Source organism: Lampetra fluviatilis, chromosome 5, assembly GCF_964198595.1.
Source record: "Lampetra fluviatilis chromosome 5, kcLamFluv1.1, whole genome shotgun sequence".
NCBI lineage: Eukaryota > Metazoa > Chordata > Hyperoartia > Petromyzontiformes > Petromyzontidae > Lampetra > Lampetra fluviatilis.
The window spans coordinates 4238568-4342378 of record NC_136279.1 but is presented as its reverse complement, the minus strand read 5'-3'; the positions used below and the strand labels follow the sequence as shown (position 1 = coordinate 4342378).

Here is a 103811-nt window from a genome sequence, read left to right as displayed (position 1 = left end):
TTCGGTAAAGTCACGTAGAATGGAAATAATAAAATAATAAAAATAAAACATAATAAATTAATTCTCACGACGTTTCGGCCACAACGCAAGCAGCCGTCCTCAGGTGAAGACCAGGTCTGTCGAGAAGACAGAGTTCTTCACCTGAGGACGGCTGCTTGCGTTGTGGCCGAAACGTCGTGAGAATAATTTTATTACGTTTTTTATTATTTTACTATTTCCATTCTACGTGACTTTACCGAAAGAACCAAGAAGAATAGTAATTATAGTTTCACGCGAAACCTTTGTCCCATCCGTTGCCCCAGCCTTTAAATCTGACGCAACGTGAGCGACGCGCCTTGTCATCCAGCTCTGCGGATGAAAGCGAGGGGGTTTTCATTTCAGTCGGTGATTGTCCCGGGGCTGCGCACCGGAAAATACAAAAAAACATTTCCCCAGTGGGCGCGGCGAGTGAGTCGTGATGTGACGGTGCGCCGAGTGGGTGTCTGATCCCATCTGTGCGGATCTTCGAGTGTCACCCAGGCGTGTAACTCCAGTTTACTCTCAAACGCAATACGACTACTTGCATGCAACTGAGCAATCATTCCAGTTGCAGGATCCTCCTGAAACGCAGTCTTGAGACTCGGGTGACGTTTTCCTGGACAACATTAAGGCGATGTACTGCATGCATACAATGACCCCGTTTGGTAGATTCAAACAGAAGCATTGTCCCATGTAAGATATAAGAGTTGTCCCATCTGGCATAACCCTCAATGTCTCATCTAATACAGAAGCATTGTCTCGTCTGACACAACACTTGTCTCATCTGATACCGAACTCGCATGTCATCTGACACTGAACATCTAACAAGATACATCGTCCTATCGGGCAGAGCGATCTCGTCTAAACCAGTTAAGATATTTTCCGTCATTATTCGATTCAAGAAACCAATAAAATCCGGACTCAAGCCACGCACGATTAAACCAGGTTGTCGCGTTGACCGAGGGAATGACGATCGTCACTGATTGCACGGACCGTACACACTACGACCGCATCACATCGTACGATGATGCACTTTGTTGCCAGTTAGAATGTGAGGAAAGCCTAATTTTTAACTTATTAGGAAGCCAATTGAGCCGCGTGCACTTTGACACCGACATTGAAAACCTCATTTGTTTCGAGCTGCCTGCTTGCTGTGTTTTAGTTTTTGTAGTCCTGACCCCGCACCTCCGATTAGCACGGCTGGCTACGTACGGTGCGAAAGAAGTTCAACATACATACACACTGTCTCGAGGAGGAAGAGGGGGGGCGCTTTAGACAGATGTTTAATGAGCGCAGTCGACTAATGGCTAAGAGAGACGTAGTAATAAGTAGAGACCCATACTACCCCAACCAAAAGACCTCAACGACTTGAACAGAGATCTTGGTATCACCAAGTCCAATGCCGAGATTTTGACGTCTAGGCTCAAGCAGTGGAATTTGTTGGATGAAAGTCGCAGATCAGAGGAAGCGTCACCAACCTTTTTGCAGCTTCTTCACCCGTCAAGATGGGCTCTGCTTCTGCCACAATGTGACCAGTCTGTTCGAGGCAATCAGAATCGCCTGTAACCAGAATGAGTGGCGCCTCTTCATTGACAGCTCAAAGCCGTGCTGCTCCATAACGGTAACAAGTACCCGTCTCTTCACCTGACTCACTCGGTGCACCTCAAAGAGGAATTACAACAGCATCAAGACTTTGCTGGACGCCTTGAAGTAGCATGAGTACGGCTGGGAGGTGGCATTCCTGATTTTTGGGAGGGGGGGATTTGGGGAGGGGGGAATTTGGGGAGGGGGGGGATTTGGGGAGGGGGGAATTTGGGGAGGGGGGATTTGGGGAGGGGGGGGGATTTGGGGAGGGGGGAATTTGGGGAGGGGGGATATGGGGAGGGGGGGGGGATTTGGGGAGGGGGGGAATTTGGGGAGGGGGCGATAAGAGAGAGGCGGTGGAGTGGAGGCAAAGCTCCTACAGATGTTGGGTTCGAATACATCACAGGGTGTCTGTGTGGACGCGCTGTAGCCGGGGTGATAAGGAACACGGTGGATTTGTATTATTCTTTATTTCGGTTGTTCATCAAAGAAAGCCACACTGAGTCTCGTGACTCCTTTGGAGGAGGGTCCTGCCAGGTATTGGCAGTCGCGGGCGCATGATTGCTACGCGTATGCATGCATGTTGAACTTCTTTCGCACCGTGCGTATCCAACCGTGCTAATCGCAGGCGCTGTGCAATCCCATTTGAGTAACTTCAGCTTACAGCGTCTCTCGACTGATCGACGCTGCCTTGCCATGTGATTACACCTTCAATGTGTTTACAGATGTTACTTTAACAGTAAATATATATTCAGCTGACTTACACCACTCACCAGCCACTCACCGCTAACACTCACCAGACACCCACGGACTCACCTCTCGCCTAGCGGCATTCATCAGATACTCAGCGGTCACCCGGTAGACTCAAAACTCACTGGACATGTATGTACGTTGAACTTCTTTCGCACCGTACGTAACCAACCGTGCTAATCGGAGGTAGAGGGGAAAGGACCAAAAAACCGCATAAGCTGTTCTAAAGAAATTCGTTTTCAATCTAGACTTCAAAATGCATAGCTCCAGTGGCTTCCGAACATCGGAGGGAAGAACGTTCCAGACGGCCTCTAGAAGCACATCTCACCTGACACTCACCACTCCTCATAGACACGTGTCACCCATGACGTTTCCATTTAGCCCGTATTGCTCTACATCTGATTAATAGTCATGTAACTACATTTCTGTTGCACCCTTGATCGGTCCAAACATAATTCGCACGAGCCGTCTTGCGCTCCGGGTTATTTATGATTTAATATCGATTTATGTTTGTGCAGTTCATTTGCGATGTGCCGTGTGACACGGCAGTTGTTTTCGCGCTCATTTCTCATCGCTTCCTCGCTTCCGTGATGGTGGTGACCCGGGGTCACTCTCACGAATGCGACTCGCCCGTGGTTTCTCGAGGTCTCTCCTGGGGCGCCACAGTGGCGAGATGTTAACCACCTCGCCTAATATGCAGGAGCTCATGGCTTCGATCTCCTGTATATTTGGAGTTTGCGTGTCTCTCTCTCCCGTGGTTGTGTGGATTTGTGTTGCTTTGTTTATCCAGGTTCAAGAGCGCAATGGCTCACAGGGCGATACCAAATACATGAAACTGAAAAAACTGAAAGGTCCTCCTCCGGTGTTTCCCTCCACATTTAGAATCGACGTTCAGAGTATTTGGCTGCGATACATGTCCACGTGATGAGCCGCTTCGTTGGGCTATCATTTGTGCCAAGTTCGCTTCTGAAAGACAACTATGTAGCTCAGTGGGCCTTACCTGGTTCAATAAACATTTGTTTCATCAACTTGCCTTGCCCGATGCCCTTCACGCGCAATAGCGCGGTTTATCCGGCAGGCGGCGCGCCACTAATTGCGGTCACCCGTTGTGAACGTTAAAGGCGCAGCCCTGCAATGACTGGTTCGCGCCACTACCAGCAGAAGGGCCTCCACCAGCGGGAGCTCTAGAGAGCTGTAAAGAATCCCCCTTCCACACTAAGAGGGTATCTTTCGGCCCACTATTTCACCACGCTGGCGAGATGTTCACGACCTCAACTCTGGTATGCAGGAGGTCGTGGGTTCGATCGCGACCCTGACTCCGGCTGTATATTTGGAGTTTGCGTGCCTCTCTCCCGGTGGTCGCGTGGATTTGTCTCCCGGATCTTCCGGTGCTTCGCTCCGCATTTACAAACAACGCGCGTTTCGAGTATTTGGCTGCTACGTGGATGCGCCACGTTGATGAGCGATCAATCGTGGCCAAGTCGCTTCGGAAAAAGAGAAGCGCAGAGACAATACTAATCCATACCGATAACAGTGATGTACAACCATTCGTCATTGCAACGTTTATCCTATGGGCAGACTTTGCCCGTTCCATACCGATTTGGAATCTTTTTTCTTTCGGTTTTGTTCCACCACCGTCTCAGGACTGCCGACGGATACAGGCAATCGCCCAAGATGGATAGAGCGGGGAGAGAACGCTGTCGGATGTTGTATTTATATATATCTTTTTTAATATTGATTTCAGTTTATCGCCTCCAAATTATTCACGAATGCCAAAGAACGCGCAGCCCCGCGACCCCACCGCCCACGCCCAACACTCTCACCTCTCTTCCCTCCACTCCCTCCCACTCCATCCTCCCAGTGGAGTAGCCATCGAGTCGTGTGCAGGCGGTGCAACTGCACCAGGGCCCACGGGTTGGAGGGGTTCCAAACAATTCCCATCGACTCCAATCTGGACCGAGGGGGGCCCATGCCAAGCACGCTACGTCACTGCCCCCCGCCCCCCCCCCTCTTTAACCCCCAACCCAAGCATGTAACCTGTTGTGCGAGGAGTCAATTGGGAATGGGGCAGCATAACCAAAGAGACTCGGGGAGAGCCAAGAGAGAGAGAGAGCCGATACATCAATGGAGAGTGGGCAGGACAGTCGAGAGATAGAGGGACAGAGAGAGAGAGAGAGGGAGACAAGGGGGAGAGAGTCAAGAGCGATCGTTTAGAAAGGCAATTGAGGACGTGGGGAGAGTCAAGAGGAGGCACGTGGGAGAGTCAAATGGGATTCGGGGAAGACGGCAATCCACCCACTCCACAATCACCCTTCATCCCCCCCACTCCCCCCCCCCCCCAGGAAAAAAAGCCCAATGCCCCCTGTGCGCCGGAGACAAAATGCTGTCTCATTGGCCGGGCCGGGCATTAAAGGCAGGGCTTTCCACAACCGCCTCCCTCTAACCACGCATCCCCGGCCACCTTTAACCGCCGATGCCCGCCCACTCATTCCCACTGCACTTACTCGCCGCCGAGAGCAGTAGCAGCATCAGCAGCTGCTGCAGCCCGCCAGCCAGCCAGCCTCCTTTGCACCGCCCGTGCCCGTGCCGTGCCGCCCACACGCACCGGGTGGTGAGGAGCAGTCGGGTCCAGGAGGAGCAAGCAAGGAGGTCGAGTCGGGAAGGAGGGAGAAGGAGCGACCAGCAGCAGCGGTTGTTTGCTCCCCTCGACTGCCACTCTGCGACAAACAGGAACTCGAAGGTGCGACTGAGTACGCGTGTGTGCGTGCGTGCGTGTGAAAAGTGTGAGTGTCACTGTGCATCGAAGTGTCGGCGTGCGCCGTGCCGGCCTTCGTCAGTGCTCGCTAACAGCACTTGCCCCAAAAAGTATGTTGAGACTACACGGGGGAGCTTTGCGTTTGTCTCTGTCGATGCCGGTGGCGCTACTTGCACAGAGACATGCGTGTACACACACGCGCACGCGTGCATACGCATGCACACGTGCACGCGTGCATCTTCCGTAGACTCTTGGGGCAATGCGTGGGCGTCTATTGAAGACGTTATGCGAGGGTGTGTTTTTTTTTGCCACCACGCTTGCCCGCCTTTGTCTCCCCGCGGATCTGATGTCTGAACAAATGAGCCAGGCACTGGGTGTTATTTACGGCTGAGTCGATCTATATGCGACGGCGAATGTCACTGATGTTAGCTGTGTGACCGGGGTATCGAACTCATGTCGCCGGGCTCGTAGGGCGCAGTGCGCTCATCATTACGCCACTGCTGTGAACAACGCATTCACACGCTCACACACACACAGCAAAGAGAAAGATCCACCGTGTAGACCTTTAACAGAACTGTTGGGGCATGTTCTGTGAGCGAGCAGCTATGAAGGGAGGCTCGGAATACGAATGGGCGGGTGGCCAACACGTCGCTCAGCCGCATTTGTCTCCCCAGTACTGAGGGTTACTCACCCGCATCAGGCACTCATTTGAGGCCGAATCGACCAGGGGGAGGCTCAATAGAAGTTCACATATCGCCACGGTTATTGGTCGTGAGCGGGAATGGAACTCGGGTGGCCGAGTTCCAAGGTAGAGTGCGCTGACCACTGTGCCACCGCTCCCCATTGCTGCTCGCACACACACGTACGAACGTATACATATGCGCACGCATGCAAACACACGTACATACACGCACACACACACGTGTAAGCATACCTACATATACCTACACATATACCTACACGTGCACACCCACCATTGGTGGTAGCGTTCAGCTCTCACAATGCAAGGTCTGCGCGCGGATATCCTGTTGTAGCAATTTTGTTTGAATTTTGTAGGAATTTTGCAGCGGTTGTCCTATGGATAGACTTGCCCCGACATATGAATGTGGAATTTCCCTCGCCAGCTTCGAGCCGTGAATAGAGTTGAGCGCACCCTAACCTACTGCGTATCTGTGAAAAACTCCTGGACATCCATGAAAAAAGAGCTTACAGCTCGTCGGATACCTCCGGTATGAATACATTTTCTCATTTTTGATTGAGCAGGAGATGTCTTGCCAAGCACGCACGCGGTGACGAGAGGCATCCGGTATAGCAGTTCTCAGGACTGGCGGAGCGGGGCTTGAGAGCTTCAGTTAGCGAGCACCTATTGTGGCCTCAACGGGCGCGCGCACGTGGTGGGGGTGGTGTGGTCAGGTCCGCGGCGGGGGTCGCCTTTGTCTCGCGAATGCCGATGCTGAAACAACTGATTGCTCGTGTGAGGTTGAGTTGGCATTCACGAGTGGTCGTCGTCGGAACCCGCACCAGATTTGACGAGCCGCCGATGTTGCCCCGTGTCTGTGGATCGAACCCAACTCGCAGCGTTTGAAGCGCAGTGCGCTCATCGCAGCGCCGCCGCTACCCACATGAAGACAGCGAAAAAGATTCCGCCCCGTATACCCTGAACAGTGCTGCTGGGGCAAGTGCTGTTAGCGAGAAGCAAACGCCTATGAACGTCGGTACGACACTCGAGGTGGTGGTGGTGTGGCCAGATTCTACGCCCGGCCGCCTTTGTCTCCCCGGTGGCGATGTTTGCACATCGCCACCATGTACTCACTTTGAGGCTGAGTCGACCTAATGGGAGGCCAACGACCAGTTCAGATATCCGCCACTGATATTGGTCGTGAGCGGGAATCGAACTCAGTTCGCCGGCTTCATAGCGCCACCGCTCCGCACACACGCGCGCACGGAAACATGTCAATGCAGTCCACATCCACTGACACGTAGCATACGCGTATGTAAATACACGGACAATACGCAGACCTATGCAACACGCACACGATTTTACAAACTGTTGGCCGGTGCGGTGATGTTTTGGCACCACGCCCCCGGCCGCCTTTGTCTCCCCAGGGCTGACTTCACGCAGCGCACACCAAACACTAAATGTAAGGTTGATCTGACCCAGGGATAGACTAAAGAGAAAATTCAAATGTGAATTGTCAGTGATGAATTTTTTGACGCACACATACACACACGATTACATCGCAACGTGTGTGTGTGTGTGGTGCAGCGGTTAGCGCGCTGCGCTACGAACCCAGAGACCCGAGTTCGATAGCCGCTCACGGCCAACACCGGTGACGATTATCTGAACCGGTTCTGGGCCTCCCCTAGGTCGACTCAGCCTTATGTGGGCACCACCTGGTGCGGCGTGTAAACAAATATCGCCACTGGGGAGACGAAGGCGGTCGGGCGTAGTATTGGCCTCCTACCCCCTCGTGTGCCGTGCCGGCCTTCATAGGTGCTCGCCAACAGCACTTGCCCCAACAGTCTGTTAAAGGCTATGCGGGAGATCTTTGTCTTTAGTATGTTTAGTTGTGAAATGCGCGTGTATAAATGTTGCCGCTGATCTGTCCTAGTTTCCACATATTATCATTTATTTGCCTGTTACGCGTTAAGTAATTATATTCGTGGCAATAGCCTCTGCCACTGTCACCCATACAGCGTGTGACTGTCTGGAATATGAACGCATTGTGTGTGTGTGCGAGTGTTGGTCATTTATAGCATTTATTTGTGGTAAGCGCACTGCACTCCGAACCCGACTAACCCGAGATCGATTCCCGATCACGGCCAACACCAATGACGGATTATTATCTGAACCAATCCTGGGCCTCCTCTAGGTCGACTCAGCCTCAACTTAATACCTGGTGCCGATTTTAAACAAGACAAAGGCGTTGTTGTTGATGACCACCGACCCCCTCGTGTGTCGCGCCGGTCTTCATAGGTGCTACTCGCGAACAGCACTTGCCCCAACAGTCTGTTACAGGCTATACGGGGGTCTTTGTTAGTCACAGTGCGTCATCAGATGTCTTCGTGTGTGAGTGTGTGTGTTTCCGTGTTTCACTTTGCCCCAAACTCGGTTAAGGCTATACCGGGGAACTTTGCCTTTTTGTCTTTGCGTCCGTGTGTCGGGGTGTGTGTGCGTGCGCGTGTGTGCTAGTGTGCGTGCGCACGTATCACTGTGTCTGTGTGCTAGTATTTGTGTGTAAGCGTGCTTGCGCGCGTGTAATCTATGAGTTCACATTTGTCAGACACGGGATCGGTGGCGGTTAGCAGCGCAATGCTATGAACCCCCCCCACGACCCCCCAACTTAGTTTGATTTTCGGGTCACAGCTAAGCTAATTATCAGTAGCGAACGATATCAGAATCTTCGTCGTCTTTGCTCGAGGATCAAAGGTCAAGGTGTCATATTCAAAGCTGCTCATGCCACCGTGGTATTCGCCAACGGTGGCGACATGTTAACTACCTCGCCTCTCTATTTCGAGTTTGGCACTTCGTCAGTTAGACTGATGGCCTTAATCTAAGTTGTCTTGTGGTTGTTGTTGTTTCACTTGCATCCCACTGGGATTTTTGCACACAGTGTTGGTGTACGGTGCTTTTTCTGCAATGTTTTGCTGTCTTTTCTTGGATTTTCTGTTTGCACTCAGTCACATATTCACTTTAAGATGTTTTTTGTTCATGTTTTTGTTTTTTGTTTGTTGCGGTTGCACCCGATTCAAGAGCCGAATGGCTCACAGGGCTATACCTAATAAATGAACTTGAACTTGAAGAACCATTGTTTGTGGCAAGGTCGCTTCTGAAAGAAAGCTTTCCAGTGGGCCTTACCTGGTAAGATGAAACATAAACAAACATACGGGACCCGTTCCAGCCAAGCATTCGTTACGATCATTTACAACCACGCGTGCTCGGGAGGGTTTTGTTTCCCCCCCCCCGCACATCAGTCGCTTCAGTGCAGGCATTACATGTCAAGTATCCAACGATAGCACCTCCCCCCACCGCAACATTTTGAGACATCACACGGAGTTTCAACCACTCCAATGTTCCCTTGTACGCCCAGGGTTGGGCTGGGGGTGGTGGTGGGGGTGGCTGCTCACTCAAAGCCCCACGTCAAACGCTCTGCCGTTTCCCACATTTGAATTCGACGCGGCGGTGAGCAGAACCGGAGACACGAGGCAGGAGGCGGAGGGAACCCTCATTGGGTCATTTTTGGTCACGTTTCAGAGGTAATTGATTTTTTTTTGTCTGTGTTGAAACTCGCGGCCAGGAAAAAAAAGGTTCACTGTAATGTGACAAGAGGGACATTCTCTGCGCGCGCGTGCCCCTGTGCGTGTCATCGTGCGTGCTCGCTAACTGCACTTGCCCCAGGAGTCTGTTGAGGCTTTATCTTTGTGATTGTGTATTTGGGTCGAGCGGTAGTGCAGCGGTTAGCGCTACTCGCTGCGCCACGAAACCCGGCCACCCGAGTTTGATTCCCGCTCAACACCGGTGACGATTATCTGAACCGGTCCTGGGCCTCCCCTAGGTCGACTTAGCCTCAAATGAGTGCCTGGTGCGATGTGTACATGTCGCCACTGGGGAGACAAAGGCGGCCGCGCGTGGTTTATCGGCCACCCATCCCCTCTTGTACTGTGCCGGCCTTCATAGGTGCTCCTCGCTAACAGCACTTGCCCTAACAATCTGTTAAGGCTACACGGGGGATATTTGTCTTTGAATATCAGTTCAAGTTGTAATAGATGTCTATGACAGTGACTGGCTGGAAATATATTATTGAATGATAAATAAGCAAGCGTTGTGTATCACCACGAGTAAATAAACTAAAAACATTAGTCCGCCAATCCGATGGGTCTTCTTGGAGTGGCTCTTGTTCAGACACACAAGACTCGTCAATAACCAGGGTGGCCTTGCAATGGGAATTATATAATAGGCGACGTTTCGGGCAATGGTCCTTCTTCATAGCACGGATATCATTTCTTATTGTGCTGAGTTCGAATCCCGACCGTGGGTAACATCAGCAGCGAGTGATATGTGAACCCCTCTCTTCACAAACCGGCTACGAACCGGCGTGGTGAAGTATGGTCACACAACCCTCATGAACAAAATGCGTGGGGGAGGACCTCATCATCCAACAGTGGATTGACATGTCCGTGAGTGATAGTTCTCTATGAAAGCATTTGGCTGTCCAGTAGTTCTGTAGAACCCTATGAGAGTTGATGGCTTTCACTTTAATTATGGATTTCTATGGAAGTGAATGGCTGTCTTTTTAATAATGCATGCCTGTGAAAGTGAAAGCCTCTTTTGAATAATATATCTCTATTAAAGTGAAAGTCTACTTTTAATGGTTGTCACTTTAATATGTAATGGCATTCCGAAAATATTCTTCGGGCGAGGTTCATTGTTGTTGGATTTTTAAAACTTAGTAATTTCAGATGATTTTTTGTCAGATTGTAGGGATTTTCAGTTCGCTCAAGGTGACATAACAACAACAACCCGATTCGTACAAGAAAACCCCCCCAGACAAATCATCCCAACACCGTAGACGTGGATCACAACGGTGTGACGATGCGATACAGCGCCACCAAGCCCGAGTCGACGAGCCGTAGGCGGATACCGGTAAAGTCGCACGGCATTGTGGGGCAAGCGACTTCAAAGTACCCGAGTGACGACGACGACGACGCTTGGTGCGCCTGATTGGTCAGGCTACTTTACCGAGACAGCCACTGGGGTGGGCTGCGGTGGCGTAGGAGTGTGGTTGGCATGGGCCCTCCCTGGTGCAAATCATTATTAAATGGGGCCCTCTGACCAATTCCCCCAGCCCCAACTTCCCCTCTATGTAGCTTGGCGCCAGGGTCCCAGTCGAACGGTTCGGGTCAAGCCGGGTCCTCTTCTTGCGTTTGCCGTCAAAGTCCTACGTCCAAAGTCACTCCATCCGATCGATCCCATCGCCGCTTGATCCACATCGCTCAGCCTTTTCACACCACCTTCTTCTCTCCGTCGCAAGGGACGGTTCTTCGACGATGTGGATGGAAGGCTCTCTGCTGGGCAGCTCTGGAGTCATCTGTTGTAGTATTCGTAGGGGTGGCACACAGAGACGGTGCCAAACCAGCGTGCCAAGGTGCCCAATATCCACGCAACATTCTGTTGAGCCTGCTCCAAGACAATCTGGATAGCTGGTGCCAATTTCCTCGAGTGATTGATGGGTGGTGGAGGTGTAAGGCAACCCGATCTGAGCCCAGGGGGACTCGGGGTTGTTTGCCTGGATGGGGTTGTGGATGCGGTTGGAGTTTGTTTGGATGATTGGCGAGAGCTAGCGCAGAGTCTTTTTGAAGAGTTTACTCTGCCACCCCAAACTGATCGCTCCTCCCCCCTGTGTCCATGAGCGGGGAGTACTGCACCTGCCCCCCCCCCACTGCCCTCCACCCCCACCCCGGCCCCCCATCCCTCCCTCCCAAGATCCTTCCATTGTGTCGCCACTGCCCTTCGCGGTGACTCAATCTCACCGTGGCAGTCTCCTTCACCCGGGATAGGATAATACCCATTTAATACAACAATGCACTGCTCCATTTCATATTGTCATTGTCGCGCAGATGAGAGTGGAAAACGAGTGGGCAGGCACTGAGCCAGAGACCGTGGTGGGGGCGTGGGGGGGGGGGTTGGATGTGGGGGAGGGGAGTGGGCAAGGGGCATGAACACGCTGGAGGTACCAGGGCAGCGGAGGAAGGTGGGAGCATTGAAACAACAGTCAAGGTCGTAGGGTCACTTATCCTGGGACTTGCCCAGCAGGGCTTCGTCTTTCACCGAACATCCTCTGGGTGGCTGGAAGACCTGGGATTAGGCACGCGGCTCGTAGGCAACAGCCATCACGAGGGGTGTACTGGATATGGTGTGCCGGGTGCGGAGATGTATGAACGTACGTGCGTTGAACTTCTTTCGCGCCGTACGTAGCCAACCGTGCAAATCGGAGGTGCGGTTAGAACGGAATATTATACATATACATTTCGGGTGGCCGACCTGGCTGGAATGAAGAGCTTGTGTCGGGAGGTTCCCACTTCGCAATGCATGGCTACTGTCTTATTGAGCATCTGAATTGCTTTGTCGGCCGCGATTCGAATGTTGTGCTCAAAGTTCCGAACGGATGGGTTCAAGGGCCCACTTGGCCCGACTCGGGTGGCCACCTCTTACGATTATCCCAGGGTGGTCCTCTCTTGTTATTGGGGCAGTCCATAAATGACGTCACGCACCTAGGGGGGGGGGGTCAGACATTTGTGACGATGTGTGACGAGGGGGGGGGGGGATTTGAGAAATGTGACGTCACATCAAAAGGCGCAACTTTAAATAAATATAGACAACACGTTCTATTTAATTAAATAGACTTTTTAATCAATGTTTTCTCCTTCAACCTCAGAGTGCAGCGCCACATTAAATACGCACTACAATGACAATACTGTAGTTTAAAGCGATTTGAAGCATGCTTTATTTGGGGGGCGGGGCAGAGCTTTGTGACGTCATATTCGAGGGGGGGTCTGACTTTTTGTGACGCCGTGTGACGAGGGGGGGGGGGTCAAAAATCGTCAAAAATCGCGTGACGTCATTTATGGACGGCCCCACTTCCGTAATAGAACACCACCGAAGACAACGCATCCGCTTGGAGTCATTCCCCTCTTCTGGTACTGAGAGATGTATTGCTCTTCCCGTGATGTGCCCCGGTGTTCTGTACCACAGGCCTAGCTTGAGCGTCAGCCAACCCGAGGGCTTTGCAGTTGTGGCGGTGGCGTGTTTCTGTGGAGCGGTGGTGCAGCGGTTAGCGCTACGCTACGAACACCGGCGACCCGGGTTTGATTCCGGCTCACTGCCAACACCGGTGACATATTATCTGAACCGGTCCTGGACCTCTCCTAGGTCGACTCAACCTCGAATGAGTATCTGGTGCGGTCTGTAAAGTCATCGCCAATGGGGAAGCAAAGGCGGACGGGCGTGGTACTGGCCACCTACCCCCTCGTGTGCCGTTCCGGCCTTCATAGGTGCTGCTCGCTAACAGCACTTTCCCTACAGTCTGTTATGGCTCTACTGGGGGATCTTTGTCTTTGTTTGGTGGTCATAGCCATAAGTTGACTGTCTCGCGGATGCACAATATGCGTCGAAATAACTCGTTAAGATTTAAACGTAACACTGATTGCATTTCAACCCCCACCCCCCCCCCCCCCCCCCAAAAACTCTCTAACCCAACATCGTCCCAACATTGGAGAGTCAACGACTCACGGGCACAAAGCACGTTCTCATGGAGCGCTGCCCAGGGTCACCACGGCTCATCGGCGAGCCGTGCCCAGCCACTGATTGCCAAGGAGATACGGAGGCCGTTATTAGGGCGAGTAGCTAGCCACTGCGTAAACAGCGGGTCCCTTGAAAGAGCAGCGGCGCGTAAATCATTCACAAACACATTGAGGTCAAGGTGTCTCGCTGCCCTTAACGAGCTTGGGACTCCATTCGCCTCCTACTGCGTGGTGGGAGGGGGGGTCAGCGCTGCACGGCGCTCTCCGACGCGTTTTGTCTTCGGGTACCGTCGCGACGTTGGTCGGCTCGATGTCCGACGTTTCGCTCTACGTGTCGGGCACCCCTTCAGGAACTTTAGACACGCCACGGTGGCGAGACGTTAACTACCTCGCCTCGCACGCAGGAGTTCGTGGGTTCGATCCCGACCTTTATGCCTGCTGTATATTTGGAGTTTGCGTGCCTCTCTCCCCGTGGTCGCGTGGATTTTCCCCCGGGTCCTCCGGTTTTTCCCTACACATTGAGAATCAACATCACGCGTGCGGAGCATTTGGCTGCTGCGATACATTTCCACGCGATAAGCCACCTTCGTTGAGCTGTCATTCGTGGCCAGGTCGCTTCTGACGAAAGAGCCGTAACAGCTCGGCGAACCTCACCTGGTAAGATAAAAAATTAACCCGTAAAAACAAAGTTTTTCACTATAAATCCTTTATATGCGTGGCGGCTAGAGTCCTCTCGTCCTCTGGCTTGAGATGGCTGCCACCTATGGGTCAGATGATTGCCTGCCACCATTAAGCAATTGGTAATTAAATAAATAAAAAATTCCTAAAAAGTGTGGACAATTTTTTTTCACGAAAATAAATTGTCACGCACAACGAGTCTGTGTGCAAAATGTCAGCTCGATTGGATCACGGGAAGTGGGTTAAAAAACGACCGAAAGATTTGCACGGTCGTAAGCGCGCAAGCAAGCAAGCAAGTGAACTTAATATAAAGGATTTAAAAAAAGAGTCAAGGGGAAAAAATGTCAAACCGAATGTCCCTGCAGCAAATGTCCCGACGAGAGCGCCCCGAGCACGTGGGGCGAATTGTCGGAACTCGTGACGGTGGAAGGCCTGAAAACGCATCGACAAATGGACATCTCCATTGGTGGCACCTGGGTCGGTGATGGGCAGTCCACATTACCGTGGCAGAGGTCAGTCCCTCCATGGGAAATGTATATGCACACGTTGTCCTGTCATATTTGGCAATCCACTGCTGAATGAGGACCTCCCTATGTCGCGTGGATCACGGGGTTGTTTGACCACACTTGAGCATGCTGGTTAGTATGGTTTGGAAGACAGCTGGGACCATCGAAGTTGGAGCATAGAAGTGCTGTACAATAGAACGATCCAGTCCACAAGAGAGCCACACATACAGGGCATCACCCTACATCAACAGATATTTATGCCTATGAGTAATTGATGATGGAGAGTGATATTCCACGATTGAACAATTTTGAGATACTTTAAGTTGCATCTTAAAGCATTACCTGGAGTCCTATCGTGTTCGATAAATAATGTCTTCAAGAATTATCCATTTGCATTTGCAAAGTAGTGAATCGTAGCACGGCTATTTTGTATGTATCTTTAATGTAGTTTGTAGCCAGCCTGACACATTGCGAGCGAGCAGCATGTTCAGCTCAAATGAAATGGCTTCTGCTAGATAGAGGAGGCGGAAGCGGGTGGGTGAACATTTTAATAATAAAACATACACAACCTCTTACAACTTTCTTTTTTCTTCTTGGTTCTTTCGGTAAAGTCACGTAGAAGGGAAATAATAAAGTATTATGTTGCATTTTTATTATTGTATTATTTCCCTTCTACGTGACTTTACCGAAAGAACCAAGAAGATGAATCCCTGCAGTCACGAAAGCTTTAAATCGAAATTTAACCTCTTACAATTTACCTCGCTGATCCCGTTAAGGAGCATCAACCACCACGCGAACTCCGGTCACCCTCGCAGCGGCGGCATTTGGCTAACCATCGAAAAACTGCGGCCACTGCATTGCGCACTCTTAGATGGCGCTTCTGCGGCCGTCTGGAACGCTCTTCCTTCCGATATTGGGTAGCCACTGCGAGCTATGATGCACTTTTAAATGATCCCGATTGAAAACGAATTGCCTGAGAGCTGCTTTTGATGTTTAGTTCGTGGTCCTTCTCCCGCACCTTCTATTTGCAAGGTTGGCTACGTACGGTACAAAAGAAGTTCAGGAGTGCGGGGGGGGGGGGCTTTATCCGGCAGTGGGTAGATATTGGCTGTCGATGATGACGATGATGATGTTTTTTAACATTGTCTTGGGCAGCAGCGTTGTTAGACCTGCACGCATGTTTTTATTCATGTTGGTCGTCTTCTCAAGCGGCGATGAAAATAGACAGCGCATTGTGTCTGTGTTTGTATCATGTCTTGATGTGAGGCCATCACAAGTGACGATGATCTGAATCGGTCCTCGGCTTCCCCAAGGTGGTGCTTTGTGTAAAACATCACCCTGGGCCGCGGGTTGCACTGGCTAATCGCCTCCTCGTGTGTGCCTTTCAGGCCTTCATATGTGCTCGCTACCAGCACTTGCCCCAACAGCCTTTTGTACTACATGGGGGATCTTTGTCTCTTGAGTCTGTTGAGCCACTGCATTTGTGTTGGAATGAGTGCGTGCGTGTGTGTAGATGTGTGTGTGTGTAAATGTGTGTGTGAGTAAATGCATACGCACAAGGAAGCGTCTTAAGAGACGTGAAGCCAGAACCATACCGACACCTCCAATCAGCGACGACACCTGCTCTGTCTGTAGCAAACGCTGTGGGTCGAGGATCGGACTTTACAGTCACACACAAAGCCCCACAAATAGAGGCGGAGGGAGGGTCATCATCGGATACGATGGACAACCCCGACGAAGTGTGCGTAAATGCATATACATACAGTATAAGAATGCTTAAACCATCACGTACACACAAAAGCCCAATTAAATATGCTTTGGTTTTTTCGGTAAAGTCACGTAGGTAAAAAATACAATTATTTAATGATAGCATATTATCAAATTATTTAATTATATTGTAGTATTTTATTTTATTTTACTATTTTATTTTTATTTTACTTTTATTAATTAAATTTTTTTACCTACGTGACTTTACCGAAACAACCCAAGAATATGAATCCTTGCGGTCACGAAAGCTTCAAATCTCCAATTAAATAATATACTAAAGTCGGCTATCCATCACCGCTGGGGGGAATTCATCGTTGTCTGGGCCGCACGACCCCAGAGTCACCGCCACTATCGTACACGCGGAATCGGCAGAGTGTCCGTGCGTGCTTGATCGCTCCCCCACCGCGTTATCGATGTTTTCCTCCCCGATACGCTTCGTGGGAGCGAGGACCCCTTTCAGAGGCCGCTGCTAACGGCGTGTTCAGGCCTCTGAGTTATGGGAGATCACCAAAGTGGCTTTGTGCTCGGTTTGCCACCAACCCCCCCCCCCCCCCCCCCGGTGGTGGATCTAACGATGTGACTTATTATTCTGCGCTGTAGTCGCGTTGGTTAACGTTCTGTCCATCTGTGCAATACATTTATATAAATTGTAAAAGCCCGGCGTTCCGTTTGTTCACTTGTCCGTCAGCTAAATTATAAGAGCCTTTCAGAAGGCCTGAATCTAAAGGTTAAAGAAAGTTGACCCCCACCCCCGTCCCCCAGGTGTGGGGGCGACATTTTAAAAGTTGATCCAAGAGTGATTTGGAGCTTTCGTGACTGCAGGAATTGCTCTTTGGGTCTTTCTCTATTTAAGGCCTCGACACAGAGACGTTGTTTCTCTGTGTCCCTATGTTTGTGTCTCTCTCTCTGTGTCTCTGTGTTATCTCTCTCTCTGCTTATGTGTCTGTCTATGTGTCTGTGTTTTGTCTCTCTCTCTCTCTCAAATTTAGCAATCTTTGGAAGAACGTAATCAAGCAGGTAGGGTGTTGACTGTTATGTTAGCCGATTGGTGGGCGCCCGTAGGCTCCCACCAATCGCGTAAGGTCGTCTAATTTGCAATTGTGTCCACGTGCTTTACAACACTCTGCAAACACGCATGCGCCATCGTCTCCCCGCAGTTGGGCTATCGTTGGTAAAGCTTTTAAACGTCCTCAAACGAAAATTTTTTGTTTGTTTTTTTACCAGCTAAGGGCCCATTGAGTCATTTAGCTCTTTTTCAGAAGATACCAGGCAGGAAACGATAGCTCAACGAAGTGGCTTATCACGTGGACATATTATAGCAGCCAAATATTCTAAACCAGTGTTCTTCATTGCGAGGCCCGCGGGTCACTGGCGGCCCGTGACGTGCGGCCCCCGACAATAAACAGAACACGTGGAGAGAAAAATAAAGCCATCGTGCTGTCAAACCCCAATGGTTTCAAATGTGTGGCGGCCCTCAACACTGATGATGACTTCTCGGCGAAAGTGGCCACTATCCTGAAAATTAGTGAAGAACGCCGCTCTGAACGCGTGTCGATTCTAAATGTGGAGGGGGGGGGGAAACCAGAGCACCCGGAGAAAAATCCACGCTACCACGGGGAGAGAGAGAGAGAGGTGAGACACGCAAACTCCAAATATACAGCAGGCGTCGGGGTCGTGTTCCAGCGAGCCCGCTCCCCGAACGCTTTCCTGCAAAGGTGTTGTCACCGGATGGCGTGACTCGCGTGGAATGACGTGTGCTTCTGTTTTGCAGGAAACACCGCGCAGAGAATGGCAGACGTCAGCGTGTGAGTACCGGGTGACATCAGCTGCTCGCGCGAGTGCATTCCATTACTTTGGTGTGTGTGTGTGCGCGCGCTCGTGTTTGTGTGTATGTGTGTCACGTGGGGCATAGTAGGGGGCACAAGTGGTGCATCGGCTAGTCATCTCAGTCAGTCAACCCATGGCACCTGAGTCTGTCCCGTGACCTCCTGCAGGCAGCGGGTGGTCGACACTTCGTGTGGCCTTAAAGTGCACATAGCCTGGCACAAGCGCCGTAGTGATGTCACCGCCACTTAGTGGCGGGTGGCGGTTGTTGTTGGAGCGGTAGTGCCGCGGTTAGCGTGCTGCGCTATTAACCCGGCCACCCGAGTTCGATTCCCACTCAAGGCCACCAACATAGGGGATGATTATATTAACTAGTCCTGGGGCCTCCCCTAGGTTGACTCAGCCTCAAATGAGTACCTGGTGGTGCGGTGTGCAAACATCGCCACGAGGGAGACAAAGGCGGGCGGCCGTGGTTCTGGCCACCCACCCCTTCGTGTGCTCGATAACAGCACTTGTCCCCCAAAATCTGTTAAGGCTATCCGGGATGTCTTTGTTTTGTGTTTGTGTGTCATTATCATCATCACCATAATCGTCACTCTGCAGTAATCTAAAAATGGTATATTTCTTCATCAGCATCGTCATTTTAAGGACGAACGTATAACCTGTGTTGCATCATCATAATTATAATCACCATTCATATGATCATCGTTCTATAATATAGTATGTCGGCTGTCATTCTTCATCATGAACTGCATACGAGTCTCTACCGCCAGCTTTGTTGGAGCAATGCGTTCAACTCAAAATATGTTTGACAAAACCTCGCCCTTATTAAGGCTTTGGAGAAATTTTGCAGCAAAACGTGAATGGTAATGAGCCGAATGTAGGTGGCGCAAGAGAAGTTCCTAATCAAATCTAACACGTGTAATTGAAATAATTGGAAATAAGTTAAATCAAGATACGTTGGCAACATCTCAAAGGAGATACCGTGAACGAGTCTCTCTGATCTAAGGACCTTTAACAAGCAGCAGCAGCAGCAGCAGCAGTTTCCGTGTGATCGGCAAGGTTCCAATTCCTCGAGGGGCACCCAACTGAACACGTGGCACCGTATCATTCCCAAGGATTCATAATCATCATCAGCCACCATCTATCCACCGCTCGACGAAAACCTCTCCAAGCCGTGCACATCTCTCGCGGTTCTGCAGTGTGACCAGTCCACGCGGTGCCTGTCCACGATCTTGATTTTGTTTTCCGCGCCCTTGTGATTTTCTTCGCTCAGTCGGTGTTAGCGCGACGGATTTATCGTTTCATTCTTGTTGCTCTATGGCGAGCCATCGAACAAAAGACGGGTCAACCGCATCGCCCGGCGCTTTCGAATGCGCTTCCGCGGCCGTCTGGAACGCTCTTCCTTCCGATATTCGGAAGGCTATTGCTGGAGCTATGCACTTTTAATTCGTCAAAATTGAAAACGCATTTCTGTATAACTGCTTTTTGTATATAGATTGTTGTCCTTCCCCCGCACCTCCGATTAGCACGGTTGGCTACTTACAGTGCGAAATAAGTTCGACATCCATACATACATATTCTATATACGTACTGCTCCTTCTCTGCGGTAATTGGCACCGATGACTACGTCATTGAGGGTGATTATTGCCACGTAAAATGAAGACCGATTGATGGATGATTGAAGTGCTCCATCCGTCGGTGGGTATTCTATTGGTAGTGTTCCATCCCTTGACTGCCGTAACCACCATCACCACCACCACCACCATCATCACCACCACCACCATCACCACCACCATCATCATCATCATCACCACCACCACCACCACCATCACCACCACCATCACCACCACCACCACCATCATCATCACCACCACCACCATCACCACCACCACCACCACCATCACCACCACCACCATCATCACCACCACCATCACCACCACCACCACCATCACCACCACCATCATCATCATCACCACCACCATCATCACCACCACCACCATCATCACCACCACCACCATCATCACCACCACCACCACCATCACCACCACCACCATCATCACCACCACCACCACCACCACCATCATCACCACCACCATCATCACCACCACCACCATCACCACCACCACCACCACCATCACCACCATCACCACCACCACCACCACCATCATCACCACCACCATCATCACCACCACCACCATCACCAGCACCACCATCACCACCACCATCACCACCACCACCATCACCACCACCACCATCATCACCACCACCACCACCATCATCGACGCTCGGAGCCTCGTTCGCCCGTGATAGCGACCGCTCACGTGCGCACGTTGCAGGAAAGGCGAGGATGGAGGAGACTGCTTTGACGATGGTGACTATGAGGAGGTGGACGAGGAAGAGGATGAAGGCCACGGAGACAAGAAAGGTAAGGCCACAGCCTCCCGGCACTGGCGACCTTGACGCACCGTCACCGCCGTTGGCGCTTTGTGACGCGTCGGCACACGAGCGTGCATCTGGAAGTGTGCGTACATGTGCACGTGTGACTGAGCGTGCCGTGTGTTTGTCATTGTGTTTTGTGCAGTGTTATAGAGGTTTCACCGAACTTGCCCCTGCAGTCTATACTGTGTGTGCGTCTTTGTAGAGGCAGTAGCGTAGTGGTTATCGCACTGCCCTACGACCCGAGTTACTTTCCCGGTCACGGCTGGCACGAGTGGCATGAGCCTCCCCTAGGCTGACTCAGCCGTAAATGAGTACCTGGTGCAGCGTGCAGCCACTGCTCGCCTCCACCCTACCTCGTGCGACGCGCCGGAATTCATAGGCCGCTCGCTCAGAGCGCTCGCCCCAATACTCCGCGTAGGCTAGCGCTGGGAGGGCGGGGGGGTGGAGGGGGGATCTTCATCCTCGTGGTGTTTGTCGTTGCAGCAGGTCAGCCCCTGGTGGTGTCCCAGGAGGTGCTGCAGGACCCTGACATGCTCGCCTCCCTCAAGCAGCGCCTCGACAGCGCGACCACCAACCCCTCCGACCACTTCCACAGGTGAGAGTTGAGAGCCCGCTTGGCAGAAGGAAGGAAGTGATAGCCACGTGGCGACATGAGCGACGTAATCCGTGGTGACCTCGCGATCCGGAGTGTTTTGCTCGCAATTCATCTTGCAGGGTTTGCTCCTTGCTGATTAAATGAATGACACAGAGATTAATCTCTTTCTAAAGCCGTAATGAATATCAATAGCCCTTCAGCTAATGAAATGAAGGGTTTTGCAGAGTATTAGCGATGATGATTGTCACTTAACTCTTTGTAAACAGAAAGGATCTCACCTGCTTTCATCGAAGCCAGACTCCAACGTCTCTCCATATTCAGAGGAGCATTGAGACAGTAGTGGAAAATTCCACATTTTTATGGTGGAGACGAGTATGTCCGCAGGACGAGAGGATGATGGGCTGGATCAGCCAACGGCAGGTATTTCAGATGATTACTTTATTTTAGCAGCAATAGCCGCACCAACCCGCCACCTTTGACTCCATCTGGTTGACTGAACACAATCATCCTTAACTGGTTGTTAAATCGAGTATCACTTTGAGAAAATCCAACAGTGGTTGGTATGGCGATACTGCTCTTTGCCATAAAAGAGTAACAACTCAATAATAATAACAATCGTACCATCTGAACAACGTACAGCCCTTTAGTCAACGTGCTGCTGGGTGAAGGCCTCCCCCGCGCCATGTCAAATGATGGGAGGTGGGGGGGGGTTGTTTGATCATACTTCACGGTGCTGCTCGTCCACTGCTTCATCGTGTCTCTATATCCGAGGTCCGTGTGGTTTTCGTTGCGGTGGGAATTTCTGCATCCAGAGGTCCCGGTGCGTGCCGTCAGACGCCCCTCAAGGGCCCTCTTTGGCCGCGCTTCAGCGCTGTGGCTATCCCGTGGGCGGCGGTAATTGTAACCATTAAGAACCGGTCCCGGGCCTCCCCTAGGTCAAATGAGTACCTGTCGCGGTGTGTAAACATCGCCACTGGGGCGACAAAAGGCGGTCGGGCGTGGGCCTGGCCACCCACCACCTCGTTGACTGTACCAGCCTTCATCGGTGCTCGCTAACAGCACTTACCCCAACGGTATGTTAAGGATATACGGGCGGGCGTATGTCGGTATGTGTGGGTCGGTGAAGGGAGGTTTGGATGCGACGGTGGTTTGTGTCAAAGTGGATTTATTTGTGTCACCGGTGTGGGGCATGGGTTAGTCTGGGTTGGGGTGGGATACGAGCATTGGTGACTTGCCTGGACTGCTGAGTCCTAATTAGGATGAAAGCAGTCCACAGTCTGTCTCTGCAGCACCGCCGCTGCCGCTGCTGCTGCTGTCAGTTGCTCACATTTGACGGTGGCCTAAGATGAGACGATTACAATGCACTCCTTCAGGAAGCGCTGATGGTTATTTGCATAATTTATCAAAGGCTGGGTGGCTGTTTTTTTACACGATTTTACGTGTTTGTTGAAACTCGTGGGGTAAGGGTTGTTATCAGTTGTGAATTTACATGGTATAAGGCATCAATAGGTATGCGAATGGCTATCTGAATGTGTATGTGAATGGGTACGTTAATGGATTTGTGAATGGGTATGTGAATCGATACGTGAACGGGTATGTGAATGTGTATAATAAAGGTTGTTTTTTTTGGGGGTGAGATCATGTAAATATAAATGTATGGATAATATTGGGTCGCAAAAGCCGCCGTGTCAAACGCAATGGGTCGGTGAATGGGCATGGGCTTGCATGGGCTACGGGATAATTATCAGCGGAGAACATTCTAAGAGAACGATTGACCCCGCCGAGAATGCGCAGTCATCACCCCGTGTAACAATAGCCCCACGGTCTGCGCTAAACCCCGTGGCGCTTGCACAAAATCGTGCCCCCCCCCCCCCCGCTGCAATTAATTGGACAGCGTCGTCGATGCGTGCCCACTGTTTCTGCTTCAGCGTGCGTACCACGAGGCGCCATTTGGATCGCCGTAAGCCCCCTTTTATATGCTAAAGCTCATCCTGCCACAGTCAGCCAGTCACCAATCCAGGAAAAGAGAGACATCTGCCCAGACCGTGAGACAGTCTCCCACGCAACCAGCTGCCTACCCACCCAGCTAGTTACCCACCCAGTAGATTGTCCACCCACCCAGCCAGTCACCTACCTATCCAGCCAATTGCTTGCCAACCCAACTAGCCACTCACACCCAGCCATATATCTACTTAGCTAGTAACCAACTCGAATTACCATACAGTCACACAGCCAGCGACGTACCTGTATCTACCCATCAGGCCAGCTTGACGCCTCGCCAGCCAGCTATTCAGCCACCAGTCAGCCAGCCACTGGGTTAGCCAGCCACCCGGTTAGCCAGCCGGCCAGTCAGCCAGCCACCTGGTTAGCCAGCCACCTGGTTAGCCAGCCAGCCATCTGGCAACCAGTCAGCCAACCAGCCAGCCAACCCATCAGCCAGGTGGCTAGCCAACTAACGGGTCAGCTAGCCACTGGGGCTATGGACTTTTAAATATGAATTGAAAACAACTTTCTTTATAACTGCTTTTTGCATGTTTAGTTTGTTGTCTTTCTCCCGTACCTCCGATTTAGCACGTTTGGCTACGTACGGCGTGAAAGACGTTCAACATCAGTACATATGCACCCACACACAACCACGCACACACAGACACACACTCACTCACCCACACGTGCGTGACAGAACCGCGCCACCGCTCGATGGGACGGAATGGATTTCCCGCTCCACTGAAACGGATCGCTGTGCACGTGGGGGGGGGGGGGGGGGGGTCACCGTCCGGGGCACGGCGAGACGGATCGAAGCTCCCTCCTAGGGGCGGCGAGGTCGAGACGGCCGCTTGACCGCTTCACGGGTGGTGGGCAGAGAAAGAGGACGAGGAGGTCTGGGCTGACGGGGCATTGAGAGGTCATCGTCAGCGTTGGTAGGGAGGGCATGGGGAGGTCATCGTCAGGGTAGGTAGGGAGGGCATGGGGAGGTCATTGTCAGGGTGGGTAGGGAGGGCATGGGGAGGTCATCATAGTAAGACTGGTCCTTGTAGGATGTGTAGGAAGCATGCATGCACACGTACAGCCCTTTGTCAATCCGCTGCTGGATGAAGGCCGTCCCAAGCCACGTGCATCGTCGCGGTTACTTGACCATACTTCGCCACGCCGGTCAGTGCGCATTGGTGAAGGTGCAGAGCATAGATGTAGCAGCACAGATAGTGCAGTACAACTATGCATTTTGCACACTTGCCCTTTGCACACTTGCCCTGTGCTGCCCACAAGCCCGCAGTCTATAACACCTTTGTTTGTGGCTGCCCATCCGCCGAGCGCTCACCTGCCTCGGGACATGCCGTGAGCTGGGCAGCAAAGGGTGAATCTAAATCTAAAGTGGCTGCGGGTACAGATTGAACCTGATGTGACCTCAAGAAAGCGGTGAGCACTCTCGTGTGCCAGTAAGCCAGATGGCGGCGGTGCTGACGACTGTGACGACGACGACGATGATGATGATGATGATGAGATGGTGAGGGCGGTCCTCTGAGGTCGGGTGTCAAGCGTGCAACGAGCGGGGGATTTTGCGAGAGACAGGAGGCGATGGTCAGAGTGTTGTTTGTGTCCCCAAGCGCTGATTGCGAAGGACCGGAGGCTGCGGTGGACGCGATTATGCGACGACAACCACAAAATCAACACATTCGTCAATACCACTGCGTGACCTGGAAAGAATACGTGTTAGAGGCGACGTTTTGAGTAATGGGTTTCCTTCGATTATGTGCTATTAAGAAAGGTTATTAAATGGGGGCTTCTTATTGCGAGAAAGGGTAAAACCCTATTCTTGTTTTTGTCATACTTTGATACTGGCCCATTTAGTATCTGCTCACCCCGAGCTATCAATGCCCTGATGGTGCATTGCCCTTGTGCTGTTCGCCTTGTGGCGTTGTTCTCTGGTCTGCCACTGCTGGTGAGACCAGGCCCTAAAGAAGGCCGTCTCTGGTGACGGCCAATTCGTTTCAAAGACAATGCGTTTGTCATCAGAGCATGTTGTTGTTTGCATGCTCGTCACAAGTACTGCGTGTGGTGGATGCAGATTTGATTCCCCGTAAAAGGTTTCTGTTTGGTGTTTGAACATCTTAACACCACCTGTTTTTTTGCCAGGAAGGGTAAAAACCTATTCTTGTTTTTTCATCAGAAGTGTTATTACCCGAAACGTCGCCTATTGTATGTATGTTTTTCTTTGAAGGCCACAGTGTTGTTATTGACGAACGTGTTGTGGTTGTTGAGTTGTTGTTGTTGTTATTTCGTACAATCACCACCAACGCAGCAGCAGCAGCAGCCGTCAGATGATTTGTTTAAACGTGCGAATATTTAGCATGCAAATGATTTGCAAGAAAGTGTAACAGTCCTTGAACCAGGTGGGGAAACAAGGGGATTCGTTATCTCTCAAAATAGAAAAATAAACATGCGTAACGTAGCTCAACCTGTTATGCAGTCCCTTGGATACCATCTATTTAGATTCGCGTTCAGACTTTAGGAAACATTGCAGTGCCCTTCATCAGGAAATAGTTTCATGAGATCTGCTGTTTCTACGGCAAAGCAGAAATCTCAAGGTCACCAATGCTGGCGACCTTGAGCCTGGCAGTTATAAAGGCGCAGCCCTGCAATTGCCTGCTCACGCCACTGCTTGACAGAAGGGGTCCTTCACTGGAGGGAGCCCTGGAGAAATCCCCCCCCCCACCCCCCCACCGCGCCCCTCTAGATAATATTTGCTCCACTCTTTCACGCTGTGTGGTTGAACGTCTCGGAAGAGGTGACAGTACCTACACTTTATCCCACCACACACTATCGGCCAATCGGCGTGCCTATTTGGGTGGACAGAGGCGCGGATGTGAGATTACAAAAAAAAAATGCTCTCTGTTTCGGCTCCCGCGCCAGGAGGTGGAATCGAGGAACTATTTACTATTTTATTTGACCAGGTAGGGCCCACTGAGCTACGTGGCTCTTTTTGAAAAGCCACCTGGCGATCACAAATGATAGCTCAACGACGGAAGTGGCTTATCACGTGGACGTTTATAGCAGCCCAATCCTATAAACACGTGTTTGTTAATTCTAAATGTGGAGGGGGAAACCCGGAGGACCCGAAGAAAAATCCACGCAACCACGGGGAGAGAGACACGCAAACTCCAAATATGCCGGGGTTCTGAAATCATTTTCAGAGGGGGCCACTTTCAGGGTCAGGATCGTGAGAATTATTTGTCACCTTACCGGTGAATGAGCTGAAACAATAACAACGTGTGCTTTAACGCAATTTAATTTGTCTTGGCTGTGTCGGGTGGTCGAGGGTTTTCATGGCACAGAGTCAGCCGGATCGTTACGTGGTGGCCTAACCCAAAAGAATTAATAACGAATCGTAACATTGACTGCGGAAAAAGTGCGCGTTTAATATTGATCGTGGATATTTAAGTTTAATTACAGGAACCACTATTAATTTAGATTAGTTTGGAACCTAACCATATGGTGCAATGTTTCCCCTTGATTAATACAAGTGAATTGGGAGGCATCTTATCGAGCGCTTGTGCGTGTTGGACAGGAAAACTGGAAACAGGGAGATGAGCAACACATGTTGCGCAGATCTCAAATGACCGCGAGAGGTGGAGAGAGTCGATTGCCAAGCGCTCCCTGGTGGCCCATGACCTCCACGGTTAAGGGACTGATGATGATGCTCCTGCTGCTGCTGCTGATGATGATGATAATGTGTAGAAAAAAATATAAACGCCTTGAAAAGACTCGCCCACACAGGGGGCTTAACAGTCACATGCCTCGCGGTCGGATGAGACGGCGGCGGCGCTGTTAGGAAGCACATCAAGTAAAAGCCTCGGGCACCCAAGTAGCTCAAGGGACATGGGATTCATCATCATGTACAAATCCTAATGAGCGTAACTAAACTCATTAACATTGCGAGACAATGCATCCGTCTTCTCTGTTTTGCTTGCATCCCTGTCTTCTCTCATCTCACGACATCTTATTCTTATGTCACTGCATCGATAGCTCTTGTCTCTACGCCTCTTCTGTCGCTTAGTAAACTGGGGGGGGGGGGGGGGTCGGGGGCTTAGTGGGGTGGGTGGCGACTAAAAGATTTCTGCTCAGAGAGCCCCAACGTATCGGCACCTTCACTACGGAGGTCAGGAAGCTCATTATCTTGGCAACCGTAACGATAATAAATCAGATTATCTGCTTTTTGAATGTGAAATAATAATAATTTCGCAGTGATGAAAAAAATGCAAGGAATATATAAAATCACATTCCTCTAAAACATACAATCGACGGGGCCACGTGTTAAATATTTATTGGGCCAGGGCACTACACTCTGCCATGATAAATTATATAAATGAAACACTATTTATAGCCAAGATAAGCATCTTGTTTCAAGATGGATTGTAGCATCAATATGAATGACCGTCAAAGGGTTGGCAAAGGCAAATCCCCAGAGCCTCTTCTCTCCCGCCACCCCTAGCTTTACCTGGCCTCGAATATCTAGGGCTATCCCAATTAGCCTAACCAATTATCTTGGGATATCTCAATTAGCCTTACCAATTATCTTGGGCTATCCCAATTAGCCTTAGCAGTTGTCTTGGGCTATCCCAATTAGCCTAGCCAATTATCTTGGGATATCTCAATTAGCCTAACCAATTATTTTGGGATATCCCAATAAGCCTTACCAATTATTTTGGGCTATCCCAATTAGCCTAACCAATTATCTTGGGCTATCCCAATTAGCCTAACCAATTATTTTGGGATATCCCAATTAGCCTTACCAATTATCTTGGGATATCTCAATTAGCCTTACCAATTATCTTGGGATATCTCAATTAGCCTAACCAATTATTTTGGGATATCCCAATTAGCCTTACCAATTATCTTGGGATATCTCAATTAGCCTTACCAATTATCTTGGGCTATCCCAATTAGCCTTAGAAGTTGTCTTGGGCTATCCCAATTAGCCTAACCAATTATCTTGGGATATCTCAATTAGCCTAACCAATTATTTTGGGATATCCCAATAAGCCTTACCAATTATTTTGGGCTATCCCAATTAGCCTAACCAATTATCTTGGGCTATCCCAATTAGCCTAACCAATTATTTTGGGATATCCCAATTAGCCTTACCAATTATCTTGGGCTATCCCAATTAGCCTTACCAATTATCTCGGGCTATCCCAATTAGCCTAACCAATTATTTTGTGATATCCCAATTAGCCTTACCAATTATCTTGGGCTATCCCAATTAGCCTTACCAATTATCTTGGGCTATCCCAATTAGCCTAACCAATTATTTTGGGATATCCTAATTAGCCTTACGAAACAGTCGTACAACCTGTATAAGGGCAATAGTCCCACCACCAGGTACTCATTTGAGGCTGAGTCGATATAGGGGAGGCCACAGGACCGGTTCAGATTATCATCACTAGTGTGGGTGGCTGTGAGCAGGAATCTAATTCGTGTCGCCGGGTTCGTATGTAGCGCGCTAACCGCTACACTACCGCTCCCCACTGCACACACACACATACACCGCTGCGCAAACACAGACACACATAGACATGCGCTCTCTCGGTTCTCCACGATGTTGTTCTGTGATCACATCGCGCGACGCACGTGGGATACCTGCCAAAGCCGACAGCGGCGGCGCGAGGCGCGTGAGCCTCACGTCCCAAAGTCACTCGGCTAACGAGGGGGGCTGAGAATCCCCCCCCCATCCACCACCTCTCTCTTCCCTCCCCCACCACCACCGCCTCCCCGACTCGCCCATTCGCTACCGCCCCCAGGCCACGCGCGGCATCGCAATGCACGGCGACAGGCGCCCTTCGCGGCGCGCATTCTCCCGGACTCACAAGTGGCTGCCCCCCACCCCATCCCCTTAACGATGACGGACAAACAACGCCGCCTGCGTTTAACGGCACGCGGGCTCCTCCTACTCTTCCTCTTCCTCCTCATCCTCCTTCTTCCTCCTTCTCCTACTCCTCGTCCTCCTCCTTCTCATCCTCTTCCTCCTCCTCATCCTCCTCTTCCTCTTCCTCATCCTCCTCCTACTCTTTCTCCTCCTCCCGTGCATCGTCCGAAAAGTACGATGCACAGAGGCCGAGTGTGCCCTTGGGTTTGTTGTTTTTTAGAATCTGAATATTTATTTATAATGGTGGAATCCGATTAGCTATAAACTTCATTTTCACAGATGTCCATTCGGGGCGGGGGGGGGTCAGAAGGTTACAACAACAAACAGTACAACAAACACGATAGGAATGTAAAGTATATTAAAGCTAAGCAAATCATAAAAACAATCTATTTTTATTTTACTAGATAAAGCCCACCGAGCGATTTCCTTTCTTTTCTGAAAAGCGACCTGGCCACAAATCATAGCTCAACCAAGTACAGAACACAAATGAAAAGTGTTTCTTACGCACACCATCAGCGCGCACAGCCTTCTGGGAGAGCGCAATTTGATCATATTTGGTTGAATGCAAGCAACGCTCTGGACAGGCTTTGGCGGCTGATATTTGTATCGCGTGTCAGTGTGTGTGTATTGTGTTGACTGTCGGTCTGTTTTTACGTCACTGTGTTGCAATTGGCATCTGAACCTGCCCCCGGGTCTCCTCTAGGTAGACTCAGCCTGAAATAGGTTACCTGCAGGAGCGAGCGTGTAGACATTAAAACTGTACCGGGACGGGACGCCTACAGTGGGGGGCTCCGACAATTGAGATCAATGTAATCTATAGGGTTCAATATGAAGACAGCACAAGGCCGTCTTGATATTCAATCTATGTATTCTATGGATTTAGGGAAGCCTTATAAGGTTCAGAGGCAATCCAACGCATGGAGGAGATAAATCAGGCGCGGCGCTGCAGCCACGCCAGCCCCACCGCGCGTCTCGAAGCTTTAATGTCGGCACTTGTCTCCGTGGTCAATGGTGCCAGACGGGGGGGGGGGGGGGGTCTTTGTTGTACGTTGTGTGTGTGTCTGTGTGTATGTTGAACTTTGTTCACGCCGCACGTAGATCGACCGTGCTAAAGGTCGAGGTGCAGCCCCGCAGTTGAAAGGGGTGGACGCAACCTGCAAAGGTCGATCAAATTGTTCCTTTAAAAATTCAACAATTTGTTTTATCCTGGTGATGATGCTGCTGCTACGTTGGCAGTGGTGCGCACGCACACGTAAACAGCAACAAAGACGCGAACCAAACGTGAACACGTTCGTCGATGACAATACAATGCGAATATGAACGTTTCGGAGCACATGCTCACTCACCTGCTATGCAGAATGACAATTTGCCCGGTATGTCGCCGATTCTATTTTCTTTTTCTTTTATGGAGGCCAGGGTGGTATTGAGTTTTTGTTGTTGTTGTTGTTGTTTTTGCTGCTGCTGTGTCTTCCTTCATACAGATGGGTGGGTGGAAACGAGACAGGGGTGAGAGGGGGACGAACGGGGGGGGGGGTGATTTAAGAGACTTGCACATTGCAATGTGCCGCGTCGGCCGGGCGATCAATTTAATGAAACAAGCGATGCCTGGACTGCTAGCCCAGTGGACCAACCCGTTCCATCACGGCCCGCAGAAGCTATCGTTGTCTCAGCACTTAAAAACACACCGCACATTTCAGTGTTCTTCACTGCAAGGCCCGTGGGCCACTGGGGTCCCCTGGTGAGCACCACAGTGGCTCGGAGATGTGAACTACCTCGCCTGGTACACAGGAGGTCGTGGTTTCGATCCCGACCCTGCCGATGCATGCTGTATGGGTCTCTGTGGGTCTATGTGGGTCTATGGGTCTGTATGATATGTTAACTTCCTCGTCTGGTGTACAAGAGGTCGTGATTAGGACAAATCCACGCGACCCGTGGTCGCGTGGATTTGTCTCCGGGTCCTCCGGCTTTCGCCTCCACATCTAGAATCAGCGTGCGTTGAGAGTATTTGGCTGTGATGAATGTCCACATGATGATGAGACACTTCGTTGAGCTATCATTTGTGGCCAGGTCGCTTCTGCAAAAGAGCTACATAGCTCGGTTGCCCTTACCTGGTTTAAAAAATATATATAGTTTGAACTATATTTTTGGAATGTGGCCCCTGACGCATCCCCATCATGATGCCAAATCCCAATGGTTTCAAATGTGTAGCGACCCTCACACTGATAATTTCTTATCGGCGACAGTGCCCCCCTTTTAAAATGAGTGAAGAACACTCCCTTATTTATTGCGCTAAACTGAGCTGGTCGCAGCCTCCTTTTAAAAGTGGAATAAGTAATTATTTCATACCAGGGATCCAAAAATTAAGCGAGTAGACATCTTTTACAGCAACGCGGCTGCAAGGATTATAACAATACAGTATACCGTGTTCTTCATATATATCTACGCCAAGAGCATTAAACGCTTGGATCACGCTGGCTAATGACGCACAACCGCAAGTAATGAATGAGACCAAGTAATGAATGAGACCAAGTAATGAATGAGACCAAGTAATGAATGAGACCAAGCACTGTGTATGGGAATGGTGTCGCGGAGCGGTGAGCGCGCTGCGCTGCAAACCCCCCGGGTTCGATTCCCGCTCATGGCCAACACCCAGCCACGATTATCTGAATCGGTCCTGGGCCTCTCCTAGGTCGACTCAGCCTCAAATTAGTACATGGTTACAAAGGCGGCGGGCGAGGAGGTGGCGCTGGCCACATCATCCCCTCGTGTGCCGTTCCGACCTACTCGCTAACAGCACTTGCCCCCAACAGGCTGCAGAGGCTATACGGGTGACCTTTGTCCTCGTGTGTGTATCCGCATTGTGCGGTCTACGTTGGTGTGATGACGGCGTCCTCGCAGAGTCGTCGAGCGTTCGCCGCTCTGTTTGCAGAGATTCACGGTTCGAATCCAGGCGGCCGTCCTGGTTATTGGACATCCATTTGAAAATAGAGCTTCGTGGCTCATCGGATTCCTTTACGGCATTCGGCAGAGCACGGGAACGTGCCGCAAGTGAGAGAAATTCATCAACGGCGTCGTCGGCGAGAGTATGAGTGACGAGACGCTGTAGCGTTTGCTGGAATTCCCCGAGCGTCAATAACTCAGCGACGATGTAACGCGCAAACACAACACGTTCAACTCCCACGCACAGCGTCAGTGTCAACCCATCCAATGTCACTCTACCTCTCTGGCCTCTGCGAAGAAGGGCCATTACCCGAAACGTTTGATAGTACCGTACATTGCGTTTTTTGACGAATTTTGCAGATTTTTCGTCCATTTTTATTTAAAATCTGTCCCAAGATTCATCTATAAAAGCCAAATTTTGTGCTGTCGGGCGAAAGTTGCTGTTGTGATTCAGCAAAATGAAAGACAACAAACTTCACTGTGCGTGCGTATGATGCCAGGAAGTAAACCCGTGCACACCCCCATTGGATTCTGTAACGCTTTTCGACGTGCCGTCTGTCCTCCCGGAAACATTTAATTAGCGACGCAGGCGCGACGGGAAGCGTCGAGAGCGCCTGTAAGCAGCGACGACACCTCTGGGGGTTCAGCTGTGTTCAGGACAAGTCACCGATAGCAGCAGAACGTCACGCAACAAAAAAAATCCACGTACATCGTCGGATCGTCTCGATGACAGCTACCGTGCGAGCAGGCAGACAGACCAGAGGTAAATGTATTAACTGTTAAAAAAGACTATTTTTCTGTTTACCAGGTAAAGCCCACTAAAGCTGTATAGTTTCTATTTTTTCAGAAGCGACCTGGCCACAAATGATAGCTCAACAAAGTGGCTTATCGCGTGGAAATTTATAGCAGTCAAAAATGCTCCGAACGTCACGTTGTCGATTCTAAATGCGGAGGGGAAAACCAAAGGACCCGTGGGGAAATCCACGCGACTCTTGGGAGAGAGAGACACGCAAACTCCGAATATCCGAATATTCAGTACAGGCGTCAAGGCTTAGTGTCGAACTCACGACCTCCTGTATACCAGGCGAGGTAGTTAACATCTCGCCAGCCCTAACCGTGACAACGTGTTCAAGCTTGGCTGGGAGACGTCGTCAAAAGGTAAACGGAAGACCTTCACCTCATGAAAGCGCAAACAACACCAAGAACAACAACAACAACACGTGCATTGAAATCGCATCGCATGCGTCGCCACGGGCTTCTAATGCAGCACTGTACGTGGGGCGAGTTGGCTTGGTAGGAGACGAGGGAGGTGGAGGGAGAGGAGGAGGAGGAGAGGGAGGAGGAGAACCATCACCATGGCAACGACAGTTTTCTGACAGGACGTCGCCTGGCAGTACATCATCATTATCTTCACCAGCTTTGACAGGAGCTCCACAACTAGCCGTGACGCTCTCGTTGATAGAGCCCCCCCCCCCTCTCCATGGCACGATGTCTGCCCGGCACGATCACGATCCATCGGACGTCTACCTGACCCTCTTCATCACCGGCACAAGCAGCTGACGCCAGCCCTCATGAACTAGCTCCAACCCCCCACCACCCACCCCAGCAAATACCCCCCCCACCCCCACCCGTCCCCGGGCAGTAGCATGGACAGCGGTATTGCCACAGAGCACGAGGGCAGGCAGATTGAACAGATCGGCAAACTTATCGGGGTTTGTGTTGGGGGGAAAAGCAGATGCCCGAGGCATCGGTGGTAGTGCTCGTCTTGCGACTGGTCTCGCGCACGAGCACGATCGTTTTAAATATGATATTTTTTTGGGTGGGGGGAGTGGAGAATAAAACATTACTTGATCCTCGACTAAAAAAAAAATCGCCTAAACTCTCTTTGGGGCCGCCCATAAATGACGTCACGCACCTGGGAGGGGGGGGGGGTCAGACATTTGTGACGATGTGTGACGAGGGGGGGGGGAGGAGAAATGTGACGTCACGTAAAAATTCGCAACTTTAAATAAATATCGACAATAAATGTTTTCTCCTACAACATCAGAGTGCAGCGCCACATTAAATACGCACTACAATGACAATAGTTTTAAGCGATTTGAAGCATGTTTAGTTTTTTTGGGGGGGGGGGGCAGAGCTTTGTGACGTCATATTTGAGGGGGGGGGGGTCTGACTTTTTGTGACGCCGTGTGACGAAGGGGGGGGGGGGTCAAAAATCGTCCAAAATCGCGTGACGTCATTTATGGACGGCCCCTTTGCTTTTTGCTTCCGAGCATTGCCTTATCCACTCTACCTTTTTACAACAGCCACGTCGCGTTACGCAATCGTCGTTTGAAAATAATACAACGGATAGGCGCGTGGCAGTGGTGATGACGTTCCCTCTGAGCCGTAACAAGTGACGTATTGGTATTGAATCTCAAAGGACTTCCCACTCGGATATATGTAGAGTCTCTCGGATATGACCACAGAAGGGTCTGTTGCCAGACGTTCGCGATTCATTCCCTCGCAAGCGGAGGCGCGTCACGTCTTGTCCCTCGTCGTGATGCAAGGTTCTCGGACATTTGGCAAATGGTACCGCTTCTGCGGCCGTCTGGAACGTTCCTCCCTCCCGATCTTAGAAAGCCACCGGAGCTATGCACTTCTTAATCGTATGCAGTGAAAACTAATTTTTTTTTAGAACTGCTTGTTGCGTTTTAGTTTTTGCCGTCCTTCCCCTGCACCTCCGACTAGCACGGTTGGCTACGTACGGTGCGAAAGAAGTTCAACATACACACATACAAGAGTCACGTCTCCTCCCTAACCGAGGTGTACGGTTGGCGTCCCCCCCCCCCACCACTGCTGTACCCACAGAAGCAGCGATTTATTTCTTGTGGGAGATTCCCTGGGTCGCTTGGAGACTGCACTACACTCGTGACCAGTAGCCGCAGTCGTAACACGAGAGGCATACTGGATGTGGCGTGCCGGCACGAGAGGAATACTGGATGTGGCGTGCCGGCTGCAGAAATATGTTCTGCGCAGACGGCGAGACGAGACCCGGGTGAAAACACATTCCTGCGAAGGGAGCTGGTAGGAACGTTGGGTTGCTCGGTCAATGGCCAGGGTCAACGGCGGCGTGGTGTATTACTGTATTCCGCAAATATGCCCGACTGTGAGGGCGGGCACAAGCCGGCGTGAGTAGGTTAAACGTTGAGTTTTATAAGGGCATCACGGGGTAACCAGCCCCTCCCCACCAAGCCCCTTCCAACCCTCCCCACCCACCCAGCCCCTCCCCACCCTCCCCTCCCCACCCAGCCCCTCCCTCCCCACCCAGCCCCTCCCTGCACGACGGATGGACGGACACAATAATCCCCTGTGGGCTGGTGTAACCAGGAGGTTCCTACCAGTATTAAGCAATGGACATGGGTTTGATTTTATTCTTTGACTTAAAACTTTCGTGACTGCAGGAATTCATATTGTTGGTTCTTTCAGTAAAGTCACTCTCTGTTAGGAATGCGTGCGCGTGTCATAGTGACGTCACGCACCTGGGGGGGGGGGGGGGGTCAGACATTTGTGATGTCGTGTGACGATGGGGGGGGGGGGTCAAAAATCGTCCAAAATCGCGTGACGTCATTTATGGGCGGCCCCATAGATGATGTGGGGAACGGTAGCCGAGCGGTTCGCGCGCTGCTCTACGAATCTGGCCACCCGAGTTCGATTCCCGCTCACGGCCAACACCGGTGACGATTATGTGAATCGGTCATGGGCCTCCTCCCCTAGGTCGACTCAGCCTCAGACGAGTCCCTGGTGCGGTGTGGAAAAACCTCGCCACAAGGGCTACAAAGGCGGCCCGGGGCGTGGTGCTGACACACCCACCCCCTCGTGTGCCGTGCCGGCCTTCATAGGTGCTCGCAAACAGCGCTTGCTCCTACAGCCTGTTACGGCTATACGAGGGGGTCTTTGTGTCACAGATGAGTCGTAAGTTGTATGCGTATGATACGTTTCCGTGAGCTCCGTGCTTACACATTAGACGTGTCAGCTCTCGCATTGGCACGGTGGAGAAATGCCCGGTACATTCAACGATCATGCTTCCCAAACAGTCCCCGGTATAGATGCGGGAGTGCTGAAATTCTACTTGGCCGCACAGCGTTGTGCATTCCTCCTTCAAACAAATAAAAAAACACCCCCATTCTATCGTGCGCACTCTGCTGCGTTTTCATCCCAACAAAAAAATACTTGCTACGAAGAAGGGCCATTGCCTGAAACGTCGCCTATCACATTACCCTTTGAGGCGTGCGTTGCTCACAGCTGCCAACGCAGCAGCAGCAGAAGGATCGGCATCACCGCCCAACGATTTGTTGTATTCCAAAGGTTTGCGCCATTATTCAACCAAATGATCGATGCCCACCGCCATTAATTCATCACCAACCCCCAACAACACGAATCATTTGACTCCGTTCCTCGCTGACACGTCAGGTGAGCGCTCTTCCTCTACTCTCGGCGGGGAGCCCTTGGCGAGCACAATGTACACATGTTGAACTTCTTTCGCACCGCACGTAGCTAACCGGAGGCGCGGGGGAAGGCCCGCAAACTAAACACGAAAATCAATTCTAAAGAAATTAGATTTCAAACTAGATTGAAAAGTGCCATAGCTTCAGCGGCGTCTTAATATCGGAAGGAAGAGAGCGTTCCAGACGGTCGCAGAATGTGCATCTGAAAGCGCCGAGCTATGCCGGTGACCGCCATCTTTGTTCGATGGCCACCAGCCAAAAAGCCGTCGCCGCTGCTGCTGCCGCTGCTGCCGCTTGCTGCGAGGATGACCGCCGGACTTTGCGTGGCGGTCGATGCTCCCTGAGGAGCATCGGCGGCGAGGTATTCGTGGTTCACTTGCGTGTCACGAGGAGGTTCCGTGGTCGACGCCCGCGGGGTCTCTGCGCGTCGCTGCCGGCACGCCGCACGAGGAGGTGGCGTGACCGCTCGTTGGTGACACTGAACGAGCGGTGGAAATTCCACGTTACTCTGGCAGCAGTGGTTGTTCTCCCCAGTGAGTGGCACTCATTGTATTAACCCATTGTGACCATCACCATGTTATCATCATCATCAGAATTGTCACGCATCGTCATCTTTGACACAGGACTTTGACAAGGAGCCACCACCGGCATCACGCGTGCCCACTGCAGTCCCCTTTTTTCTCGACGAGGTGGGAATTGACGCGGCACGAAAGCCGACTTCTCAGCCTTATTTTTGGCCAGCGTTAATTCAGTCTTGTATATAAATATTTTTTATATATTTGTCGAAGCCTTAGGCTAGGCGTCAACGTTTAGAATTGTATTATGGGTCTTATCTCCATCTGCTCGTTGACTAATTACCCCAAGCACCGAGTTAGTCCTTGATTCTAGAACGTTGGTGTGAGCACACGTGCGATGCGCTGTCACAGCACGGCTGCATCAGATATATGCACTTTGCTCTTACGTGCATGCACAGTACGCATGTGTACACATTTCAAGCCTATATTAATCTGTGTGCGTGAGAGTATGTATGCACCATACATACATGGGGAGCGGTAGTGTAGCGGTCAGCGCTGCGTTACGAACCGGGCGACCTGAGTCCGATTCCCGCTCACGGCCAACACCAGTGACGGTTATTCTGAGCCTCCTCTAGGTCGACTCAGCTTAAAATGAGTACCTGGTGCGGCGTGTAAAAAAATAAAAACATCGCCACTGGGGAGACAAAGGCTGCCGGCCGTACTGATGACCACCCACCCCCTCGCGTGCCGTTCCGGCCTTCAAAGGTGCTCGCTAACAGCACTTGCCCCAACAGTCTGTTGAGGCTATGGGGGAGATATTTGCCTTATATGTGTGCATCCGCCCATTCCGAGCTCCACCCCCCACGTCTCCCAATTCACGCGGTGGAACGCGGATGAGAAATCGCACCGTAATAGCAGTAGACGGGGCCCGCCTCTGCGCACCACGTGCATTGGAATTGAGTCTTCACGGCTCGCCGAGCAGCTTCGGCTCTAAACAAATAACTCCACCTGGAGCAGGGAATGGGATGGCGAGAGTCAAGGATGGATTTGTAGTAGGGGGATGGGGGGGAGTGTTGGAGGGAGGGGGCGGACGCGCGCGCGATGCGTCGGGTTTAACAATTCATTCAATGTGCCTCGTTTCCCGCATTCCACATGCAAACACTGCCGCCGGTGTCACGCCGTGAGAAATTTCCACTGAAAACCGACACATTCCCATTGCGCGCGTCTCTCTCTCTCTTGGAGCTCTCGCGTCCAGCAGCGTGTAACATCGCCGCATCTCAGAGAGCAGCGTCCGGAACAGGACATCGCAGAACTACTTCTGAGGCGCCACTCAAATTCCGAATCTATTACTGGTAGGAACCTCCTGGGTACACCAGCCCACAGGGGATTATTGTGTCCGTCCGTCCGTCGTGCATCCAAAAATGGGAGGGGTGGGGCTGGGTGGAGAGGGGAGGGTGGGGAGGGGCTGAGTGGGAAGGGTGGGGAGGGGCTGGTTGGGAGGGTGGGACTGGGTGGGGGCTGGGAGGGGTGGGGCTGGGTGGGGAGGGGAGGGGCTGGTCACCCCGTGGTGCCCTTATAAAACTCAACGTTTAACCTACTCACGCCGGCTTGTGCCCGCCCTCACAGTCGGCCATATTTGCGGAATACACCACGCCGCCGTTGACCCTGGCGATTGACCGAACAACCAAACGTTCCTACCAGCTCCCTCCGCAGGAATGTGTTTATTTATACTGGAGGAATACGACGAGCTACAACAATTTTATTTTCACAGATGTCCAGTCAGGTGATGGCGGTGGCAGTGATGGTTGCGGTGATGTACCTTATCATGTGTCCTGCTACTGAGTCGATTTGTTGCGTGGCAATCAGACCAACAATGTCATCTTCTTCACTCACTCTCTTCGAGAGAGTGAACACTGCCGCACAGTATTGGCAATGCACCGCTGCCAATGCAGTCTCACAGGAAGAAACAAAGTTAGCATTTGCATCAGCTGAGCAACGTGGCATTGTTTCTCTTTGAACAGCTCCCGCTGGCTGCCGTGTGATGTGATTTACACCGTGTTTTATACTCTAATAGGTTATCCCTGATTATAACCGTCTGTGATTGGCTGGAATCCATCCTGTGTCGCTTATTCTGATTGAAAACGTATTCGCTGTGTGCATTCATTTGAATGAATGAATGTATGATGTTGAACTTCTTTGGCGCCCTACGGAGCCAACCATACTGTGTGCACGTCTTATCCGAACCGTGAATATGATGACACTGTATTTTCTTTAGAGGATGTATGCATTTGTTTATAGCTCATAATTTTCTCAAATACCATTTTATTTTGAGAAACGCCCGCTTATATGAATAAAAAAAAACACAGTCATCAGAAACATGGTAACTGTACCGAACGTGGATTACCCACAATCCATCAGCTAATAGCTCATCCCATCGTCCCTCTGCGGTCAATGAAATCAGAGCCACTTTTCTGAGAATTCATCAACGGTTCGTTTCCCTATGGAATGAGCAAAAAATAAATGTCCGTACGCAGCACCGTGTCATTTCTACCGCTGAGACAGAAACCGACCACCGACGGAGCCGAACACAATCCCAGCGCGTACGCCCCTTTGAGCAGCGAGACATTTTGATCTCCCCTGGTAACAAAAATAAATTGCGGTGTCTCTAAAAGGAATGCCACTCACTGCACCGACGGCTCGCAGATCAAGATCTTCGCCGCGCACCTGTGAAACGCTCCGTGAATATTTGACGACATGCGAAGTGATTCAACCACCTCCTTTATTTATACACCGTGGTTATTTTTTCCCCTCTTTCCAATTAAATATTCACTCGACAATTAACCCCGGCTCATTTCATGGCTCTGTTCGTTAAGCCTCTCTGGATAGGTGTCCCCTCTAACCTTCTCAACCCCCCCCCCTCCCCCACGTACAATTTTCAACCCCTCTGTTCTAAACTAAACTATTTTTTTTATTTTATCAGGTAAGGTCCGCTGACCTATAAAGCTTTTTTTTCAGAAGCGACCTGGCCACAAATGACAGCCACATTAAGTGGCTTATCAAGTGTAAAATGTAAAGCAGCCAAATCCTCTAAAAGCATGTTGATTCCAAATGGGGAGGGGGAAACCGGAGGACCTGGAAAATGTTTCACACGACCAAGGGGAAAGAGACGTGAAAACTCCAAATACACAGGCGTCGGGATTGAAGCGACGACCTCCTGTTTCCTAGGCGAGGGAGTTAACATCTCGCCACAGCGCCGCCCTAATCCTCCCCTACCCACATCAAGGCCACCAGCATCCCTCCACCCATCGTCTCCAGTCAGCTCTTAACTCTCCCATACCGGGAGATGTAAAGCCGTTACCAGATTTATGGGGCATGTGCTATTAGCGAGCACCTATTACATTCCGGCACGCCGCACGAGGAGGTGGTGTGACCGCTCGACACTGAACGAGCGGTGGGAATTCCACGTTACGCTGACAGCAGCGGTTGTTCTTCCTAGTGAGTGGCACTCATTTTATCAACCCATTGTGACCATCGCTATGTTATAATCATCATCATTGTCACGCATCGTCAGCTTTGATACAAGACTTCAGATTAGGATGTGTAGCATGCAACAACATTTTATTGCATACAATATTTCAGAAACGCGGGGTAAAATATGCCCTCGCAGATAGAGGCGTCGAAAGTCGTGAAGCAGCAATAAAATATTTCTTTTTTAGCCAACATCAGCGTAAACATATTCTTGGTTACATTTTTACCTAAAACTTTCGTGACTGCGGGAATTCATATTCTTGGTTCTTTCGGTAAAGTCACGTAACTAGAAAAAAATAATAATAAAATAGATTTTAAATAAAACATAAATAAAAGCAAAAAACCCACGACGTTTCGATCGCAACAGAAGCGGTCTTCATCAGGCGGAGAGAAATTATCTCTTTTCTCCGCCTTTTTTTTCTTTTATTATTTTCAAAGTATAATTTTTATTTTTTCTATCTACGTGACTTTACCGTAAGAACCAAGCATATGAATTCCTGCAGTCACAAAAGTTTCAAGTCAAAATAGAAGCATAAACAATCTCGCCATCATCATAATCAGCAGCAGTAGCAGATACAACAGCAGCCGCAACAGAAATAGTTGCTACCTTCGCCCTGGAGTCTTGATCAATTATTCAGCGACCTCATGGCGTCTGCACGTGTCACACCTCAGCTTCAGGGAGGAAAGTCGCTGCGTAAGTAGGTCTCCATAAGTGTGCATCCGTGCGTACGCGTGAGAGTGCTGTGGGTCGGTGTCCTTGCACGTGCTCGCAAACAGCACTTGCCCCAACAGTCTGTTGAGGCTACGGGGGGATGATAATTGTTTTTTTACCCTTTTATCTGGCAACAAAACTGACACCTTTTTTAACAAGCAGTCATGTTTGCATTGACCACAATACCTGCGGTCGGAATGCAAACAAAAAACACAACTCTGTTAATGTATGCACTGTCCTTGAAATTGATTGGTCCACACCCGAGACAGCTTTCCTTAGAGCCTAGTCTCACATGGTGTTGGACCAGATGACGCCAAAAGGCGCACAACTCAAAGACAATGCACCATCAGAGTATGAGAGCTCGGGGATTACGCATATACACCATTGGAACCTCATTTGCCAGTAGCAAAATATAATTGTTTTTTTACCCTTTTATCTAGCAACAAAACTGACACCTTTTTTTTGTTTTACGAGGGGGATCTTTGTCTTTTTTGTTGTGGGAACGGCGGTGAACAACTCGCGGTTCGTTTGCAGATCGCGCTCTGAAACCAGACAGCATGGGTTCGATTCCCGGCCGTGGTTAACACCTCTCGGGGAGTGACATCTCATCGGGTCCTGCGTCTGCGTTTTAGGTTGACTCGGCCTTAAATGAGTACCTCGTTTGGTGTGTGTAAACATCGGTGCTGCGGAGACAAATGGGGCCGGGTGTGGTGCTATCCATGCCGTCCTACTGTTATGCCCTCTTCAAGACCTCCTTGATAAGTGCTCGCTGGAAGCACTTGATGCAACCTCCTGTTCAAGGCTATAGAGATGAATTTTGTCTTTTTTTATATAAGATACATGTTTATGGAAACGTATACAAAAACGAACAGTAGGCATCGGTTTTCATTGCGAAGGTAAAACGGGGTTGTTTTTTTTCTTGATTTGAAGCTTTCGTGACTGCAGGAATCCATACTCTTTGGTTCTTTCGGTAAAAGAGTATGTTTTTTTCTATCATCTTTTCATCTTTTCACCCAATTATATTCCAACCGTGCTACAGCGACGGGTTATGAGACACGTGGTAGTCTCTGGATTCTTGACGTTGAACGTCTCAACATCGCTTCGTGTCAGCAATCATCGCTGGACAATTACTTCAGAACTACTTTTGAGGTCACTTCAACGGATCTCTCCTCCACCAAGACAAAGATCCCCCGTGTAGCCTTAACAGACATGTTGGGGCAAGTGCTGTTAGTGAGCAGCGTCTGTGAAGGCCGGCACGGCACACGAGGGGGTAGGTGGCCAGCGCCACGCCCGACCGCATTTGTCTCCTGAGTGGCGATGCTTTAGACACTGCACTCGGTACTCATTTGAGACTGACTCGACCTAGGGGTAGCCCAGGACCGGTTCAGACAATCGTCACTGGTGTTGGCCGTGAGCGAGAATCGCCGGTTTCGTAGCTCAGTGCGATAACCGCTGTGCCACCACTCCCAGCTTAGTGGACAAACAACAACAACAGCAGCAATTCCCGTTCACCAATAAGCGGCGGTGACGTCACCGCAGTGCTCGTGCCAGGCTAGGTGCGCCGCGCGAAGTATGGAATGCCCCGCTGGCAAGAGGTCGCACGCAGCGCCTGCTCCGTCGACCCCGTGCGAAGGCGACGCGCGGGGCGGACCTCTTATCGATGTGCCCCCCCCCCGTCCCTTGCCCTCAGTCTGCCCGGCACGGTGAAGCGCCGGGTGAACGCCCTCAGGAACCTGCAGCTGCGCTACGTGCAGCTCGAGTCGCGCTTCTACCACGAGGTGCACGGCCTGGAGTGCAAGTACGCATCTCTCTACCAGCCCTACCTGCAGCGGGTACGAACCGGTGTGTTGATTTGCCGTATCGAACATTCCCTGCCCCCCCCCCACCTCCTCCCTCCCCCTATTATTTATAAATGAATCGCCGTTTTTATAAAAAAAAAGTACATACTACTTCTCTCACCCGCCATGGGAATGCGGAATTTCCATTGCTGGCGAAGAGCGACTAGCGGAGGATGAGCGCGGCATCACGGTGGCTTTGACTTGTTCGTCTCTTGTTCATTCCCACTGTAACCCGACGGCTATGCGCACGTCGCATCCCCCTTACGCGCTGCCCCCAACCGTCGCCACACTTCAGTTTCGTGTCCGGCACGTTTACCGTGACCGGACAAGCGACCAAACTGGGGACGGGAGGAGCGCCGGTGCCAGGCAGCGGAAATGCCGAATGGAGCGGCTAAGCATAAAAAGAGCCGGCATAATAGGCCTCCTTGACAACAACAACAACAACAAATAAACCCTGACATCGCATTGCGTCATTGCTACAAAAACCCGGACACGGCGATCAATTCCTGGGCTATCCGGGTCACACCGGGGCATTGGGGCGATTCCCCCACGCGCGACCCCCTCCCCCCCACGCCTTTGGGTAGATTCCCACCCAGCGACGGTCGGCGGCTGCTGCTGCTTCCCCCTCCTGCGGGCGGTCATTCGGCTGTAGCGGGGTGGGCATAGGTGGGGGGGGGGGGGTCCCATGAAGATAATCATCGTGGCTTAATTTCTCCTCTCGATATTTTCCGGAACGCTCCTCGACTGGCTTGGAGCAAGGATCGTCGGCATGAGGCACCACCAGTAGAGTACAATATACGCATTAACCATGATAATCCTCGTTTGAAAAATAAGAATACGTGTTACCTTTTCTGGCAATAAAACAGGTGTTAAGATGTTCAACCACCAAATAGATGCTTTTGGCAACACCTCTTTTATTGCCATTTTTCATACTTTGATGCTGAGAATAAATGTCCCATGACATAATTATCCTATACATTATGCCCTATATTCCTACGATAACATGAACAAGCTTAAGCACAAAACAAGGCGAGTTGGATGTGGCTAGGTGCCAAAATAATTCCAGGAAGAGCAGAAATAAATCATTGCTCATCGTCGTCATCGTCGATCGTGCGGTGCAAGTCGAGGCGCCAGTACCAAGGGGGCATTCGAGGCGCCCTGAGAACGATTCTTTAAGGGCGCTTTGTAAATTTAAATTATTATTATTACTACCATGATCGATGAGCGTGGAAGGGAAGGGATCGAAGACCAAACGCAGCGTGCGGGGTGAAGGAGGTCGGAGTGGGAGCGGGCGGAGGGGGCGGTGGTGCGAGATGGGACGACGACCACACATTTGACGGGGGAAGCCAACTGCACGTGTGGAACTTCTTTAGCTCCGTACGTAGCCATCCGTGCTAATCGCAGGTGCTGGGTGAAGGACAATAAACCGAACACAAAAAGCAATTTTCCCACCTCGGGCCAAGCACGGCTGAGGGCCACTCATGAACAGATGGTGAATGTGTTGGTGCGATGCTTGATCACCATTGCCCCCTTACTTTGGCATTCGCAGCATTCGCAATTAGGGGAATGGGCAGCGCGTGGAGGGTTGCCGACCGCGTGGGGGCGTGAGATTAACGAGGGGTGGCGTGAGATCATCCGTGGCGGGGCGAGGGAGGGGGGAGTGGTGGGCATGGTGGCATGGGAAGTTTCTCAATCGCTGGGTGGATCTGCGGCGTCGTGAGAGGCCAACGGGGAGGGGACATTTGCGTTGCGTCATTCGTCCGATTTGTGGAGTCGAACTCAGACCACCGGCTTCGTTGGCGCGGTGCCCTGACCACCGCACCGACGGTCCAGCCCTTGAAATGTCATATTAATAGTAAGCACTGCTGCGTAATATATTGAAATGTGCATGGGATTATTTTGTTTTCTGGACAGATTATTTGGTGACACTGCTTTGGCAGTGGTGGTGCACAAATAGCAGAAATCTCGACACATTTGTCAATAACACTGTGGCCTTTAAAAGAAAAATATATAACGGACGACATTTCGTGCAATGGCCCTTATTCGTAGCGCGTGCTATGACGCGGGGAGGTGACATCCATCTCACGTGCTACGAAGAAGGGATATTGCCTGAAACGTCGCCTATTATTCTCTTCTTCTTTTTTATTCTGCAGTGCTATCGACTAACCTGTTGCGGTTCTACTTATTAATTAATACAAATGCTGCGTGGCACTCGCCCGGGAACGCCGGAACGTTCCGCCACTTCGACCGCGAGGTCTCGAGACGGCGGGCGAGCACAGCAACTGAATTACAAATCGCCGCTCGCAGTCATTCACTTCTTCCTACGGCTCAATTCTCTCCACAACCGCGGCGCCGCTTGTCGAACGCTCGCGTGGCGGGCGCGCGACCAGCGTCGGTGTGCCGGCCGCGAGCGATTTCAGCCCCATCCGATGTTCAGAAAGTTATTGATATAAAATTCCATGGATTCGGCAGTTTTTTTTTTCTTTGTGCAATGCATTTTGGCGGAAACCGCCTCCACCCCCACCCCCCGCCTCTGCTGGCGCATATCAGCCTATTTATGCAGACTGCAGTAAGAATCCGAAGAGCTGTGAAGCTCTTTGTCACAGATGTCCAGTCGGGGCGGGTCAGCGAGTTACGTAAATCAGGCTGCTGCTGTCGTCGTCGTCGGCGGCGGCGGTCGCTTGTCTTGATCTCGGGGGTCACACGTCTCGACCGTTGTTGATTCGCTGCGTTTCCCGACAGAGGCGAGATATTGTGAGCGGGACGCTGGAGCCCTCAGAGGTGGAAACCGAATGGACTCTCAACGACGAAGAACACGTGAGCGACAAGACGCGTCAAGTCCGCTCGCCCGTTTCCCTCGCCCTCTCGACCGCCGTGCCCACTACCCCTCACCCCATCATCTCTCCCCCACTGGCTGCCTCGCAGACAGTTCGTGGAGTGCTTGCAATCGGGGGGCGGGGGGGAGGTTAGGAGTTGGATTCCATGGTCGGGAGTCGACTGAACCCGACATCCCTCTGGGGTTGATGGATTGGTGCGGGATCTCCAGGGCGGTTTGTCTCATGCGGGAGCTTCCCCCTCCACCATGTCCGTGCAGCCCTCTTATCTCTCCACCGCTGGATGAAGGCCTCGGGCCATGCGGTGCGGGTCATGCGAGTTCGTTCATTTTCTGACCGCACCTTACCAAGCCGGTCAGTTGCCCGGTTGGTGAAGCTGGGGAAAGTTGACGTGTGAACAGAAGGGTATGGCGCAACACTCGATTTGTCTGCACTGTTCTCTCTGCTGCCCATCGCCACGTAGCCCCACAGGAGCCGATAGTCACCTGTGTTGTGATGCATGGTGGCCACCCGTCCGGGCACTATCCAGGGCCAGGTTTGTGTGACCTTCTGAGATAGGACGACACTGCCTGCCATGGTACACTCGGGGTTAATTGGTCACGCACCTCTCGATCTTGGTGTGCGTTGTTCTTTGGGTCTTTCGGTAAAGTCACGTAGATAGGTTCAAATTAATAAAACAAAATTAAAAAAAATCCACGACGTTTCGATCACTACACAAGCGATCGTCATAATTTGAACCTATCTACGTGACTTTATCGAAAGAATATGAATTCCTGCAGTCACGAAAGCTTTGAATCAATAATTAATGTGCGCACTTTATTTTGCTCGCCTCCTCTCCCTCTCTCTGCCTCTCGCAATCCTCCTCCTGTTCTCATCACTCCCGGCCTCTCTCCATCTCTCTCTCTCTCCATCTCTCTCTCTCTCTCCATCTCTCTCTCTCTCATTCTCGTTATCTCTCTTTTACTTCGTCTTTTAAAATGTCCTTCCCTCTCTTCCCCCTCCCCTCCCTCCACCTCCTCTCTCCACCGCCCTCCCTCATTTTCTCGGAATCTCCCTCTCACACCTCCCACCCTCCCTTCAGACCCTCTCCTTCCCAAACTCTCATTCCCTCTCGCCATGCCTCACCCCCTCCTTATCACCCCCCACTAGCCTTCTTCATTCTACTGTCTCATTCCCTCTCGCCATGCCTCACCCCCTCCTTACCACCCCCCACTACCCCTCTTCATTCTACCGTCTCATTCCCTCTCGCCATGCCTCACCCCCTCCTTACCACCCCCCACTAGCCCTCTTCATTCTACTGTCTCATTCCCTCTCGCCATGCCTCATCCCCTCCTTATCTCCCTCCCTTCTCCTCCCACTCCTCCGCCCGGCCCCGTCCCTGTGTCCCTATGACATTCCCATCAATACCGCCCGCGCCTGGCCGCCGTGAATGTTAATTGGCGATCTCCCCCCGCAGCCCCCCCCCCTCCTCCTCCATCCTTTGAGCCCAGACCGGCGGCGATGCCCCCCCCCACTCCCCGTCCCTCTCCAAGCCGATGACGCGCCTCGGCTCACGTCCAGGGGGGACGGAGAGCGACGATCGTTACCCACGGGGGACACTCGTTCTCGACGAGAGTCGGCGGGGGGCAAGCTAATTGTAATTGCGTAATCACTCATGCGCCCAACTGTGTTGTTGGCCTCGCGATTACCACGAAAAAAGAAAGGGAACGGCCAGAGAGCGAGGAGACTTGGGCCGCGTTCGACAAATACAATCGGAGATGATAACCGCACTCTTAACCGGGGTCTTCCTGCACACAGATGCCGTCTTATTTCTGTCCTCCTTCCCATGTCCTATAACACGATTGGTTGGTCAGGACTCGCGTTGCTTTGTCTACAGGGCCCGATATAAATATATTTGCCGCATGGGCAGCAGAGCAGGAAAACCCCAGCCGCCCCATCTCCACCTGCCTTTTACAAAGACAGGCACGCAGACGCATTCACATATATACGGACTGACACACAAAGACAAATATCCCCCGGATAGGCTGAACGGACTGTTGGGGCAAGTGCTGTTAGCGAGCACGTGTGATGACCGGCAAGGCACACGAGGTGGTGGGTGGCCAGTACCACACCCGGTCGCCTTTGTCTCCCCAGTGGCGATGTTTATGCACCGCACCAGGTACTCATTTGAGGCTGAGCCTATCTAGTGGAGACCCAGGACCGGTTCAAATATTCGCTACTGGTATTGGTCATCAGCGGGAATTGAGCTCGGGTCGCCGGGTTCGTAGTGTAACGCGCTAACCGCTGCACAAGACACACACACAGTCACATACACACAGACATACACACATGCAGGCGCACACACAATCCCCACCCCCTCGTGTGCTGCGCGAGTGCGATATGGCAGGGTTAATCTGTGTCGGATGGGGAAATTGGAGGGAAAATTAGAACGCCCACATACAACAGTAATGCATAAAAGTAGCAGTGCTAATGTATTTTGACCCAGTTTATGTAATAGCATGTGTGATGGGGGCGGGGGGACTTCCCCGTGGGGACCTCTGCAGTTTTGACGCCGGACAAAATGTCCCATTTGCCCTCCACTAGGATGAAACTCCCTCCCCGTGCCTGCCCCCCACAAAACGAGCCTCATCCATCACCCAGCTCGACCCACCACTTAGCCCCCACCCACCACTTAGCCCCACCCACCACTTAGACCCCACCCACCACCTAGCCCCACCCACCACTTAGACCCCACCCACCACCTAGCCCCACCCACCACTTAGACCCCACCCACCACTCAGCCCCACCCACCACCTAGCCCCACCCACCACCTAGCCCCACCCACCACTTAGACCCCACCCACCACCTAGCTCCACCCACCACCTAGCCCCACCCACCACTTGGCCACACCCACCACTTATCCCCACCCACCACTTAGATCCCACCCACCACTTAGCCCCACCCACCACCTAGCCCCACCCACCACTTAGCCCCCACCCACCACTTAGCCCCACCCACCACCTAGCCCCACCCACCACGTAGCCCCACCCACCACTTAGCCCCACCCACCACCTAGCCCCCACCCACCACTTAGCCCCCACCCACCATCTGGATTTAAAGCTTTCGTGACTGCAGGAATTCATACTCTTGGGTCTTTCGGTCAAGTCACGTAAATAAAAAAAATAGCTCACGACGTTTCGATTACAACACAAGCAATCGTCTTCAGGTGAGAGAGCCCACCCACCACTTAGCCTAACCTACCACTTAACCCCCACCCACCACTTAGCCCCACCCACCACTTAGCCCCACCTACCACTTATCACCACTCAACATAGTCCTGGAAGATGACGTTAGCCAGCGAATGTTGAGGTATCTCGATGGACCCCTCTTTATCCACACTCGGTCACGTGATGCTGCCCGAATCGCACAACATTTGTTTCCGTGCAGTCATTGGTGGACTGAAGGCCATCGACTCGCTGAGCTTGAGAGCCCGGGGCAATCACGCGTCACTGCTCTGGAGTCAAGCCCCGGCTCTCAGTGGTTGGCGGTGCCTTTCTCTCACTCCTGAGCCTCCTAACTCACTCTGACCCACTTCAACTCTCCACCGTGCTGTCCCTCATCTCGATCTGTGCTCCTCTGTCTCGTTCATTTCATTCGCCTACAGCTAAAAACGTGTGTATAGTTTTGACGAATTGTAAATAGATTGAATCTTACCCACGTGATTCTCTGTAGAGATAATAATATATTTTTAATGAACGAATTCATGATTATGTCTATGTTGCTCCATGCGTAATAAATGCATGTAATCGATGGCGCATTAAGTGCATGCATGAGTAAATGCTTCCAGTGTTTACGCACGAACGCACACAATTGTGTGCACGTGCAGTGATCATGCGAATCAATTTTAATTCACGAGTCGATGAATTTGTTGCGTGCCTAATAAGCACGCGTCTAACAATCACCACCACCACAAGCGACCACCACCAAACCACCACCACCGCTCCCGCACCCCAACAGGAGGCGAACCAGGGAGAGGAGGAGGAGAAGAAGGAGACCAACAAGGAGAGCCACGACGAGCAGAGTGAAGACGTCTTGGGAATCCCCGAATTCTGGCTCACGATCCTGAAAAACTCGGACCTTCTCGCTTACGCAGTTCAGGTAACGGCCGCAACAACCTCAGGATATCCACAGTTGTTGTTGTTGTTGTTGTTTTCTTCCTCTGTGTTTACTAAAAACGCAAGCGCCCTCACAGCTCGTCACGCAATTCCGGGGGTCCAAAATTCGCGAGAACCGTCCCGACGGCAATGGGCCGTATATGGGGGGAGGTACCTAAAAGTTGGAGAGACGGGGCCCGCTGCAATGATCACGTGGTGCCTTCCTGAGAAAACAAGCATCGTCGTGATCATAAGCAAATATTGTAATCATGGTCGACATTTCGCTGCACACGCTGCGAGTTTGCCCAGCTGAAGATTAAGAAGCACGTGGAGCGAAACGTCGGACATCGTGCCGGGCAAGGCGCAGGTACAACCCGACAACCAATTCCAGAGCGTCATGGGAACGTGGAATTTTCCACCAATAACAGAGGCGAATGGCCTGTAATCTCCCTTCCTCCTCCTCCCTCCCTCCCCCACATGAATTAATTTGAGCAAAATCTCAGCGAACTGTAACCAGCGGCAGACAACGGGGGGCACACGTTTTTAAATCGGGCATTTAATAGGCAAGGATAACAGATGCGGATAAGTAAAGGAGGGGAATTAATTAGCGCGTGGAACGTGCGAAAAATCAAATGCGGGGAAGGCGTCTCGGGGAGGATGGTGGGGGGGGGGGTTGGGTGGGGGGGGTGTTGGGTGGGAGGTAGGGGCCGTTCTTGAAGTGTCGGTGCATTGGAGAAGAGTCGGTGAGAAATCGCCCTTTAAAGTCAAAACAATCAAAACTCCGACTCCTGCTCGGGAGAGGAAAGCGCAAGGGTCAGTGTTCACTTAGCGAGGGGGGTTTGTACTCCCGTCACATTCCAGCTCGAGTCAACGACACCGCCTCGTGCGATGTATTCGTCGAGTCTTACATGGTCTGTGGAGATTCATTTAATCGTCGTCTCGACGAGTCTAGACGACTAAAGCGGTCAAACGCAGAGTCTGACTTTCCGCGTTATAAAATGTTGGTTTGTGGAGCGTGCAATTGTCTCGACGCACCCCCCCCATTCTCCCCCCACACCTCCACCTCCAATATGACCAAGCCCAGCCAATCGGTGAACACGGTCGCGTTAATGCACGCGGTGGATTTGAACACGAGGCGTCAGTCCTCGCGTGTGCTGTCAAACTTCGCGGTGCACCGTCCGTCTCCGATTGCGCTATCAAATTACCATGGGCCCGCGTCTCCATTGAGTCACCTCGTTAGCCTCCACCTCGTTACGCTCACGCTTTGGTCTCTGATGGGCCAGCGGCCCGTTGGTCACCGATGATGATTTGTCGCCCATCAACGCACGCCACCGTCGGCTACATTTAACGCAGACGCGCGCACAGAAAGCTCCTTCGACGAATACATTCGCGGCACTGAATTTGTCAACGGCACGAACGCCGGTCCCGCGCTGGGTGGCCACCCATCCCTCGATGCCGGTGACCCTGAGGGCGAGTGATGGAGAGAGATCCCACGTTCCTCCTGTGAGCTCCCGTCAAAGCAAGAGTCATCCGGGCCGCCAAAGTTTCGGGGTGGTATTTATTTTAGACCATCAACACAGCACCACGCACAGAGACGCGACGGCTTGGGAACAGGCATCCTCGCGACGATCTCCACCTGATCCACCGACTCTATCCCTCCAAAGCGACCCCGGGCGTCGCTCGCGGTGCCAACTCGACCGAGTTCATAGGGCCGAGGCGGTTACTGAGATGGCGGCGGAGCTCATTCGATTTACTTAATGGAGAAAATCAAGACTTTACGATGTTTAATTGACCGTGGGTTTATATTTTTCTCCTCCTAAGCCTGCCCCATTGCGTGTGTACGTGCGTGCTCTTGCATGCGTTGGTATGTGTTTCATTTCATTGTCTGTGTGTGTGTGGTGTGTGTGTTGAGTGTGTGCGTGTTTGGGTTATGGGGAGCGGTGGCGTAGCGGTTAGCGCGCTGCGCTACCAATCCGGTCACCCGGGTGCAATTGCCGCTCACGGGCAACACCAGTGGCGATTATCTGAACCGGTGCTGGGCCTCCCCTAGGTCGACTCAGCATCAAATTAGTACCCAGTGTGGTGTGTAAAGCTCGCCACTAGGGAGACAAAGACGGTCGGGCGTGGTGCTGGCCACCCACCTCGTTGTGTGCCGTGCCGGCCTTCATAGGTGCTCGCTAACCGCACTTGACCCAACAGTCTGTGTGCGCTATACCGTGGATCTTTGTCTGTGTTCACTCAATTCAACAATCCCATTTTCACACCTCCCAGCGAATTTCCTCGGCGTTACCCTCATCACTTTCATCCCATTGTACGTTTGCTTCAGATTTTTGTCGTTTCATCTCCACGTGCATAATTACATATGCTCACACACACACACGTAGCCTCCTCGTGCATTATACATGAGCTCCGTTAACTTTGAACATTCATCTCCACGAACAGGATATAGAAGAAGAAATTTCCCACATCAATAGCGACAGCAACAGGGGTTAGGGAAGGGAGGGAGGTGGGGGAATGCCATTCCATTGTTATTCTTTCCTGAAAACTGTGTTTTTAAGTTGTTGTTTTTTTCTTCAAAAGGGCAAGAGAGAGAGAGAAAGGCGCGTTGTGCCAGATTTCACAGCGCGAGCTGCCTTCAAGCAAACATTTAAACGGCCCCGCGTCGTCGCGAGACACCCTGCAAGCACGCACGCGCCCGCTTTATCGATCGCGCAATTTCCTTTTGTGGAGCTCACGTCTCTCTCTCGTCTTGCCCTTCGAGATTGTTCCCTTGGGCGCTCGAGTCCTTTGCCTTGGCAGCATTAGCAACATTAGCAGTCCCAATAGCATCAGTAGCAGCAGCAGCAATAACCACAGCGGCAGCCTGCCTCTGCGATAGCCGTAACCCCATGGGCTGTGCTCGCTGCCTATATCTGGCGAGGCTGCGGTGTAACTGTGGTCCTTTGAGTTGTATATTTTGCAGTCGTAGTCTTCTTAGAGTGTCGGCGAAGGGGGGGGGGGGGCGCGTGGAGTTTTAGTCGAGTCTCAGTCGGCTCGATTTAAAGCGGTCAAGTTTTCAGTCGACTGTTGTTGACAACGCCGTGGTCTTAAATAGAACAACAACAACAAAAGGTTTCTATTGGGCGACGTCGCACGGGCCACAGTCCTTCGTCGCAGCACGTGAAGAGGCCAGAGAGGGCAGCCTCCCTCCCTCTCTCTCTCTCTGCGCCGTGAAGAATGGCGATTGTCCAAAATGTATCCGATTTACAAACGTTTCATTTCTAAGACCGCAGTGTTACTGACGAATGCGTTGAGTGTCGTTGTTGTTATTTGTTCAGCAGCAGCAGCGGCATCACCAACATAATTTGTTCCTTAATACAGGTTGTTTGGGGTTAGATCGCGTAAATATATAAATGTGTCGTTAAAACCGCCACCACCCGACACAGCCAATTAGTAAAGTTTGTCACGTAAACGCAACGTGGCCAATTCGTCACTAGTACAGCCACACCGGTGTGCTGGAGAGCAAATCCGCAACATTTACAATCTCGAGTACGACGCTTCGCCAGTAATTACAACCAATGTGTTTAAACTCACAATCTGTTCCCACTGCCATTCGCTCAGAGCTCGTCAAGTGAGCACACGTGACCTTCGTCGGTGCCCTCGCGGCCTCGAGCAACGGGCACTGCGTAGACTCGCGCGAGGTGGTGACTCTCTGCTTCATCCCCCCCCCCACAGGAGCACGACGAGCCCATCCTCAAGCACCTCCTGGACGTCACCGTCTCGCTGTCCGAGGACGAGGTCCCTCCCGTGAGGCTCGCACGGCAACAAACCCGGCAGTTGGAAGCCGGAGCGCATGACAGTCCGGTGCACGCACACATCACGGCACGCACAACAACAACAAACAACAACAAACAACACCAGCCGCCATTCACCACCTAAGTGTCGGGTCAGGTGCACTTTGAGGCCACGTGAAGTGTCGAAGGCTCGCTGCTGGCAGGAGGTCAAGGGACAGACACCCAGGTGCCATGGGTTGACCGACTGAGATGACTGGCAGACGCGCCAGTTGTGCCATGGGTTGACCGACTGAGATGACTGGCAGGCGTGCCAGGTGCCATGGGTTGACCGACTGAGATGACTGGCAGACGCGCCAGTTGTGCCCGCTATTGTGCTAACTACGCTGCACTTTACCCGCCTGGCGCTCCGCTCGTTGTCGTGAGCGTCGCTCCTCTGCCGCCCGTTGTTGCCGGAGGGCGGCTGCCTCCCAACTGCCCAGTAGCAGCGTCCTTCACGAGCCTCCTCCAGCACGCACAACCCGCATATCCGTCGCTATGACTTAGCCTGCTCGTGTGACTGACTACGCGACGCCACTGCCACTCACGTTACCGGTAACGATCACACTCGGGGTGCGACCAAATCACCCGCAATGCGGGCCCCGATCTCGCCCCGATCTCGGAAGCTAAGCAGGGGTTCGAAGCCTGGCTAGTGCCTGGACGCATCGATCGCGTACGCACGAACAGGCTTGCCGTAGGCTGCTTCGGCGCTGTGCATAGCGGGGCAGCGGGGAGCAGTGAAGCAGCACCAAAGGCTGTCCTGCGCGGCTATGCTCCCTGCTGTTCATCGAGCCGTACCGACCAGAGTGGTGAAGTATGGTCGTAAGGACATATACAGCATGGGGGGGGGGGGGTGGGGGACTTCATCCAGTTTACACGCATCCACGTCGTGTGCCCTCGTTTTAGTGATGGGGTAAATGCCCCCACTCCCCCCCACCCACCCTCTCCATTTATATTGGTTATGCAATCGCACTGGAATATTGTTTGAAGCTAAATTGGCATGGACTCCAGTGGGAAAGAGAGAGAGAGAGAGAAATATAACTAAACGATCAGATTAAGCGACTGTGCAGCCTGCATCGTGACAATAGTGGAGCTGGCGACGGGGCTTAATCAGATGGAGGAGCTGTTCCTATACACAGACAAAGATCACCCGTATAGCCTTAGCAAACTGTCGGGGCAAGTGCTGTTAGCGAGTAGCACCTATGAAGGACGGAACTGCACGTGAGGGGGTGGGTGGCCAGTACCGCGCCCGACCGCCTTTGTCTCCCCCAGTGGCGATGTTTACAAACCGCATCAGGTAATCATTTGAGGCTGAGTCGACCTAGGGGGACGGGAGCAGGACGGGTTCAGATCATCCATCACCGGCGATGGCCATGAGCGGAATTCGACCTCGGATTTCCCCAGCGCGCGAACCGCCACACGACCGCTCCCCGCTCAAACACCTCCACACACTCACGTGGCGCACACACATGCAAAGCGCAATAGAACATAATAGCTCGCATCCCATTTCCAATCTGCTGCTCGATGAAGGCCCCTCCCCATGCTGCGTCAGTCCTGGGGCTTGTTGAGCATCCTTCGCCGCGCAGGTCATTGCATGGTGGTGCAGGGCGGTGACCCAGGACAGCTTCGGGTGTCACTCGCCGCCGTGGCCGGAAATCGATATCGCTCGGGTCACCAGGCTCATGGCACGTTGCGCCAACCGCTGCTCCGCCGCTCCTTCCCCCACCCACCCGCCCACTCACCCACCACCACCACCAATGCGTGGACACGGCCGAGGTTATTCCATCTCGACTTGGCCACCCGGTGCGATCGATGATGCTCTTCCGCTACCCGTGAACAAGGTTAGCAAGACATATATATACATTTCTACAGAGTCTTGAAGAAAAAAAACCTCTTGCGGCCGTTTCTGCCACCGGGCTCGCAAGGCCGCGTGCGTTCGTTCCGCGATGATGTCCGACGTTTCGTACACACGCGCCGGGAGCTTCTTTCCTCGAGCCGGGGTCGAACGCATTCTCCCACGCCCATCGAATTCCGTCCCCCCCCCCACCCCCCCCCCCCGAAGAAGCAGCTCCATGGCAGTGGTGCGTGGGTCCGAAACGTCGGACGTCGTTTTCGAGGAGACCAAACACGGGTCGGGTGGAACCCGCACGCAGCGCGGCTGCGAAAAGTCCTCGCGGCAAACACCGCCGACCCACCGCGCCGATTAATCGCGGTCAGACGGGGGGGGGGGGCGGGGCGGGGGGGGGCACGTGCCCCCCGCGGCTCATTCCTCGGTCTAAAGAGAAGGAAGACGCCGAAGGGTGGAGTGGGGGGGTGGGTAGCAGGGGATGGGGATGAGATGGGGGGGGGGGGGGTGAGATGGGGGGGGGGGGACGAGCGTGTGACGGATGTGGCGGTGTTGTCGATCCCAGCTGTGCAATCGTCGCAGGCGCAGAGTGTTTGTGTGTGGGGTGGGGGGGGCAGCTCGTTGTTGCGAGCTGCGCGTCAGCACTTGTCCGCGTGTCGCTGCTCGCGAGCTGCGTAGCGAGCGCCACGCGGCGCGCGGACAAATCGTCGTGGAGGCAGCGTAATAAATGGCGACAGGTGGTGGGCTTAATTCAGCAGCGGATAGATCATGGCTGATGATGATGATGACGACGACGATCGGCGGTGCGCGTCTGCACTGTGGAGGCGTGGGTTTGTGGATCAACACGTGGTGTTTCTTTCTTCCGAGGTGCCCATACACCCTTGGCTCGCCAGGAGATGGGGAAAGGGGTGGTACGGCAGAGTGTGGACTCATATCATCGGTACCTCCCGTATGGGATAGGGTCTTGCCCCCTCGCACGCTCGAGTTCTCTCCGACTGCTCCAGTTTCCTCCGACCTGTATACTTACTTTCATTAATTGGTTGAAAACATTATTCATATGTCGAGGACTGCAGAGCTTGGGCAATCGTTCCTCGTGCCAACTCCACCCGTCTGGCTGCTGTTGCCTTCCACCTCGTGTCTGCGGATCCACGGCGATTGTGCGATGCGGTTTTGCACGAACACGACTCTATGTAAAACTAAACATCATTATTAGTAGTGGTATTATCATGCATCTGCTTTATATATGTAAACACATGCACACCGTGAGCTCGTGTGGCAGGTGTTGGCTGGATTGTTACTTCGCAGGGCGGGTGAGAGGTGGCAGTGGCTTGGGGGGGGAGGGGAGGTGTGGGTTGTCTTCATCCCGCAGTAGACAGAGCACGCACGCACACACTGGCGTGCGCGTGCCATATCACAAATCCGGGAGCCCATCTGTTGGCACGGCCGAGGATGGGGCGCTCCTGCAGGGTCATTGCAGTCCGTTGACAATTAATTTCACGCACGGCTACCTGATCCCATGTAGATCACATTACATTAAATAGACCTCGGCGTCGCTGGCATCCGTCCAGGGTACAGTGGCCCACTTTTGCGTGTGGTGTGGTGCAAATATATGGTGCATGTATACACACACGCACGTTGTATTGTGTGTTCGCGCGCTGCGCCACGACCCGGGTTCGATTCCCGCTCACGGTCAACACCGGTGACGATTATCTAAACCGATCCTGGGCCTCCCCTAGGTCGACTCAGCCTCAATTGAGTACCTGGTGCGGTGTGTAAACATCGCCACTGGGGAGACAAAGGCGGTCGGGCGTCGCGCTGACCACCCACCCCCTCGTGTGCCGTGCCGGCCTTCATAGGTGCTCGCTAACAGCACTTGCACCAGCAGTGTGTTGAGGCTGTAAGGGGGATCTTTGTCCTTAGTATTTGACCACACTTCGCCATGCTGGTGAGTGCGTGTCGGTGTGCCCACTACGCACAGCTCCACGCGGAGTTGGAAGTTCCCCAAGCCGGCAGGACATTATCCAAATGGTGCTGTGCATGTTGCGAGTGTGTGCGGGGAGACAAAGGTGGCCGGGAATTACTCTAGCCACACCAGGGTCGCGTGGGGCCGTCCATAAATGACGTCACGCACCTAGGGGATGGGGTCAGACATTTGTGACGATGTGTGACGACGGGGGGGGGGGGGTGACGTCATATAAAAATGCGCAACTTTAAATAAATATAGACAACACGTTCTACTTAATTAAATATACTTTTCAATCAATGTTGTCTCCTACAACATCAGAGTGCAGCGCCACATTAATTACGCACGACAATGACAATAGTTTAAAGCGATTTGAAGCATGTTTTATTGGGGGGGGGGGCAGAGCTTTGTGACGTCATATTTGAGGGGGGTCTGACTTTTTGTGACGCCGTGTGACTGGGGGGGGGGGGTGGGGTCAAAAATCGTCCAAAATCGCGTGACGTCATTTATGGACGACCCCCGTGCCACGTCTGTCTTGATAGGTGCTCGCAAACAGTGCGTGACCCCCGACAGTCTCCACGTGTACGCGGGGCGTTGACGTACGTGGGCAGCGGTGGCGTAGTTGTTAGCGCACTGCGCTACGGGCCCGTGACCCGAGTTCAATTCCCGCTCACTTTCCTGCTGTGGATTAAACAATAATCATCATAATGATCCATACAATGTAACCGGTGTTGGCCAAACATCCTGACTCTGAAAACAATATCAGCGGATTACTCAATTGGGATTCCACACCGGCAGCGACATCGCCACCCCAACCCCCACCAACTGCCAACATTTTGGCAGGCACCTGGGTAAAGACTCGTCATAATAGATCATTAAAAATAAATAATTACAGTCGACTTTCGATAATCCGGGATAATGTTTTGGGGGAGGGCAAGGGGTGACCCAGATGAAACAAGATAACTAGCGCGCCGCCTGTAAATTCTACCTTCACCAACGATGCAACGTCGTTGAAGGCGCGGTACAACACAATGTGGCCGCGTGTTAGTGTCACACATTTTTCATATTTGTTTCACGAATCGGTTTACTTGCCGCCCGCCTGCCCGCCCGCCGCCACCGTCATCGCGTTTGCCGTCACGTGACCCCGGAGTTCACCGACCCGACGATCCTCGACGAGTGAGGAGCGGCCGAACAATGAAACTTCCCGCTTTGGGCGTGTAAAAACTTCCCGCTTCGGGCGTGTAAAAACAGCAACACAAACATTATCTCAACTTTATTTATATTTTTTGCGGACCGGGTAATCCACCAAACGGATTACCGATTATTGAACTGTTCCAATCAGATGATTTAATTATTTATACTGCAGGAATCCCATGAGCTATAAAGCTATTTTTTTCCACGGATGTAGCGGTGGGCATTGCTGCTCTCTTCGCCAGGGTTACGGAGCAGATTCCGCACCATCCCCCCCAAACCCCCCCCAGGGTGGTAATTGAGAGAGAGATTTTAGTGGGCGGCCTGCGTCTTAGGAATGCCAAGCAGCAGCAGAAGCGGCGGAGTTTTGCAGCGCGGGGCAGCGATGGCGACAGATGCCGCGGATTGGGTCCCACGCTGCCGGAGCGGCAGCGCGAGGCATCGGTGGGGCGGGGTTTGCGTGGGCAGCAGGAGGAGACAACGTGGGTCACAACGCACACCCCCAAACAAAAAAAAAGCCTGCCCGTGCTCAACGTGGGTTTAATTACCCAGAGCTACCGTGCACGTTACTTAACGTTGCGCATTGATTGCAGAACAGTGCCCTTCGTTCACGGGCGGCGGAGAGCCGTGAGTAGCGGTGTGGGCTGGCCGTGCGCCGTCATTGTCAAGCGCGTTCGTTGAAAGCGAACGCGGCTTTCGCAACGTGGCTTTGGGCCCCCACGCAGACCAAGACCCGCGTTCACCTTCGTAGACGTCCGTTAAAGCGAATGCCGTTCTTGTAGAGCAGGGGTGGGAAACTTTTTTTCTGCCAAGGGCCATTTGGATATTTATAACATTATTCGCGGGCCATACAAAATTATCAACTTAAAAATTAGCCTGTTATATTTGGTCAAACATTGAATTCACTCACCCCTAATGTGATGGCTGCAACTGCTTCTCTTTGGTGAGGCGTGTGATGTTAGCTGGTATTGATGGCGCAACTCGCAACTGCTTTTCCAGGTTTGCTCCTAGATTTATTGAATTTCGAGTCCCGCCTGCGGTTGCCTTGGCAGGGCCACACCAAATGATTTTGCGGGTCTTATATGGCACGCGGGCCGGATGTTCCCCACTCCTGGCGTACAGGGAAGCGTTTACAGTGGTCCTATTGACAGAGATATAGATACGTACGCGATACGTATTGTTTGATGTTGACTACCTCGCCTGGTACGCAGGAGGTCGCGGGTTCGATTCCGAGCCTGACGCCTGCTGTGCATTTGGAGTTTGCATGTCTCCCGCTCTCTCTCCCCGTGGTCGTATGGATTTTTCTCCGGGTCCTCCGGGTTTTCCCTCCACATGCAGAAACATGCATTTTGATTGATTGGCTGCTCTCCATTTCCCATGTGATTAAGCCACTTCCTTGACCTATCAATTGTGGTCGAGGTCGTTTCTGAAAAATATCGACATAGCTCGGTGCGCCTTAGCTGGTAAAATAAAATAAATGTTTAGTTTATAGTTTAGATTTCAACAGAAATCTACCCGTGTGGAATGAAGTCCCACGCTGGTGGAATGACGCCTGATGGGAAATGTGGCCTGGAGAAATATAGCGCGGGTCATGGAATACCACGGAGGTTACGGCGGGTAATGATACGTGCAGAGATCAGAGATGCGAATGTACATCGACATGAAAGGACAGTTGCGCCAATTGAGTGTATGTAGGTTACGGCAAAGAGAAAAAAAAATAACAAACTTGCTGTAAACACCTGGAGGGGTCGAACACACCCGAGAAAAACATAATTCGTGGCCGTGTAAAGAAGTCACATTTTGCGAATACCTGCAGAAATTTTTACCATATAAGCATAGGTTTTACTCTTTCTGACAATAAAACAGGAGGTGTTAAGGTTTTGAAACACTAAATAGAAACCTTTTGCAAGGAATCATGTCTGCATTAACCACACGCGGTACTTGTTGTGAACATGCAAACAAACATGCTCTGGTCATTGAAACTGATGGGCCTACACCAGAGCCAGCCTTCTTTAGGGCCTGGTCTCAGCCTGATGGGAAATGTGTCACTGGTGAGGCTGGTGAGGCTGGTGAGCCTCACCAGTGTCACGAGTGAGACTGGTGAGACGCACCAGTGAGAACTTTTTCATGTCTACAGAAAAAATGTCAGCTGCTCCGTGCACCAACACAATGCACGGAGTGCGCGTGGCGGTTAATTGGTCGGCGTGGGCGGATATGCGACGGTCGGACACGTGACTCGGTTCTGCCCTGCGCGGTTGGCCACATACGGTTGCAAAACACATAAGTTCAACACACATAACAATAATCCATTGCCCGTTAATGGGTGCTGACTTTCCGCACGCACGCACGCACGCACGCAAAACAAGGTTGTCTCTGGTAAAACCCGGCAGAACGGTGGCCAAAGAAATGCCTGATGGATTGTGCCCGATAATGAACACAGCCCAATTTTCTAATATATATAATACAGCTGATGGATATTATAGCTGTCCCTCTGCTATACATAACGGAACTAACCGCTGCCTCTTTGGCACCGCATTCGATGGAAGTCGATAGATTCAGACGATGACAAACTGGAATTTAAATTCGCCATCCCTGGAAAGATCGCGGCCGATGCTGATGATGATCACCCAGTGGCATGAGCCATGATTCGCGCGACGGGAAAACGGCATGGCTACAGCATTGTAAACGTCCCATTCGAAAAGATCGCGTTTCGCTCCGTGACTCCCTGCGTTTAAAAGTCCGGTTCATGTTCCAGGGTGTCCGATGTGAGAGGTTTTGGGGCTTCTGTTTGTTCTCTGTTCCACCAATAACTAAGGGGACTAATGATTGCCTATTATCGTGATGTCTCAAGAGTTTAAGGGACTTCAATTGATGTTTTTCTTAAGGTCAAAACTTTGTTGCGAAAGCCACGGTTGACCGAACGGTTTGTTTATCATTCTGGACACACTTGGAATTACAATCCAGTGTTTATACTTTTATATGGTGCCCGTCCTTCTGGAATTGTGGGGGTCACGTGGCAGACAGCTGCGGGCAAGGCAGCAATCATCCAAAGTTGTGCCGTACTTCTATGCCCCAGTGCCTGGCCAGCTGAATGAAGTATGCTCAACGTAGCCCCCATGACCAAATTCCAGCGTGCATGTGTACACGTGTACTCTGGAATTTGACACGCAACTCAAATCACAAATTTGGAAATGCAATCAAAATAATTTTGGCAACCCTTCGCCGTGCCAAACATCGGTGGTCGTAGCTGGCGAGTGTACGGGCGGTGCAACTGTTAGGGCCCAGGCACTGGGCTACAAAGATAGAGGGGCGAGGTGTACATGGGACAGGCGGGGTAGGGGTGCATTTAACTCCTTGCACCGGGGTCCCATGCTAGCCACACGACACCCTCGGGTTGCTAACTGTCCTGCTTTTCCCAGGTTCATTCTCAGTCTTCCCGGGACACTTGAAGCTCCCACACTCCCCCCCCCCCCCCACCTGTGTTTGTCACGTGCAGCTCTGCCTTCTCTTGGCACTGCGAGATATGTCTCTTGCTCCCACGGCACGCCCTCGGTGACTCGGTGGGATCGGCAGCCCCGAGCGTCGTCTGACTTCTTAACGTCCGTCGTCCGTAGAGAGCCAACGACCTCGCAGCGCCGCGAGCAGCGAGCCGCGGGGGGGAGGGGGGGGGCTCCAGGGCACTGCGCTGTAGCGAGGTGGTTAAAGGCGCCCCCCCCCCCCGTAAGGAGGCCAACGCCAGGCGGGGGAGTGCGAGCGAGAGGGGCGTGATGCCGGGACTCACGGGGCGCGCGCGAGACCGTAACCTTGAGACGGCGGAGACGCCATCGGTGGCTCGGGGCGTGAACACTGATGATGATGTTCGGTGCGCGGGAGAGAGATGGTGGTGGCGGTGATGATAAGAAAGGTTAAGATGAGGTCGACGATGATCGTGATCAATTAATTTGACAAATATGATTATGCTGATGTTGAGGATTATGCGATATCAGTGATGTGATTGATGGCGATGATGATGACAGTGGTGAGGCTACTAATGAGGATGATAAGAGTGGTCATTATGATGATGATGATGATCAAATCAAACATGGCAATTATTATATTGATGCTACTGGTGAGGATTGTACTGATTATGATAACAATGGTGATGCCACTGATGATGATGGTCATTTACAGGTAGTCACTATGATGGCGTTGATGACGATGATGCCATTCACGGTGATGCGATTGATGGCTATGATGATGATGACGACGAAGGATGAGTGTTCCCATGAGCCCATCGCGAAGCTCTGATTTGCTGCACATATCCTGGGTATTTAATTGGATTTTTAATGGGATTATATTCTCTATTTTTATCCCGATCATCCGTCTCTCTAGCACTGTCCTTTCCATTACATTATATATATATATTCCGCTCCTTGAAATCTCACAAACCATCTCTCTTAAACCGATTTGCAGAGCAACAGAGAAATAGCCCGTCTCGCTCAATCCCACTCTCTGCAACTCTCTCATTCCATCACCATATGTTCACCCTCTATCTCCTCTCCCCTCTCGTCCTCGCTTCTCCCTCTCTCTCTCTCATCTCCACTTGTCCCTCTCGCTCCATTTATTTCCACTCTGTTTCACTGCTCCCTCTCCCTCTCTCTCTCAAGCTCCTGGTATCTCCGCTCGCTCGCACACTCTCACATCCCCTCTCTCTCTCGTTCGCAAATTCGTGAAGCGTTCTCTCGTTCTCTTAACCCTACGACAGGTCTCTCGTTCCCTCTCTATCTCCCCCTCCATCTCCCCTTCCATCTCCCCCCTCTCTCTCCGTCCTCTCTCCCTCTGTCTCCCTCCGTCCCCTGACAAGTTTCATTTCATAGATTGAATCACTTATTGGCATTCGTGAGGGTAATTGTTTGGAATTTCACAACGCAGACAATTACAGCAACTAACCCCGGTTATTGTTCGAGGTAGCCGGTGGCTGAGGAGACGACGATTATGCAGCACTGCGAGCGTGTACATTGCACGCCGCTAATCGTGTGCGCCCGGCGACCCGAGTTCAGTTCCCAGCCACGCCTGAGTCGTCCGTAGCGAGCGGTGTCAGAAACCCGTCCTTCACCAAACTGTTGCACTGAGCGGCGTGGTGAAGTATGGACGAACAGAAAGCCACGACCGGCACGTGGGGGGGAGGGGGGTGTGGAGGCCCCGTCGTCCCAGCAGTAAATCGACAACGAGGCTGTACGCGTGTATTTTTTCTGCGGCGCGCAATGTGCGTGGTGCACGTGTTGTGTGAGCGACACCCGCGCACGTGGTGCACGTGGTGCACGTGTTGTGTGAGCGACACCCGCGCACGTGGTGCACGTGGTGCACGTGTTGTGTGAGCGACACACGCGCACGTGGTGCACGTGTTGTGTGAGCGACACCCGCGCACGTGGTGCACGTGGTGCACGTGTTGTGTGAGCGACACACGCGCACGTGGTGCACGTGGTGCACGTGTTGTGTGAGCGACACACGCGCACGTGGTGCACGTGGTGCACGTGTTGTGTGAGCGACGCACGTGTTGTGCACGTGTTGTGTACGTGTTGTGTGAGCGACACACGCGCACGTGGTGCACGGTGAACCATTGCGATGTATCGACGACGCCGCCTTACGACGGGACAATATATAATCAGCTGACATTTCAGACAATGGCCCTTCTTCAGATGGGAGAGAAGCGAGAGGAGAAGAGAGAGAGAGGGGGGGGGTAGCAGATTTGTAGTCGGATATTGCACTTTGCACCGCGGGTCCCCTAGAACACCACAAGGGCGTTTTGGAGACAGTTCACGGTGGGGGGGGGGCGGTGGAGGGGGCGATATTCATCAGTGGTGCTTTTTTTCCCGAGTGATGACCGTTCAACCCCGTTGCACTGACCGCTCACGACGCGCAGGCCTTCTGGTCCGCACTCGCCATGGCTGCCCCTTTGACGGCGGACAAAAAATAAAACCGCGTGCGTTTTCAATGCGACACCGCGGGTTCTTGGCGCCCCACGTCGTTCACGCATCCCCGAGCTTTAGAGGTGGCTGCGCACGAACCGTGGACGCGAGTCGAGTTCGGCGAACGGGCGACGCAGCTTTTTCTCATCCACGCAGACCATGTTGGGCCCTGTGGACAGAGAAAAGTGTAACACAAACATGACGAAATGTGCAGTGGACACTTCCGGGCGATCTGCCCCATGGATCGCGATGATGTGACGACGACGATGATGGACGCGTTTTTTTTTCAGGAACGCATCTGCCCGTAACGGGTCCAGGGAATATTCCTCTTATCTGCGTTCTTTTCCTTCCCAATCGCTCTCCCCCTCTCCCCCCCTCTCACCTCGCTCTCCCCCCGCCCTGCTCCCGCTCTCTGCCACGACGCCAGTCGTTCACCCTCGAGTTCCACTTCTCAGGTAACGAGTTCTTCTCCAACGCGACGCTCAGGAAGACGTACGAACTGCAGGCGACGCCCGGCGACACGCAGCCCCTCGCCTACGACGGCCCTGAGATCGTGGCCTGTCAAGGGTGAGTGCAGCGCCCAGCGCTCACCCCACGCTCGCCCCACACTCACCCCTCGCTCACTCCATGCTCACCCACGCTAACCCCACGCTCACCCCACGCTCACCCCACACTCACCCCACGCTCACCCCATGCTCACTCCATGCTCACCCCACACTCACCCCACGCTCACCCCATGCTCACCCCTCCCTCCCCCAAGCTCACTCCATGCTCACCCCACACTCACCCCACGCTCACCCCATGCTCACCCCTCCCTCCCCCAAGCTCACCCCACGCTCACCCCACGCTCACCCACGCTCACCCCACGCTCACCCCACGCTCACCCCATGCTCACCCCACGCTCAACCCATGCTCACTCCATGCTCACCCCATGCTCACTCCACGCTCACCCCACGCTCACCCCACGCTCACCCCACGCTCACCCACGCTCACCCCATGCTCACTCCACGCTCACCCCACGCTCACCCCACGCTCACCCCACGCTCACCCACGCTCACCCCATGCTCACTCCACGCTCACCCCACGCTCACCCCACGCTCACCCCACGCTCACCCACGCTCACCCCACACTCACCCCACGCTCACCCCATGCTCACTCCATGCTCACCCCACGCTCACCCCATGCTCACTCCATGCTCACCCCACGCTCACCCCATGCTCACTCCACGCTCACCCCATGCTCACCCCACGCTCACTCCACGCTCACCCCATGCTCACCCCACGCTCACCCCACGCTCACCCCACGCTCACCCACGCTCACCCCACACTCACCCCACGCTCACCCCATGCTCACTCCATGCTCACCCCACGCTCACCCCATGCTCACCCCACGCTCACCCCACGCTCACCCCACGCTCACCCCACACTCACCCCACGCTCACCCCACGCTCACCCCATGCTCACTCCATGCTCACCCCATGCTCACTCCATGCTCACCCCACGCTCACCCCACGCTCACCCCACACTCACCCCACGCTCACCCCACGCTCACCCCATGCTCACTCCATGCTCACCCCACGCTCACCCCATGCTCACTCCACGCTCACCCCACGCTCACCCCACGCTCACCCCACGCTCACCCCACGCTCACCCACGCTCACCCCACACTCACCCCACGCTCACCCCATGCTCACTCCATGCTCACTCCACGCTCACCCCATGCTCACCCCACGCTCACCCCACACTCACCCCACGCTCACCCCATGCTCACTCCACGCTCACCCCACGCTCACCCCACGCTCACCCCACGCTCACCCCATGCTCACTCCATGCTCACTCCATGCTCACTCCACGCTCACCCCACGCTCACCCCACGCTCACCCCACGCTCACCCCACACTCACCCCACGCTCACCCCACGCTCACCCCACGCTCACCCCATGCTCACTCCATGCTCACCCCACGCTCACCCCACGCTCACCCCACGCTCACCCCACGCTCACCCCATGCTCACCCCACGCTCACCCCACGCTCACCCCACGCTCACCCCACGCTCACTCCATGCTCACTCCACGCTCACCCCACGCTCACCCCACGCTCACCCCACGCTCACCCCACACTCACCCCACGCTCACCCCACGCTCACCCCACGCTCACCCCACGCTCACCCCATGCTCACTCCATGCTCACTCCATGCTCACCCCACGCTCACCCCATGCTCACCCCACGCTCACCCCACGCTCACCCCACGCTCACCCCATGCTCACTCCATGCTCACCCCACGCTCACCCCACGCTCACCCCACGCTCACCCCATGCTCACCCCACGCTCACCCCACACTCACCCCATGCTCACCCCACGCTCACCCCACGCTCACCCCACGCTCACCCCATGCTCACTCCATGCTCACCCCACGCTCACCCCACGCTCACCCCACGCTCACCCCACGCTCACTCCATGCTCACTCCATGCTCACCCCACGCTCACCCCATGCTCACTCCATGCTCACCCCATGCTCACCCCACGCTCACCCCACGCTCACCCCATGCTCACCCCACGCTCACCCCACGCTCACCCCACGCTCACCCCACGCTCACCCCACGCTCACTCCATGCTCACTCCATGCTCACCCCACGCTCACCCCACACTCACCCCACGCTCACCCCACGCTCACCCCACGCTCACCCCATGCTCACCCCACGCTCACCCCACGCTCACCCCATGCTCACTCCATGCTCACCCCACGCTCACCCCACGCTCACCCCACGCTCACCCCACACTCACCCCATGCTCACTCCATGCTGACCCCACGCTCACCCCGCGCTCACCCCACGCTCACCCCACGCTCACCCCACGCTCACCCCACGCTCACCCCACGCTCACCCCACGCTCACCCCATGCTCACCCCACGCTCACCCCACGCTCACCCCACACTCACCCCACGCTCACCCCACGCTCACCCCAACGCTCACCCCACGCTCACCCCACGCTCACCCCGCGCTCACCCCGCGCTCACCCCGCGCTCACCCCACGCTCACCCCACGCTCACCCCACGCTCACCCCACGCTCACCCCGCGCTCACCCCGCGCTCACCCCGCGCTCACCCCGCGCTCACCCCGCGCTCACCCCGCGCTCACCCCGCGCTCACCCCACGCTCACCCCACGCTCACCCCATGCTCACCCCACGCTCACCCCACGCTCACCCCACACTCACCCCATGCTCACTCCACGCTCACCCCACGCTCACCCCACGCTCACCCCACGCTCACCCCACGCTCACCCCACACTCACCCCATGCTCACTCCATGCTCACCCCGCGCTCACCCCACGCTCACCCCACGCTCACCCCGCGCTCACCCCACGCTCACCCCACACTCACCCCATGCTCACTCCATGCTCACCCCACGCTCACCCCACGCTCACCCCACGCTCACCCCACGCTCACCCCACGCTCACCCCACGCTCACCCACGCTAACCCCACGCTCACCCCACGCTCACCCCACACTCACCCCACGCTCACCCCATGCTCACCCCACGCTCACCCCACACTCACCCCACGCTCACCCACGCTAACCCCACGCTCACCCCACGCTCACCCCACGCTCACCCCACGCTCACCCCACGCTCACTCCATGCTCACCCCACGCTCACCCCACACTCACCCCACGCTCACCCCACGCTCACCCCACACTCACCCCACGCTCACCCACGCTCACCCCACGCTCACCCCACGCTCACCCCACGCTCACCCCACGCTCACCCCATGCTCACTCCATGCTCACCCCACGCTCACCCCACGCTCACCCCACGCTCACCCCACGCTCACCCCACGCTCACCCCACACTCACCCCACGCTCACCCACGCTCACCCCACGCTCACCCCACGCTCACCCCACGCTCACCCCATGCTCACTCCATGCTCACCCCACGCTCACCCCACGCTCACCCCACGCTCACCCCACACTCACCCCACGCTCACCCCATGCTCACCCCACGCTCACCCCACACTCACCCCACGCTCACCCACGCTAACCCCACGCTCACCCCACACTCACCCCACGCTCACCCCATGCTCACCCCACGCTCACCCCACACTCACCCCACGCTCACCCACGCTAACCCCACGCTCACCCCACGCTCACCCCACGCTCACTCCACGCTCACCCCACGCTCACCCCACACTCACCCCACGCTCACCCCACGCTCACCCCACACTCACCCCACGCTCACCCCACGCTCACCCCATGCTCACCCCACACTCACCCCACGCTCACCCCACGCTCACCCCATGCTCACCCCACACTCACCCCACGCTCACCCCACACTCACCCCACGCTCACCCCACGCTCACCCCACACTCACCCCACGCTCACCCCACGCTCACCCCATGCTCACCCCACGCTCACCCCACGCTCACCCCACGCTCACCCCACGCTCACCCCACACTCACCCCACGCTCACCCCACGCTCACCCCACACTCACCCCACGCTCACCCCATGCTCACCCCACGCTCACCCCACGCTCACCCCACGCTCACCCCACGCTCACCCCACGCTCACCCCATGCTCACCCCACGCTCACCCCACGCTCACCCCACGCTCACCCCACACTCACCCCATGCTCACTCCATGCTCACTCCATGCTCACCCCACACTCACCCCATGCTCACCCCATGCTCACTCCATGCTCACCCCACACTCACCCCACACTCACCCCATGCTCACCCCACACTCACCCCACACTCACTCCACGCTCACCCCATGCTCACTCCACGCTCACCCCACGCTCACCCCATGCTCACTCCACACTCACCCCATGCTCACTCCATGCTCACCCCACGCTCACCCCATGCTCACTCCACGCTCACCCCATGCTCACCCCACGCTCACCCCACGCTCACCCCACGCTCACCCACGCTCACCCCACACTCACCCCACGCTCACCCCATGCTCACTCCATGCTCACCCCACGCTCACCCCATGCTCACCCCACGCTCACCCCACGCTCACTCCATGCTCACCCCACGCTCACCCCACGCTCACCCCACACTCACCCCACGCTCACCCCATGCTCACTCCATGCTCACTCCATGCTCACCCCATGCTCACTCCATGCTCACCCCACGCTCACCCCATGCTCACTCCACGCTCACCCCATGCTCACCCCACGCTCACCCCACGCTCACCCCACACTCACCCCATGCTCACTCCATGCTCACTCCATGCTCACCCCACACTCACCCCACGCTCACCCCACGCTCACCCCACGCTCACCCCACGCTCACCCCACGCTCACCCCATGCTCACTCCATGCTCACTCCATGCTCACCCCACGCTCACCCCACACTCACCCCACGCTCACCCCACGCTCACCCCACGCTCACCCCACGCTCACCCCACGCTCACCCCACGCTCACCCCACACTCACCCCACACTCACCCCACACTCACCCCACACTCACCCCATGCTCACCCCACGCTAACCCCACGCTCACCCCACGCTCACCCCACACTCACTCCATGCTCACCCCACACTCACCCCACACTCACCCCATGCTCACCCCACACTCACCCCACACTCACCCCATGCTCACCCCACGCTCACCCCATGCTCACCCCACGCTCACCCCACGCTCACCCCACACTCACCCCATGCTCACTCCATGCTCACTCCATGCTCACCCCACACTCACCCCACGCTCACCCCACGCTCACCCCACGCTCACCCCACGCTCACCCCATGCTCACTCCATGCTCACTCCATGCTCACCCCACGCTCACCCCACACTCACCCCACGCTCACTCCATGCTCACCCCACGCTCACCCCACACTCACCCCACACTCACCCCACGCTCACCCCATGCTCACTCCATGCTCACTCCATGCTCACCCCACGCTCACCCCACACTCACCCCACGCTCACCCCACGCTCACCCCACGCTCACCCCACGCTCACCCCATGCTCACTCCATGCTCACCCCACGCTCACCCCACACTCACCCCACGCTCACCCCATGCTCACTCCATGCTCACTCCATGCTCACCCCACGCTCACCCCACGCTCACCCCACGCTCACCCCATGCTCACTCCATGCTCACCCACGCTCACCCCACGCTCACCCCATGCTCACCCCACGCTCACCCCACGCTCACCCCATGCTCACTCCATGCTCACCCCACGCTCACCCCACGCTCACCCCACGCTCACCCCACACTCACCCACACTTACCCCTTGCTTACCCTACACTCACCCCACGCTCACCCCATGCTCACCCCACACTCACCCACGCTAACCCCAAGCTCACCCCACGCCCACCCCACGCTCACCCCACACTCACCCACACTTACCCCTTGCTTACCCTACACTCACCCCACGCTCACCCCATGCTCACTCCACGCCCACCCCACACTCACCTCACGCCCACCCCACGCTCACCCGAAACTCACCCGACACTAACTCCACTCTGAGATGATGGTGATGATGGTACTTTTAGCTTTTTTTGTAAGTGTCAAACCATTGCCTTTCTCCACAAAAGAACCCATATTTTCCTTTAAAACGACACCCCCCCCACCCACCCCCCGTGTGTATCTTTAAAATTACTTAGAGATTCTGACCGAGGTCCCCTAATGTGCGGAGATGCCCCGTGGGCGCTTTGTCTCGGACGTCTGCTGCTTTCGAACCTTTAAGGTCAAGCCAGAAGGAACGGCACCCAAAGCCTTTCTCAATTCTTGATTTTGAAGAAAAATAAAAAAAAATCTCCCCGGAGCAGCGCACAGGCGAGAGCGGCGTTCGTCACTCATTTTCAGACATCGTCAGTGCGAGGTGCCTCCACACATTTTAAACCATTGGGCGAGGGGGGGGGAGTTTGACAGCAGCACGATGATGATGATGATGGAGGGGGGGGGTATTGACTCTTTGTGCATTGTCTGGGGGCCACACCACAGGGGCCGCGCTGAAGGCCACCAGGGAGGCCGCCAGTGGCCCATGAGGCCTTGCAATGAGGGGCGCCGGCTCAGAGAGACGTGCACGGGCATGGAGGCAGACACAGACGGAGAGGGGGGGCCACTCAGACGGAACGCTAAGGGGGGGGGGGGGCAGGAGGTTCTAGGCAGACAGAACAGGCAGAGTTCATAGACGGGCGGATAGACAAGCAGACACATTGGGCAGGCAGTCTGGAATGACAGGCAGGTCGAGGGTCGATGACGCACGTGTGTTTGTTAGACTTCTTTCGCACCGTACGTAGCCAACCATGCTAATCGGAGGTGGGGGAGAGGAGGGAGCGGTGGGAAGGACAAGAAGCAACTGGGCAAGAACTAGACAAGGGGAGAGTACATGGACAACCGGACAAACGTGTAGGGGATGGAGGAATACAGTGAGAGCAAGGGAGAGAATATCTCCTCCACCCCACATAAAAAAACACAATTAATCATCCCTCCCCCGGACGAGAGCGAGAGAGAGAGAGCGCGCACACACGCGCGTCAATAAAACACGGCGCTGCGGCACACTTGGAGTAATGCGCTGAAAATACGGACAACGCCGGACGACGCAGCCGTGGCCGCCTTGTTGCTCAGAAAGCTTCGCGACGACTGTGCCAGCGTTGCCGAGCTCTTAGCGGAATGAATTTTTCAAATTGCAGACTCCCGCGATGGCCGCGCGCGCCGGTTACCTAGAGGAGTTGGGGGGGGGGGAGTGGGGATATTTCTGCGCGGGGTGATTCCTGTGTACCCCCATGTACCGCACAAGCGGTTTTTTTGAAGTCTCAGCTCGGTTTGGGCATTGCCCGGAGGAGAGGACACACGGGGGTAGGGCAGCAGAGCTTCCGATCGTGTGATCGTCGGTTCCAAGGTGGTCATCCATCATCAATCATCCATTATCATCATCATCATCATCTATCAATCATCATCAGTAATGATCAGCGTCACAGTCATACCTAATCAGTAATCATCAAAGTGATATTCCATTTGTGCTATCGGTGGGGATGCCGTGGAGATTAATCCGTCCCATTTAGGACCTCTCACAGCGAGCAGAGCGCGACATGACATCACGTCCCCGATAATGACGTCATAATAATTCCCTCTGAAGTTGCCTTCAATGAATGGGTCTCTTCACCCACGTGATCAGACGGTGCGCCCCGATGTGCCTGGCAAAGAGCGTTTGCTGCGTGACAACCCAGCCTACATATTTCATCTTTAGAGCTTGGTATATCCTGAATTATGCACCGAGCACAACAACAACAAAAACTGGTGACCAGGCTGAAATCGTCAATTCACCGCACGGGAAAATTACACTTCAATCACGGGTCCCTAAATGTCAAATATGAAGCCAGGATCTCCGTGGCGGTTCCAATTCAGTCCATCGACATGGCCATTATGAGCCATGCCTTGCACGCACATACACTGTACAGTTTTTTCCTCACTTTATGTGGTAGTAGATGCGTTTAAAAAAACGGGGCACACGAAGCAGCCGCCTGCTAAGTGGCGCGTACAACAGCACGGTGGCAAGATGTTAACTACCTCGCCTGGTTTACAGGAGGTGGTGGGTTTGATACCGACCCTGACGCCTGCTGCTGTATATTTCAAGTTCGCTCTCTCTCCGTGGTCGTGTGGATTTTTTTCCGAGTCCTCCAGGTTTTTCCCTCCACACTTAGAATCATCGTCACGCGTTTTGAGTATTTGGCTGCCGCTATGAATTCCCACACGATGGTGACGATGAGCCACTTTGTCGAGCTATCATTTGTGATCGCCAGGTCGCTTATAGAAAAAGAGCTAAAGAAGCTCAGTGGCCCTTTCCTGGTAAAAATAAAAAATTGGTATTTAGATATATTGATTAATTATCTGCGTGTGATATAAACGAGATCTGTGAGATTTAATGTATCGTAAGTATGCTCGCGTCTGTCGCCAGAGTTAGGTGGTGCAAAGAAAAAGAGTTATATTTAGCTGAACGTGCCTTACCTGGGAAAAAAAAAACGTTTCATAAATACAGGGACTCCTCCACTTATGAACGAGTTAGGTTCCAGAGGTGAAACGTTGTATAATCTCCCATAGATGTAGATGCCACTGGTTCTTCACGTTCTGCAGATGTAGATGCCACTGGTTCTTCACGTTCTGCAGATGTAGATGCCACTGGTTCTTCGCGTTCTGCAGATGTAGATGCCACTGGTTCTTCACGTTCTGCAGATGTAGATGCCACTGGTTCTTCACGTTCTGCAGATGTAGATGCCATTGGTTCTTCATGTTTTGCAGATGTAGATGCCGCTGGTTCTTCACGTTCTGCAGATGTAGATGCCACCACCGCCATCTATTGCTCTGGTGGTTGAACTTACGACTCTCGGTCCGAACAAGCAACTAGACATACGGACCAGGTTTGTTCGTGTCTCTGAAAGTTCGTAAGTCGAATAGTGGAGGAGTCCCTATAGCTTAGTGTGCTTGCCCCGACAGTCTGTTAAGGCTACGGTGGGGGGCCAGCTGGTGTCAGAAAACGGCCGGGGGAATCATCCGTGCGTGTGCTTGACCGTCGCTCTTCCCTCCTTGCCCCTCGCCACTGGCCGTCGCCCGTCGCCGCCGTTGGCGCCCGCGCAGCTGCGAGATCTCGTGGCTGGAGGGCCGCGACGTGACGCAGCGGGTCGTGCGCAAGCGCCAGAAGCACAAGAGCACGGGCAGCGTGCGCGTCGTCACCAGGACGGAGCGCGCAGAGTCCTTCTTCCACTTCTTCAGCCCGCCACGAGGTAACGAGCTAACACCCACGATGAGGTAACAGAGTAACTGCCCTGTAAATGTGGAACGTTGGGGCGACGTTGGTCCAGCGGTTCCTTGCCCCATCATACCGTACGTAGCCAACAGCGCTAATCGGAGGTGCCGGATTTGAATCGCACCGGGGTTGGATAACAATCGCACTGCGCTCGAATTAAAAATCGATCTGGGCGCGTACAGATGCACCTCCACGCTCTCTGTGCCGCCGTCCGTTACCCCCCGGCGTGTTTCTTTTGCTATCCCAGTATCGGACACTGAGTGCGACAAGGAGGACTTCTTGATCCAGGCGATGCTTGCCACGGACTTTGAGGTCGGCCACTTCATCCGCGACCGCCTCGTCCCGCGAGCCGTGCTCTACTTCACGGGCGAGGCCCTCGACGACGATGACGACGATGATGATGACGACGACGATGACGACGTGAGTGAAGGATGCGGCTCACGTCGAAATCCCCCTCCACCGGTCCCTCTTCTCTCCTCCTCTCTCTGTCGGCTGCTCCGCATCGACGGCAGGTCCTCGGCTGCCACCTTGCTCCATCCTCCAGTCCCCAAACGACCCCTTCCCTCGGCTCCCCCTCGCAACGTCCCCGTCCTCCCTCCTCGTGCCCGTCCCTCTCGCTCCGCGAGCTCGCCGACCGAGGCCTGCGACGTGCCGGATCTGAGACTGGCGCTGCCACTAGAGCCGCGTAGTAGCGACGTCTCCCCCATATCCCGCATCCCCCCCCCCCGTCTCCCCCATCTCCCCGCGTGTCACCACGTCACCTGCGACTGCCCCGTCTCCCCGCGTGTCACCACGTCACCTGCGACTCCCCGCGCAGCTAAACTCGGTCGTCTCTCTTGTTTGCAGTACGAGGACGATGATGAAGAGGGAGAAGAGAATGAGGTGAGCTCCCTTTTCCCATTCTCCGTAGTTTCGGAATCGATGACCGAGGCCCAGACCCTACAATTTCTTGCTTATGCCCCCCCCCCCCCCCCCCCGCTGGAGGAAGGACCTCCACCAGCCAGAGAGCCAGAGGAGAGGCCCCCCCCCATCCCCCCACGGGGATGCTGCCACTGGACTTGGAATCTCCGGTCACGGTAGTTAAAACAATTGTGAAATGTTCAACCCCGCAGTACAACAGATGGGCACGACCACAAGTTAGTCGGTCAGCAGGTCACGTACGCTGGGGTGAAGCGTGCGTGCTCCCACCTCGTCCAAAACGCCTGGCCGTTGTTGGAAGAGTAGGCCAAATACCGTATTGATGTGTTTCTGTAGGCGCATCCACCAGTAGTGGCAAGTACACAAATTAACTTCATGGCGGGACCCCAGGGTCCCATAAGCCCCTGGCTCTCGCATAAACTGCGACGCAACGTCATTTCATGTCTGTCGAAGGCGAACGACGCGGCGATCTATTCCTCTCGACGAGCTCCACACGATGCGCTAATCAAAGTTTCAAAGTTGTGTTTCTTCTGCGCATTCGTCCTCGCTGTGCTTGGACGACATGACTTCAGAATGATCCGTGCCAGGTGGGTCGCGGCGTTTATGTGCGCGGTGGGACAGAGTCGCCAAAAACTAATTACATAATTGCGATTTTGACTTCGGTTTATTAGGAACCACGGGGTCCCGCCATAAGGTTCATTTGTTGAACTTATTTAGCGCTGCACGTAGCCAACCGCATTCATTGGAGGTGCGGGGGAAGGACAACAAACTAAACACGAAAGGCAGTTCTAAGGGAATGAGTTTTCAATTTAGGCGATTTAAAATGTGCGCAGACCCCAGTGGATTCCTAACATCAGAAGGAAGAACGTTCCAGACTGCCGCGGAAGCGCAACTGAAAATGCGAGCGACACGATTTATTCTTTGGTGTCTCTCAACACAGACACCAGGTGGCGCTCTCATACATCTCGAGGGAGGTCTTACAAACTTAGCCATGAGTTAACGCGTGGGAGGTTTTCGCGACCAATATTATTCATAAGAGGGGGTTTGGTTTAGATCGCGTGAATATAAATGTGTTGTTAAACCCGCCACCACCCGACACAGCCAACTAGTAAGGTTTGTCACGTAAACAGAACGTGCCAATTAGCAGAGGTGTGGACTCGAGTCATGTGACTTGGACTCGAGTCAGACTCGAGTCATGAATTTGATGACTTGCGACTCGACTTGGACTTGCATAACAATGACTTTGTCCCACCTATGAGATGTGGACTCGAGTCATGTGACTTGGACTCGAGTCAGACTCGAGTCATGAATTTGATGACTTGCGACTCGACTTGGACTTGCATAACAATGACTTTGTCCCACCTCTGCCAATTAGTTACGAGTACAGCACACCGGTTGTGTGCTGGAAAGTAAACCCACAACATTTACAATTTGAGTACGACGTTTCCCCGGTAATTGCAAACAGCCTCTGAATTGTGGATAATTCCTCCTCTTTCTGAGCCATGAGATCATTATTGAAAAAAATCAAACGTCTATTTGGGTGATGCTCGGTGCCTAATTTGCCGTGGAACATATTCCACTCGATTGGAGAGTCTGAGGTCAGCAGCTGATGCCCCATCTGGAGTGTAGTCTCCGCCACAGTTGCGTGGCACTCGTTCCACAAACTTTGGGGGTGACCAGAAGTTTCATTTCAGCAGGAGCTTCTCCACTGCTGATCTCCAGAAAGCATTTACGCCCTCAACCCAGAAGGTATGGCAGCAAGTACTAATTGCAGGGCTCCCCCTTTACCTTGACCTTTATCCAATTATCAGGCTGAGACCATCACTTCACTGAGCGACAACCTGGTTTAACCACCTCGTCTGGTTTGCAGGAGGTTCGTGGGTTCGATCCGGACCCTGACCCATGTATATTTTGAGTTTGCATGTCTCTCTCTCCCCGCGGTAGCGTGGATTTTTCTCCGGGTCCTCCAGTTCTTCCCTCCACATTTTAGAATCAACGTGCGGTTAGAGTATTTGGCTGCTATAAATTACCACACGATAAGCCATTTGGTTAAGCTGTCATTTGTGGCCAGGTTGCTTCTGAAAATGAGCTACAAAGCAGCTTACCTGGTAAAATAAAATAAACTGTTTAATCGTTATGGTTTTTAATCGCGAGTGGCTAGAACCTGGATTTGGAATCCATAGTCTTACACAGTGGTGCTGGCTGAATGTTCTGACACGGCCATTAAAATCCCACTGAGCTGGACAACCATCCCCCTTGCTGTTTTTAATTTCAGTTTTTCTCATTCTTCACTGATACCCCCCCTCCCTCCGCCGCCCCCACCGTGGTAATTATAATTGATCGCCACCAGCTCGGACAGGGCTGCATATAGAGATGAGCACAGGCCCCAATCAGTGCCGGATTAAGCTAGTGCAGGGCCTGTAGCATATGTTATAAAAGGGCCCTAAATAAATGAAAATAAAACATAAATATAAAAAAAGACATTTTTTACTTGCATAGTTAAGTAATTATATTTTTAATTTGCTATACAGCCAGATGATACGACAAATCGCTAACCATAAACACCCAGTGGTTCGTCAAAGTTGAAGGCAGTATAGTACTATTGTAATAGAGCAAGTGCAGAATCACTGAACCGGAATTGACAGCTTGAAAGCATTTAGCGCGGGGCCCTTGAAAGTGCGGGGCCCGTAGCTACTACATATGTAGCTACTTTTGCTACTACGATAATCACACACTGGCCCCAGTGATCTTTCAATTTGGGTCCCCGATTATGCAAGATGATCTATTTCGTAGATAACCCTCCCCCCCGCACTCAATTGATAGGGAGAAATAATAGGGGTTTTAAAATTGTATTGCAAAGCCTATAATTGTCTCCCTCGCCCAGATCGATACACTTATTACATCCTATTAGCACGCTCTCGATACACCCTGTCCAACATCACCGGTCTGATTTGCTTTCAGCATAAGCCGAGGATCGTTAGGAATCAGCGGAATTTCCATAAATGGATAACTCTGTATAATGTTGTCTTTATGGACGTGTCTGTGTATGTGTGTGCTCGCTAACAGCACTTGCCCCAACAGTCTGTTCAGGCTATACGGCAGATCTTTGTCTTTGTACTTAACGGAGCGGAGTGGAAGTGTAGCAGTCAGCGCGCTGCGCTACGAACCCGGCAGCCGCCCGAGTTCGATTCCTACTCACGGCCATCGCCAGAGACGATTATCTGAACCGGTCCTGGGCCGCTCCTAGGTCGACTCAGTCTCAAATGAGTACCTGGTGCCATGTGTAAAACATCGCCACGAGGGAGACAAAGGTGGCCGGGCGTGGTGCTGGCCACCCATCCCTTCGTGTGCCGTGTTGGCCTTCATAGGGTGCTACTCGCTAACAGCACTTGCCCCCACAGTCTGTTATGTCTATACGCTGGGTTGTTTGTCTTTGTATTTAACACAGGAGCTCGATGGGAAGAGATGCAATCAGAATGAGGACACCAAGCCCCAGGTAATAAGGGGGTTTCTCACTTACACAACACATCGTCGTCATCAGTCATTATCCACTGTTGGATGAAGGCCTCCCCAAAGTCATTGCCATCTTCCATCGTCTTCTGATGCAAAACAGGCTCATTTAAATGCCACTCGTTCTCGCTCCCAAATTATTTTTATTGTTTGGGGGTTTTTTTAATCTATTTTAACCAAATTCTATGTATATTGTGCCGTTGTCGACACACGGTAAGGTGAGCAAATTTCCACTTGAAGCTCGCGCAAATTTGCACTGCCCCATGTTCGAGAATGACCTTGGGAACATGACATTACAGAACTACTACAAGTCACGTCAGCACACAATACAAGAAAGTGAGATGGAGCCAAGTTAAGCAATTCAACAAATAATAAACATAGGCATAGAATGGCAGTACACATTGCACGAGTATATACATTTTCACAGATTCGTCGAGATAAAATGTAAGCTGGAGCAGGGGCAGAAAAACGACAACAGAAACAACAACAACCCAAAAGCAGCACACCGAGACAACACAGTCTTTCGATTACATTACACTTTACAATAGAACTCATTGATACTCCCACGGAGGAAAAGGTTGACGGCTTCCAAAGCTACGGTTGCAATTGCGGCCGACCCTCCATCTGGCACCGAAATCGTTCAAGCTCGCGATTCGCGTCGCTCGCGGGAATGGTTTTTAATCCGGGTTTCGTTCTTCTCCCTTCGCACCAGGTGGGGTGAATGAAAACATTTGCTACTCGCAGCAAGAGGAGGAGAGCGGATCTGGATGACGGCCCACGAGGCTTCGGGAGTTACTCTGGACCCCCCCCCCACCACACCCCCACGCTCGACTCTAGCCAAGACACCGCGACGGCGGCGAGGACGCCGACGATGTTTTTGTACACTCTGCCTAAACGAATAATTCACAAAGACAACAACTGTAACACCACTACTACTAACGGTATTTAAATATACTATTTTAATTTAGTCGTGCGTGTGTGTGTGTGTGCGCGTGCGTGCACACGTGCCAAAACGGTCAAAATGTTTTGAGAACGGAAGGGAATTCATATTTGAACCAATTTCATGTTTTATTCTGGTAGGGTGCAGTGAATGCTCAACGTCAACAGCGAACGAGCGGTGAAAAAGGCCTTATTGAACAACGGGAGCGTAAGGGGAAACTGTTGGGGATCGTACATAGGAGCCAAGCAGATATGAGGCCTACCACTGGTCTTAATCACAACTAGCCAACCAGACGCCAACACTAGCGTAACCTTAACCAAACTTCCCAAACAGACACAACAAGCCCGCCCTACCCTTTATACCAGCAAGCTAGCCAATCAGCACCTAACACTTGCCCAAGGGGTTTTGGTCACTAAAATAACACAGAGCAGGCATTTTCTTCGAATTCGGTAGTAAAGAACAATACAACCTCGCTATTTCAAGAGCCACAATGCACGTGAATAATGTCACGAAGCAGGCGCAGGTTGCCGACCCCTGCACTGGCCCTACTCCTGACCACAACCCCTACAGCCTGATCTTCACCTCCTGCACGTCTGTCGGGACGCATTTTCACTTTTTCACGTTGGCGTTTCGCTATTTTGATTTTGACGACACGTGGGCTCGGAGTACATTTTTTTTTGCCAGCCACGCCGGCTTGGCGATGTCGGTAACCCTGTTGACAATCTGCGCGCAGTCAAGTTACACGAGCCGGTTGCTCGCGACTTAGGAAGGCGGCTAGACTGGAGCCCTGTTTGCTGAACGTTTACCTCGACTTGAAGAGTGCTAAACACGCAGGGAGTTGACCTGCTCGAATCAAGTCGGTCAATCGGGTTTGAGTTTTTTTAGTTTTCGCAAAAATATATTTTCCCCCAACTTCATGCCGATTGTGCGATCGACGTCACGTCATGAGAACAAGCACCGGAGTGAAACCCTTTGTGTTTAAGAGGGCGAAGCACAAAAGTGGATGTCACAGAGCTACCTCTGAGATCCCCCCCCTTCCTCCAAGTGACGTCATAAGTTTCGCCGCTGAGAGACGGCGCAGACGAGAGACGGCGCGAGCGGGACAGAACATACGCGACAAGACGATACAAATGGGATGGGGCAGGCAAGGAGGCGATAAACGTCGTTGAAGCTAATGGTGATGTCGCGTCATGAGAGTTGGTCGAAATCTCCGGCGGTGGGTTTTTTTCTGCGAGGGGGGGGGGGGATGTTAGGAGAGGGTGGCGATCCACTACTCACCAGCTACTAAAAGGTGCAAGTGCCAAGCATTGATCCAAGCTTACCTGCAGTGACATTTTTATTTTTTTATTAAAACGTTCTTGTGTCCCATGGAAACAACGATCATCGATCATCTCGGTTCGTCGTCCTCAGGCAGTGGGGTGGAAATTCCACGCTCTCTGCACCGTGCGGGATGAGCCCATCCTTACCCACCGTTGACGTACCGTGAATATCATCCGGTATGTCTTTTAGCGACCCCAGAGGTGTGATGGTGTTCTTTACGATGATGATGATCGATCGTTCGTTAATGCGCTGGGTCTGGGGTTACCCCGGCGTGGGGATTTCAATTTGTGTCCCCGCATTTTTAACTTGCGCCGTTCTTGACAACCCATTACGAAGGAGCAGACGTTGCCTTCTCATTCACACATCTTTCCCTCCATCTCAGCAGCACCGGTTCAACACAAGCAAGCTTTTTGACCGGTTTCGACACACAGTATCTCTTCAGAGAGTCAGGTCCGTTTGAACCGACGTTGATGAACTGCCATTTATTTATAGGCGATGGCCCCTCTTTGTAAGATATGGGTCTCCTATAGTTCAAGCGTCATGGAGAATATAAATAACAATGAGCAGACAATACATCTGCACATAACCTCCTTCACGAGTAATTCTTATTGCAATGGGTAGCTACTACTACTACAATCGTCATCAGCCTCGATCTATCCGCTGCTAGACGAAGCCGAGCTGCCGCCATTCTGCACAATATGGGCGATTATCAAAGATAAATGTCCTCAACTCATATTTATTTACTCAACATATCCCTTTCTCAAAACGTTTTGACACACCATGCGCATATATATATACTGTAATAGGGTCAACATATGTGCTTTGGAAAATGCCTATACCAGTCGAAGTGCATTATAAATGGAGACGTGTGCGCTATGTAGTTACAGTCGCTCGGAAAATGACAAATCACATTGTACTCATTGGGCATTGCTGCTGAACACAATAAACAAGTGTGCACTTACAGGTGCCTCGTGCATGCGCGTGTGTTTCTGGGTGCACATGCACGGTCAAAATGGCGTTTTGGACCAATGACGCCCCAATTTTGGTTCAACGTTGATCCAACGTTGGGCCGTCGTTGGTCCAACGTTGGTCCAACGGTTTTGATGGTCCCAACCTCCGATTAGCATGGTTGGGTACGCACGGGGTCGAAAGGAGTTCTTCAACACATGCGTACACATGCCAACGTTGGCCTCAACATTGGCATGTTTCACTGGGTATATACGGCACAGGGGTGGGAAACCTACGGTCATCGTTTTGTATGACCCAACAGCCACTTGAGGCCTTCCACTTCAATACAGCTCGCAAATAATATTTATCCATCACTCCAAGCCATCTTAGTAGCACTAGTCAGGCACTAGAGAGGGACATTTTGGACCCAGCAACAAAATTGTGTTACTAATTTTATGCTCGGGTCACTTTTGCCAGTTTCTGCCACCATCTTGGATTTTAAAAAATGGCTGACTTGGATTTCAAAATGGCTGCAATTGGCAACCAACGTACCTAAAAATCTGCACTTCTAACACAGGGAAGTTTCATTTGCCATACACGCAATTTTTCTGCGGCTCAGGATTTGTTTAGCGTGCCTTAATATGGTATAACACAACAAGAAAACATTGAATATAATGCTGTGCCTCTTGTAGAATTTACAAGATCGCCAGCACTAAGCTCGAGGGAGTAAACGAGTCTCTTGTAAGTTCTTAACACACTTGGGCACGTGGGTACCCATGCGATGAGTACAAACTTTGTGAAGGAAGATGCGTGCATCAGTTCTGTCGACGACAAAAACTAAAAAACAATCATTTTGTTTTGCCGGAAAATTTATTGGAGGACTGGTCACTTTCACGGATATATATCTTACATTCCGTCAAGCCTACAGCGTTCCTCTGCCCTTCAGACTGGATCCGATGTGATGGAGTAGGGTTGGGGAGAGGGAGCGAGATTTGTATCCCTGGGACTGCACTTTAAGTTGTCATCTCCAAGGAGGCTAAATATATCCCGCCTGCAACTCCCTCCCGCTGGATAATAGATTTGGAGATTACAATGCCAGGGTTGAGCCTGGTTAGTGCTTGAAGCAGGTGTGCTGGGTGTGGGGCTGGCTAGAGGTTTCAGCACAGCAATGGATTCTGGCACAGCTTGTATGGGGGATTTTTGTGTTTAAATCCCGGGTTCTCTCGTTTCCTCTTACAAGAAGACAAACACTCATGTTTATTGCAATTGGCTAAACATGCCACTTTTACACTACCCATGGGATCTTGGGAACCGTATATGCGGAGTCCCCACTTCAATGCTATGGCTATACGGGCCCCAATAAGTGTGAAAATTGAGGACTCTGCAGATGCTGTTTCCAGAAGCAAACCTTGGCAGCAGTGAGCATTGGTGGCTATGCTTTGCTGATGAGTCCTAATTGATAATAATGATAACCAAACGGTCCACGTTTTTGCCTATCACTGCATCACCGCTGCTTGTCAGTTGGGCGCATTCGCTCATATTTATGATGATGGTGACCTCAGAAAAGCGAACCGCAATGTACTTCTTGGGAAATGCTGGTGGGGTTTTTGTGTAATGCAGAGAGGGCCGCGTGTGTGTGATTTCTACACATTTGAGTGCGTTGTTTGAAACCTACACCCAGCAGAGGAATGCAGTGGATTACTGTGGGCCTACCCTGCTGGAAACTCACACACTCACTCCAATCTATATAGACAGGAGGTCGTGGGTTCAATCCCAACCCTGACGCCTGTATAATTGCAGTTTGCATGTTATCCCCGTAGTCATGTGGATTTGTCTCCGGGTCTTCCAGGTTTTCTCTCCACATTTAGAAACGTACGTTTAGTGTATTTGGCTGCTATGAATTTCCACATGATAAGCCACTTCGTTGAGCTAACATTTGTGGCCAGGTCGCTTCGGCAAAAAAAGCTACATAGCTCAGTAGGCCTTACCTGGTAACAAAAAACTAGTTTAGTCATCATACTGGCATATAGTTATTGCTTACATTTTTTAGCCTGTACATTCTAAAAGCAGCCACCCACCACTCTTAAGACGTGTATGTACTGAGATTTGTCAGATTTACATCGCATAATCACCGACTGAAATAAAATCAACACGTATGATATTAGCTTGGGTAAGGAAGATGTTATACATGATGAAGTTGGATATGGTTGATATTGGTTATTATTTGATGGCTTTCTTGAATAAATGGCAGCCATCTTGAAATACAAACCTGGCTGATTGAGTGGTGTAAATCAAAACACCTTGGCATGTTGGTTTGCATGTTCACCACAAGTCCGTGTATATAATGCAGACTTGATTCCTTGCAAAGCAAGTATCTATTGGGTGTTTAAACATCTTAACAACCTCCTGTTTTATTGCCAGAATGGGTAAAACCTATTCTTATTTTTTTATACTTTGATACTGGAAAATGCGGTTCCAGGATATGGCCACTGAAGTCTTCCTCTGTGGCTGAGAATTGGCCGCCATGATTTGATTATTTCATCTCGGCACCCACCCTCCCTCCCTGAAAGTTCGGTAGTGATTGATCTAAGCATTCCTGTCAAACGCTCTGCTTTGATCACAAAGTGCACTCTTGCTTAATATTACATCGTCTAGCTTGCCCCCACTCGTTCCAAGGCTGAGCCACGTGGTGTACGTGAGTGTGTAACAGAGTTGTTATGGAAATTATCATCTTCAGTGGAATGTGTAAAAAATAAAAAAAATAAACATAGAGAGGAAACCAAAGTTCCCCACAACAAAGACCTTTACTGCCAGAATAGGCATGTTTCCAGGAAAGGTAATAATACACGACATCGCCACACTGGGACCGACACCTACGCAGACATCCGTTCGCTCTCACACCCTCGTCTCCTCTACCTTGTACCCTCTCTTTTCCGCACTCGCTTCTCTCTTCCTCACTCTCTTGTCATCTCCTCTGGCTATATTCCTTCTCATATGCCCCCCCCCCTATCTGCTTCCATCTCCTCCTACTCCTTTTATCCCTTCGTCCCCCACATCTTTCTCTCAATGCCCCGTTTCATTTCCTCCACTTCCTCTTCCCTCGGGCGGTCTCCCTTCTCAAATCTCCCTCCTCTTATCTCATCTCCCTCCCTCCCCTCTGCTTCCTCCTAGCCACGGTGGCGAAATGTTAACCTGCCTCGCTTGGTATACAGGAGGTCGTGGGTTCGATCACGACCCTGACGCCTGCTGTATATGAGGAGTTTGCACGTTCTCCCCGTGGTCGCGTGGATTTTTCTCCGGGTCCACCACTTCCCCCCCCCCCACTTTTCGAATCAACATCACGCGCTTAGAGTATTTGGCTCCCGCTATACATTTCCGCACGACGACGACGACGATGATGATGACGAGCCCACTTCGTTGAGCTACCATTTATAAGAGCCAGGCCGCTTCTAAAAAGTAGAGCTATCTGGTATAGCTGAAGTGGGGCCTTACCTGGTAAAATAAAAATAAAAACATTTTAATAGTTCGGTTTACATTCCTCCTCCCTAAATTATTCTCCCCATCAGAATGCTCCAATCTCCCCCCCCCCCACTCCTGCCCCCTCCCCCCCGGTGCCCCCCTCCTTGCCCTCCGTTATTTCTCCCCACTTGCGCCCTTGCGTGGCGCGTCTCCACATGCTCCACGTGCCGCTGACGTCGCGACAACGAAGTGGGGGGGGCAGGCGGGGGGGGGGTCGTTGCGCGCCGTGAATTGGGGGGGGTGGGGGGCTCATTGTTCGCAGCTCCCGAGACTCCACGTCGCGTCTCGTTACGCCAGCACCAAGCGCATGAGCCAACACGCACAAGAGCCGCCTTTGTCCACGTGGACATTCTATTCAATGGGAGGGGGAGGGGGGGGGCTAGGGGGAAGAACAAAGGACACTTCCACAAAATGTTGACGGTGACGTTGTTGCCACCCAAAGTCAAACTACCGCCACTGACAGAAATCGAGAAAACTTCCCGTGTCCCAGGTTCATGTTTCACTCGGTCCGCAACTCTCTATTACTTATTCATAGAGAATTGCAGATTTGACGAACGTGGCCACGTGTTTCAACATGCCACGCCAGGCTTTTGTTCCAACGTCCTATACAAATCGATGAAGGGACGTGTGATGAAGTGGGCTGCCTGTATGTGTGTGTGTCGAGTGAGTGTGCCTGCGTGTCACACAGCAACCCCGGGGTAACCGCGTGCGTTTGAACGCCTAACAACAGCCGCTCGCCGCTGCCTGTGCGCTACGCCCTGGCTCGCTAAGCGACCGGGATGCTGTTACCACACACCCCACGTGCTGTCGAAATCACGAGCAGCGAGCGGATACTGAACGGATATCCCTTTTGGTCATTGTTTCTTTTTTATGCAAATTTTCTTTGGGAGAAAATGGTTTCCTGAGCAGCCTCTTGGCCGCAAGCCAATTGACGGGCATCTCAAAACGTGGACAAATGATGACGGCGATACACAATAGACTGCCGAGTGCGCGAAGAATAGTTGAACTTCTTTCGCACCGTACGTAGCCAAAACCCGTGGGAATCGGACGTGCGTGTACAGGCGCGGGTGTTGAAACAGAGAGAGGAGCACGTGGGTCAGAGGACATCCGCCAATTAGGAGCCATCGTCTTCTTGGTTCTTTCGGTAAAGTCACGTAGAATGGAAATAGTAAAATAATAAAAAACGTAATAAAATAATTCTCACGACGTTTCGGCCACAACGCAAGCAGCCGTCCTCAGGTGAAGAACTCTGTCTTCTCGACAGACCTGGTCTTCACCTGAGGACGGCTGCTTGCGTTGTGGCCGAAACGTCGTGAGAATTAATTTATTATGTTTTATTTTTATTATGTTATTATTTCCATTCTACGTGACTTTACCGAAAGAACCAAGAAGATGAATCCCTGCAGTCACGAAAGCTTTAAATCGAAATTTAGGAGCCATCGTGTTGTCGAGTGAGCGGGCTCTTTTGTAACATCGCACGTCCGTGAATGAGGTGCCGCGGTGGAGAGATGTTGACTACTTCGCCTGGTATACAGGAGGTCGTGGGTTCAACCCAGACGCTGGTATGTTTCGAGTCTGCATGTCCGCTCTCTTCCCGTGGTCGCGTGGATTCTTCTCGGCGTCCTCGCTTGTGATATTCGCCAGGTGGCTTATGAAAAAAAGAGCCATCTAGCTCTGTGGGCTTTACCTGGTAAAAGAAATGTAAAATTGTTATTAATTAGATTTATAGATTATCTGCGGTGTGATATAAACGAGATCTATTGGCTTTAATGTATTCGTAAATGGACGCGTGTCTCTAGCCGGAGTTGGGTGGTGCAAAGAATTGCTTAATGCTGGTAAGTACGCGTAATTGGCTGAGAGAAAAAAAAGTTATTACAACACACCTTTCAAGCTCGCTCTGTGTTTGTGGTATTGGGCGTATGGTCGTATGCACCCAAAGGGATGACACGACAGAATACCCAGAAAGATGAAAGGATGTCACTCGTTTCAAATTGATCACTTTGTGTAGCCTTCTTCATCATCATCATCATAATTTATTTTCATCATCATCATCATCATAACCACTATCATCAATCTGCCAGCATTAATCGAAACCATCGTCACGAGAGTTGGCCTTTCCATTTCTGCAAGCAATCGATTACTGCAGTGATTCTCAGTTCAATTACGTGACTGATCGGATTACACCATAAGTACAGGTCGGTAGTTGAAAGAAAAAGAAGAAGCGTCACCTGCGTTCTCACGTGTGCCGCAGAATGAAAGTAATTAGGCCGCTCTTTGTCACATCATTTGTATCATCCAGAGGTGGGACAAAGTCATTGTTATGCAAGTCCAAGTCGAGTCGCAAGTCATCAAATTCATGACTCGAGTCTGACTCGAGTCCAAGTCACATGACTCGAGTCCACATCTCATAAGTGGGACAAAGTCATTGTTATGCAAGTCCAAGTCGAGTCGCAAGTCATCAAATTCATGACTCGAGTCTGACTCGAGTCCAAGTCACATGACTCGAGTCCACATCTCATAGGTGGGACAAAGTCATTGTTATGCAAGTCCAAGTCGAGTCGCAAGTCATCAAATTCATGACTCGAATCTGACTCGAGTCCAAGTCACATGACTCGAGTCCACATCTCATAGGTGGGACAAAGTCATTGTTATGCAAGTCCAAGTCGAGTCGCAAGTCATCAAATTCATGACTCGAGTCTGACTCGAGTCCAAGTCACATGACTCGAGTCCACACCTCTGGTATCATCAGCCTCGACACGTTTAGTCAAACGTCCCAACATTCTCAAAATGACCAACATCAAACTCCCAACATCAATAATCACCACCACCATCATTAGCATGGTGCCAGCATTAATCATCAGACTGACAATGTTAACCTCCACCATCATCATCATCGCAGTCGTCACTGCAGTTGAAAAATAATCTGCATGACCACATGAGACGCATGGCGCCATGTCTGAGTGGACGCGCGTGTGTGGGTACACAGCCCCTCCTGTGCGACTTCTCTACCCCCGCTGTGGTTAACGCCGCTTCGCTCCCAGATCGGAAGTCTGCGAAACCTCTAATCTTGTTCGTTGTCTAATGCGGCAGGGAAGTCTCGCCACAGGAATGTGGAATTCCCACCATTGCCTCAGGGCCGCTGGTGGAGCGCCACCCCTACACACTCGGTCGGGCATGGAGAGGGTTTTGATCTTTTTAACTTGAACTCGCATCGTCCAATGTTTCTTTTATCTATGGACCGTGTCTTTGATTCAAGCAAGCCTGGCTCCGCTGATGAGACACTGCGTGTATCAAAACCGACCCGAAGTTTGCCCGTATCGAATTCATCGCCGCTACTATTATGCACTCCCATAAATCCGTGGGGGCGGTGGGTTGTGCATTCCTGTAGACCACAGACATGCGAAGGAGACGTACAAATACGGACGATGTGGTCATCCAGCAGTGGATTGATCATGGCTGACGATCATGATGAGGCCACGTAGATTATTCCGCTTTCAGATGCACTTCTGTGGCCGTCTGGAATGCTCTTCCTTCCGATGTTAGGAAGCCACTGGAGCTAGGCGCTTTTTAAATCTAAATTTAAAACGTATTTCTTTAGAACTTATTCTTTGTGTTTAGTTTATTGTCCTTCCATCGCTCGTCCGATTATCACGGTGGGATGCGTACGGTGTGAAAGAAGTTTTCCACACATAGCCGCACTGCTCTATGGTACTCCATGGCGACCTCCGTTCGATTCCCGGCCACGGCTACCATCAGTGGCCACTGATATCTGAACCGCTGCTGCCCCCCCCCCAACCCCTTCATCAACTTGCACTGACCAGAGTGGCGAAGCATGGTCTAACAACCCCCTCGACCCAACACGGCGTTGGGAGATCTTCGTTGAGCAGTGGATTGATACGTGATCCTCATGGCGGTACCCTGGGGAAGCAAATATAATACGAAATGGCTGAGGCAATAAAATATTTTAATTTCTGGGACACAATTTTTTCCCAGGGGTGTGCTGAACTCCGCGACTGGGGTACCAATCGATCCGAAATCGGTGCTACTCCGCGATGTCGAAACGCCAACATTCGCATAAAAATCCGTTATCGAAAAAGTCAACTTTGAATGGTGCATCGTGTACAGCTCGTCGAGATGAGTCGATTGCCGCATCGCCGACCATCAACAGACTAAAAGTGACTGCATCACGGACTTTATACGAGAGCCGGGTCACTATGGTACCCCGGGGTTCCGCACAATGTTCAATTATGGTGTGTCCACTTACTTGGATACAGTACAGTCCACGAGATAAACATTTTATACACCGTTAAAAAAAAACACTATAAAGTTTTGCCACGTGTGGTATACAGTATCTCAGAATCAGAATCTGTATTTACACTGGAGGAATCCGATGAGCTATAAATCTATTTTTCACAGATCTCCAGTAGGGGCGGGTAACAACGTCACAACAATAAACAGTAGAAAAATACGATAGGAGTGCAATGTTCAAGGAAGGTTAACAAATAACCCAAACACGTACAAATGAAACTAAACCATCCCCGTCCTAACAGATAAAGCCCACTAAGGTATTAACTTATGTTTTAAAAGCGACCTGGTCACAAATGATGGCTCAACAAAGTGGCTTATTCTTTGGTTCTTTCGGTAAAGTCACTTTACAGAAAGAACCAACGTGGCTTATCATGTACACATCTATATCAGCCAAATACTCTAATCGTTTGTTGTTTCTTAATGTCGGATTGAAAAACCGGAGGACTCGGGGCACAAAAATCCACGCGAACACGGGGAGAACCTGCTAAACAAACTCCAAATATACAACAGGCGTCAGAGTCGGGATCGAACCCACTACCTCCTGCATGCCAGGCGAGGACGATAACATCACACCACGGTGGCGCCCAGCGTTCGGTTTGGAGGCCCAGGATTGGTGGACCACGCATAGATTTGTTTCATTTTCTATTAAACTTCCAAACCGTCTGGGTGAAAAGGACAGCCACGAGCTGGCGGTACAGCAAGAGGGATCGTCTGTGCGTGGGACTTTTGAGTGACTTCCCCGCGACCCTTGCTTGGCACGCAGCAACTCGAAAACGGACTTCACCAAACACCTCAAATTTAGAAACCGAGCCCGCTTCGTAGAATGCCTGAGGCTCATCGAGCCTGTTCCAGAAAAACCAAACGTCTCACGACCAACGGTAAATCACACGACTTTCCACCGCTACGCAAATACTACAACATTAAAGCACTAAACAAACCCCCCCCCCCGCCCCGCCGTGTAGTATTTCCTTTGGAACCGACGTGGCCGACCCCTTTGCGGTGAGACACTTTCGCAATCCTAATTCGGTGAACAAAAGGAGAGAGAAACATCGGGCGCGGAAGAATCTACATAGGGCAGACGCCCACGCAGCCCGTGAATCACGCGAGGTGGATTACACGGCCCGCACCTGGCCCCCTCCGCATGCTGCCCGTGTCTCCCCGTCTCCCCGTGTCTCCCCGTGTCTCCCTGTCTCCCCGTCTCGGGCGCCTGCTGTGTCTTGGCGCTGACACGCAAGCACGCACAACAGACAAAAGCCTCCTCGGTCGAGACCCTGAGGGTGTGCGGTGGCGTGGTGGTAGTTGGCCACCACCCAACTCATCGTGTGTGTGTGTGCGCGCCCCATCCCGGGCTGCACTGGTGCTGCTCGCTAACAGCGCTTGGACCCAACAGTCTATTCAGGCTACACGTGGGATCTTTGCCTTTGTCCATGTGTTCAGCTGCTTGTCGGAGAGCGGTAGCGTAGCAGATGGGGCTCTGCACGACGAATCGGGCCACCCGAGTTTGATTTCGGCTCATGTCCACCACCAGAGACGATTATCTGAACCGGTCATGGGCCACCCCTAGGTCGACTTAGCCATAAATGTGCCGTGCCAGCCTTCATAGGCCCTTGCTAACAGCACTTGCCCCAACAGTCCGTTGAGGCTAAACGGGGGATTTGTGTCTTTGTAACCCGCGTGTGTGTTGAGGGCGGTGTCGCGCTATGAGCCAGCAATATAAATATAAATATGTGAATAGTGCCACCCTAGAAACTGCTCTGTGCGTCCGCGATGTCACTGCCATTCAATGTGAGAGGTGCGATTCCTGGCCACGGGTCCCGTCGGTGGTCGTCACGTCGACCCAGGTCTGAGCCTCCCTCCGGCCCTTTGGTCGACTCAGCCTTAAACGAGCACTTGGTGTGCACGCTCGATCAGCATCAACACTGGGGGAGACAAAGGCGGCCGCCAACTCCATTGGCATGCAACCAGTTCCCCTCCCCCCCCCACGTTGTGCCGTGTCGACGTAAAATTAGCGCAGGTATTGCCTTAATAGCACTTGCCCCAACAGTCTGTCGGGGTTACACTGGGGACCTTTGTCTTTGTACACAGTACGGTGCACGCGAACACGTTGAATCGTAACCGGATGTCGTAGAAGCATCACGGAAACAGGGATGGGATAAGCTGAGCTGACTTATAGTTTGTCTTTTTTTTTAAATACAGTCGTGTGCACACATTTACGCGTGTCGCCGGTTTTATATCGCATGGGGTCATACACGCGGCACGTTTTGATTTTGTTCTACGTTGCTGCACTCTTGAAAGTAACTCTCCTTACCAGGTGGTTTGTTTTTTTACGCGTCGACAGGGAGCGCATCGCCCGCCCCTCCGTCGCGTCGACTTTGAGCATCGCAATCTTATAAAAAAAAAAAGGAATCAACTCAACCGAGTTAGAGAAATCTGATTTCACATTGGAATGTCAGGGAGAGCTTCGCACAGCCTCGAGTTACGTCGTCACCTCGGGCCTATTTGTAAAAAAAAAAACAGCTTTATTTTAAAAAAGTTAACATTTTAGCCCCAAGTTAGGATTTCTGTTTTAGAAGAATTACAAACAATTACAACGGAACAATTTTGATTTGAAGCTTTCGTTACTGCAGGAATCCATACTCTTTGGTTCTTTCGGTAAAGTCACGTGGGTAGAAATAAAATAAAATAAAACAAATCACGACGTTTCGATCTCTTTGCCTGACGACGACCGCTTGTGTTGCGATCGAAACGTCGTGATTTGTTTTATTTCTAACTACGTCACTTTACCGAAAAAACCAAATAGAACGGAAACATTTTACGTCCACTTATCCCTCCAAAAATCCTCGACATTTCGTAATCAGCGCGTGCTGGGGTGGGGGAGGGGGGCAGCAGCGGAGGGAACGATCCAACGACGACCTTCACCGGGGGGGTGGGGGGCGGGGGTGCAAAGGAAGCGTGCTTGGAATGAACACGGCGAGGAACGCGCGGGGTTTAGAGACGATGCACGCCGGGCTCAACTTGCAGGGGGGCGCATTGGCCAAGCGCCGCTTCAGAAGCGAGGACGGGAACGGGAACGGCTAAGAAGTGAGAGAGGAGGGGGGGGGGGACCCGCCAGGGAGTAGGAAAGACGCGCGGACGATGAGGACCGATGGAATCGGCTTCGCGTGCGCCGCACGGATTGCTCCGTCGCAAGCCCGCGACGGATATCGACGGCTTGGTCGGATTGATCCAGCGGCGGATGAAGCATGACCTCGTCGTCATGACGATGACGATGATGATCATCGAGTCACCGCGTTGCTACCGCAGCGTCAACGTTGGACGGGAGTCATTTACGTGACTCAAAGGCGAGCCGGGCGTAGCTCGGTCTCACACCGCTCCTTTGTGTGCCGTTCCGGTGTTAATAGGCGCTCGCAAACAACGCGAGCCCCCAACAGTCTGCATTGGCTCGCAATACCGGAGGTCTTTCATGCGTTAGTCAACACGCGTGTGCGTGTCTCCAAGGTCACGTGTGTGTGTGTGTGACGGTAGCCGCGCAATAGGCACAGAGTTCTACTCCCGGCCACGGCGAACATCGGCGGCGAGTGAGACCCGCCTCGGTCGTGGGTCTCTTTGAGGATGACTTCGTCTTAAGCGAGTAGCTGGTGCGATGCACAAACATGAAGCACTGGGGGAGACAAAGGTGGACGGGTGTGGCGCTTGGAAACACGACCCCGCGTCGGCCTTACTATGTCCACCACGTGTTGGCTATGCGTGTGCCAATCCACACCCAAGGACACCCTCGCAAATGTGGTGTCCCATCTCAGGTGATCAATATATTCCAGCAAACACGTGGAGAAAAATGAGCATTCATCGATGTTCGCTAACAACCCGTGTACAGTACTGTGCGTGTCCATCCATGCACGTGGCCTCGTGCAATTAAATGAACATACAGCAGAGGTCACGGCCGGCTGGTTCAGTGGCAACACGCGTGCCTCGCAGCAGTGACGCGTCTGGGTTCGATGCCCGAGTCGGGTGCCGTTCTGTGCGGAGTTGGCGCGTTCTTCACGTGCTCCGCTCGGCTTTCCTACGGGGTTGTCCTACCATAGCGAAACTAAAAAACCCCACAAATAAACCAAACAAACACGCAATGTAAATCTGGATTGAGTTTTTTTAAAGGAAAATAACTCGCATCAAGGAATGGCGATCGTCGCCCCCCATTACTGGCAGACTAATATCCCTCATAATCAACGTTTTTGGGTTAGATCGCGTTATTTATAAATGTGTCGTAACCCTCCACCACCCGACACGGCTAATCAGCAAAAAAAATGTCACGTTGACAAAAGACAAATAGTTCACTACTTTAGCCCACCGGTGTTTTGAAGCGTGAAACCAGCATCATCGGGCAATTCTGGCTAATTGCCCGATGATGCTGGATGCAATTACCAGCGAAACGTCGTACTACTCAAAAATTTTAAATGTTGTGGTTTTACGCTTCAACACACCGGTGGACTAAAGTAGTGAACTATTTAGTCTTTTGTAAACGTGACACTTTTTTGCTGATTGGCCGTGTCGGGTGGTGGAGGGTTACGACACATTTATAAATAACGCGATCTAACCCAAAAACTTTTATTATGAATAATATTGGTCGCGAAAGCCTACGTGTTAAACAGACTAATATCCATCAACAAGACCGGCGTTCGATCACCCTTGTGCCGCACAGGGACAGCTGCCAATAGGGGGGGGGTGGTGGTGTGGGTGGCTCTACGCTCTGATACGTTTCGTTACGTGATTTGGAAGGGAAGGGTGGGGGGGGGGAAATAATTTGAAATCACGGTCCGATGACGTCACCGCGTCGACGTCTACTCTCAACAGGAGTGACGTTCCAGCGCCGTGACGACGCGCTGGCCACGTGACTTTGACGGTGGGTCTCACGTTCGTTCATCTCATCCGAGTTCCAAACCTCGCGTCGGACAAGTCAACGAGGTGGAGGCGCCGAGATTGGCTGACGTTTTGACAGTTCCGTCTCTTGGCTCCAACTCGATCGCTCGTTCTTTTGCTGTTGCCAACACGACGCGAACGAAAATTAACAACGCCTCGCACGACGCGGAGGAAGCGTCGCATCCCCTCCAGCACATTGCCCCGTGTGCTGTTTGCACGTAAACAGCACACGGGGGGAGGGAGGGAGGGGGGGGGGTCATTCATCATTGATGGCTTTTTATTTTGACAGCGGTGGCTGTAAAAAAAAAGGTTTTGTTGGGTGAACAGTCGACAGTAAGTTTTTGTTAACGGCTTCCTGACTCAACCGATCAAAGGGCAAAAAATCGTTCCCGTAAGAGCCGAGAGACGACGCATGGGGGTGGGGGTGGGTGGGGCTGGTGGAGGATCGGGGGTGGGGGTTCAGATGTGGGCAGCGCCACACCCGGTCTCAGGTGAGACTCCCAACATTTAGCGTGACATTGATATTCATCAGAGTCTATGCAATGCACGTTTCACTCTATTGGCATTGTTAATGGAGGGCGGCCCTACAGTGACTTAAGCGAAACCTCTTCGTTCCCTGTGGGACAAAAGGCCGCCAATGAGTTCCCACCACTTCTTCACGTCCTTGGCGACTTGTTGATCCTCTGCCCAAGAGAGGTTGATCGCTGCCACCATCTCGGCATTCACGGCAACGTGGTATTGGGTCTCATTTGTCGCCCGGTGGTTGTCCATCATAAGGGCAATGTTGGCTATACGGTCCCCTGGTCCATTCGGAGAACGTGACCGAGCCATCTGAGTCGACGTCTCTCGATGCCTTGCGTGGTATTAGGACAACGCAGTCTTCCTGTACGACCCTATGGCAAGTTTCAAGATCCGCCTCTGTCGCCAGTGAGCCGATGGTTAAACCACTCACCGCATCAGATCCACCCGTATCGCCTTGACAGACTGATGGGGCGAGTGCTGTTCGCGAGCAGTGCCTATGAAGGCCGGCACAGCACACGAGGGGGGTGGGACGCCAACACCACGCCCGACCGCCTTTGTCTCCCCCAGTGGCGATGTCTATTTACACACCGCGCCAGGTAGTCCATTTGAGGATGAGTCGACCTAAGGGAGTCCCAGGACAGGTTCAGATAATCGTCACTGGTATTGACCGTGAGCGGGAATCTAACTGGGGTCGACAACACACACACACACTGCCACTAAACAAAAATAGGCAGATGGTAAACAGCACTAACCTGCAAACAAAGGGTAAACCGGATCTTGTAGATTGTAAAATGTTGTTTATCATTGTTAATAGAGGCGGCTGTTTGCAAGTCATATATTAATTTTCACAGCACGGGGCGATCGTAAAGCTACGGAGCCGTGTGGCCGGGTGCTCTTATCGCGGTCAATCATCATACCCATTGGCACATTGGATAACAGCTTCATTTGGCAGTTGACGTTCCTACAGGTGCCTTTTGTGACAATTCCACGTTCCTATGACGATCGCAATGGCACGAATTACACTCACGCAAAGAGAGAGAGACAGACAGAGAGGCGGAGGAAACGCATTGGTGTAGACTAGGAAGTACGCGCAAATGAAAACAAAAAACCGCCACGTTTGACTGTTGGGAAAAAGTTAGCGGGACTTGACCAGAGCACGACCCGGGGGGCGATGGGGATGGTCGAGACTAACGACGGAGCGTCAGCCAAAGGAGGGGAAACTCGTCCGGGGAGTACGTGCGCAGTGGGAGAGCGATACGATCGGGGCGTGTGACGGTTCCAAGAGAGAATCAGAATCTTCATTTTTAGACAAGAGGTGCAAGCCGATGAGCTACGAGGCTATTTTATTTCCCACAGATGTCCAGTGTGGATCGTAAACATCGCAAAGTCGTGCTAGATGGCGGCGGCTTTGATCGGCCTTCATCCAGCAGTGGATAGATCATGTATTTTAATGTTTCACCTGCAAGCAGCATACCTGCAATGACATGTACGCTCGATCGGCTGTCACGAATATGTTTTTTGAAAGCTTTTCGGTTCGTGGGATGTCCAGGATGCGTCGCGGGGAAGCGAACACGTTTCGCATTCTTCGGTACTCATCAGCAAGCCATGACCTGCAGCTACAAACGTCAAATAAAAGCCGAGAGTGTTACAATAATACTAAACAATAATAATGTTCAGCTCGTAAATGTATTCAGCCGTATCCGGCGAGGTGGCTCAGCGGTAGAGCAAGCGGCTGCTAGTTCAAATCCTGGTCGAGGGTTGACTCGGCCCATCATCACTCTGGGGTCGATACAATTAGTACCACTTTGTAGGGATGTCAACAATGACCGTCCTGTAGATAACTCGCCACTGCCATAGGAGCGTGAAACTTCCACCACTGGCTCGGCTGTTAAAAGGAGATGACCACTGCCTGAACGCTCATTTCCTCGGAAAAATAAATGTTGACTTTGAAGCCCTTTGCCCATCTCAGAATCGCAATCTTTATTTAGACTGTACGAGGAATCCGAAGAGCTATGAAGCTCTTTTTCACAGGTTGTCCAGTGGGCCGTCTACTCGCTGCATGGCCACACCGAGTCGGTCACATGTGTTGGTTGACCATACCTCGCCCCATCGCATCAGTGCGGGGTGAGGGGTGGCTCAGGACTGGTTCAGATATGACTCGACACCAATGTTACCCGTGCTTAGTTATCGTACTCAGGTTGCCACATTTTTTGCGCTTTGCGCTAACCACTTCGCCACCGCCCCCCCCCTCCCCCACATTGTGACATGGATCATCAGCAAGGGATTATCTGGGTGGGTGGTGATGTGCCAGAGGGATTTTTTTATGCACAGGCGTGGCAGCGCGCCGCCGTGGTTCCACTTGTGTCTCATTGAAAGAAGAGATCCTGGGTTCTATTCCTGACTCTGGCGCCAATCTGTGTGGAGGAGTTTGTATGTTCTGCCCCTGTTCTGCATGCGTATCCTGCAGGATCTCCAGGTGTTTCTCCCATATTTAAATACAATACAACTGAACTGGTGTTGGTCAAACATCCCAATGCTAGAAATATATATACCTGCACATTACTCAATAGGGATTACACACAGCAGCAGCAACAGCAGAGGCAGCAACGTGTATGTATGTATGTACGTGTATGTATGTATGTACGTGTATGTATGTATGTACGTGTATGTATGTACGTGTATGTATGTATGTGTATGTATGTATGTACGTGTATGTATGTATGTGTATGTATGTATGTATGTGTATGTATGTATGTACGTGTATGTATGTACGTGTATGTATGTATGTACGTGTATGTATGTATGTGTATGTATGTATGTACGTGTATGTATGTATGTACGTGTATGTATGTGTATATATGTATGTACGTGTATGTATGTATGTACGTGTATGTATGTATGTACGTGTATGTATGTATGTACGTGTATGTATGTATGTACGTGTATGTATGCATGTACGTGTATGTATGTATGTACGTGTATGTATGTACGTGTATGTATGTATGTACGTGTATGTATGTACGTGTATGTATGTATGTGTATGTATGTATGTGTATGTATGTATGTACGTGTATGTATGTACGTGTATGTATGTATGTACGTGTATGTATGTATGTACGTGTATGTATGTATGTACGTGTATGTATGTACGTGTATGGATGTACGTGTATGTATGTACGTGTATGTATGTATGTGTATGTATGTATGTACGTGTATGTATGTATGTGTATGTATGTATGTATGTGTATGTATGTATGTACGTGTATGTATGTACGTGTATGTATGTATGTACGTGTATGTATGTATGTGTATGTATGTATGTACGTGTATGTATGTATGTACGTGTATGTATGTGTATGTATGTATGTACGTGTATGTATGTATGTACGTGTATGTATGTATGTACGTGTATGTATGTATGTACGTGTATGTATGTATGTACGTGTATGTATGTACGTGTATGTATGTACGTGTATGTATGTACGTGTATGTATGTATGTGTATGTATGTATGTACGTGTATGTATGTATGTGTATGTATGTATGTATGTGTATGTATGTATGTACGTGTATGTATGTACGTGTATGTATGTATGTACGTGTATGTATGTATGTGTATGTATGTATGTACGTGTATGTATGTATGTACGTGTATGTATGTGTATGTATGTATGTACGTGTATGTATGTATGTACGTGTATGTATGTATGTACGTGTATGTATGTATGTACGTGTATGTATGTATGTACGTGTATGTATGTACGTGTATGTATGTATGTACGTGTATGTATGTATGTACGTGTATGTATGCATGTACGTGTATGTATGTATGTACGTATATGTATGTATGTACGTGTATGTATGTATGTACGTGTATGTATGTACGTGTATGTATGTATGTACGTGTATGTATGTATGTACGTGTATGTATGCATGTACGTGTATGTATGTATGTACGTATATGTATGTATGTACGTGTATGTATGTATGTACGTGTATGTATGTACGTGTATGTATGTATGTACGTGTATGTATGTATGTACGTGTATGTATGTATGTACGTGTATGTATGTACGTGTATGTTAAACTTCTTTCGAGCTGTACGTAGCCAACCGTGGCCACCGGATGTGCCAAACATCGCACCCGACTGTGGAAAACCCAGCAGGACTCTCCTGAAGGATGCTTGAATCTCAATGAGGCTCTGCTGGGCAGAAAGCATAACAATAATAATAATACTACTACGACATCCTCTGGGGTTGATGCTTTGAATTCTACATTATAGGCCATCAGTCAGCAGTCGTTGCCCAAACGAGAGCCTTTATCCCTTCCCGCCATGGTAACGTGGAATGTCCAGGGGCTGGCACGATTCGTTGAGCACACGCGCCACATACTCGTTCTGAGCATGGGAACCACGGTTCACTTGACTTTGAACGATCCCCAAAAATCGGCCGTAAGAGACCCCACTTACGGAACGCGAAGCAAAGTCCAGAGTGGATTATAGGTCCCGTACTCGCTCTCTCTTTCACAACCACATCCCCAGCCACCCATCCACCACCACTCCGCCCCACCCCCTACCGTCTCTAACTTTATCCCGTCACCCCTGGCACCACCCAACACCACAAAGAAGCGTGGCTCACATCCCGCTTGACGTCAGTGTCTGTTAATAAGTGAGGGCTTGCGCAGGAAATGAGACGAGTGGGTGGAGGATAGAGAGCGAACGAGAGTGGGGGAGGGGTGGGGGATGTGAAGGCGACGCGGGGAGAAGGAGGAAGGGAGGGGAGGGAGGGAGGTTGGTGGTGGTGGTGGCCGGGTTGGGTGTGTCAGTGACTACGACTGCGTGGGTGCGTGGCATGCTGAGCCGGTGGTGTGACGGTTGGCTTGGTGGGTGTGTCCTGCACCGGTGCAACACATTAAGACGCCGAACGGAGGAGCGGTCTTGCCATTTTCTGTCGAGTCCCGTCGCAAAGAGGCGCCGCGCAGGACAAAAGGCGCGCGACTCAAGACGCCCCTGCCAAACCATCAGCACCACCACCGACCTTCGGGTGGCATCGATCCAAAGTGCAAAAGCCACTCGACAATCGCAACGTAGAACAAACAAAAGCTTCAGCCTGAAGGCGTCCGCAGCAGCGACACCGGCGAAGAAGCGAGCGAGCGAGCGAGACATGCCCGAGATGGAGACTTTGGAGTCAATCAATCAGGTGCTCAAGGTGGGTCAGCTGGAGAAGCGCAGCGAGAACTTCCTGCAGATCTGGAAGAAGAAGCGAGCGGTGCTCACGGGCGATGGCCTCACGCTGGTGCAGCCCGGCAGCGGCGGCAGCGGCGGCGGCGGCGGCGGCGGCAGCAGCAGCGACTCGGGTCTCGACAACGGCGGCTGCGGGAAGCGCCTCGGCTTCGACTTGGTGCGCACCGTGGACTGCGTGGAGAGACGCGGCCGCTACACGTACTTCACCGTGGTCCTCAGCAGCGGCAAGGAGCTGGACTTCCGCTGCCCCGCCGAGGCGGGATGGAACGCCGAGATCATCCTCGCCATGGTGCAATTCAAGAATCGCCGCGCCGTCCAGGAGGCGAGGGCGCGACTCGCCGGAGGCGCGGGAGGAGATGGAGGAGGAGGAGGAGGAGGCGGTGGCGGTGCTGGAGTCGTCGGCGGGGTTCGAGGTGCCCGCTCCAACGGATCGAGCCCCGAGCGCAGCCCGAGCCCGAGGCGAGGGTGGCCGGTCCGGGACGGCAGCCTGAGGCTCTCCCTGAGACGAGAGGTGCGTGGCTGGTGGAGTGGAGGGTGGATAACGGTGGTTGGGGTGGGGTGGGGTTGGCGTAGCTGTTAACCCACACGGGTTGACCCCGTATTCTTGTGCAGGGAAATTGAGTTTTCAGGTCCATACGGCATACAGCCGTTTCAATACGGGACAATATTTTTTTTAAATATATTTCTTTGTGTTTGTCCCTTGCGATGGGACTTTGTAGGATGAACGTTGAGATGTATAAGGGTCACGGGGTGACCAGCAAAGTCTGAATTGGTCTCTAATAAGATGGTACACTAATAAGGGGTTGAGAGCTATGGGTAGCGGTGGGGCGGGTGGTTGATCTACTCGGGATTAAGTGGCTGTGGGGCATTGCAGGATAATCGTCTGGTCGGGGTGGTTGCAGAGTCACGTCGGCTCACGTAGCCTGAGATGACTAATTCCGTGGCTCTGTGACGTGTTCAGTGTGGTCACGGGCACCTTATCAGGTCACATGTTGACCCATCACCATGCCGGTGTTGCGAAAGTAAGTGCCCTCTTGGAGAGGTACTCACCGAATGCGTGTTAATTACCCTACAGTGTCAACATCCGTGCTGTGCATTAATGCACACGCAGTTTCGTTTCACAACCCACTGTCGATCCACGGCTGGCTGGAGTATGTTCGACCATACCAATACGTGTTTCGGACGGGTCAGATATCACTCGTCACTGATATTATAGCCGTGGCCGGAAATCGAACCCAGGTCTCCGGGCATGATTAAATATTAACCTTGAAATGTAGACTCGTTGGTGAAAGTGCCGTTTGCGAGCATCGATTACCGAGTCCGCCTTGGAGGGCGACACAATGGTGACGTGGGCAAGCCCAGGCATGGCCGACTCTGTGCCCATGTTGACGAACGCCATTTAAGGCTGAGTCGACCCAGGGGAGGCCCAGAATAGGTGCGGATACCCACGGGCCAATGAGCTATCGTTCGCCGTGGCCGGGAATCGAACGCAGGCGGTCAGGTTCGTAGCGCAGTGCGCGCGGACCACTGAGTTAACAGCACCCCGCTCAAACCCACGAAGGCAAAGGGCCCCGTATAGCTATTCACGCTGTTGAGGCAAGCACAAGGAGTGGTATAGTTAGGAACAACAAAAATCCCCACGTAAAGCCTCAACAGAATGTTGGGACAAGTGCTCTTAGCGAGGCCAGACAAAGACACTGACACACCCACCACCCCATGGACACGCGGTCACACATACACATGCACACATACACATGCACACATTCACTCGGCCACACACACGCACAGGCGCACACACGCGTGCACACATAGAGCAGCTGTTGAGGCCCGTTGAATGGTTGCTGGTGGTGGATGGGGGAGGTGGGTGCTTTAACGAAAGAGTCAGCACTTCAGAGAGGTCAGGCAATGTTGTGACCCCTAACATCCGTCGTTAGCGCCACGGGGCAGCTGCATCTGCTGAGCGGGGCCCTGCGTGTCCACCCCTCGCCATGTGGCAGTGAGGAACAATGGCAGGGGATTGTGTTGGAGAGAGAGAGAGAGAAAAAAACTCGAGGCATGCGTAAATTACACTGTGTGGCCTTGCATTGGAAAAAGTTGCATAGGCGACGTTTCGGACAATGGCCTTTCTTCGTTGCAAATGATGGCAGCCGTTTCTTCACAGATGCTTGGGGAGATGGAGCAGGTTTTTGAGGAGTGGGATGTTGCAAGGCGAGTGGTGGCGCGCCGTGGATAGCACGCGGCCTCTAAGCCGAGGTGGATTCCAGGCCACGGCGAACATCAGTGGCACTTTAATCAGTGGCTGGCGCAACGCTGGAATTGTCAGCAGTGCGGGGAAAGAAACGAATGATTAACCACTTCTCGTCGTGCGCCGTGTCGGCCTAAATAGGTGTTCGCTAACAGCACGTGCCCAACAATCTGTTAAAGGCAACACGGGGGATCTTTGTGCTTGGAGGGACACGAGGGGTAATAGAAGGTGGAGGCAGGGCAGAGGAAGGGAGGGGTGTGGGGGGGTGGAGGCGCTGGTGTGGGGAGCGGTGGTGTAGCGGTTAACGCTCCGCGCTACGAACCCGGCCACCCGAGTTCGATTCCCGTTCACGGCCAGCACCAGTGACGATTATCGGAATCGGTCCTGGGCCTCCCCTAGGTCGACTAAACCTCAAATGAGTACCTGGTGCGATGTGTAAACATCTCCACTGGGGAGACAAAGGCGGTCGGCAGTGGTGCTGACCACCCACCCCCTCGTGTGCCGTGCCGGCCTTCATAGGTGCTCGCTAACAGCACTTGCCCCAACAGTCTGTTAAGGCTACACGTGGGTGGGGAGGGGGGGAGTCTTTGTCTTTTTTGGAGTCTCTGGTAAAGGTATGCATGCCCCTTCTTCGTGTGTGGGGGAGCAGGAATTAGTCACACGACGAGGCGAGGCGAGAGACGGGCGGCGCTGGGTGTCCCGCATTCGTCTGTCGGGCGTTACGCAAACCCTGAGCGATTCGAGAGAGAGAGGGAGGGGGGGTCACGGGCGTGCGTCAGAGAGCGTGGGCGCGT

At 52.3% G+C, this 103811-nt stretch overlaps 2 protein-coding genes across 3 annotated transcripts in view; both read left to right on the top strand.

The window, feature by feature from the left end:
* The first annotated feature begins 4731 nt into the window (after nt 1-4731).
* On the top strand, nt 4732-82249 carry LOC144932436 (nucleosome assembly protein 1-like 1). 2 transcript variants are annotated; one of them, XM_078856496.1, is made up of 14 exons: nt 4732-5092; nt 18131-18164; nt 20523-20611; nt 21109-21220; nt 43014-43155; nt 45904-45978; nt 49992-50132; nt 53843-53914; nt 65313-65452; nt 74464-74609; nt 74880-75052; nt 75479-75514; nt 78999-79046; nt 79773-82248. In XM_078856496.1, the coding sequence occupies exons 2-14, from the start codon at nt 18148-18150 to the stop codon at nt 79779-79781; spliced, it is 1200 nt and encodes a 399-aa protein (XP_078712622.1). In that variant the 5' UTR covers nt 4732-5092; nt 18131-18147; the 3' UTR covers nt 79782-82248. The 2 variants fall into 2 exon arrangements, with proteins under 2 accessions (XP_078712622.1, XP_078712623.1); XM_078856497.1 differs by lacking the exon at nt 4732-5092 and adding an exon at nt 9286-9364 and having other exon boundaries at nt 79773-82249.
* Nucleotides 82250-100326: 18077 nt separating this feature from the next.
* LOC144932435 (uncharacterized) overlaps nt 100327-103811 on the top strand; it is a 6568-nt gene continuing 3083 nt past the window's right edge. The window contains exon 1 of the mRNA XM_078856494.1: nt 100327-101283. Coding sequence (XP_078712620.1) covers nt 100381-101283 — 903 coding nt within the window. The 5' untranslated portion in view covers nt 100327-100380. The remainder of the gene's footprint in view (nt 101284-103811) is intronic.

What these genes read in the sequence shown, in the direction of transcription:
- LOC144932436 (XM_078856497.1), top strand. An exon ending in TTCTCGCTTACGCAGTTCAG is followed by an intron (nt 50,133 to 53,842) that starts GTAACGGCCGCA and finishes CCCCCCCCACAG; the next exon opens with GAGCACGACGAGCCCATCCT. An exon ending in CTTCTTCAGCCCGCCACGAG is followed by an intron (nt 74,610 to 74,879) that starts GTAACGAGCTAA and finishes TTGCTATCCCAG; the next exon opens with TATCGGACACTGAGTGCGAC.